Source organism: Accipiter gentilis, chromosome 2 (assembly GCF_929443795.1).
Source record: "Accipiter gentilis chromosome 2, bAccGen1.1, whole genome shotgun sequence".
Lineage (NCBI taxonomy): Eukaryota > Metazoa > Chordata > Aves > Accipitriformes > Accipitridae > Astur > Astur gentilis.
In genome coordinates, this window is record NC_064881.1 from 2,386,727 (window position 1) to 2,530,905 (window position 144,179).

Below are 144,179 nucleotides of genomic sequence, written 5' to 3' on the forward strand. Positions count from 1 at the left end.
TTGCTGAACTTTAAACTGAAATGCCTAGAATATCCTTTACACAAGACTTTGCAAGCCAGCTGCATGCTGAGCAGTCATCTTCCAAGTAGAGAAAAAGATTCTCTATGTTCTGCCCGGGGAGGTCTGAGTGGCTAAGGCTGAGTCTGGAAGCACCAGCTGAAGACGGTAACTCATTGCTCAGGTAGACTTGTAGGTAATTTTATGTGGATCTCAGAAAGATATGGATGCACATACCTCATTTCTCATAAATTTCTCAAGTAGACAAAACTGACTTTTCTATTGGGAAGAAAGCTTTGTGGGGCTTTTAGAAGACCTGACAGCCCAGAGTTACAAAAGAAAGGTCAAAATCAGCTTGTTCGCTTGTGTCCTCTCTGCAGATATCTCCAAACACATTTTGGGTTATATCTTCCCTTTACAGGGTTGCATGATGGATGTAAGATTAAAATCACTGGCCACCATGGTCATTCTTTCTTCATTCCTCAACTGGTTTTGGCTTTTCACTAAAGTTACCCAATACTTTCCATTATAAGGACCTTACAGCTTTGCCAAAGTTCAGTCATTCTAGCTGTAATTTCTCCTGCTGGCTGGATGCCTCTGGCTGATTTTGTTTGGACTTCTTTTGATAATTTTTTTGGAAAATTTTCAGTCATTTCCAAGAAAGAACCTAGTGGAAAACGTATATATTGTTGTCTATGTCAAAACTTGTAGATTTTTTTTCTTTTAAAAACTCCCATTTCCCAGGCTTTGGAGCGCAGTCCTGAAATCTGGTGGGTGGATGAGCTTTGCGTCTGGAATAGACTTTTCTCTTTCCCAGTGGAAATCTGCACAGTGTAGAAGCAAGATGTCAACCACAGATTTGTATAGTGAAGAAAACTTTAAGTCTTTTAAGAGTTCTGCCTCACTTGTTGTAAAGGTCAGAGAAGAAGCAGGGGAGAAAAGAAATTCTTATTTTCAAAGCTGGTGGCTTCAGTGCTAGAGAACAAGACTCTGTCTCTGCCAGGCAGTGCCTATGTGATGTGAGCAACCACGCTGGGTCTGGTTGTGGTGGAGTTCATTTTCTTCACAGTGGCCCATACGGTGCTATGTTTTAGATTTGTGACCAAAACAGTGTTGATAACACACCAATACTTTTGGTATCACTGAGCAATGCTTGCACAGCATTGCGGCCTTCTCTGTTTCTCACCCTGCTGCCCCAGTGAGCAGGCTGGGAGTAGGCAAGAGATTGGGAGAGGACAGCTGACCCAAACCAACCAGAGAGATATTCCATACCATATAACATCATACTCATAAAACAGGGACTTTTTTTCCAAAGTAGCTGCTGCTCGGAGACTGGCTCAGCATTGTTCTGCTGGTGGGAGGTGATGAGTGATTGCCTTTGCCTCAGTTGGGAATTTCTTTCTTTTTTTTCCCCCCATTCACTTATTAAACAGCTTTCATCTCAAGCCATGAGCTTTTCTCAGTTTTGCCCTTCCAATTCTCTCCCCGTCCATCCGGGCGAAAGCGAGCAAGCAGCTGGATGGGGGCTGAGCTGCCACCAGCTGGCCTCAACCCACCCCAGCAACTCAACAACATCCAGCTCATCCTTGTTTATCACTACCCATGTTTTTCTCAACAGTCCCGGCAGGAACCTTATGGTATCATTTGCAGAAGGGCTGAGTACTCACCCCTGCCATGGAAGTCAATGGGATCTAGCCTTCAAGTGTGCAAATTACTGTGCATGACTGTAGCTGGATCGCAGGGTTTGTGCTATGAATCAGCAGTACACCTAATGTCCTGATCTCTCAATCATCCACATGCAGGATTCGGCTCAGAGTATAGGGTTGCTCTTTGCTGGTTTCATACAGGGGAAAGCAGGGAGAGGAGGGGCAGAGGCAGCATCATGAGTACCTCAATCTTGTGGGGCTGTGACTAGGACTTTTAGCCAGGCTTGCAAAGTGGAAAGTGGAAGGTGCCCTTGGGTGTGTAGTGTTAACATTGACTGTAACACTGGGCACCCTGAGAAATCACAGCACTTCAAGTGATTCACTTCTTATGAGAGGATAACATTTAGCTTTAATCTTACTGTGGCTCAGTCCTATAAGATGGAGGTAATAATACTCCTTATCACTTGCAACATTTAGTTAACATTTGTGAAATATATAAATGCTACCCTGATGACAGGCATAGAGGAAATCAATAATTCTATCTTCAGAGCAGAGCGTGCATGTTGCAGTGAATGGGACCCAGAGGAACAATGAAGAGAAGATAAAATATTGAATGGGTGCTCACTAAATGAGTCCAGTCCCTTCTCTGTACCAAATAAATGGAGTAACTGGAGAAAAGTTAATACATTATTATAAACTAACATCCATATCAATACTTTTTATCAGTAGGAATAAATATGTCTTGTCAATAATTCCAAACATATGCAGGTAAGTTAAGTTTCCATGGGAAATCTTTCTCCTGGCATTTCCTAGCTTGATTTCACCACCTCAGTAATGTTCTTTGACAATTATTTGTGTGTGGTATTTATGAAGTCTGACAAAATGAAAAAGACATGGGATCTCTCCAAAGCTTTCATTTGTATTTTCAGTAAATATCTAATGCTCTGTAATCTACCTGAAAGAAGACAGAAATACTTCATCAGAAGCAACTGCTCAAAATAAGATCTCAGAAGCAATATAAAAGGGACTGTTTATCACTCTCTATTTTTTGTTCCATTTGTTCCTTTTGAAGTCCATTTACTCTATAAAGCAAGACCGATTTAAACCTGGTAAATACAACTAAAAATGCTTATTAAAGTCACTTCTTTTACTGTCATTATGCCCCAACAAGCAAAACTTCAAAGGTTCAACATTCTCTGTAATAGTAATTTACATAAATTACAGATGTGTTCTACATAGAGAGCAAAATACTTTACAATTGCAATCATGATGCTCCCTGGTTTTCAAAGGGTTGTTTTTCTGTACTTTTTGGGCCAAATTGAGAGCTGAGGAGTCGTAACTTGATATTCCCCTGGACCTACTTACACCCACTTGTTGAAGCGTCAGGGAGTCTTGGTGGGTGTAACTCACAGGCTGAACAGCCAAAATACATTGCAATAATGTTAACTTAATGTAGGGAGGATTCACTGTCTTTTTATTTGCTTTTCTTGCTCTGCTCCTCTCCTGTGGCCAAGCAGTATACAAGCCATACTCACTTCGCCTCTGTTTGACTCTGAGGTCTGCACTGCAAGGCAAGAGGCCACGAGGACCATATATGATGCCTTTGGACTTGTCATGTGGATCTGTATGGACATAAGCAGCAAATTTGGTGAGCAGACGCACCTGTGTCAGTGTCTGTAAGTAGATTACACTGGCTTTCACTCCCTCTGCTGCCAGGTGGCCGTACGGAGACATCTCGGTGCATCACCTTGCCTCTGGGAGAAGTCGCACAGCCAGACAGGAGCGTGCAGGACACACCCAGCGCCCCTGAACCCCAGTTGAAACATGTGGTGTGTAACGACAGCAGAATGATGCTTCTCTGGGCTGACAGAGGCCAGTTCTGGGTTCCTGCTTGCTGGCTCCCACTGAAGATAATTAGAAACTGAATGTCATTGGCATTTGGACAGTCTCAAAACATGGCGAGATCTTTACCTCCTTCCATCAACACGAACCAAACCCTGGCCAGTATCATTTTGATATACTCCAGCCGAATAGCTGACTCAGTTAGACCTCGAGCAATAGGAAACTGTTTCTGAGGAAACCAGAATTATTTTACTGTGTGTCTTGAAAGAAACACACCCTATGAACAAACAAAATGGTATTATTAACGTATAAAAATCTACTTCTGCAAATATGCTAATAAAATTTGGCACTAATTATTTGGTCTTGGCTTTGCCGTCTTCAACGTTTAAGCACTCTAGCAGTAATGGAATTGCTTTTCATTGTGAAATTTTGGACCACAAAGGTAAAATATTTTATTGATTTAAATTTTTAGCAGACACAACAGCTACAATTGTTTTCGGCAATTTTGACAAAAATGCTGTGCAAGGAAATTGGTCTATAAATTGCCAGAATAAAATTTCCCAAACTTTCTGAACTGGAAATAATCACTCTTCATTCAAATTATGAATAAAACCCATAATGATGCATTTCATGAAACATCAAAAACGTGCAACAGTTTTGAGCATCTGCAGGTAATCGTAATAGCTCTACTTTTAATTGCATTCCAGCATTTTGCTTTTCTTTAAATTTAGGGCAATGTGACTGTCCAGCCTATTCTAGAGCTGTCTTGTGTTTTCTTTCCAAGAAATCCAGTTCCTAAAAGAAAAAGGTCACAGACAAGACAAGAGAACTGGCAAATGGGCCTTTGCATGATCAACACCCAAACCATATCTAGAACAAGTCTGTATCTCTGAGTAACTCTGGCATACTGAAAAGAGAGCCAGGTGCTTTGCTGCTTTCAGGATCTCCTTCAGTTTCCCAGTTAATCAAAAAATAGGAAAGGAAAAACAAAAAAACAATCTCACTCGTCAGAGGCAAGTCTACATAACTAAATACTTTCAAATTATGATGATAATTACCCAGATGAAGAAAAGGCTCATCTGCAGATTTAACAAAATTATTATTAGTAAATAACTTCACCATTTGTTCAGGATCATTTACAAACTCACTACCCAGATCCAAGGATAATGTCTTGACTCTGGGCACAGGTCCAAAATGGTCATTAACAATATGAAATTGTTGTGGAGAAAAAGATTTATCATTAAAATATAATACTCAATTTTTACTTTTCAAATGCACATTCTGTATTGAACCCAAATGGTGCTTACTTCAGACAAATGATCTTGCACATATGGTTCCCGTGTCACATGCAGTTCTCCTCAATGACTCATGCAATTCTTTTTGAGATTTTTTTATTTAATTATTGCTCTTTGTATTGCATGTGGGCTCAGGCAATGAGAAGGCTGCCAGTCAAAAAAGAATGCCACACATACCTCCACGTGCATAGATCAAGGCTTCCAGCATCTCCAAGACTCATCAAATAGCCAAAGGGCTTGTGGTTGGAGAAGAGAGGAGTGATGCTGAAAAAATTTTGTAGGTTTGGCTGTGGGAAAGAACCAGGTGATGGTAATGGTCCATTGTGAAGTGGAATCAAAGTGAACAGGAACTGAGCACATTTTCTCTGGTTATAGATCACTTCAGCAAAATCTGCACAATTTATTCTAAAGCACATACAGGGAGATTGAATTTTCATCTTTTTCTTTTGGATTACTGCAGAATTTGAACACATTGTGCAGAGTAAAAGCAAGTATGAACCATTATAAATGAACCTCCTTGATATTCAAGAGACGGCTGTAGCAAGGGAAAAATGAACAACACACATGTGGTTGGTAAGTGCCTAAACTCATGCTATGCCACAGCAACTGCAAAGACTCACTTGGGTACCTTATATCAGCATTTGATAAATAAATTGTAATAGTTCCCTATAAACAAGCCACATTAGGCCAATACGTACACATTTCTAAACAGGGATGACTTGTTTAGAGCCTCTAGACCTTCTCCGAGTCTGGATCTGGCTGCAACATGGGATCACTTTGTAACAGGCAGCCTGTTGCAGTAGTAAGCTGTTGTTATATTATTATTATTATTATTATTGGATGAAAAAACAGGCCTCATCATTTATGTTCTGAACTAGAGTAACAAAAAAGTCCCTAAAATGAAGTATTTCTGTGAAATCAGGTTTCCCTAGAACACAGTCTAAAGTTTCCTAAAAAGAAAAGAATATGAAAATATGCTTGAAACTTTTTCTGAGAAGATCAATGGTTTTAACCGGAGAAACAGTGTAATTGTGTTTGGCAAATTTCACCATAGCTTTAAATGAAACTTGAAAAATATAAAAGAGTGTATAAAAAGTTCAAGCTTGTGAAGGCCCAGGACCGACTCTGTATTATGTACTATATTACACCCTGTATCATATACTGTATTGCACCCTAAATATGTATGTATTCAGTGGTTTACCTAGCTAGTAGGAATATCTCTTGATCCCCATGTAATGAGAAATGGAGTAAAGTTTAAAGTCTGGGAGGTCCAACTTCGTGGGGAGCTCACAACTAAGCAGAAATAAGAGGGAGAGTCTGAAAGTATCACCTGATTTGGTTGTTCAGGGTCAGCATTTCTCTGAAACCCTGGCAGTGGAGGGATGCTGGAGAGAGGCTGCTCTTGTTACCTGAAATCAAGTATGCTGGGGTATCCACACGGTAGCTAGGGATGAAATCTGGGAGAACTGAGCTTCGTATCTTTTCAGGCCACAGGTTGTGTCTCTGGGTGACTTCCAGTGTCCTTGTGCCTGAGTGTCCTTGTGGGCAGAGCTCACAGGGCACAGGAAGAGAAAGGGAGAGATGCTCAAACCACAGGACAGACACACCTTCTAGCTCTGAGCAACCCCAGTAAAGCGATGCATTTTCCCCCAGAACAAGAAACAGTTTAAACTTTGGGACCTGTGATGCCGCTTCCAGCAAAATATTCTCAGCAGGTTGGCTGGAAGAAGTGCCACGGGGACTGCCCTGTCTCTGTCAGCATTGCCTGCTGCCACACCGTGCCTCCGTACCTTCACCGTAGCCTGCCCCAGGGGACACCAGCAGACCTACAAAAGGCTGCAGCCCACAAACCACCTCCTGCAGGAAGGATGGGTGTTGGAAGCCAGGCTAAACTTAAGGCAGGTCTCCTCTGGACATAGTGGCTCAGACCATCATTTTCAGAGTGCTCATTCAACACGACCTGGAAATCTGGGGAGCTGTTCATATACAGGCAACAGAAACAGAGACAATAGAGGGGAGACTGGACAGCTGAATCCATTTATGGATGGAAAGGGACATACTCTCACTGATTTTTAAAGCCAGTATTTCTAAACTATGCCAGTCAGTGGTTGGGGTGGGGGTTTTGGGGATCTAGAATTCTCCCGTTTAATCAAACTTGTTTTGATGAAGACAGCATATGCTCCAGAATATGAATAATCCACTGATATTCAGCTCATTAAATACACTTGCTCAATTACCCCCTCTCCATGAGCCGTCAACAATCTGCCTTCCTATTCATTAATCCCGGGGTTGGTAAGGGTAGTGACAGTGTCTAACATCTATACCTTCCTCTTGTGGACAGAGATGGGTCAGTTGGAAGAAAAAAGGAATGCTTACTTCGGAGCCCAAAACATAGAAAACTTGGTTTTAGAGGAAAGATTTGACACATGAAACAGTTCACGAGTTTCCTGAATGTCTTTACAAACATGAGATTTAAATATATAATGTATTGATAAGAAATCCAATGTGGAATACAACTTACACAATTAAAAGAGAATATAGAAGCTTACTTTAGAAATATGAAGTGTCCCACTATGTCCACAAGTCAATAAATATTTTAAAGTCACAAGAATGGAGGTAGATCTCAGGCCTAATGAATCAACCATAAACTCTATATGAATTCAAAATACTTATTATTTTTCTTTCAATTAGGAAGGAAGATGTGTTCCTCAGACACAGCACTTTACTCAGCAGTCTCCGCAATTTTTGGTTGCTATCCTTCAGTTCACTAAGGATACTGTCTGAAGAATTGGAAAAGCGTTATCAGTTACTGCTTTTGAGGAATTTTCTAAATTCCTGCATACTCCTGCTCCTTGCACATTCCCTGATGACACAGGTTTAAAGTCATGTTCTTCTTCTTTTTCTAAAGCATTCCTTCAGTGCTGTGTTTTCAAACAGAAGTACTTTTTCTTTGCAGAAATGGAGTTTCACTACTGGTTCCATCCAGTCTATGAGAATTAATTGAAAGATTCCTTCTTGGAAACATGGGCTTTGGATCAGAGTCTAGATAGTTTTTAGTTTGGGCAACTGAATGACATTTATTCTTCAAAACAAAAACTGTGAGTTAGTTTAGGATTCAAAATAAATCACACGACCGACCAAGCATTAATCAGTTTTATAAGCACTGCAAGAGCTGTTGTCCTAATCCAACACAGCACTACAGGACATCCATAATTACCTGATTACTGTATTCAGATTTAAGTGTTTTACTCACGACTTGTACCAAAAATAGATATTCCAGTCAACTACCAGAGCGTCAACTAAAATCCGAGTCAAGTCTCTTTGATATCCAAGCCCTGCTTTAAAGCAGCAAATGGCTACTGCAGCTGGTGTTCAAGTATTTTCGGCAATCCCACACTGAAGGTACTGCCTCTGGGTTTGCGAAATGCACTCAAGCGGATGTCAACAAAAGTCATCAGACCAGCTGAAGGCATTAAAATTTCTGTTCTTTAATTTTTGCTCTACGATGATTACTTTTTGTGGATTTAATCCTTCATTTCTTGCTCAGGCAGGATCACACCTGATAGGTTTCCAATGCTTTTTTGACCTGGTGTTAAACTACTGCTGTGATACTGCACCATGACCTCTCTGGTACGCTATGATCCTTACAGGAGCTGTGGGCGCCCTGAGAAGACCATTTCTTTGGGCATCCCCTCGTTCAACAGACTGCAATACCAATAATTGCAAAGGCAAAATTGTGCGCATCTTCTCTCTTTGATGGGAAACACTTGGGAGCCTCTGCTACTCTTGCCCCCGGAACAAACTGGTGCGCGTTGCACTAGCTCTGCTCCATCAGCACTGACGCTAATAGTCAAAACTGGATCATCTTATCACCGTCTTCAATAGCCTAAATATGGGTAGGTTTGCAGAAAATCAGAGCGCACCTTTCTTGAAAATGAGAGCCTGGAAACGATCCATTATTCCCGGCAACATCCAGAAACAGAGAAACAAAAGACGACTGGCCTGCGTCTCCCTAATCCCACAAATATTTGCACATGTTCTTCAGCGCGTGCCCGCAATCCCGTGGAATCCAACGGGACTATTCACGGTGCTTCGCTCGGCACCGGGGTGAACTTCGCGCGTCCTGCAGCCTCTTCCCGGCCGCCGGACACGCACCCACAGCTCCGGGATGTCTCTCTCGCTGGCGTGGCGAGCCGGGGCGGTGTGATGCTCGCGAAGACGGCTTTAGCCAAAAACCGCCGGGCGCCTGCCCCGTGCGTGGGGAAGACAGGGAGAGGACCGTCGTCCCTCCCGGCGACACCACGTCCCACTCAAGCTCCCCGGTCACCGGTGGGTGCCCTGCGACTCCTGTCCCGGGCCGCTCCCCACAGGCAGACCCTCCCGCCCACGGCCCCGCACCTCAGGAACCCCGCGGTCCCGCGGGGCGCGGCGGGGCGGCGTGCGACGCCCCCCCCCCCCACCCCCCACCCAGCCCCACCGCCGGCGGGGCCCCGAGCCCGCCCCCCGCCGCCCGGCCCCGGCCGCGGCCCCTTCCCCGGGGCGGAGAGAGGGAGGCGGGGCCGGGCCGCGGCTCCGCGGGGCCGGGCCGGGCCGCGCGGGGCTGGCGGCGAGAGCGCGGTGCCGCCGGCGGCCGAGGAGCGACGGCGAGCGGCAGGGGCGGCAGGGGCGGCGGCGGCGGCGGCAGGGGCGGCGGCAGCGGCAGCGGCCGGGGGTGCGCAGCAGGGCCCGCGGCGGGGTTGCGCCCGGCCCCCGGCATGGCCGGGCAGTAGGCAGGGAGCGCCGCCCGCCCGCCCGCCCGCGGCTCCCGGCGGCAGCCCCCGCCGCGCCCCGTCCGTCCTATGTGACCCGCCCCGGCGCCAAGATGAAAGGTAGGGACGGGAGCGGGGCGCCCGCTCCGCCGCCCGCACACGTGCGCCGCGGGCAGCGGGCAGCGGGCAGCGGGCAGCGGGCAGCGGGCAGCGGGCAGCGGCAGGGCTGGTGCGGGCAGGGCAGCGTGCGGGCGGGACGGGCAGGGTGCGGGCGGGCAGCGTGCGGGACGGGTGTGCAGGCAGGGTGCAGGAAGGCAGCAGGCGGCGGGCAGGGTGCAGGCAGGATCGGTAGGGTGCGGGCAGGGCAGCGTGCGGGTAGGGTGCAAGCGGAGTGCTGGCCGGGCACCGTGCGGGCGGTTGGCAGGCGGGGCAGGCAGGGTGCGGGCGGAACGCCGGCAGGACGCGGGCAGCCAGTGCCGGCAGAGGCAGAGCGTGGGACTGACTCCCCGCGACCCCGGGGCGCACACGGGGCAGCCCCCGCCCCGCGCATGGGGCTCTGCGCCGCCCCTTCGGTTTGGCTGATGTTGGTCAGTGCCGGTCCGGGGAGCGGGGCGTCCTTCCGTCCGTGTGTCCGTCCGTCCCGTCCCCCGTCATAGGTGCTCACCCCAGCACGTTTTCTCTCGGCACCCAACTTTTACCGCCCCGCTCCCCGGCGCCCCGAGGAGAAGGCTTTTATTTCTTCCTAATTTACTTGCTTATTTTTTTGCCAGCGTTTTGCGATGTTCTTGGTGTTGCTTCTAAACATCTGGCAGTGATTAGGTGCCAGTAGAGGCTTAACTGGCTTGTGAAATGTATTTGGCATTTTTCTCCTCAACATCCACCGACTGGAAAATATTTGGTCTTTGCTTTGCATCTGTTAAAGCTGAAACTTCGTTTCTTTCCCTTTTTTCTCCCTTTTTCCCCTGCCCTCTCTTTTGGTTTTAAATGGGTGAAACATGCCGCTTCTACCGGTTGACTCCGTCCCACAAAGATGTGACTGAGAGGTATTAGATAATAGACTTTCAAAATCAAATAAAGCAGCAGATTGCCAAATCGCTACATTGTAACCTAGAAAAGATGTATTAGGGGGGTTGCAAGAAAGCCTTCTGCTTATGAAAATTGATAGCCATACAGCAGAAGGCAGAGACTTTACATGCTGGGGAATAGTTACAATGAAAACATCAAAGGACATAATAGAAAGTTTAGGAAGTAGTTGGGAGTTTGTGAGAGTGGAATCTAGTTTTTCTTCAGAGGCAAAAATAAACTTGAAGGGTGGGAAGGAAAAAAACATACACACGACAAAATTGCTTTTGGGCACTAGTGTGCCTGTGCTTGGATTGCAGAGTTTGATTCCAGATGCCAGGAGGCCAGTAAACATGATAGTTACACTTAGTTTCCAGAGTCTGGGACACCAAACGATGTGATTATTTATTCACTTGCCAGAGTAGCTGCCCGAAGGGAGGAGAAGCTGGGGGGGGCGCGGTATTTTTGCAAGCCCACACATGCTATTTAAGTTACTTCTGGCACTGTGACATGGTGTCTCTACAGGGCTGTGCAACATATTAAAAATAATGTTTTTACAATGTTCTTTATTTATAGGGCACTCACGCCAAAAGTTTTGTCATCAGCTTGTCATTATCAGCATAAGTGTAACGGCAGGAACCAACCAAAACAAAGGGAATCCAGTAATATAAACCCATGCCCGTTATCACTGAAAGCCTTATGCTCTATTTTTGTTGGGGCTGAGACTGCGCCAGTTTTGGGGGGAGGCAGGATGCAAAGGATCGAGAACAGCAATAACATGTTTGGGTAGCCGCATACTGTGATGACACTGGGAACCAGATTTTGAACCCACTGAAGCCAGCAAGCATTTTTGCTGTAGTTTTAAGTGGGTATAGGACGTGGCCTGGTATAATGTGAATTGCGTGTGCTTCGCTCTGCCTCTGTCACTCTTCTTTGCAAAGTGGAGCAGTGGCATTTGGAGGGAAGATGTTACTCCTGCTGGGAGCACATGTTGGTGCCCCACACTCCAGCAAGAGAGAGACGTTTCACTCTGGTTGCTGGTCCTTACCATTCGGTTTCACTAAAAGCGATCACAGCCATCTTATTTCTTTCCCCCACAGAGTTAGGAAATCAGTAATAAAACATGCAAAGAAGAAACCTTAAATAACAGTGGTAATAACAGGAGAAAAGAGAGACTTCAAACAAATCATCACATCAAGTGCCATTGCCAGTGTTATGGAAGTCAGAGAGCCAAACCAAATTTTGACCCTGTGATTTCCTTTTCTGGGTACAGACTTGGTTATTCATATTTTCTCTTCCAACTTGATGGTGGTGAGAATTGTAGGACTGTCGAACTTGGTGTAGTTACACATTTTTCTCAATAACAACAAAATGATCTGTTGATTGCAGCTGTCTCTGTATCTACCCTCTCTGGAGAATGGAGGAATATCTGAATAATTACATCACTAAATATCTGTAAGGAATAAATTATATTTTCCATTGCTGGTATTAGTAATGCGTTATGTTTTAAATCAGTAAAACAAATTGAAGTTTATGTTTAATATCCTGGCAGTTTTATTTCCAGCAAACTACACTGACCTCACAAACTTTGCGAGATGCTTTTTAGTAATAATTCATGCGATTTACAAAGGGACTTGACTGCTTTAGGGTCAGATGTATCTTTATCAAATGATATGTCTAAGTTGTAGTTATTTATTTGGGTATGAAGGAGTATTTGTTGCCTGGGAAACAAATGAAAACAGCTTCATCATAGTCAAGCACCACCACATGTTCAAAATCATTGGCCCTAATTTAAGACAGGGACAAGCGTTGTTAAAACTGAGAACTTCTTCCTATATATCTGTGATATATTTTGTAATTATTACTTTAAACTGTATCTGTAATCACTACTGTCAACGGTGGTTCTGGTGGTAAGTATTTTTGTCTGAAATGTGAATAGTGTTTGGATAACAACTTAATACTAATGCCGAAAGCCAGGCAATGACAAAGTCAAGGTGGTCATTTTGGGACTCTTGCTCCATGACAGAGGAGCTCTTCGTTACAAAACCCAGGATAGCTCAGCTGCTTCTTTCTTCACTGGTCCTCCTCCTCCTCCTCCTCCTTCTCCTTCCTTTCTGCCATCACAGGCACCTCGCTATGTACCTCTTGTATAGTGATGGTGCTGGAGGCTGAAACAGCTGTTGTCTTGTGCTTGCGAGCTGGAATGTGACCAAATACCCTGTTCTGTGCAATTTCTCCCATTTAAAAAAAAAAAAAAAAAAAAAAAAAAAAAAAGATGCACGGAGTGAAACAACAGGACAGGTTCATCCTCGGTTGTGCTCCACTGAAATCAGTGAAGCCAGCACTGCCTCAAGAATGTCATAGTCTGAACGCCCAGCTTTCTTGGTGTCAACCAGTTTGCCTCAAAGGCAGCTCTATGCACTTCATGTACAGAGTTTTCAGCACGTAGATTACATTGAGCTTTCATGGGATATGCCAGCTCAGTTTACCTTAAGTTTCCCTTATACAGTGCACACTTTAACAGACGTATCAGCCCATATTGCTAAAATCATCCCTTCTATGTTTTAACTTGGAGCCTGGGTGTAATCTGCAGGTAAAGCTTCCATTTGCAAAAACGGAGTGTGCATGCAAATTCAGTTGCTCTTTCTTGGCTGCCTTGAAAACTCTTAAGTAATCTATTTATATGAGCTCTGCCTTCTTGACAGGTTTCATCTTTCTAACTATTTTGATGCCACCACTATTTTTAAAGAATAAAGGAATAAAGCTAATTTTCTAATATTGGAGAAGAGTGTATCTCTCTCTCTCTAATCTCCTTGTGCACAAAATGAAAAGAGCAGTCATCTGCAAATAGGTCTTTACTGGCTAGAAACTTCAAACTGCGCAGTTAAAACAGAGCATTTTGCAGAAGCCAGAAAGCATCTGAAAACCAAGGATTAGAAGTGGAGTGATCCAGTAACCTTTACTTAGTCCAGTTATAACAAAGCTTATATGAATATAGTGACATAAACATGAAACATATGCAGGAGCTCTGAGTAGTGTGTGTTGGACATGTCACAGGACCCTACTGCAGAAGTTCAAAGGCATGAGCAGTTATAATAAATGTGTGATACAACGCAGAACAAATCCCGAGCAATGCTACTATACAGTCAGCATGTATCCTGAATTGGTTGGTGGCACAGAGGATTTTAAACATATGGATGAGAAGGATGATCGTGCATGCATGTGTCAAAGGATATTCTTATTAACGATATAGAGGAAAGCAGAGTGTTAGAAGCTGTGAAAATACAAGAAAAATCTGTTATTGCACAGATAGAAATATTACTGTACAGCTGTAGTGGATATTGAGCAGAATTAGCATATACGCTATTTATGACAGGAGTATTTTCGTAAGAAATTGTAATTATTCATCTTCGCTTTCAATCTTCGACTTTTCCCAGCCACATAGGACTAAGAATAGCACCGGCGAGCCCATCCCTGTGAAGAAGAGGGTTGTTTAAAATCTCTTGTGGCTCTTTCTTCTCCTACTTTGGGTAACATAAATTTATTCTAGACTGATTTTTCTACAGCTGAGAGCTGAACAGAGCCCTTTTTTGTCACAACCGCTGAACAGTTTGCTTAGATCCACATCAAAGACCATTGTGCCCAGAGCTTCAAACACCTTTGCCTGCTAGGATAAGGAGAGAAAGGTAATCTTGCAGAGAGCGAGCTGATCAGGCCTTGCAGAGCAAAACCAGAGTAAAATAAAGAAAGAGAGCTGGAAGAAATGTCAAGGATGAAAGCAATTCAGTGCTGCGAAGGATGCGTGCCCAGTTATCTTCAGCTTCACAAAACATTCCTTATCCTGAGGTTCTGTGTGTCAGAACAGAGATTCCCTGCTTCCAGCCCTCCCCCTTGGAAAGCAAAATAAAGACGCTTTTTAACAGGCACTGAAAGTGAACCTGATCCTCCTAATAATGTGAGCATGGTCTGTATGAGTGAGGGATCTATCTAAGATGAATTGTCTTTGGAGTTTGACTGCTGCCACCTAAAACTGCAATGCCTTTCGGTGCATAAATTTGAAGTGAAGACTGGGACGTCACTGGGGAGCAAAGTGGATGAGTTATAGGAGGTAATAGAGATGTGCTGTTAGGAATGTATATGCCATTTTAATGGTGGTGTTAATTGCCTCCTCTAACATACAGACAGGGAGGCACAATTTTTCAGTGCACTAATGAGAACAGATCTGTTTGCTTTTAAATCATTACACTGAAATACGATATGATTTAAACTTTTAACTTGTAAGGTCGACCCCTCCACACCATGCAGGTGGTCCAGACCCCAGTACTGTAGCAATGCTCTGCAGCACTTATGGACTAACAAGTTTTGTCCAAGAAACACCACTATTTACTGTCTTCATTTTGTGCCTAAAAAGCAAAACTAGAGCTGTCATTCTTATGCCTCTTGAACTTCTTAATCATCTGTCTTTTCTTTGCATTCTTAGTGTGAGTGTTCACATTTTTTGGGCATAGCAGTGGGGGAGTAGATTGAGAGCAGAATATTAAAATGCACCCATTTGCCATGATTCTTTGTTTTGTTTGTTTTATGCATGTGTTAGGTGATGAGAGACACAACCCGAGTCTTAGGTTATGTGTCAAGAGAGGATCTCTGGTCTGGGACCTTGCCTCTTGCTTTCTTGTGATACTGAAAGCCGACACATTCCCAGATCAGCAGCCTGAAGGACAGAGGTGGGGAAAAGCCTCAGTCTCATTGTCAGAATCCAGGCTCAAACAATATCCCAAAGGATGGGGCTCTCTTCTAGGACTGCCTCAGCTGAACCTCTGCCACAGCTCTCCTAAAGACGAGGTACCCTGCAAATGAAGAATCCGGGTAATCCCGTCCAAAGGAGCTTACTGCATGAGAGGTCGGACAAAGGACCGGGTGGAAAACATGGGCATAACGCACACAGCCAACGACAGTAACGTTGTCAGCTTGGGAGCTCGTCAATAGGGAAGGGTTTTAAGTGTGGGGCAGGTTTTTTTGAGGGAGCGCATATCAAAATAGAAGCAGAGAGAAAGACTTGAATATGAAAAGGGGCTATAAGGAAAAAGTAGCAGAGAAACGCAGAAGAGGGCAAGTGAAATGAAGCATCTGTGAAGAGAGAGGGGAATGAGCAGCCTGTTAGCACAAGCAGGAGACTGTCCAGAATAAAAGCTATGAAAACCAGTGGAAACCAATTAGACTGATGAAGTCATCAACATCTGAAGGCCACAGCTGCTTGCCGTGCTTCTGCTGGCTCCGTTTCACCTCTAGGTCAGCACTTTGAATGTAGACCCAGTTAATAGTGACCAGAAATGCATATAAATCTGGTGGCGGCTCAAAAAGCTTTTGAAATGTGATATGAGAAACATATTGGTGCTCACTGTTCTCGTCTGTCTGAACAGTTGTTAATATTACAGAAACCTCACAAGTGGACAAGTTTTGCCTTTCCGTGAGAGGGCTGAGCTGGAGAGAGCAGGCAGAAGTAGCTTTTTGACACTGCAAGCAGTCCCTCGTGGAGGAGATGCACTTGTTACACACTTCTGAGCAGAGTTCTGCATCCACACTGGTTTATGGGTTAAAGAGAGGAATATCATCATTTTCAACTAATGGGCACAGTGTCTTTCCAAAGGGTACCAAAAAAAATCTGTTCTTGATAACATTAAAAAGAATTTTACAGAGTTGCACTGGGATGTAACTATATTGTTCCCATTAAGTCAGTGGGAAAGGCAGGGACCTAACTATTAAAGCTCTTTGAGAGAGAGATTTATTTTAAAGGAAACTCTTACACTTAATGTCATTGTTACTACAAATTAGTCTTATAGTCCTGAGTTCCCAGTGAGGTACTTAGCGGTAAGGTCTAATGTACTGTAAATCCGGTTTTCAGGGGGATTATAAAGTAGCTTCTAAAATCTGAGTTGAAACTCATCATGACGATATTCAGCCCAGATGCCTCATTCTCTCCTGAAATAGATTTCCCCAGATTTTGAAATGCAGTGTAGAATATTGGTGTCTTTTCTTAATTCAAGACTTCAAACAAAGTCTTTAAACGAAGACTGTGAGCCTGTGTTTACAGCACACGAAAGTTCTAGTAATGATTGGATACCAATGTGTCTGCAGCCACTATACAACCCAGCATCTCTAATGGTTCTGAGATCTAGTTTGCTTCATTAGTGAATTATGTTTAAGTGGCTGAGCAGGGTGTACTGTTAAAAGGTGACAGCTGGACATGTACATCGGTAGCATTCTCTAACACCTTCTGTATGCCAACAATGACACCCACAAAAGGAAGGGGATAATATGGAAACAATTTCCCTAAAATCACCTTGCACCAAAGGCTCCTTAGATCTGGTGCTGTTCCAGCGAAGGGACCGAGTGGTGCAGTGGTTATAGGCCCTATATAGTCCTGGGGCAGATTTGGCATCCTTTTTGGCTCCAGGCCAGCTCTTTCTTACTTGACCTCAGAGTGACTTGTAAGTGGTCCATGATTAATTTATTTAAGAACAAGAACTAGAAATTATACAGTTCTACTCCACAGATTTTTGCTTTGCCTCCAGCAAATTAATCAAATGAGAGTCTAATTTGTTTTAGATTAAATGAATTCCCTCTGTTTGCTGTGTTAATCCCCAGCTGAACTGCCTTTTTATAATTTCCACTCCCTTGAAGCATTGTACTGTAACTTATTTAACTCTACAACTGTATTTATTAGAGGTGTTGCAGTAACAATTTATAACTGGAGGGCAAGCAGAATTTGGCATAGGTACGTGGTGGGGTGTGGATATTGCCAAAATATCTCAAAGCTTTTTTTTTTTTTGTACTAGAGCTCTTGCTTTGTACTGACTCCCTAAAATATTTGATGTACTGCTGTTCAGCTATAGTGAGCCACTCATTTTTAGCAGTTTGCTGTAAGCTCCACATGACAGTCTGCTGTAGCCTTCAAGGAGACTCTTGTAAACCTGATGAAACAGGAGATCTCTGGTGGTCCTTCCCCTACATGGTTAAATACAATTGGTTGCTCACATGTGTTTCTGTTCAGCCCAAAGTTCACCTTTTTATGGACCTTCCTACTGCCAGAGCTCAGTAGAAGTCAGTGGAGTAAGAAATCACATATTAACCAGCTTTTCATGTTTCTTCATCTTTCTTATTCTGGATTCCCTATCTTTTGGCTCACAGCTGAGAGCTCGGTAGAGCAGCTTATAACTAAATTATGGCTGGTCTTCCCAGCACTAAAGATTTAATTCTGCCAGCCTCTGGGACATAACAACGGATTCCGCTTTATTGTCTGCTTCAAGGAGGAGTCTGCCCTTCATATTTTTCACCCACGAAAATAAGCTGTGCCTGTATATAAATGTATATGTATGTAACGGAAATATTGCATTCATTCCAGTCCTTTTTGTAGCTGAGAAGGGTTGGATTTAAACTGAAGAAAAGTATTTCTAACTTATGGCTTTCACCATGTCAGACAAAACCCTCTTACCCCAGCTGCAACCCCACTCAAGCGTATGGGCACCACTGGTGTAAAAACACAACATTTCCTTCTGCAATACCAGCCACTGGTGCTCAAAACTCATTAATTTCTTCCACTCCAATTTCTGATACTGCCTTTAAAAGCATAAGGCATAAAAACATGCTGGAGGTTTTCTTACTATTTGCTTTCCTACTTGGTGTGTATTTTCTTAACCTCTGTAATTCACCACAGATCACATTTTTGTAGTTTTCCCTAGAAAAGCTGTTCCCTTTTCAAAGAAAACTTAGGTTGTCTTGTATTTCCCTGATTCAAAGGTCTCATGAAGCTTTGAGATTCTTTTAAAACTTGTGACAAAACTTTAATATTTCAAGTACTGGAACAGGGAGCTGAGGGCCAAGTTTCTGCTGCCTCCAGTGAGCACAATACTGCCCAAAAGGCATGGGAGGAGCAGGCTGGGACACATGGCTTTGCCTCGGGACTTAAATTTATAGGCTTGTTTGTCAACTTCATTTTTAATATTTCAAAGACAGATTTCTTTTGAAGTAGGACTTTCAACCCATCCTAGTCTCTTTTTCCAAAGGATGCAATGCTGTTCATTTCTGAACATTTAGTCTAATCTTATTTTATCCATTTCCTCTTCCCATCTTTATTTTCCTCAAACTTGTTACATTACAGTTAATGTTGTAAAGTATTATATTTGTACATGCTTCGAGCAAAGTACCTAAGTGGCAGTTGTGACTGAAAGGCTGCTGAGCTTAGTCTGTTAAATAATTTAAATAGACTTCCCCTAAAATACATTGCTGTCTGTTGCTAGAACAACTCATAGGGATTAAAAAAGGGTTTATCTGATGTTTTAGATTTTAGAGAGCAGGGAGCCAGGTCACCAGTTGACAAAACTGTCCTTGCCCATCTCCACTTCATTGTTTCAAATGCCACAAGCGCTCTTCAAAATTAGGAGATTAATGAATAATTATAAAGTATTCAAAGCTTAAAAAAAAATAATCATCCCTAGCAAGCACAGCATGCAGTGTTGCAAATATTAAAAAGTTTATATATATATATATATTTTAAAGTATATAAGTGTGTATATAAATATATGCAATATATATATACTAATGTATATAAAACATATATATATATATTGCAAATAGAAAAATGTCCAAAGAAAGAAAAATATTATAAATGCATGGCCAGGGGGCAATGCCATTGGGCTAAGCGTGAAAAACTAAACGACTAGGGAAGAGGCTAGCAGCATGGGAGGAAGGTCTTGAGATGTGGTGTAGGATGAAGCCACAAGATTTAAACATGGCCTGGCTGCATACATCAGATATGGATCGGATAAGCCAGGTTACACTGCTGAGAAACAAAGGAGGCGATTGTGTTACAGCCCCGATAGCAGGAGAGGGCAGGAAGCTAATGGCTCTGGAGCTGATACCTTTTTTTGTGCCGTGCTTTATCTTTTGTGCAAGAGGGAAGATTTTTCCTGAGTAGTTCACTGCTGAGATGAGAAGCTTCATTGTTGACAGTTTATGGTTTATTAGTATTTGTCATGTTTTGTTGGGTGACCTTGTCTTCAGATAACATTTGGTACAATTGTGAGGGTTTGTTGGGTTTGTTTTTTTAAAGGTTTCTTTCTGCCTTCAAAACCAGGATGTGTTTGTTTTGCCTAAGGAGTGTCCACTGGTTCTTCCACTTCTTTATATGCACCTTTGAACTGGGGGGTCTAGCTTAAGATATGGACAGTGCCTCTGGCAGTGAGCAAACTTTGTGTTATCTGGAGAAGAACATGAGTTCTGAGCTGTTTTTATCAAAAGTGCTATCTGAGTAAAGGGTGAAGTTCTGCAGAATGATGCATTTCAGAGACTCCTTTGCTGCTTCAGGCAGCGCCTCCCTCAGACTTCAGTGCAGGGCACCTTGCAGTAGTCAGAAGGAGGTGCAGGTCAGATTTGTTGCTGGACATACGCGCAAATGCTTTATACTTTGCTGAGCCTGGATGAGAACCGTCTCTTTAATTCACCTTTGAATTCATCCCCCCAAAGCTCTGTTGTGGTCCGAGTTAGCTGCAGCACCAGTTAGCCCAGTCTCACGATGCAGAGAAGCCTGTTCATGTGCAGTAAGTCTCTGGACAGCAACGGTCTAACTGAGCACAGATCTCTCGCTCCATCGCATCTGTTTGAGCTTGCTTTTCTGCTGCTGCTCATTAAATGTTCCCTTCTGGTGAATCCCTTGACTGGCCTTTGAGCTTCTGTTTCCTTCTCCCCTCATGTCGGGGAAAGGTCTGGATGGAGAGGTTGCAAGTGAGTGAGCTTCCTCAGCATCCCATGCTGGAAGGTTGGCACGAGGTGGCGAGCAGGCGCTGAAGGTCCCCGGGGTGCTGAGTCTGCCTCCCCGGCACTGCAATGCAAACGAAAGCCCAGGATTACCCAGGTTTTGGAGAGCAGGGATTGCCGTCAGTCCCCGGCAGTGGTGTTCACAGCGTGGAAGCAGGCTTGCCTGCGCACTTCTGCTTGGAAATGCGGCAAAGGCAACGTGATTCCCCAGCACAGCGGTGGGCTATGAACCACCAGCCACTGCTCGGGAAGCCGTGTCCTAGGTCCTGTTTAAAGACAGCCCTGCAGAGTCTTCCCCCCATGTGAAATGGTGCTTGTGGGAGGGGGAGTGGGTCTACTGTGCTCCCCTCTGGGAAACAGGGAAGCGGGAGATGAGCAGCCTGGGCTGTGCTGCCCTCCCTGGCAGTCGCCTGGTGCAAAGCCTGGTGCTGCTGATAAGGCAGGGTTCTTCCCTTCCTGACTCAGCAGAAAGAGGGTTTGTGTTGGTAGGAGGATGAACACACGAACACAAACATATTCTTTATTTTTTTTAAAGAAGTCATGGGTCTATTTCTTCTGCTGATGCCAGCCTTTTCCATTGCTGCTGGAAGGAAGTAGAGAGAAATTAAGCTTCTGACAAAATAAAATTATGATTATTAGCATTTTACTGCTGGCTAGCTGGTGAAGATGAGAACAAAAGGGCTTAAATGGTTTTTATTTTTCTCATCTGTTTGAGTTTATCAGTTCTGTTTCCCATTTTTTATCGGATCTTGCCTCTTGAGGCCAAGCTAGTGCTCATCGGAGGCGGTGGATGGACGGACAGCCATCCTTTCTGACTCCTCTCTTGGCATAGCTATGCATAGCACTTTGTGCAAACAGCCCAGCTGGTGCATGTATAACCTCAGCCCGACTGCCTGGATGGCACAGGCAGCGGGCTGGAGCAAGTGCCATGGTCCGGGCACAATTGTGGCCGTCATCATGGTGAAGGGACGTGTCTGCTCTGGTCTATACTTAGGTGGCCAAGCAGGCCTAGGGATAGCTGCCAGGTGATAAACCATTTGTAGTCTGGATTTCTGCTGGGGATACTGGTTGGGGGAAAGGCTCTGAAATGCCTTTTCTACCTGCGGACAGAGGTGGGATATGAGCAACGGAGGAGAAGATCAGTAACATGCCTTGCAAATCTATTAAACGTTCAAGTACATGAATTTATGAACATGCACCTGTAAAAACCTCTTCCCATCTTTTTCCAGTGGTAGTAGTAATACTCTGTCGCTCTGTCTTTCTTTCTTTCTCCAGACGATTTTGCAGAGGAGGAGGAGGTGCAGTCCTTCGGCTACAAGAGGTTTGGTAAGTGGCAGCAGGTCTTTCAGCTCACTGTTGCATAGTGCTTAGGGTAAGTGAAGTCAAACACTTGCTATGAAAACCTCCCTTGCTGGCAGCATCCAAACACACAGGTACAGTCCCATTATCCACTTCAGTGTAATATCTGCCTAGAGGAATGTGTGATTTTTAGACTTGGTTTATTTTCTTGGCACTCGCAACGCTTCAGAAATAGCCCTGATCAGAAACAAGAAGTGGTTGGTTTCATTATTTGATCATTATCATTACGAAAATGAAGCCCACACCTGAAAAGAAATTAATGTGCTGGCTGTAAAAAAGAGGTTCATACTTCTTACATGTCCTCTGCCCACCCGGGCTTTCCTTCGGCCCCCAGGCCAATGTGCAGCAGGGTTTGTAGGTGTTCCTGAGTGGTGGCATGGGACCTCCTGTAGACTCACAGAAGTTGTACTGCCAGCTGAGCCAGGACATATGCTGTGCACTCCTCTCAAAAAAGAAGTAAAAGTATATGGTATGAATGCATTCTGATGTCAAAAATTATTAAAACGAGGTCAGTCACTTTCTTTCCTTTTTCCACTTTCTTTCCTTTTTTTGATATTTATTCACTGAAAATGGCCTTCTCGTGTGAAGAAGGCAGTGCTACGCATCTCTGCGCATGGGTCAGCAGCCTTCAAGGCTCCTCTTTTCAAGGCTCTTGTGCTGCCTTTCCCTCGGGGAAACATTTCAGTCTCTGCAGCCGGCAGCTTCACCTGGGGCAGGCTGACTCCCGTCCCTCCAGCCGCAGGGAGGTGACACAGCGGCCTCTGAGCTCCCACAGGGCCAGCTCTGTTTTGGAGCACCCAAAGGGGCTCAACATCCAAGCTGCTAGCTGCCTTTTCAACTGTAAGCCATCAGGATAAAAGTTCACCTTATTTTTTCTATCCTGGGAAAGTGGCTGCAATAAGAGTCACTTTCAACAACCCCACTTGGCAAATGGATAGGAAAGGCAGGCTGAAAATAAAAAATAAGTCAACAATTCGCTCCATCCCAAAAGGAGCAGGGGGAGCCAGCATAAGGAGATGGGGCGTTCAGGAGGTGGGGATCACATTCGCATGACCTCTTCTACCCCCTGAACTGCTCCACTGCTCCCTGCTGTTGAGCTTTATTTTGGATAGGTCAGCCAACCACAGAGCCAGCATCTGTGGCTTGGAAAGTCTTGCCATAAGGCTGCACACAGGGGTTTTTCCTACTCTTGTGTGTGTGTGTGTGTGTGTGTGTGTGTGTGTGTGTGTGTATTAGGCCCTGGAATAGCAAAAAAGAAAAAAATCTTCAAAAATGGGAAGAAATGTTAACTGTTCATTTCTGTCACCTCCAGCTGAGCAAAAAAACATTAGGATTCATTAACACCTATAAAAAGAGCTTCCCTCTGTGTTGCCTACTACCTGGCTATCGCTGGTCAGGGATGCTTTTGCTTTTGCAGTGAACCGCAAAAGATTTTAGCAAGGAGCGGGTACCCCACTATCCTTACTACCCCAATAGTAAGTAACTGTTGTGACATGATGGTATTTTTGCATGTTAACTTACTTTAATTTCTTTCTTTCTCCTGGGTAATGTGGTGCTACCAATGTGAGTTATTTCTCCCCTTAGAAATGCAAGGTTTGTCTGAGCATTTCCAGAAATGCTTGTGCTGTTGTGCTTGGTGGGGCAGTGGGGAGGGAGGAGAGGGCCAGCAGTCTGGCAGTGGCAGGAAGAGATTTCACCACAAAAGGAGGAGACAGGGTAGTTCCACCCTTAGGAAACAACCATAACCCACTTCTTCTTCATGAAAACAACATCACTGTGGTCAGGGAGGTGTCCCAGATGTCTACAGCACAAAAGGAGAGCCTCGACTAAAGGGGGAATGGGGTCATGAAGCCATATCATTGGCACTGGTGAGTTGTGTAATTCAGTAGTGTCCTGATCCAAGAAGCCTTCTTTGTCTACACTATTTTTGAGCCCAAACTTCATCCCATACCCCCTTCCTCATCTTTCCCAGCATCATGGGGCAGCACAGAGAGGAGCTAGGCTGACCTGGTATCCATACATCCCTGCACCAGCACGCGTGCTGTTTGCCTGCAAGTGCTTATGCTGTTGTGACCCCTGAAGGGGTTATTTCCCCTCCCTCAGAAAACTCAACTCGGAAAGTTCCCATTTCTACAGTCCCTGCTGCATTTGCAGGCAGCTTCTGAGCAACCTCTGGAGGGAGTGGAAGCCATGTGCCTTCAGCAGCTCTGGCTGCTTCACCTGGCACCAGGCTTGTCCATTCAGGAAGGTGACATGCACATCTTTTAAAAACTCCAAATTCACTGGCCAGCTGGGTCAGCATTTCCAGTGAAGCACCAGAGGCTGCTCTTGGGGCTGAAATGCAGCCGAGTAGTTTGAGCTCCTGTCAGACCAGTAGGAAATGTTATCCCTGCTGTCCCAGCTGGTGTCCCGTCTTGGCCCTGTGTCCTCACTGGTAAGAGAAGGCAGTATGGGGGAAGCCCAAGGCAAGAACCAAGTTTTGTTATACAAACCCTTGATAAAAAGTATTTTTTGAAGAAGTCTTGTCCTGTCTGCTGGCTGGCACTGTAGAAATCCTAGCACTGTTCATGTACAGCCTGCTGGACTGAGCAGTGATAAAAGCAGCAGTGGGTTGTTGGTTTTTTTTTGAGGACCCATGGTGTAAGAGCAGTTATGTTAATATATTGCGACCAGAGTAGTACCTGTATGCCGCGTTGACGTGACACATGGTAAGAGGACCATGACTCAAGTGCCTTTGACTCCATTTGGAAGCGTGAGGCTTTGTCTGGAGCAAAACGTGCTCCGAGGGGGAGATGGCTAAAGCATGACTGGTTTGTAAAAAACATGGCTTGCAGTGAGTCACTTCTGGCAGCTGGAAACATGTGTTGGTCAGCACTTGGCAGGCAAAGCCTTGACCAAACTGCTTTCCTAGAGTTCAGCTGAAGAGTTTATTATTAGCTGCCTTGTTGCTGGAGCCTGTAGTTTGGTTCAAGGAAGGAAGAGATCTGCAGAGGTAGGGAGGGAGAGAGGCATTCTCCAACAATTCTCCTGCACTGCTTCCCCTTTTTCTGAATCTTTCTGTCCTTCCTCCTCAGATAAGCTAGTTTCAGAGAACTTATCATGCTACGTTATTTTTTAGTTGGCAGAAAATGAACCGATCATATTAAGCCAAACACACTAAGCAAAACACACTAACATATTAAATATCAATGAATACAGATGCAGACAACTCCAAGATGCTAGGAAAATATGCACCAGCATTTTTTCTCTTTTGAGCTTGGGACAAATCTGCTGCTGGGGGTCAGGGAGGTTAAGGAAAGCGCTCTTTCCAGCTGACTGATGCTGTTTACTTCTTCTCAATGGATGCTACAGATGTGCAGGGATGCTGCCAGAAGTGCGAAGCTCAGCTGCAACGCCTCCAGATTGCTGCAGTGAGAAAGCACGTGAGGAAGCATGTTTCTTATCACTGCTACTTCATCATCAGTTGCTGTTCAGGCTGCTTTGAAGTTATCTGCTCCAGATAACAAGCTATGCCTCTCCACTGGTTTTCCTCTACCAGATTGCCACTGATGTTAACTCTTTCGTCAATCATCGTCATTGGTTTGCACCACCCCATGCACTCCCCACTTTGGGAGAGAATGAATGAGGAAAGGCCGAAACTTGCTTTTCAATATTACACACTTTTGGGATGCTAAATGTCAGGCTTGAGAGCTCAGACCAGTTTCTAGATGGTAGATACAAGATGAGATCTCTTTACAGCAGGATTTTGACTCTTTCCTCTGAGATTCGGGCTCTGGGCATAGCTGCAGGCAATGGAGTTAAAGGGAACTAATGGACTCCGAGGTGGCAGATCTGATCTTCCTAACTTGTGGCATTCCCAGGTAATAGATATAGAGATCATTGTGAATTTTGTTACTTTATGTTAATGTTGCAGAACTTAAAACACACACTTTACTGAATAGAGTATTCAATATAGAAATTTCTGTGTTAAATTATTCAATGCATAGTTTAAAGCTACAGTATGATATCGACCAGCTGAAAGCAAAGGGCATGGTCTTTGAACTGTCAAAGGGGATGGTCTTTGAACTGTTGTGAAGCACATTTGTAGTGTTTTAGAAAACAGGCTTTGAAGAAACTGGCTGAAAGCCCTGCTGATGAAGAGAAACCTCCCAAGGAATCAAAAGATAGGGCTGGTATAGTACACTATAGATAAGTAGGAGACTAAACAGCTTGCGTAAGATAATTACCCTTTGCCCTTGGCAAACACAGCCAGAATTGGAGGCTGTAAGCCTGTCCTCCATAGTAGGACCCACCTTGGTCACCCTTATGCTCTTGACCGTAAGTCAGGATCCTCCCTGCCTTCACCTTCCTGCTTCCCTGCCGTGGGGCTGAGCCGTTGGTAGGGGACAGTCCCTCGAGTGCCCAGGTATCTCCTGTGCGCTAAGGCACTGGTCCTCCAGTCTTCCCCACATCCTGTTGGTCAACAGCTGATGGCAAAGGAGGGATAAAAATTACTTGGGGCCCCCCTCAAGTAAGGTAGTTACTTTTTTAGGTATCTTCCATAGGGTATGCAAGAGATGACTGGGTCAGGATGTCCCTACTGTGCAGGTATGACGATCTAGCTCCTGAGCATCATTCCAGGTGTAAGAATTAAATCTAGGAATTTCTGGACCAGAAATGGATGAATCATCCTGCCATGTGGTAATAAAAACTGCTATACTAAAAAGAGGTGAGGGGACACACACCACAGACACCCCCCAGTTTAAAAACATATTTGGAAAATATGGGGTTTTTCCCTGATGAGTGGCTTGGAAGCAGCTGAACTAGATCCATTTAATGACTGTTTTCTCACTACATATTGTTTATAGTATTTATACAGTCAGAAGCTATATATTATTTCTCCACCTTTGATAGGATACAACTGGGGAGTTTTAGGAGTGTAACAATTGATAAAAGCCTTGTGAATGGTTTACAGTGAAAAATGAAAACTTTGAGATAGAAAACTTATTCAGAAAAGGGTTTAAAAAATACAATTCTTTTCTGCCTATGATTAACAGTTTAAACATGATAATGGTAAGCAAAACTCATGGCTTGGAATTTTGTGATAGTTCAGGAATAGCATTTATTCATTAACACTGCACAGACTGAATAATTTTAGTCCTTATCTCTGGATAAATCCAAGCCATTGTTCACATCTATAATAACATGCACAAAAAAATGTCTGGCATCAGTCTGATGGTGGGCTATATCCACAAAAACCTTAAGCCCCTAACAAAAAAAAAATTCTGAGCTTTAGGAATTTGTCAACTTTTCTTTATGGTTTGTAAATGACCAGTGAGGGATTTCAGGTGCCACAAGCCACATCCCTCCCTGGGCATTCTTTCACATGTATGCCTGCAGTGCGTGATCATAGGGCTTAATAAAAAGTCACGGGGTCACCGATACTCACAAAGCCAGAGGAAAGTCGGGCATGTTGCTTCCAGTTCACTGATCTGGCCATATTTATCAGATGAGGATTTTGTGTCCAGGGGTAATTAAATCCTCAGTGAATGGCAGTGCCCATGTGGCTGTTCATTTTAGGCTGAGAAATTTCATTTGGAGTGAACTTTTTAATTGCCGTGGCCAGTAAGGTGGAAGAGGGCCGAGCCTGCCCTCTCCTGGGGTGAGCCCTGAGCAGCAGAGAGACCCCAGCGCCCGCGTCCAGGGTTTGTGTGGGGGCTTCAGCCCCGTGCATCAGGGGCTGCATCCGGAGGGGCCGCCTGTGTAAGGGTTTCTTCGTCATTCTTTTCTTTTCCAGTACATACTCGGAGTACTGGGGCAGTTGGCAGGGAACTGAAGTCTCCACAAATAAATAAACGCTGACGTGTGTGCAGTATTGCCATTGCAGAGGAATGTCAAGGTGCTCACGAGCCATCAAGGTGCCTGCGTGTCGCCAGCGTGTCCCTCTTCTGTCAGTAGCTTCTGTCTCTTGTGACGTAGAAGGCATGGGTGATAAATGGATTATTGCTGATATATCCAAACCATGAATTTAAAACCGCCAGTCTTCCTAACGATGGAAAATAGTTGGTGCACCCTGACAAATCTGTCAGTGTCAGGCAGTAATAGTGTGATCCAAAAGTTATCAGATCTGTGTGTCCTGTCCTAACTTGCTGAGGAGCTGTAGGAGCTGTTCAGCTCTATGGGTTTGGGGTTGCACCTCTCCAACCTGTCCTGCTGTGCCTGGCTAAAGGCACTTCTCCTTCTAATCCAAACCCATAAAGAGGCCTCTTAGCAGTGCTGTGGGGACTAAGGTCATTCCAGCTGTGTGCTCTTATGTAGGCAATCTATTTTCTCTTAGTTACGGGTATTTCCTATCTAGTACAATTAAAATTCTTGACATGTTTCTTCATATATTGCATTTGCATGCTTGGAGCAATACCTGTTTGATCAATCTCTGTCTTTTACAGAGGTGCATTGAAAGGTGGTGTGGTCACCATTATGTGTGAATTTTCCTCTCTATTATTCATTAGAGCTATAAAATAGGTGTGTGGGCTGAACAGCCCGTTGTATTTACAAATGGAATGAAAAACACTGGCTGTACTGTAAGCAACACCTGGGGATTTTGTATTTATTTGCCTGTAAACTAGCTGGACAAATAATGATGTTTAGTAACATCAGCTTGCTGCCAAAACACCTAGGCTGCATTATGGGCTGTTCAACTTCATAACAAAATTACCTGTGAGATTAATGTCTTGGAAGGAAACTAAGCATTGTAATTTGCAGCACTTGGTACCATTATGTTTCCATGCAAAGGAGTAACACAGGAAAACTGTGGGAGAAATGAAAATTTCCAATAAGAATCCTTCACAAGAAGGAAGAAAAAATGATTAGAAATACCTGTAAGTGGACTCTCCCAGCACTGCTGTGGGATTGTAGCACACACCAGCATTACTCCTGAGTTCCTCTTAAGCTTCAGTCAAAATACAAGACTGGATCTGTAGCCAGCTGCTACTATACTCTGCTCTTTACTGCATGCTGTAACTATAAGGTTGCAAGTGCTCAGATGTGTCTAATTGATCTTTGGCTTTTCTGTACCTGCTTCAGAGTTATTCCCCATCAGAAAGCTGCTGTGCTGTGCTTACTACCAGCGACACAGACGCGCTGGTGTCTCATGAGAAAGGGAGTGCTATTTTCACTTGAGAATATGTTGTTAGATATATATAACAACATGCGCAAATAAAACACATACCTGTCAAGTGCTGCTTACATTGGTATCCTAGATTCCTTTTATTTCTTGGGAAGTTTCTCAAAACGTCCTGGAGCGCTAACACCCTTGTTAAGTGAATTGGCAGACGTCACATCCCCACACCTGATTCTGCAGGGTGCTGAGCCCTTTGCAAACGCTGCTCAGCATCCCATTGAGTCAGGCCCCCAAACACGCAGTCTGCATGAAGTGGTGCTGCTGCTATTACTTTGTCAGCTGTTTATGAACAGCAAGTATGCTAACAGCAAAGAGCTGTGTGTTTTAATTAGCAGCTACCAAGAGAAATAGTCAGTTTGATCCGACGAGTTGATTGACACATGCACTGTCTCATACAGTAAGCCCCTAGCTGTCAGATTAGGAAGCCTCTCTGCCTTAGGCTGCCTTGCTCAAAAGCCCCTGTAGTCATTCCTGCTTGCTACAGGTGAAGGAGCAGTCATGTCTCCTGCTGTCCACTTCAGCAGCGTCCCAGGGAAGGGGAAAGATCAGAGTAAATTGTTAGTATGGCATTTTCTCTGCTGCACTCTCAGAAGCATTGGAACGAAAGTGCCACGATGTTTTGACATAAGATGTTGTTTAATATTACATCAATCTTCCCTGCCTCTGCATGGCTAGTGCCTGGTTTCCCATGCTCCTGGGGGAGCCACTGTGAGGAAGGTGTGAAACGTCACCAGCTTGGCCCAGAACTGAGCCCATACCTGGACCTAGACCTGGACCCAGACCCAGCAGTCTCTGCTGTCCCCCACCATCACACTCAGCAGCCCTGAGCTCAGCCAGTGTCCTGGGACAGGTGACACCATGAATGCCCTACATCACGTTGTTGTGCTTGGCAGATTTCTTGATGATTTTCAGAGAGAAAATTTTACAGCTGAAGATTGACTTCCATGTGAAATCTGAATATAGGGCTTAGGGTGGGAGGCATTTCACCTACTTTTAGGGAGCCTAGACATCTACGTCTTTAAAGACAGCTGTCCTTAAAATGGTGGTAGCAAGGAGAGGGTAATGCTGTGTGAAGGGACTTCCATGCTGAGCAAAAGCATCAGGCTCCTGGTCATTTTGAGTTACTACACAGAGATCTTCAACTCCAGATCTGGGTCTTATGTCCTATATAAATGCTGGGGAAAGCATGTAAATACCTAAAGAAGCCTGTGAGAGAGAAAGGTAATGGGCATAGCGCAAATAAAGAATCTATAAGTATTCTAGGCTGGTTTTGCCTGTTGCAGACACTAACAAGGAACAGTATGTTGCTTTGCTAAGTCAAAACCAATTCAAACTCTGCTGCGCTGCAGTACAACAGATTAGCCAAAGGAAAGCTGGAATAAAATTTTATCCAGTCTTGATTAACCTTCTGCATATGGGTAAACCTAAGTGAAGCAGCCAAAAGCCAAGAAATTTCCATTTGTGCTATTTCAGCCTGCGTTAAGTGAGTGGGCTGAGATTCCAGAAAGCAGAAAGGGGTCGGGAGGCAGCTGTGAGTGGGAAAGGAGTCTTGCTCAGTGCCCAGAGCCAGAATGGACAAGTGTTGCACAAGGGGTGCATGGAGTGGTTTGTGTCCTGCAGATAATCTTCAGCTTGGTCAGGAATGCACCTGGAAAATCTACCCAGCCAGAGAGAGAGATCAATGCCTTAAATAAAACGTAAATGTGTTTTTTCGTGGTTCAGCCTGTGATTCCTAATGGAGGCAGCTGGAGTTTTTGTAGGAGATGGAGTGCAAGACACAGGCATCCACTTCTCTTCAGCCCAGCTAAGGCTCGTAAGGAGATTGTGTGTTAAAAGTCTTGTGCAGACATTCAGGCCTAGCATAACAGGACTTCATAGCATCTTTTCTGACAGCCATTTCCTAATGCCATGAAGATGCAGGGCACATCAGTTTTCTTTTAAGGATGTCTGGGCACTAGGGTCTGCTTAACAGGGTTTCACTGCATATCTTTCAAAAAGTGAAATTTTCAAAGTTTGGAAAATGCTTATTGATTTGCTTTAAGTAACGTGTATCTGTTTGCTTGTTACCAAGGTCTTGGCCAGGAACGTGGAAAATGCTACCAAGTTTTAGATTTTGAATTAGCCCAGGAATGGGCATGAATGCTTTTACTTGCCAGGCTTGTTAAAGTCAATATACCCTACATTCAGGAGTGCTCAATAGCAGAAAAAGTACTTGCCTTTTATATTTTGCTAAGAGGTTGAGGTATGATTTCAGACCATCTGTGTATGTAGTGACAACTGGTAACTGAAAGATTCCTTACATACATTTCTGCTTTATCATATAATGGAGGACAATCTGGTTTCAAAAAATAATAATACATAGAGCCAAGGGATATTTTTCTTCCTTCCTCCCTTCTCACTGGAAGTTAATTGCTTCAAGTGGAAATATGACATATAATGCCCCATGTAACTGATGATTTAATTTTAAATCTGACCTATAAGACTCAAGTTTGGAGGGGGAAAGCTCTTGTCCTTAATTAACATTTTGAACAGTCTGAAGCCAGAATAATGCGAACACCTACGGTCAAAGTTTCAACATAACATCTGTGCACAGCTAAATTCACCTGTCCCCAGAAGTTATCACATGTCACTGCTTGTGTGCACAGGTGTTTATATTTAATCCTATGGGCTCCGTTTCATATGAATACATCCAAACTGGATTTGGGTCAGCGTGTTGGACTGCCTAACAGCATGACTTCAAATGTACAAAACCCAGACCTGTGGACTAGATTGCATGTAGGTTCCATCTGGAAATTTGTGCTCCAAACATGTTCCTGGGGGTATTGCTCTCCAGGTCTGCAAAGCCAAAAATCAGAGAGATGGTTCTTGTCCTCACCCTGTTCAAAGTCCCCAGTCACAAGTCCTCTTGCTACCTCAAACAGGCCAACTAATCATTGCTCCATAACTTACTTGTCTTCTTAAGAAAACAGGTTTCTGCTTGATTAATGATACTACATATTTAAACTCTTTTACAAATTTGTAAAAATGACCGTGTGCATATTTCAGTGTTACGCAGAATTTCTTTACTAAGTGCCTTGCAGAAAGCAGCAGAGTCAAGGACTGGAGAATATGCAGCGTGGCTCACTTTTAAGGGGGAGCAAACAAATGAACATCTGGGGAAAAAGCTTTCCAAAATATTGAAAACTTTAAAACTGGTCCCTTTTTAAATAGCTGGTCAAGGTTAGCTAAAATTAGGAGAAAACTTTGTCGTGTCAAATTAGTAAGTTTGCCGTGTGTGAGGGTCTGAATCAGCTGAAATACTGCAGGAGGAGGAGGAGGAGACATGTCTTTGTTGTGTGTCTCTTGGGTCATCAAACAGAACTGAAGTAAAGATAATTTTTCAGAGACCGGTAATTCAACCCCTCTTTGCTCCATCCCTGCTGGTCCTAGATCAGACACATCCTTTCTGCAGGATGTGTCCGTTCAAAACAGTGCACGAAGCCACACGCATGGAAGATCCCTGTGCTTTGTGTAGTGTTCGCAGTCCAAGTTTTAGATCATTGAGGTGCAGAAAACAAGGTACTTTGTGGAGATGCTGGTCTGTGGTGCCGTAAGGGAGCCCCAAGTTCTGCTTTTTCTTTTCAAGAGGTAGCAGGAGCAAAGCAGGGATGGCTCCTGTCCTTTTTCTGTTTAGCTGGAAGTCTATCTCTTATTCCCCACATTCCCTCTGCCCATACGGGTTAGGTATGGAGTAGTCCATCAGGAAGTAAAAAGCACGTCTCAGCCTCAGGATCAGTACTGAGCCCACCAAGAGGACGCAGCAGGGAAATATGGTAGCTGCCTTCCATTGTCAGAGGGTGACCAGCACCCCGTAAACCCTGTAAACTTCACAGCTCGCCTCTTGCTTCAGTAAACCTTGACTTTGGGCCAGGAAGAGTTGAAGAGACGGCATGAGTTTTAACCCCTTTGCCCAGCATGTTACCTCCGTGCGTGCTGACACACGGGATGGGAGGGTGTTAGCTGGGTCCCACCTTTGCAGCAATAGCCACATCTGCTCCTCAGCTGCAGCTCAGCATCCCAACTCCTGAGAAACTCGTATTCTTGGCAAGCTGCTTTGTGAAATACAGCATGGTGGAGCTGTTTTTATTCTCGGTCGTTTATGCAAGAGGTTACTGTGAATAGTTCTGTGCTTTAATAAAGAGAAATGGAGCTGTGTTCTCCACAACAAGCCCTTTTTATTACACTTGGTTTGAATAGCAATTGAGCCTGTAATCATGTCTCCAATGGAAAGAAGACCCTTTGTGAAGGCCTTTCATTTACTGCAGAGAATGAATTTTCACATGCACAAAACCAGATTACCAAAAAAACCTCACAAAATAACCAAAATAGCCACCAAGGATATGTATATGTCCAGTGTGTGTTCAAGGTGGCCTAGAAGAGATTAAGTGGAAGTGTCTTTGTAAAAGGAAGCAAAAGAGCTGAACATGAAATTAAAAAGCATCTTATGTCAAGGCAGTACTTAATGTCACTGTAGTCCTCTTCATTTTGAGCTTGCTGATTGCACTGATGTGGCACTATAATAATTTTATTTTATTTTTCTCCCTTCTGGGAGGTTTCTAAAACAGAATTTTAGAAAGAAAAATAAATAATGTCTAATGTCTTTTCAATCGTTCTTCTGGGAAGACTTGTGGTGAGTTAAAAGAAAATACTCAGTGAAGCTGTGAATGGGAGACATTTTCAGGGTGGGTGTGTTTTGAGGTTTGTTTGGGTTTTTATAATACTCTACTCCTATGTCTTTTTTTTTTTTTTAATAGTTTTCATATGCTTTTAATACAGTGGAAACTGAATTAAGAAACTCCTCCTTATTCCACCAGTTACGGGAGCTTTGCAGGGTGATGTGTTATAGGACTATCACCACCTTTGCAGACGCACCCTTCAGACAGTTCTGCTGGAAGGAAGCCGTGATCTCGCTCTAGTCCTCCAGCCTTCATTTGGGCAAATTCCCAGCAAGGACTTTTTGGCAGGCACTTGTCTCTCCTTTTGCTATCGGATTTGTATATGAAATGGGTTTGTAAACTCTAGGTGGCCATGTTTCACCTTTTGAGATTGCTATTTCCAGAACATCAGAGCTCCCAGCAGGGACCGAGGATAGTGCTGTGCTCATTATGGTCTCGTGAGGAATGTCCTCTTTTCCCCAAACACCTTCAGTTTGCGGATCATGTGGCTTGCTCCCCCTTTCCCCCGTGCTGAGCAACACTTCATGTCACAGGTAGGACTTGTTCCTAAAGCATTCTGCTGCAAAGCGAGAAACCAACACCTAAAAGCAAATCAGTAGCACCACAAAGCAAATCAGTCCTTGGGGGAGTCAGTGATGTGTTTACACAGCTTCCTTTGAGCTATTTTAAATGAAATACTCACAGTCCTGCAGAGCTGATCTGTTTTATGAAAGACATCCCCTCTCCAATGGATCCATTGCATTAATGCAGCTGCCAAAATTAAGCAGTTGAGGGCACAACTGGTTTTTTTGGCACTGGAGTTAATAAAGCTGCACGAGGTCAGCCGGGGTTTTCCTCCTGCCCCGTGCTGGAAGCGCAGTGCTGAGAGCAGCAAAAAACGGAGAGCCAGGCTGCAAGGTGACGGAGATGCTCTGCTGCCGCAGGGAAGCTCGGGCCCTGCTGACAAAACCATGCAGAGCCGGTAGGGAACAGTGGAGAGAGGGTCATCCCAAAGCTCAGCCGAGGGACTCCATCGTAACAGTTTGGTTACTATTATTTGGACCCTGTTCAGCACGGTTCATATTTCTGAGGCCACTCATAGAAAGTGATGTAAAACCCTTTGGACTGCTCCGACTGGTGTCTGTTGGGGCCGTTCCTGCACTGCCTTGAATTGCTTTTATTTTATGTACCAGGCTCAAATTCATCAGAGTGGAGCATGCTGCACGGGTGCATTTCAGGACAGGGTTAAAACCAGCTGCAGTCTGGAAACCGGCAGGCTCCCTGGAGAGGGTGTTAAACCCAGAGAGTGCTGATCTGTTTCCTGCCTTTGTTATGATTTCTGCCTTGTAACCCAATCTTGCCTGCGAACCAGCCTGAGCCCGGCCCAGCTGTGTCAGCAGGGCATGGACCGCCACTGCTGCCTCCAAAATCCTGGCGGACAGTTCAGTAATTTGCAGGTTAAGCCATGCCGGGTCTGCCCCAAAATTGGTGGGCGCTTGCTGTCTTCGCCTGTGTGCTCAGGAAAGCAGAGCAGAGAGGAGGAGAGTGCGTGGTGAATTGGGTGCTTACCAGTCAGCTGCAGTTGTGTGCCTGTCTAGAAGGGATATAAAGGGCTGTAAACATAACTCATTGCTTTTTATATGGGTCTCAACATGGCCCTTTAGGAAAATCCCATAGAAAATAAGGATGGCATTTAAGACTCTGGGGACTCTTTCTCCGTGTTCACCTCCAAGACTTGTAGAAGGCTTCATGTTCTTAAAGGAAAAAGTCCATCATCTGCATGCTTTTGCACATTTTTAGCACAGCACGGTCCATGTAGTCTCGCAAATAGAAACAAATAGAATGGCCTGTGCTGTGGCAAGAGCAGAGAGGGCGAGCTGTGCCGTGACCAGACGGTGCTCGTGCTCGGTGCAGCCCCACGGTGTTTCACCTCCCACCCTCAGAGACAGCCAGATGCTACATGTACATCAGTTACCCACCTGCGAGAAGGGCCACCGTCACCCTGAAACCTATCACTCTTTGATAGTCACGGTAAACCAGCGCCCAGGCGTGCTTCCCTTCCCCAGGGGTGGCAGCCCAGCGAGGAGGAGCGCTGTGAGGCAAAGCCCAGCTGCTGTCACAATAAAGTCTGCTGAATCGATCTGGGGAGAAGGATGAGGGTGGAGGTGGACGGTGCAGTCCCCCTCGCTCTGCAGGTCCGGGCCGCATGGCAGAGATGCTGCAATGTGCCCAGGAGCCCTCGCATCGCCTCGTAGGTGGGTAGTGTGGGGCGATGCATGGCAAGAAAAACTCATCTTCGCTCTTTGCTTGTTTGTTTTCTCCTCTTTCTTGCGAGACTTGATGTGAGCTGGCCCTGCCATCTGATCCGCTTTTGATCTTTTTCTAGCACGGCCTGTGTGTTTTTTAAAGCATTTTGCTGCCAGAGCTGACCACTACTAAGAGAGAGAAAAAGCAGTCAGCAAACTTCCCTGTTTAAAAATACACTGGTTTAAATCGTTGCAGATTACAGTGCTTGTTTTTCAACCAACTCATAAGGACATTGCCAGCAGGTTTCCAGTAAACTAGACATTTAAGTCAAAATGGCTTCTTTGAAATATTTGAAAGTGGCGTGAGGAAGGTTTCCGTGAATGATGGGGCAGAGGGGAGGACAATCTGTACTTTTTCTGCAGCTCTGCCTAGTGCAGATGAGATACCCACAGCAGACCGTCGTTCTCTTCAGGTTATGGTTTGTTATGAGGATTTGGGATTTTCCATGCTGATTTCCCAGGCTTTAAAATACTGATGATTCATTTCAGCTGTAGTACAGTAGGCAAAGAAATGGGTTTTTTCTGGGATTTCTTGCTTCAGGCTCTTTTTGAAATTCACAGGAGCTGTCTATAATATCATTTTCTCATAATAATTTTAAATGGCTTTTAGAAATCTGAGGAGAGTAGAGAATATTCTGACTATTTCTTACAAATTGCATTCCTAGATCACAGACAAATCTGCTGTAAATAGGTACCACTCCACTGATTAAAGCAGCATTGTCCCTGCCAGTGTTGAAGTGTGAAATTACTTGACTAGATTTGTGTCCTCCCACTGTTGGAAGGCAGGGCATTAAATGATACTTGTGCAGCCAGCTGAAAGGTCTAAATAAGTACGTTGCTTTAAATCACAGTAAGACTCATCATCATTTATTTTCATTGTATTTAGTGAATTAGAGTCCCACTCGGTGAACAGAACTACTTTCCTCTGTAATTGCACGCACTGTGCCGTCCATTAACACTTGTCAGAGGAGCTTGAGGTGCTTCCTGCAGAAACTAAGGCATCAAAGTATGTTTTAAGATCTTAAATACTTTTGTGGGTCAGTAGCTGCACATTTTAATTTTGCAACCTTGTATTTTTTTTTACATATTGTAAAAATGAGGATAGTTTACATTATTATGATAGTATATCTAGTAAGTCACACAGAGTCCTCTCCCCCTACCCTCTAGTTCAAGAACATTATATAAATTCATAAGCAAGAGTTTGTTAAAACCTGAATAGCATCAGACTATTATTGCATCTCACTGTGAATGTTTTAAAGTTTTGCAATAGTAAAGTTAATCCTGCCATGGAATTTTGCATCAGGTCAGTATGGGATTTATAAAAATAAATAACATTTTGTTCAGTACTGGAGCTTCTTGACAAGCAATAATATTAAGAGTCTGTTTCCCTTTACTTACCTAATAAGTTGGTATTCACTGCAAGCTGACTTGAGATGGGTATTCCTACATTCTCATTGTTGTATTATTCATTTTTAATGAATAAAAGAGATGTTGAATGTAGTCTTAGATGACTGGGTGATAAAATGGCTAACAGTTAAACTTGGGTTTATGATAATTTATGTTTCAAAACTATATGCATCTCCATCTATACTTGATAATATATACTAACCCACTCTGTATGTTTCTGATATTTTCTTAGCTTTTATCGGGGGAAAGGTTATAAGAAACCAGCCAGATAACTCAGAGTTTGCCACCACGTAGCTCTGTTCTTCAACTGTCTTTATTTCTTGCTGTGTATCGAGGAACCACATTAGTTACTTCTTGCCATGCCCCAACTGACTTGCAAATATATACCAAAGGAGAAATAGCAAGGAGCGGGCTTATCTTACTTCCTCTATTTTGCTCAAAAAAGCATCAATATTCACTCAGCTCCCTTGAGGCAGTCCTCTGTCCTCATCTTGATTTTAGAAAAATATTTGTTGCTGCTTTTATATAACTGGCCTGCTGGGCCATGTGCACATCCCTGCTCAGCAGATGAGCTGCTGCAGCCACGTTCATGCTCCCATCTGAGTGGTAGCACCCCTCTGGCTCTGCAAGGGTGGGCTGTGAGCACAACACGGCAGACCTTGGGTTTCATTCGTAAGATTACTTGGAGCGCAGCCCAAAAATACATAGGCAAAACAGGAAGGCTAAGCCTTGCTTTAACACGAAATGTGGTCCTGAGTATTACCAGTCTTTGTGAATGGTGAGCTCATACCCATTCCCTCGATGGCATTTCCATTGCAAGCAGAGCAAGTGTGCTGCGAAGAGACAAAGCACCTGCTTTATCCCCTGCGCTGCTCATTGCAGGATCACTGTGGTCTGCGCTAATCAGAACTGACAGCAATTAAGAATAATTGAGGTAGTCCTTCTAGCTCAGTGATTTCCCTGTAGCTTTTAATAAGGAGAAATCAGAAGGAAAAACAAATGCTGTTGTTCACTAAGCTCTCATGAGCCGTTTCTGATTTTCTTGGGATTCAACAACTCATTAGATGGAGAATTGGCAGCGCTTGGTTTGAGTAACACCAGTTTTCTGCATGTCTGTGTGATGACATTTTTGTTTACATTCTTTAAACATGTGGAATGTTAATTTTTCAGTATTTTTTTGGTCTTTGTATGGGGTTCTTGGGTTATTTTGAGCCTGAGCTTGTTTTCCTCTATTATGTAAGAAGTCAAGATAATAGGAAGTGTGATGTACTTTTTCTTTTGTGATACTGCAATTAAAGGAACTGCGAAGGCAGGGCTGGCCAAACAGGATCCTTGTCACAGACTTCTGGTCACAATAAATCACTGGCTTTGGAAAACATATGAATAGTATGACTTTGTTTGTTTTATAATATTGTCTGTGTTTAGCATGATGAGGACAAATAAGTACCAAATAGATTGCAAAAGTGAAACGTTTGTGGTGGTGACAGCCCTGGATGAACAGCTGCCTCACCTGCAGCCTGTGCGCTGGGCAGTCTCTGCTGGGACCATGCCTGACATACCAAACCTGTGAGCAGTGTCCGGCGTCTGCCAATGAAAAGAAAAAATGTCTAGAGAAATTTTTCTCTCTTATACCCCTGTCCCAAACTGTGGGTGGTTTTTTTTCTCCCCATTTGTTTTGGCCTAAATTGAGGACCCCAAAGCAAGAATTGCAAATGGTTGGTGTGAGGGGGGAAAGAGGGATCCGTGTCAACTGCTCGTCCTGCTGCTTTCCTGCAGATTGCTCCTCATGCCCACTGGTCTGAGGATGCTCTTGCCACACCGTACCTGTGGGAAGAGCTTCATATTCATGCATACCTAAAAACTGGGGTCTTCAGTAGCCTCTATTAATAAAGTGCAACTAAAATGGTGAATTCTCTACCAAGTTCTCCTCTTAAATGCCAAACATTTTTTACAATCAAGCCATTCGAGCATAACTTGGGGTCAGTGATGAACTGTGGTAGAGAGCACTGTAACAAAGGGGAAAATTGTTGGGAAAATTGTACTAGTAAATGCATAAGCTTTTCAGGTACAAGAAGGAGGCAGCTGCTGATAAATTCTAGTTTATCACAGCTTCCCCTAGAATATTTGCATTTTTCACTTTCTTGACATCAGGGCTTCACAAATAAAGGCTTATAGGCTGGCATCTTTATCAGATACCTATCAGGCAACTCAGGTATTGTTTTGGAGGGTCCATATACTCTCAGTCTATCTGTAAACAAAATACATATGTATTTGCCACATGTCCTAGAGAAAGTGAACAGAATCAAAGGTCTTCATCTCTGATTAGCTACTACTTTGAAAATACTTTCTCAAAATGCAGTTTTCATGTTTAAATAATAAACTGTCATGTTCTTCCTTCTTATGCACCACCTGCCTCACCCAGATGTTGATGTGCATTATTCCTGTCATCCGTGCAGTAACCCTCATCTTTGTGTACACGTTCATTACATGCTCTAAGTTTGATTTTTCCAAAGCTTGATTAAATCAGCCCTGTGGCTCCCTGTAAAACTGGAAAAATCAGAGATTCTCCTTGGCTGACATATGAAATACATGAGGAAAGCTTTAACTGGACAGTAGCTGATGGTTTAAAGCAAGTCTGTGCCCAAAAGCTAAGCCTGTAGCCATGATGGCACAGAAAATCCAAGTAACGGAAGCCACACTGGATTCCCACTCTTTCAGTACTTGGGTACCTTTTTGGGTATCTAGAATCATAGAAACACAGAATCACAGAATGGTTTGGGTTGGAAGGTATCTTTAAAGATTATCTAGTCCAACCTCTCTGCCACAGGCAGGGACATCTTTCACTAGATCAGGTTGCTCAAAGCCCCATCCAACCTGACTTTGAACACTTCCAACAATGAGAAACACACAACTTCTCTGGGCAGCCTGTCCCAGTGTCTCACCACCCTCATCGTAAAAAATTTTTCCTTTATGTCCAGTCTAAATCTACCCTCTTTCAGTTTAAAACCATTGCCCCTTGTCCTGTCACTACAGGCCCTGGTAAAATGTCTCTCTCCATCTTTCTTATAAGCCCCCTTTTAGTGTTGAAAGGCCACAATAAGGTCTCCCTGGAGCCTTTTCTTCTCTAGGCTCAACAACCCCAACTCTCTCAGCCTTTCTTTATAGGAGAGGTGTTCCAGCCCTCTGACCATTTTTGTGACCCTCCTCTGGACTCACCCTAACACATCCATGTCTTTTTTTGTACTGTGGGCACTGGATGGACATCCAGAACTGCATGCAGTGTTCCAGATGGGGTCTCATGAGAGCACAGTAGATGGGGTGAATTAACTCTCTCCGTCTGCTAGCCATGCTTCTTTTGATGGAGCCCAGGGTATGGGTGGCTTTCTGGGCTGCAACACACATTGTGGGCTCATGTCAAATTTTTCATCCACCAGTACTCGCAAGTCCTTCTCTGCAGGGCTGCTCTCAATCCCTTCATCCCCCAGCCTGTATTGATACCAGGGGTTGCCCCGACCCAGTGCAGGACCTTGCCCTTGGCCTTGCTGAACTTCATGAGGTTCACATGTGCCCACTCCTTAAGCCTGTCAAGGTCCCTCTGGATGTCATCCCTTCCCTCAAGCATATCAACTGCACCATTCAGCTTGGTGTCATCTGCAAACTTGTTGAGGGTGCACTCAATCCCACTATGTCATTGATAAAGATATTAAATAGTATTGGTCCCAGTACAGATCCTTGAGGGACACCACTCATTGCTGGTTTCCACTTGAACATTGAGCAGTTGACTGTAATTCTTTGAGTATGGCCATCCAGCCAATTCCTTAACCATCTAACAGTCCATCCTTGAAACCTGTATCTCTCCAATTTAGCAGAAAAAATGTTGTGGAGGACAGTATCAAAGGCTTTACAGAAGTCCAGGTAGATGATATCAGTAGCTCTTCCCTTGTCCACTTACGCAGTAACTCCATTGTAGAAGGCCACTGGGTTGGTCAGGTGTGATTTGCCATTGGTGAAGACACGTTGGCCATCTCTAATCACTTCCCTGTCTTCAATATGTTTGAATATAACTTCCAGGATGATCTGCTCCGTGATCTTACCAGGCATGGAGGTGAGGCTGACTGGTTGGTAGTTCTCAGGGTCCTCCTTATTACGCTTTATAAAATTGGGTGCAATGTTCCCTTTTTGCTGTCACTGAGGACTTCACCTGACTGCCATGTGACTTTTCAAATATGATGGAGTGGCTTAGTGACTACATCAGACAATTTCCTCAGGACCCTGGAATGCATCTTGTTGGTCTCGTGGACTTGTGTACATTCAGGTTCCTCAGGTGGTCTTGAACCTGATCTTCTTTTATGATGGGACAGACTTCATTCTCCCAGTCCCTACCTTGAGGTTCAGGGACCTGAGAGATGTGGGAAGAGTAGTTACCACTGAAAACTGAGGCAAAATAATTGTTGAGTACCTCATCCATCTCCATGTGTGTTGTCACTAGTTCTGTCTTATTTACCTGGGGAGGATACATTTTCTTCTACACTTCTTTCATGTCAGTGCACAAAGTGCTGACATGTAGGCTTTACTCTGTGGGTGCCGCTCCCCTTGTTCAGGTCAGCGCAAGAAAACCAAAGCCTTTCCATCTAGGGCAGTATCCTTTCGCTGAGTGCCTCTGTCACCACAAGGGACCAAGTGTGACAAAGTAGAAGATACTTTGCATTGGTGAAACATGAAATAACTTGCCCCTTCTCTGGGCTGCTGCGACTTAGCTATTGGGCTCGATGCAAAAGGATGAAGATCCAGAGTTTCACATTGGTGGGTACAAGTAGGTGCTTCACCTGTAGACTTTTTTTTTGGTACATCATCACTTTTAGCAGTGAATTCAGAAACTTAATGTAAGACTAAGTGGAAAAGGTATTGTTTCAGTCTATTTTCATCATGATTAATGGCTCATATATTTGTGATATGGAGGTTTCTAAGCACCAGATACTTCCATCATTTAGACCTCATTTGGGAGATTCCATACTGCAAATATGACTCCGTTGCACAGAGCTGAATACTCCAAGTATATTAGTTTGTTTTTATACGGAAATACTGCTGTTCAAAGAGAATGCAATGCTGATGTATTGCTCTAATGTTAGAGCTTGTAAAAAAATTTTGACTGTTTCGTCCCAGAGTAAACTCTTGCATTTTAACTTTTTGTTTTGTTGCTCTGAATAAAGACAACATGTGATTTGCCCCCCACTTCGCCCCCCAACAAGGGGCTGTTGTAGAAAGGATCATCTTGGAAAAGCCTAGACTGCTTTATTTTGAGGTCTTCAGTTGAAGTGCAATTTCAGAATTTCTGAATGACTGAGCTATTCCACTTTATTCTGGTTTAACTTTAAATGTTGTTTCTTCATTTCATGGGAATAACAGATTAGAGAAATTATTAAATTATGTCTCAGTTTTCACTAGGGGGCTGAGCTTCCTAGCCAGAGATGCATGAGGTGTCACAGTGATTTATTTAGAAATACTGTCCAGTTGTTTCCTGTTTTTGTTACCTCAAAATAAATACATTTCAACTGAGTAATGCAATTTCTCAGTTTTACAGAATGTTTTGGTGCTTTTTCATTACAATTTGTCCAGAATCTAAACATTATCCACAGCTTATTTTAGCTTTTCTTAAAGAAAAATCTGAAAATGTTTGTAAAATTAAAACTTTCAGATGGAACTACCTTATTCCATAGGCACAATATTCTAGTGAAAACTTCCACTGCGTTTAATTTCCCCAAAAAAATGTCACATTCTTCACTATGGTTTAATCAGCAGCGCCCTCTAAAAAATATTACAGACTGCCCATCCATTTATAGAAACAATGTATTTCATATGTGCAGAAAATCTGAGCAGTGACTAAAATGTTTCATGCTTGCAGTGAACAACTTTCCCTTTCCAGTGCCTAAATGGTGGGCTGTTGCTGTTACTCATGGTGCTTATTTCAGTAGCATCTGCTGCTAAACAAAATTCAGGCTAAGAACTGTGCAGGTACCAAAGGGCTTGTGGTCTCAGCAGTTGAGATAAGCAAAGAGCGGGTAATAACCTGCAAGCCAAGGGAAGGATGTGATAGCAGCAATTAGCACATCTGCTCTGCTGGCTCCTAGGTTTGAGATCTGAACAGAGTAGAAATAAAAGACAGTAGAGCTCAGTGAAAGTTGAGGTGGCATTTTAGGAGCCTCCATGTTTCCAGGAGAGCCTCCCCACTGAATGACTGAGTCCTCAAGTCTTTATGAGCAATAAATAAATTAGTTCTTCTGTTAGCTGTCATATAAAAACATGTTTTCATCTATATTGCTTTACAAAAAAATTATTGTGAACAGGCAATTGCTTCTAGGCCTGTTTGTAAACAGCTAGTAAACAGGAGGTTGAAGTATTATCCAAGCAAATTCATAAATGCTTTTTTTACTTGTTTGGGTTGTTTCACCTAACCCATCTAGGTCTGTTGGTACAGGCCAAAGAAGGTCTTTATGTGTTGATCATCTTTATCTCATTTAAACTTCATAATCTGGAACCAACACAGGGACATTTTACTAAGAGGTTTCTAGTTACCTTTTTTTTTTTCTTTTTCTTTTTTTTTTTTTTTTTTTCCAGTTTGAGTATCAGAATACAATGTGAGTTTATCATGCACAGTCAAAAAATCACCAAGAGAATATGTAGTAGAGCTCAAAGTATGGTTTCTAGATGCAGCCAAAATATGCCTTGGAGAATAAAAACCTCTCTAAAATTTAAAGAACAGGGCATGGGGATGGAGGATCGGGAGGGATGTAGCATTCCTATTTCTTCTGAACAGTTCAGCAAAGGTTTAGCATCAAGTGATGTGGTTGTGGCTACAAAACTGCTCAGCTTCCCACACAAATCAAGGCTGTGTTTGCCTGGAGCACTGTATGCTGCAAAAGAACTTGTTGACAGACTCCTTGCTGCAGCAGCATCATGGAAGGTATTACAGCTAATTCAGCATGTCTCTGGCAGCGGTTAGACAAGCTTGAGACTTCTGTGGTATCATTGTGCTTCCACATCAGCATTTGTGAGAGCTAACTCAGCTCTTTATAAGCAAATATATACAAACCAGTTCAGGTTGTACAAATTCCAAGGGTGATACCAACGCTCACAGCTGTGGCAAAGCAGGAGTGTTACCTGTCCAGAACAAAGGCATAGTGTTTCTCCTGAAAGGCTCTAAAGGTAGAGAAGACGGAACCTGCTGAAAACACATTTTTACTCTGACGAAAAAACTACTGTGAAGTTAGTTACTGCATTTTCTGATATTTAATTTATTCTGTTTATTACCTGAAATGATGTCACAGGCCCCTTTATTATTATTGTAGTGTGTGTTCACATCAAAGAACTGAGTTTCATGTGATTAGGCTGTTTTCAGCAGAAATAAACAAACTGAAATTTATTATGAATGAAGAGCAGCAAGTGAGATCTGACCCTCATGCAGTTCCTCCTAACAGAAATCCATTATACTCAATTATACCTTTGTTCTGCAACTGTGGAGACAGGCAAGGTGTCCGCTGAACCTGGTGAAAGTCTTCCCTTGGATTATTCAGCCAGCTGAGTCCATCAGCTCTGCCTGGTTTTTTTGTCTGAATTAGGTTGATTGTGATGAAGCCAGGTGTAGTAAAGCAAGCTGGACAGATCATGCTTCTGTTTAATGCGTAGTTTATTATACTGATATTCTGGCTTTTGGAGACTTGCAGCCCATCCTGCAGGATGTCTGTAGGTGGAGGTGGATGCTGACTGCATTTGCTTTCTCGGAGAGGCAGCTGTGAGAGCTTCAGCTCTGCAGAGGGAGCTCAGCATCGAGGACTCCTGTGGCACATTACAGAGCGGTCCAGGAATCAGCTGCAAATTTCAGTGACCTGTAGCATTACGGCTGAGGTGTTGTGCGCCCCAGCTCCCAAAATGTGTAACGTGAACAGGATGAGTATTTTTCTGGTGAAGTCTGGAAGGAGTCTGGCTGACCTGTTGTGTTCCTCTCCAAAAACTTTTGGATGACTTCTAAACTAGGGAATCTCCAGGGAGGTCAGGGATTAAGTTGTGAGAAAGGATTTTAGAGTCAATTTAGGGTGTGCTCACTGCTGAGGTCTAATGAAGTGTAGCTGTCCTTGGCTATGCGTGTAGTAGTAAAGGAGGGGCTGATTCACCCTTGGATAACTCGGGGGATGGAGCTCTTCAGGGAAGCTACTCTGGGGTGATGGTGCTTGAGCCTTTGCATCCTGGTTTCTGCCAGCAAATGTGCCAGTGCATAAGAAATCTCCCTACCCAGTGTGAGCGCTCACAGCTTGCTCTGGTCCGGGGGCTTGCTCCTCTCACTCCCTTCCATCTCTTCCCCAAGCCACAACAGGCTTTTTCACAGAAACTTGGTTTCTGGCTCCTGTGGCTGGCAGAGTGCTCCTCGGGTGACTCTGTTCCTGTGATGTCTCCCTCTTTTTTTTGGAGAGATAATACTGAATTATTTAGCCCATGGGCCACTTCCATGTAAATTAAACCTTTGTTGCCTCCCCATGGGGTCAGAGCGGGGTGGGGCGGGGGGGGGGGGGGGTGGGGGGTGGCATGCACCATTTCCTTTTCTATTCAGAGCACTTCTGGAGTCGGAGCACTTCTGAGACTTGCACAGTATATACCCCAGGCAGCGTTCAGTGCATGGACCTCTCCTTTGGTCCTCTGTCTCCAGCTCCGGACGATGTGCTGACAGGGTGGGTGGCAGATTGACTGCCTCCAGCTCGACCCCAGGCCTGCAGTCAGTGGCAGGGGCGCTGGAGCCGTGCTTCTGGGTCTGCTCCCACGTTTGACCTCTAACCCTGTCAAACTGGGGAATTTTCACTTGATCCATCTCACCAGGCTAACTTGTCCAGTGTCAGGCTCTTATGCCTATTGATGACTTTTATCACGGCTAACTGAACTAAGGAGGTATTGATGAGAGAGATTTTTGTGTCCTGGATCCTCCATTAATTATTACTTAAGGATGACTGTGAGCTCCAGACTTTCTCCACTTTTCCCCAGTTTTCACAAGGATATCTCCATGATGAGATTAAATAACCTTCCCCAGGATGCGGGAAATGGGGTGAAGGAAACAGTCATTTGGAAGAAGGATAAAGTAGCTTGGAAAGTTACGTTAACCTGGGCACTAAAAGAAACTCTGGATTCTTGAAAATGTTTTGCAGGGGCTATCCCAAAGCCCATATAGCTTCAGTAATCCATGATCTCTTCCAGCTGTTAGCATGAGCACCACAGCACAATAATCACCTCTGTGTGCATTACTCATTCTCCATTTTATGGTATGTCTCTCTACTTATTAAATCATTGACAGAGGGAACAAGCCATCCGTTGAAGGAGACCTGGATGTAATTATGCATATTTCAACTGGATCCTATTAGTGTTAAACAACAAAAGATGTTACATGTAATCCGAGTTAGCAAGCTACATGGAGGGGTACGGCAGAGTTAGGAAGACAAGGACTGATGCTCAGCAGAGAATGCCGCTTGCGGACATACAGTCTTGATGACATATTAACCATGATGCATATTAGCCATGGGTTGTTAATTTTGTCTTAACATTCTAGGTATGAGAGAAACACTGAGATTACACAGGAGTTGACTAATGACAAATAAAACCTGGCCTGGCACAGGCAAGTGGGAGACTTCTGTTGTCTATAAGTGAGCACATGCACAAAATAAGAGAAGACCAAAAATATTTCAGGCTGGTGCTTTTGCTTTGTCACAGGAATGGGTGTGAAGGTCCTGGGGAATCCTCTGGCTCTGTGTAGTAAAGCAGTAGGAACCAGCCAGACCACTATCAGCAGACCCCAACAGGGACTCCTCATCATGCAGTTGGTTAGCACTGCACTCACAAGCCTGCTTCTGTAACTGCAGCGCAATGCAGAGATGCACAAACACACCCTCATTAGTACCAACGGCGTCCAGGGTAGTGCTGCTCAGTTTCTGCAGTAGCATCCAAGGCAGGCTGGTTAACCCCCAACCCTACCAAGCACTGAGCCCGTTTTCTGGCTGACTTGTATCCAATGTGCAGTTTGCACCCAGGCTCAGATTGCTAATAAATTTAGTCTGCTGAAGTGCTCTTGTAAGGGATCAGTTTTAGGCTCTAGCTAGATGCATGTCTTGCCAGTGTAACTGTGCTTAAGTACTTAATTTTGCACAGATTTCCTCTTAGCACTTGGAGACCTATAAATGTGTAAGTTGAAAGGTTAGGGGACAAAATCCCTTGAAAGTGAAGCACTTGATTTGCCACTTAATGTTCTTGATATCAGTACAATACTGTGGGCCAACTGTAGCTGTTTTATTCCACCGTAAAAAGGATACAATTTTCAGTCAATTGTGCAACCTTTCCTTGTCAATATGGTTGTTAAAAGAAGCTTCCTGATTTTTTGAATAAACAAGAAACAAATAGCTGTGGAGCTTAGTTTATACCTCGCATGTTCCAACACAGTGAAACAGCATAGCAGTTAGGGCCAACAGATACAAGTACTGAATGCGATGGTGATGAAAATAATACTAGTAGAATTAGGGAAAATATCCTGATCATTATTATTATTATTTTTGTTATTATTGTTTCATCAGAGGCCATTAGGCTGCATTTTTCTTTCAGAACCAGATTTCAAAATTGATGAAGTGATTTTCTTTACCCAGCCATATTTCAGAAAATGCCATTCTCACAGCATATACTCGAAGAGGAAGATGTTCAGTTACATTTTGCACATCCATTTGACTTATTAAAGACATCTGAAGCCAAAGAAGATTTTTTTCTAGCCACTCTTCTTTTTTATTAGAAAAAGAGAAATCACTCTGTCTTCAGTACAAATCTTTTGGTTTCTCGTGTGTCATGTCATTGAAAAACCGCATATTCATCAACAAGGTGAGGACAGATGAAGAGTTTTTATGAAAATCTTTTCCTCAACAGCAGTAGGAATTCACTGGTCATCTCAGAGTGATCATGGATCTTTTCAATAAGGGAAATATGTGTCATCATCCTTTTGGTACAGGAGAGGAGACTGAAACCAAGGTAAGGAATTTGCTTGCAGTCATGGCAGATCAGTGCTCCTGAGGAACCTGTGGAGCAATCAGCAGTCAATCTGAGCTCTGATATGGGGCAGGAGGAGAGTCAGGACATCCTGATGGTCTTCTAGCTCTAGTGGGAATGCCTATGTCGTGTTGAGAAATTCACTTAATGTCCATCTGAAAAGGTAAGGAGGAGAAAACACACTTTACAGCATTTGTGTGGTTCTCTGCCTCTGAGAACAGCAGACCACAGAGCTCAGGAGAAAGCAAGGGAGCTGCAGACAAAGGCTGGTGGAGGGCATCTAGTTAACTTTACCCAAATATATCTCAGATCCACAATCTCAGCATGGAAATAAAACACAAAACACACTGATAAAGTAGTTTGTAACCCAAGAGATAAGTACCAGAAGTTTTGGTACGCTTACTAAAAGTTTAGTGTTACTGTGGGAGGTTCTTAAATTGCAGCAACAATGGGGAACGGCACTGTTAGAGAAATTTATAGCTATTTCTAAAGCTTGTAAAAATCCTTGGATGAAAAGTAGTATAGCAGTGCGAATTATCTTTCGTGTTCATTATCTTTCAAAATGTAGTTACAACAAATAAGTAACTGTATGGCCAGCTTGTGCTGTGACTAAGAAACTTTACAGGACTAAACATATTGTACAGGTCTTCCCAGTGTATAATCCTTAGTAAGACTCCCCAGAAGGTCCTAGGCCCCAGAGCAGAGTTTCTTGGTTGTATTTTAATTATACCATGCAGAACAATATATTTTAATTAAATATATAACAGCTTCTCTGGAATACATCCTTTAGGAATTCTTCCTTCTTCACCATATTGTATTTAATCCGTAAATCCAGCCCCATGTCTCAGCTGATGGCACATTCAGAAGGAGCAGCTGCCAGTTGTACCAGTGCTAGAGATGAGTTGCATCCAGCCAGAACCTGTGGGAACCCAAGCTCCACTGTGTTTCAGGAAGGAAAGATCAGACCTCAACTTTAGATCAAATTTGACTTTGTGATCTCAGTTCTCAAGCTGTTTCATATCTGGGAGAAACTGATAATTTCCATAAAGTTGAAACCTTAAAATGTTAATTGTTCTAGAGGGGTTTCTGCCTTATTCAAAATAAGTGATAATATTTTGTTGCATCCAAAGAAGAACCTAATTTATTTGTCAGTGTACCAACTTCTCCGATCATCTCTGGTAGCTGTGTCTGTCTGAGGTGAAGGAAATTTTCGACTGAAGAAAGTAAGTGTAGTCCAGTTTTCTTTCTTTTTTTTAATGAAACTGCAGAACAACTACACATTCTGTACAAACGAAAAAAGTCCGTGAAGAAATCACCTGAGAGGTGTTTGCTGTTATTTTCAGAAAATCCAGTGCTATTTTCAGATATGAAGTTAGACTGTAGGAAATAAGCCCAAACCTCCCAAGCCCAATGATTGAAAGATATCATTCAGCTTGTAGGCCAGTCCGTTAGAAGACAATTTGGTCTACCATGTACACCCATAGACTTTGTCCCATACCTGTGCTTCATGAATCGCTCCTGTTTTGTTTCAAAGCTACGTTGTAGTAGACAAGTAAGTGTTTGTGCAGACTGAGTTAGGAGCAGCTTTCAGCTGGTACCTGCTGACAGGCAGAAAATCATATCTGCAAATGTTTTATCAACAATATTTTATGCAGAACTTTTTGTAATGCTAACAGTAATTTATCTTCTTGTTTACTGCAATGCTGAGTTTTTGATACATTGCTCTCCCTCCTAACCATTGCACGATGCAGGGATTTGGAGAGGCTGATGAGTTCACCCGGGCCAGGAAGGCTTTTCTGAACCATGCTCTTACTGTAGCTATTGGTGAGGCAGAAATAATGTCTGGTAACCCACCTCCCATATTGCTAGTTTGTGCTGTTCCTCAGCCCCTTCCTGGGATCGCTGGAGCTGCCATATCCATAGGATGGGAGTAGTCTAACACACGGTCTCCAGATCAGTGGAACAACCAGCCCTGACCAGGTATATACAGGAGCTGGGATAGAAAAACAGTCACTTGAGGCAGCAATGAAAGTGCAACTCTTCTGCTGCTGGTTGCTGAGAGAATAAAGAGTAAAATCTGTCTTTAGTCTGGCAATGATGATATCCAAGCTCTTTGGCTCCTCTTTGGCAAAGGTAGTCCTCCTGTTTGTTAGTGTTCAAGACTCTCCTTAACCTTGGAGAAGTGAAGAGAAATTTTGGAGGAGTGTTTTGTCTGATGAAAAGCTTGCTTGCTGAGATGGTTGAGCAACATTTCTTGCTTGTTGAGCTCAAGATATGTCTTAGCACTCCATGAACTGTTCAAAAAAATCCCTTACTGATGCTCAGCCAAGGTGGCCATAGAAAAGCATCATGGCTTGAAGGGCTGTCATAATTCCTAAAATTGTTTTAAACACCCTGTGCTACTGTGGGAGAAGTAGCTTTTCAAACAATGTGAGTCCTTCGTGGTCACGTAACCTGGGGAGTCTGTGCTGCAAGATGCTTGGGAGGCTGCACTTCTGCTGGAGAGGATCCTACAGTCTGCCAAGGCTTGGCACTGCCATTAGCTATAATGGGAATGTTGCTGCCTGTGATGCCAACAGTTTGCCGAAGGGCTCTGTTTTCCTCTTTGAACTGAGGACCCCAGAGCAGTATTTCTTGGTTAGACGATAAAATAATAAAAATGCTAATTTAAATTTTGAATTAGTAAAGGACTATTTCTGGCTTTCTCAGAGACAGCATCTGTAAATAATCAGGCAGAAGCCTTTCCATAAAACAACACAGAAAAACCTCAAAGAGCATTTAGATTCTGCAACATTTAAACAAGATTTTTAACTCATGGGGAAGCCAACGTCAACACAATGCTTCCTGCACATAAAAGCATGGAATTTCTTAGCAGTGTGGGGGCAATAAATGACTATCACATTTCCCTCCTTTCTAAAAACTAAATATTTTTCAATGGAAGTAGTAATATTGATGGAAAAATAAAAGAGAACCATGAGTTATGTAAGAATTGATTTAAGCACTGAACTCCCATACATTGCAGACTGTAAACTAATTAAAGAAAAACTTAAGCTGTACAGTTTTTCTCTAATTGTCCTCCAAGCTCAAGAGATCAAATCTGCTAGCTGAGATCCTTCTTGTAATCATCCACATTCATGACTCAGGTTTCGAGTTCATTCCTGCTGCTCTCAGCCAGGTCCAACCATAATGCAAACAAAAGAGGTGAATGATATACTCTTAATTATGTCCTTTACAAAGATAGGAGAACGTGATGACTAACAGCTATACACATATATGCTTCTAGCAACCTCTGACCACAGTGTTTGCCCACAGTGTGTGTCAAATCAGAAATTTGTCCATAACCAAGTACATATGGATGGGTTATGTGCTAAGGAAAAATGTAAACATTGTCCAGTGTAAAAAAATCAATACTTTATTCAAGATGCTGTTACCTTGGTTTCTTGGCTGTTGCAAGGGGAGTGCTGTTGGCTTAAGGGGCTGTCAAATCAGGCTCTTGTGCATTTGAGTGGAAAATTGTTTATGAACAACTGGCTACATTTCTGGTCATTAGGTTGACCTGACTGAAACCTATACATCTCCAAGCTGTGGACAAATGAACCAGTGAATACCAAATTTGAGGGATGATGACCAGTGCAGGCAAACAGAACTGAGAAATGTTACCATTTAATACAGTTCCACGAGCAAGCTCTGTGGTTTCATGAACCACCCCTGGTTTGTGAACCGCTGCTAGAGAAGGGCTGAATTAAGCATTTATTTCATGTGTGTGAAACTCTGGGTAAAGAAGCAAAAATCACAGTCTTGCAATTCCTGTTTACCGGTCTGGTTAGTTTTTAGCTGTAGTTCATAAGTTGTTATTTAGAGTGACTAATTATCTAGCTTCCCACAAACAACAGATTTGCGTCTTTTCCCAGATGAGGTACAGTTATGAAAAGTTACATAGTAAAGGAGTCAAGATAATGGCATGCCAAACTATGCCTAAATCTGTTTTTCTCTGCTAAATGATTTACTCAATTTGATATTCTGAGAGATGCCAAAGCAATTTCCCCCCAAACTAGTGTTTGCTTCATCGGCAGCTGTCAGAGAAAACAAAATGTTGTGGTTCAGACATAGGAAAAGATTGTCACAGAGATACTGAGCTTACCAAAGTGCATCCATTGTAATGAATTCCCAGAACTCTCAGTAACGAGTCAGTCAGTGTTGGTGGGACTTGGGAGCCTGGCACAGATGTAGCTCTCAGCTAAGCCGTCTCTCCTGGCCTAGCACAGCTGTAGCTCCTGGCCAAACTGTGTCTCCTGGACACCTCCTGCTTTGTGGCTGCCCGAGGCTGGTAGCACTGGAGCGCGGGCACATAGAGCTGTGCCCCTTCCCAGACTCTGTGTGATCTCTCTGGAGCTCAGTGCTGACATTTCCAAAGGGACAAAGGACATCTAAGCTGGTTTGCACCTTTGAAAATCCTGGTTGGGTCTACCACCACACGAAAATGGTCTGATGAAAGTAAAACATGAATGAAGAGAGACTCCATCTTCTGGGGCTGGAGAAGTTTTGCTCCGTCCTACAGTAAGAATTTCTTCCTTTTTTTTTTTTTTTTTTAACTCTGTCAATCTTGGTAGCACCACAGATTGCCACACTTCGATCATGGCACCATATGGAAACTAAAAGTTTGTGCTGTACTTGCCGTCTCAGTGTAGCTTTCTTTTCAAATCAGTCTAAGCTGCCATCAGAAGAACAAAAAGCTGGTGCGAAGTTTGTTATCACGAGACAGATGTGCAGTGATGAAAGTGTGTGTCATCCCCTATGTGTTGTCCACACATTAGTTTGTTTACTTGTTAAAGTGACTTGTGGCTTTTAATATTTTTCTTGGACTATAGCACTTACAATTTAAGAAAGATACACTGTAAGATTCTGTTAAGAAAGATACCCTTAAGAAAGATTCCCCTGTAAGCAGGAAGGATGCTGAGCAGAGGAGATAACTGTCAAAGTAGGGCAATCCTGCAACTCTTCAAAGTAGAGTAAGAAAGTGTCACTTAGCAGCAATATGGTTCATGGAAAGGTTTATTAACTTGGTTAACACATGTATCTTCAATATACAGTTTTTCAGGTAGTGTAAGCTGGTGACAATTCATATTTAGTACTTAAACTGAAGACATAAAGAGGAGGCATATTTCCCTAAGTTACTTGACTGTACTTGTCTTATGCTGCTGCATTTTCATACAGGTACTCCAACTTTTCACATTAAAAGCAGTGCCTGTGCAAGTCACAACTTCTCATGGTACTTTTCATGAGTACAGAAAGCCAAGGCAGGAACAGAGTTGAGGTGGTCTCGTAGATCAAAAAACAATGAACAAGATCATGCTGTTCAGGTATTATGAAACATTTTTCCATCATCTTAATTCAATAGGTAATAAGCACAGAATAATCAACACAGAAGTAATAGTATACAATATGGATGTGCATTTTTTGTTCATATCTTACCCATTCATTCTCCTCATACCATGTGGGTAGCAAACAGATGTATTACATTATACTACATTAAATCCTGTGGAGGCAATAGTCTTAAGTGCTGCGTCAAATATTTATAATGTGGAATTATTTTAGGACAGGAGCCAAGTGCAATATGGCATCCTTCATAGCATCTGTCTTGTTTTTGTAAGAAGCGGAAGCTCAGCTACTGCCTTACAATTATGCTTGTTCTCTAACCTTCAACATCCCTTTTCATTTGTCACCATCTGAATGTTTTAATTATTATCATATATTAGAGTCTCTGTTGGTTTCTTTATTAGCTTTCTTATTTAAGCTGGGAAGGGCCATGTTTTCAAAAGCCCCTTTCTAGCCCTACTGCTCATCTGGGTAGGCAAGACCCCACTCTCTTGTGCCCATGAGGTGCCACACGCGTGTGGGGAGCGTATGTTCCAACTCTGTGCCCTCCAGCAAACCCATGGCTATGCACCAGGTGCTGGGAGAAGCTGGCCTGTAAGTCATCAGTGCGGGTTGGGTGCAAGGCAATGCCATAGCCCTGGCCATGACGGGGATCCCAGGACTCAGCTTATTGGTGCTTTTGGCCCATGGGTGAGGGTGTGGGGTGGGGGGCCCAGGGGAGATGGGTCAGGGCAAATAAGCCTGGCAAATCCTGCCAGCTGTTTTACACTCTGTGCATTGCAGGGAGGTTATGCTTTTCAAGACTGTATTCTCTGTGGTGCACAAGACACTAATAATTTCAATAGCAAGAGGAATTTCCACTCTTAAATCTGCTTTATCTGCATAACGCTGTGTTTCTAGACAATGTCTTGCTTTTCTTTTACTTTGCAAAAATGAAGACCCTAACCATAGCAGCCAGTCCTGAAAACATCTGAACTATCTGCAGCTATTTTGTCTTTAGAAAATCAGCACATTGAAGGAATTTGTTGTTCATCTATGGCCACGTGTCTTCTATTTATGAGTCTGTTTAAATGCCAAACTTTTGCATCCTTCTTTTACTTCCTTTTACTTCCAAGCTTATCCAAATCATTTTTTTTTTATGGAAATAATTTACAGGTCAAGTTAGTCATTAGAAATTCTCAACTCAGAAATATTGGCAATATTTTTACTCTTTATTCAGAAATATTTCTCTCTGAACGTGTTCATTACTCAACCAGCTGTACGACTGACTTCACAATTGAATTGTTGAATTCTTCTGATTATTTCAATAATTTACCCACACATGCAGGATCCCAGCTTCACAGTTTGACATTCAACAGGAGAATGTCCTTTTGTTTGTACACAATTTTCTGTAGACTTAGAATGTTGGTTTTTTCATGTAGATGAAAGTTTTGGAGCATCATCTTTGCCTACAGTAATTCATAGGGTTTGAGTTTGGTTGAGGTCAGAGCCCATTGCAGTGTCTCGGTTTGTGGAGCCAGCTAGATGCTGACCAATGCACTCCAGCACAGTCTTCACGTAAAGCCTACAAGCCACCCATAGACTGCCCGTGTGTGTGTGTGTGTGTGTGTGGCGGGGGGGCAAGTTCAGCCTGCCATATTCATCCTCATTTTTCTTTGCTGAAAAGGTGCAGTCTTGAATAACCTAAGTGTGGTTTGTCATCCTCTTAGGTCCTCTTTGTGGTTATGTGTTTCAATATTTAACATGTTGGCAGATGCATGGGAACTTGTGGGTCAGAACTTCCAGAATAAGAACATTCCTCTTCATAGTGTGCTGCCCTGAGCCTGATGGAGAGATTGTACCTTCTCTGTGTGCAAGGCTAATGTAGCATGGACAGTGCCCTGACATTTCCACAGGGTTGTAGTGAACCACCTCAGTCTCATGCAGGGACACATAAATAGGACTGTTGGCTCTCACTCTATCACTTGAAGTAAGACTTTACATAGATCAGCATTGGTATGTCTGTAGTTGAAATACAAGGAATGATGAGATAAGATGAGACGAGATGAGACAGAGAGAGTGCAGAGCTGAGTGATGAGATATGGCTTTATTTTGTACGACAAATGTGTGTCCTCTGCCAGCCATTTTCTGAGCAGTGCCTGTCCTTACCTCAGCAGAAGAGGGCATGCATTCATTTCAGTGCTATCACTCTATGGAAAATTTTTCTCCACATTTAGGAATTTGGAGAATCTATTCAACTTGGTAGTTTATCAATATTTGCTTGCCTTAGAGCTGATTTCCAAACTAAATTCAACAGCTTCTTTATTCTAATCATTATTGCAGTATGAAGGGGGGCAGCTATGAACAGTGTGTATCAGGGAGAATGAGGACAGCCTCCAAGTTTCTCTGTAAGGGCCCTCTTTCAATACTTCCAATCCCAAATCCTAATGTGAAAGTACCATAACTCCTATCATAGTATCTTGACAACCGTAATCCTCTCTGCTGGCACAGGCTGTAACTCACTCTTCAGACCCTTTCTCCTGTTTGAAAGTGGCTTCAAGGAAAATGGAAACTACTTTCTGCTGTTACTTTAAAAAGGCAATTGAAACATAAATATCTTGGCACAGAAGTCAAAGCCAATCTATATTTTAGTTTCTCAAATTCAGTGCGGCATTTTCTCATTCCATAAGAAAGGAACACTGTCTGAGGTTTCCAACTCCTCTGGGTGGGCTCATGAGCCAGTGAAACAGAGGGTTGGTTTCTACCAAAGTTGGCTCAGGTCTTGTGTAGCAGCTCATAAACACCATGATTTGCATAACCTCTCCAGCATCTGAGGGAAAGAGACTGTCAGTCAACACTTCTGGCATGTCAGGGTCATTCTTAACACATTTGATCTGAAAGGGCACCAACAGGGTGAACTTAATCTCCTTCCACTGATGTGACTCACATACCATCCGAGACGGGGAATGATGGTTTCAATCAGGTCAAAATGAAGATGACTACAAGTTGATACCATGCAGTCTATAAGCCTTTTATTGATCAAACTTAGTATGTGATATTCCTGAAACTATCTAAATTTGCAGGTCTCACTGAGATATAAAATACCCAGACTGTCAGTCTGGTTTTCATTTGCAGTCCTTTCAGCTCTGCTGTAATTGACAGCAGGCCTCATACAGTCTATCTATAGCTTCCATATACCTCTTCTAGGCCTGTGTGCTTCCTGGTTTCATACAGGGTCCATTAGAACAGCAATGAGAAACAACTCTGGGAAAAAAAGTAGAAACTGTACAGAATATATTTGGCTTTGACAGACGACTAGATGATCCTGAAGAAAATTTGAGGGTTTAATTCATGCATGATTTCAATGTCACAAAGTGATGGTTTTTGCTTGTCTTTTAATGGTTCTTGGATTTCAGCAGGATTTAGTTGTTAAGGCACTTTTTAAAGTCACAGAAGGTTTGCATCTGCATCTTCAGGTGATACAGTGCTTTTAAGATGCTGTGCCTGCATGACTTGCTCTGAGGCCCAGTAGAACCCAATGGAAGGACATTGTCTGTTCCAAGACAACATCCTGGCTCCTGGGCTGCTTTTCCTTGGCTGTACCAAGGAAAATGTGTGAGGCACGAGAGGGCAATGGGGAAAATTTAAATTAAACTATTCACAAAAAAATTAATGAGGCAAATGACTTTGTGAAAATTGTCACATCTCTGTCTGAATCCTTCCTTAAGCTACCTGGAATTTCTTAGGGCATTTAAGAGTCATTGCAGTCCCTGACTAACTGGAACTCTTGCTTTCATGCTGAGCGTGTTGTTAACTGCTATCCTTCTCCTCCTCCCAGCAGGATTGAAGGAGGGAATTCTTTGTCAGGCCTTCTGAGGGTTTATTCACTGCCCTATTCAATGCCTGTTATGGCAAACAAATCAGCTTCATTCTTTACATATTTCCTCACCATTTGCCTGTCATTGTTTGTTAGGGTGTTTTTCTAGTTCACTTTAGACATAATGAATTGTTGGATGCTCTGGTATATCTTGATATATGTTATCCCTGAAGTCCATTTAGTGCCTAGTATTTTTCCAAAGTGTTTATTTTCAAAAGCATTCAGACTCTGCCTATGTCTTCGATAGATTTCCATCTTTCATATCCGCATATGATGACAAAAGTAATATCTGAGTTGGAGATTTGTACTTTTGTCTTTTAGCAATGGATGTTTGCTGACCATATATTGTTTAAAGTCATAAATGCAGCTGTTGTCCTGCCAATTTGTGGCCTCATCTCCTTTTCTGCATCTCCAGGGGGACAGTATGTTGTTTCCAAGGTATGGAAATGATTTAATTTCTGGTATTCATTCTTATTTCCAAGTAATATTTGTACTAAGATGTCACCAAAGTTCTCATTAGATTTGCTTTATAACAAACTATTAATACTTTGGTTTTGTGATGTGGAATGCTACTTAGATATTTGTGTGTTGGCTGGGCTGTCACTTAGAAGAGCAGGACTATCAGCAAAACTGAGCTTACTGTTGGTAAACTTTGTGATAACTGTATTATAAACTGCCATACTTCTCTTTCCCCAAGAATGAAGTGCAAGTCAATTAATGGAGATGGCTGTGGGGATGTTGCTCTGGAAAGGCCCAAGGTGTTGGGCTTGGGAAGGTTAGGGAGGGTTTGCACCCTCGGGGGAGTGCCTTGTGCTCCCACACAAGTTTGTCATGGCTTTATTGGGGAAACACTGTTACCCCAAAACATTTAGTATGATTCCTAGCAAACGTTGGATCGGATGTAAGGAGAAGAATGTGCTTGTGAAATTAAAGACAGATCTAACTTTGGATCAGTCTATGGTAATGCCTGCCTTTAGCAGACCTGACTGTATTAATTTAAAAAGAGACTAAAACGCCATGATGATGCACATCATTTGGAGAGAAACAGTTAAAGTAGCAGGGAGTTCAAATGCACATCCTTCCTCTTCTTCGTTTTAAAGTACTTATTTTGAATAAGGTCCAAATGACAAAATCAGATTAGTTTTCTGGTGCTTTTTGTCAATTGATTTTACCTCTTTTTGACAGCTGCATCCCCATGCAAATGTAAAATCTGAGCTCCCCACTGAGCCCTGACTTCAGAATAACTCATACCTCATCGAAACTCTTTTTCCAAGCTTCAGTACTGCCATTCTTTGTATATATATATGAAGTGCAAGCCTTTTTGTTACATGAAAACGATTGAAAGAAAATTTTTCTTAACTGAAGACTGGTTGAGTAATGTTTAATGTAGTTAATTCCAAACAATCAGTTCCATGTGTGATTATAAAATGCTTTGCTTTGCAAAAAAGTGGGCATGTCATTATTACAGCTTTATAATGCCACTACATCTTTCTCTCTCCTAAGTCTTGAAGGCTATATCCAGCTAGTAAGAGTACTAAAAAAGGTCCATGTATACAATGCATGTGTGTGTTTGTGTGTACATACACATAAAACATACATAAGTGTTACACATATCTATGTTAAGTAGTATCCTATAGAGTTCTAGGTACATTGTTTGCCACAATTAAGTTGTTTAAGGTGATGGTAGGTTTCCAATCATATTCTGCATATGTCACATTGAGAAACAATGAGAGCTTTCCAAAATAGTTTAGATGCCATATAATTATTTTAGCAGCTGTGGTTTCAGTTACCTTTAATTAGTTCCCCCTGCAGCTCTAAATGAAGAGAGGCTTCTGTTAAATGCAGTTATTTTCTTCTGCAGATGGCATGGTAAAGTGTGGCTACTCATAAAAGGACGCTGCTGAACACTACATGGCAAACTTGGGGCTCTAACGACATGTGATTATTAATTAAGGACATTTTCTCCATGGATTATTCATGATTTCCAGTCACTATGATTTTATATCAGAATGGTCAACCCTAGATTTTATGCCAGCTGACATTGCTAAAATAGTTGGCTTAGATGCTTGAGAGCTGGTGAGATAACCCTCCACCATGGAAGCAAATGGTGTTTTGACATTGCCCTGTATTTTCCCTAAATCAATTACTTGGTTCAGTGACCCCAGCACTCATAGAGAGTGTGGCTCGATCTCTATGAACATGTGTTAAGCAGATGAAAAAGTCTCATAAAGAGTATTTCTTTCTCTTACATATAGGACAAATTCTCAGACCCCGTTCAGGCCAATGATTTTAAAACATTTCAGATAGAAACTGGAGGTCCGCATTCTGTTTCCATGGGATTCAACGATACGTGCCTACTGCCATCCATAGGAGCAAACATAGGCACTACTTCTTTCCAATAAAGATTTCATATCATCATTTCTACAGAATCCTTCAGATATTTCAAGTCTATCAAATTTGTGACTCTTCAGTGGTATAAACAAAAGCCACATGAAGCAAAATAAGGGTTCACAACAACACAACTTGAGTTGTAAGGGTTAATTTCTTTTTTAAAGGTAAAAAAAATATACATAAATAAGTAAGTCTGACTTGTATTGCTGCTGACTGACAAGGAGGGATGGTATCAGAGTCATGACTTTATTCCCCGAAAGTGAGCTTCAGCCTGGGAGGCGCTGTAAGATGTAGTGCAGCAGATCTCAGTGGGCGGGAGAGCTCTGCTGGCTTCGTTCTGCAACTTCTGGATCATTTAATTAATTAAAGAATTGTTTCTGTTGCAACCACAAATGTTCCAGTTTGCACTGTTACCAAAGGTCAGAGCTCACCTGACCTCCCTGGCAGAGCAAGAGAAGAGTAAGGAAATAGGAAAAAAGAGAGTAAGCAAATCACTTCAAGGAAGCCTTGTTTCCCTTACCCCCAAACCCAGCAGAGCAGAAAAGGCTGAATTGAAAGGGAAAAGGACTAAGACTGAGATTGATTAAGAGAGGTCGAGCCTGCAGAAAAGGCAAAGAATGAAACAAGTAAGACAGAGAAAAATAAACTACATTAAGAGTGAGCTTGGATGAGAGAGTCGGCTGCCGGCCAGGAGGGAGCAGCTGCGGCAGGAAGGCCCGGATCCCATTGAAACAGGAAAGGGCCCATCTCTCTGCTGGAATGAAAGGGAAACAAAAAATTTATTCACCTTTAAAGGCATAGAAATGGGATTTGATGCTAGGGGAAGGGCAGAGAAGAATAAGAATTTGTGAATGAGACGAGTTATTTTTTTTCTGAGAGCAAAGTGATGGCTATTAAAATCCTCCCAGAGAGCTCTGTGATGGTGCAGATAAATCAGACTGGCCAGAGTGGGTAAGACACTCCAAGCAGCTTCATGTTGCGTTAGGACTCTTGAATGAATGCTGATCATCGAGCAAATTTCCTCATTTTTACCAGGGGAGATGAGGCAGATGACATGCTATACTGATGACATCATGCCTCGCTCCAGATGTGAACAAAGAGGGAAGAAAGTGTAAGATGGATATTTCACCACAAGCCAGAGTAATCCTCAATACTGAGGGGGAACATGAGGTTGCAAATCTCAACACACTGAGGTTCAACAAAATAAAGGACAAAAAGAAACAAAGCAAAACCCTGGGGAATTCTGAGCGGAAACTTCAGTTTCAGGCAACAGAGAACGGACATCTTGACTTAAATATTCATGCCTTCTAGAAAAACTGTGCACAATAAGTGAATGTCATCAGTGTCACAACAAAATGTTACACTGGACTGTGTAAATCTGGTAATTAAGGCATAGGCTGGAGAAGAAGCAAAGGCTGTAGAGAGAGCATTTCACCTCAAACTGTCCACAAGGAGGTTAGTTAGAAAGCTCCTGTGGTTTTGGATGTGTCAGTGCACTTAGCTGCTGTTAAAAGAAAGAAGGCTGTTGATGTTCCACTTCAAGAACTGTTTTAGTCTCATGGTACCAGAACTGTAGGTTTTAGGGCCCTGCATTGGAAGGCAAGGAAAATTTTCAAGTGTATGTATCTAATGAATGTAGTAGCAAAATATTGTCTTTAAAAAAGTCTGCTGGACTGCAGCTCCTAACTATCATAGAGCTCTTCAAACTCCCCCTTCCTGAACTTTCCCATTGATTCTTGCTAAATAAGATGGCAGACCTTTGCTTCTTCAGGTGAACTGCACTATCTCCAACCAGACTATGAGAAGGTTGAGACTCTTTAGCTTGATTTATCAGTAAGATTGACAAATCCTGGAAAAAGGGACAGTTTTGGAATATATATACTAATGTGTGGGAAATTTAGCATATAAACTCAGCTCAGGACATCTTCAGAAAGCCCATTTAAGTCTGGGGAAAAAAAGGAAATAAGTAATACTGCTGTAAATCCTTCAGTGATGCAAATACTATGTGGGGACATAAAAGGAGGGTGGTGCCACCTCCTTTTCTTTTTCTTGATCTCAGAACTTCGTACAGATTTTTTCATGATGGTAGATGTTAATTAATAGTGAACTTGTTTGAATCTCTTGGTAGTGTTTCCATCATCTTTGAATAGGTGGTTTATCTTGTGTGCCTGATACTGCAAGAGCTCACAAATGTACCAGAAATAGCTGTTTGTCAGCACTGGATAATTATCCCCAGATTTATACTGACAAACTATGCAAAGACATTCTGGAGTTTTGCAATATTGTAATGCATGTTAAAACCCTCCTATAATCTATAAACATTAGGTTAAAGAATGACCGTCATTTTTGCTATTTGAATCTTTTGCAGCATTTTCCCAAACTCCCAAGTACTGTTGTAAACAAACAAACAAAGCCACAGGAATGACTACAATCAGGCAGTATAAACAGGCTGCCTCCTGATCAAAACAAGGGCTAGCTAAATTCAAACAGTTATGGTTGCATTCTTATGCAAAAGAGGTTGGTCTGTAGTCTGCAAGACCCTATCCCTGCTTAGTTATGCCAGGCTTTCCATTATGGTGTTTACCGTTAGGAGCTGCACTTAGGTGAACTGGAGGTTAGAGCACAGCCCTGAGAAGCTGTGCCTCAGCTTTGGTTCTCTGCTGTCCAGCATGACACCTCCCAGATAACCACCGCCTGGTACAGACCTTCCACCTTTTCAGGTGGCAACACAATCACGCCTGCATCCCTGCTCAACCCAGTGCCTTCTCCGAGTCGTATCCTGATTTCCCAAGGTGAGCAACGTACATGCAGCCTGAGTTACAGATCACCGGCTCCTGCTCAGTCCAACGAGGCACAACACCGACCAGAGCGCAGCACAGGTAGCTGGCTCTGCAGGGACATTTCATCCTTGTGTGGCAGGGGTCCAGCAAGGAGAGACAGTGAGTGGGGAGGCAGAGGGGCACCAGAGGAGCCTGCTGATGAGGTCTGTGGAGAGGGCACAAGCAGTGAGGTCCTGCTCTAAAAGGCTTAGGAATTCACTGTAGCCGAAGGTGAGATGCTGCCTAAGCTTCATGTGGACTGACCCCTTGGCTTTCCAACCTCAGCAAGCTAACGTAAAGATACCAGCTTCCCTGCATCTCAGCTAGCCTAGATTAATGCAACTTTGAACACGAGAGATGCGCATCTGCGCAGTGTGTTGAAAGAGTTGTTGTGATGTCGCCTGTGGTGAGCAATTCCTAGCAAGTGGGATGCCACAGTGCATGGCAGCTGTTGCTTCTGAGTGATCTTCAGGGGTAGCTCCAAGCTCGAGTCCATTGCAGTAATTACATATTGAAGAAAAACTAAATGGAAGTGGAAACCTTCAGTTAGCTGTGGCAGGACCTGGGCCTGAAGTAAAGGTTGTAAAGCCTTCAGAGAAGCAAATACTCTGTGGGAACCTAACCAGGAGGGTGGTGCCACTTCCAAATCATGAGCTTCTTGCATGAGAGGAGAGTAACAGTCCTCAACAGCAGCAGAAACAACCCCTTCCAGTCCATCACTGGCTTTCCCTCCTGTATGTCAGTGACATACACCGCCAGCATTTCATCCCAGGTCAAGCTTCAGCAAGAAGTATCAGTCCAGTCCAAGTCCCTGTGCAGCCAGAAACTGGAGAAATGAAGAAAACAGTCCTGCACTGCTTTAATGAAGGCAGACTTAAAATACACATTTTGCCTCTGAGTAATGTGGCAGCCCCGTAGCACTTACTGAACTGGACCAGTGGCCCTAGGATATGCAAAATGAATTGCATACATGTTTTTAATTTCTAATTTGATTCCTTCAAAGTCTATTCTGTCAAACCACTGTGGAATGTTAACTAAACTTTAAATATCTATTTACATGACAGAATAGATATTTTGTATATATACTATTGCCTCTAGACTTTTTTTCCAGTGTCACATTGCGATGCAGTTGAAGAATTTTTTTTAATCCAACCCCCAGCTTCCATGGTTTTCTCAAGATAAAGCCAGACATGTTAACTGTAGTCAAATTCTATACTAGTTTGGTAATAGGAACATGAGAATTGAGGCACAGTTAAGTTAAACTTAGCTTTGGTTTTGACCTATCTGTACCCAAGTGCTTTCTCTTTAAGCTTTTCCAGTTCTCTATATTATGTTATTAAAGAACATAACACTTGTGAGTGGCTATGTAAACATCCCCCCCACAGTGTGAAATGAGGCGGTGTGCAGAACGTGTGGTTGAAGTTGTCAGCTACAGATACTTCTCCACATGAAGAAATGGAAATCTCAGTGACATTCAGCTGTTTTCAATCTGCTGAAGTATTTTGGTTTAGTTTTTCTTTTTTAATTCTTTTGGGGTTTTGGTTAAATTAAAAAGATGACAGACACCTTATAACTTCTCTGTAGAATTTATAGTAGATGTTTCTGTCTGTAATTGGTACATCACACAAATATGCTGTGTAAGTAGCTTCAGATGAGTTTTCATATGCATACTGTAAGACTCAGAGTCTGTCATTGTAGGTCCCTTCTCTGTATGTCCCATCACAGAGACGTTCCCTGAATGCAGTGACAGCTACAACACCTCCATCTGATACTGTTACCTTTTCAAAATATTCTTTAGCAAAACAACACAGGGAGGCAGTTTTGGGTTTCTTGGTGCTTCTTGAAGTCTCACAGAGGCTTTAAAAGAACTTTTTAATTTGTTGAAACAGTTTTAGGTAAAAAAGCTAGAGATGGATCACTGCTGAAAGTATTCATTGGAAAGAAAAAAAAAATAGGGCTCTGTTTTGACTCAAAATCATGAAAAATTAAATGTAGGGCTAGCCTTGCACAGATTTTCAAGAAGGTTGGGAAGAACAATGTGAAGAGATTTCGTTTCCCCTCTTTGAGCAAGGATAAACCAATATCCTTAGTCTTTTGCTCCGGAATGGCAAAGATCTGGATTTGATACTGGGAATTTTCTCTTTGGTATAGTAAGGAGCAGTTGCAAGCTGGATACTGGCTTTAAGATCAGACCTTTAAATGTCTTTCCTGAACATCAAAAATACTGAGCAAAGCTGCTGTCTCAGCACAGTTATCACATGGCCTGAGCTGGACCTGAGGCTCTGAACTTCAGTGGAAGCTTAGTCCTGCATCAAACTTCACGTCCCACAAAAAGTAAGCTCTTTGAGCATCCTGTAGTGATGTAGTTGTTTATCCTTGTGCTAAGAGGAATACAGGGCTCATCTGGTCATCTAAGCAGAAAGGCTCTGGAGGAATTTGTGGGCAGAGTTTTGTGAAAAGCAGACTTTGTTCTCAGGAGGACATATCATCCTTCCACATTACTAATCATCAGCTTTTTTCATTTTTAGATGTGGAGGCATTTGCCCAAGACCATTGGCATCTCTTCCTAGCCCCTCACTGCTTTTCACGACACATTACAATTGTAAAATGGTGTAGCTTTGAAGTCATCTTTGCAGGGAAGTGAAAGCCTTTTTATTCTCCTGAATAAGAGTAACCACATGAGGGCTTAAGTTGCTTTAATTCACATGCGATGTGCTTCATATGCCTAATTGATTTATCTTAGCTTTCCCACATGTCCTCACACAGGCATGCCTGAATGCAGCTTGAAAGGAGGGAGTGCAGCCTTATGGCTGAAAAAGCTGATGGTAAGTAATTAAACCTAGCAGCAGCGAGAACCCCTGAGACAAAATTTTTGCCAGTTTTCTACACCATGTAGTGAGCTTGGGTCACCAAGGGCCTGTAAATAGCATCATAATGACTGGTTCCTCAGCAGGGATAAACATGTGCTTTGAGTTTTCTAAACGATTCAGAGGCGTGCTGTGAGATAACTACTGATAACAAGCAGATGTGAAGTTTGTTTTTCAAGACAGGGAGACTGAGAGGGAAAGTCAAGTAGATTTTGGCTTATGGTCCTCTCAGATAAGCCTGATATTTGAAGATCATTAAAGCTGCTTTTTTTTTTTTTTTTTTTTTTTTCTTTGTAGGGGAGGAACTCAGTTGTATCTGATGAAGGTAATGCTGTTTTAAACCAGTGCTTGTGAGGGCTAGTGAGATACTGTAGACAAAACTTCCTGTGAGCTTGAACCTGAACACAAAATTGGAATGTTATTTTACAAGATTAGGAATACTGTCGAATTTCAAAATCCATTTTACATTATGCCAGTGTCTTTGCGAAAGCTTTCTCAAAACTTGCATATGCGTAATTCCTTTTGTATTTAAATGGTGCCTAAGTGTTGAAGGATGTGTTTCATCGTACCAGACAGTAAGACAAAAAACAAAGGTGCTGAGCTAATGTGCCCATACTGGTGCAGCAGTGCTGCTCAGCAGCATAGCTGCAGTAATGCTGTGGTGCTGTGAGTCCAGGGATGGGGTCAGTGCTAACTTGGGGCTCTCAGCACTGTGTTTCACATTAGCAAGATAGATACACAAGCAGTCCTGTAGGATGATGCGTTTGCAAGGTCTCAAAGGCAATCTGTTAGTCTCCTAGGTCAAAGGCTCTTACCAACAGGTCACCCGTTCTATCTTGGGGAGTTTGGGGGTTTCACTAATACTGTACAAGTGGAGTAAAAGAGATTATTTAAAAAGCCAAAGAACATGTCAATATTTTTCTCAATTACAAGAGTTCCCAGCAAACTGAAAGGCAAGGTGAAAGCTGTTTCGGTGTTCAAGGAGTGAACTGTTTAGTAAGAAAAATGACTGCAGACATCACTTATCCACAGTGACTCCTCTGAAACATGGAATAGGTGTGAGGATGGACTTTTTTAAAAAGCAATTTCTCTGTGTGTTGTTTAGGAGTTCCCTTTTAAATGGCTTACCCTGAAGCCTCACAATACTTTAAAAAAACTTTTTGCTAAAACAGCAAAGGAAGAGAAAGAAGTTCCTCCCTGCACTTTTCTGGGGGGCCAGCAGGGGAGAGAAATGAAAAAACATCACCAAACCATATCGGGGCTCATCAGTTGCCATATGTGTCTGGTGCCTCTTCAATTTCTGCTTTGTCCCAGATTTTCCAACAGAAATGCGCTGGTTCCTTCTGAGCAATGCCTGGCAGTCTGTACTGTGACATTCGCTCCCTATTCAAAGGCTGAACCTCCAAGTACAGTGGTGATACATACTGCTGAAGCAGGAGCTCACCCCTGGTTTGAGGGTGGAGGAAGCCGGCTAGGTCTTCAGGCTGGGAGGATCCAGCACAGTGGGGCCCTGGCGACACTTGAGTCCTGCATGCCCAGCCAGTCTGACATGACTGGCCTGACCCACCTGGCTTTGCAAACATGAGTCCCAACCCAAGGGCAGTTACTAAATGTGAGAAAGATGTAGCCAGGGTGACTACTGGTGCAACAGAAAAATTGAGTTCAGATAAAAATCTCTTCAAATGCACAAAGGGAACAAGCATGATATTTTATTAATGTTTTCCTTTCTGATCTCCTTCAACCCAAAGAAGACCCCAACGTGGCTCAGGCAGCCTCTGTGCCCTCGGGGAGTCTTTTGCACAGGCATCCATGTGGTATCTATATGTTTGCTTTTGCAGTTGAGTCCGTTTCCTATAAGCGTAGCAGCTGGTTACTAGCTGTTGTGAGATACCCTCTTCAGCCTCTCCATCTAGAGAGTGACTCATTTTTATAATCATATAGTTCAGTGCAATTAACTGTTTTCGAGAGCTTAAAGTGCTTTAAAAATGCATATGCTCATAACTTTACACGATCGTGCGACCTGACCTTTTGCATAATACAAGACAGAGTTATTGCTGAATGATGCCCATAATTTTTTTTTCTGGCGTGAAGGCATATCTTTCAAAAAGACATCCAGTCTTAGTTTTGAAACTTCATGTGACAGAGAGAATCCATTAAGTGTCTTTTCCACTGTTGCCCATTGTTAATCATCTTCTCTGATAACAATCGTCAGCTTGTGTCTACTAGGAATATGTTTAACTTCAATGTCCACTGCACTGGCTCTTATCATGACTTTGTTTACTAGAAAGCCCTGTATTATCAGAAAGGGTTTCATTTATGAGCAAAACATGAATAAGTCAGCTTAGCCTCATCTTTGATAAATTCAGTGTAATGAGGTTCTTTAGCCCATCATTTTAGGGTAGGCTTTTATCATCCTTTCATCTGTACTATCCAAGCCATTGCTGCATTTCAGTTTTTCAATGAATGAATGCAAAAATGACATACATTATTCCATAGCATCACCAGACACAGCTATGCCACGTCTCTAATCTTGCTTATACGCACAGCCATTGCATTTGCTCTCTCCTCAGTTACAGGGTTTCCTACTGTCAAGTTCTGGTGGTTACCCGCACTGCCTTCACCGCTTGCTGAAACACAGTCACCTATCCCTCCTACATGATGAGGCTCTAGGGTTTTAGATTTAGTTAGCAATATTTAAAAAAAAGGCAATACTGGCTGAGTTAAGTCAATTGCCTCACAATCGAGCTGCTTTGTAGATCTGACTCATCTGTATTTTCTAAAGTTTGTGTCCTCTGGTGAGTCTTTCAGCCACGACTCACAGACTGCGGTGAACCCTGCTGAGTACCCACCGCAGTTGCCAGATATTTTATGTTGTACAGACGAATTCTCCTTATCCTCACATATCCTGTTGGAGATTATATTGCCATTTGAAAGGATGTGGTGCTGAATACAGATTTCACATCAGGCTGTTTCTGGCTCGGTGCCTCTTTGATGTGTCCTCTTTCAACAGCCAGGTGGGCTTGAGGTCAGTACAAAAGCCCTTCTGACAACTGCAGCCTTCAGATAACAAGTTTATCAGTGCGGTGGTAACTGTCTTGATATATCATCAACATCTGTTTCTGCTGCAGCCTCTTTACATGGCATGATGTGATTTGGGGAAAGCAGAAATTCTTCTGAGCCTTTGTTGAAGTGTTGTTGCCATGGAAACAGGTGACTTTCTTTGTCTTCTGCTCTTTCAGGGACTGGGGGGGATATTAGAGGGTTCAGGACTGGTTTTTAACAAATTTTGTTCTGTAGAGTTTCAAAGGCCCTTACTATCAAGAGTCCAGGCAGAGTAGCTGTAGTACTATATTCACCAAGTCATTCATAACACACTTTAGGTTGCACTGTCCAAACCGCAACATATTCAGTAGAGTCCCTGCCCAGAACTGCTTCCAGGTTAAGAACGGGGACATACATGAGCAAGCCCAGAAGGCAGCACACGTGTGCGCAATGCAACTGCTGGATCTTAAGGGCACCAGGGACTTCTGCAGGAGAGGAGCGGGCAGGAGGAGGTGATGGAGCAGGGCTGGGGCTCTGTGCACAAAGACTGGGTGCTGCTCTGCTCATGGGAGATGGAGAGCAGACCCAGCTTCCTGCTGCTTGTCTGGAGTTTTACCAGTTAAAGCAGGAGGGAAAGGCCAGGGTGTGAGAAGAGAGGCATTAGGAGTGGGATTCTGGCTAGGAATGGACCTCTGGAGCGACCAGCAGCCCCATGTGTGTGTTGCAGAGATGGAGAAGGGGGATGTGGCAGAGGGATACAGGGCAGACAACGGAGTCGGATGGAGGAAAGGGAGGTAGCAGCCGCCTCAGAAGTCTTCTGGAGGAGGTCAGAAAGAAATGTAAGGAATCCAGCGGCAAGGGGTTTTTAATCATTGAGTCCAGGGGTGGGCAACCTAGGGTCCAAAATCTTAGCAGAAAGAATGTGGAGAAAGCTCGTTGTAGAAATTTTTAAAGAAAGAACCTGTATGACTTAATGACAGCTTCAGCCTGAGCTAAAAATCTGAGATTTATTCATAAACTGGCAAGGGATGATCCATTGATATGCACCCCTCTGAAACAACATGGAAAATTAAAACATTGTTGTAAATACCTAGAGGAAGGCTTTCTGGCAGTTTTAATCTCACATTGCACAAGGCTTTAGCTCTCACAGGGAGAGCTGGAATTGCTGAGCAGGTGAGAAATATCCTGCACAGACAGGCAGGATACCAACAGAAGCGGTGTGTAATATCTAGCTATATATATATATATGTGTATATATATATGTTCATACACAGGAAATGAGCTGTCATTAAAGTGTTGGAGACCTGAAGAGCTCTCAGGGTGTTTATGAGGGGGAAGATAGGGATGTGTGAAGAAGACTGAAGATAACTGAATAGTGAGTTATTGCACTACATGAGTCACTCAATTTTTGCTTCATCTGGCTAAAATTCAAAGTCTGGTTTCAGACGGCTTATTTACCCCAGCCTGGTTCCTATTTCTCTGGTATCTACTGAAGTAACTAGCTAAATTAGAAGAGACACCTGGGACTGGAGTAACAGGGAAGCTAGGTCAGGATGGAGGCATGTGAGCTGGGATCACATTATTCTTCAACCTCACACTTTCATAAGTATTCACTTGGCTAAATGATGTGCTGTTAACTATGAGGTGTTCTGAATGCAGATAGCTTGCTAAAACTGTTAAGTGAGCCTTTAGATTTTTCTCATGTACAACTTGCATAAAGGAGGAAGATAATTTAGGCACAGGAGGCATTGCAACTGTGCATGGCAATCTTGCAGGGAGACTACTTTGCTTTCATTTCTCCTAATGATATTATTCCCTATAGGCCAGACTTTGTATTACATATTTTCTGAGTCCCCAGTTCATGGAAGCAGTGCCTTGACAGGGAACCAGGAGGGACTATAGAAAGATTTGGTTCTGGGAAGATAATAAGCTGATTTTGAACGTTATTTTTGTTCTGAATTGATGACCCCTCTTTTGAAGACCTTTTGGATATCCCAGAAAATATCTTAAAAGAACAAGGCCAGAGCTTTTGGACATGGCTCCCACAATTTATTTCAACAAGCAATATCTTAAATACTTCATGCTGTTCTGTTTTCACTCCTACCAATTTAAATCTAGAGTTAATACCCTGGAGTTATCCTGGGTTTGCATTGATGTAGGAGTTAAGAATGCAGTTCAGAATTAAAAATTTTCTCAGAAAGGCAGCAAATTCCATGGAAAACTTGTGATTATGACTTTGCTTGGTGCATCTTAGCAGTAGAGGGACCAGATATTGCAAAATACTACCTTCTGGGAGTAAATTTTTGTTCCTGTGCTATTTAAGGTGGACAGCATAACAGGCAGAATGTATTTAAAGGACAAAGGTGTAAATACAGAGAAGCATAGTAAAAACTTCTCCAACAATGTAACAGAATGCTGTAGATCTGGTGAATTTGGCATATTTTAGGTTTGAAAATTGGGTTATGCTAAAAATCTAAATTTGAGGCAAAATTTTTGAGACTGAAGTAAAGACTCTTCTGTTGAAAAATGTCAAAATCATAGAAAAAACCCCTCTGTTTTCTGTTCTGTGGTTGCTGAATCATAGATTTTTCTCTCATGAATTCATGTAGGTTTCTTTTTTCTAGAGTTTTTGTTTCACTCTATCTGCTTGGCCAAAATCAGGAACTCCAGTCACTTTTTGATTGACAAAAGTAAGTAAGGAAATGGGATTAGTCCAGTCTTCAAAGCAGGGACCTTGGCTATAGAGGCACTTGCTAAATAGTAATAATAGACCAAATTTCAATAGAGCTGAACCACCAGCAACTTCAGTTAACCTCCTACTCATGTATTTAATGTTAAACTGTTTCTTTGATGAATGGTACCAATTTCAATAGGACTTGCCAGGTAATTTTGAAATGTAGGCTGTTTATTTAGTAACTCCCCTGAACCTGGAAGTGCTTTACATTCTTGTGGCACGAGAGCATCTCTTTTTCATATTCCACGTAGAGCCGAACGGTGTGTCAATTACTGAAGAAATGCTTGTTCAGCTGACCAGTATGTCAGAGGCAGAAGAAGATATATTTGAAAAACTGCAGTGAGGGCAGAACTAGAAAACCCCACTAATTTCCACTTTCTCCTCATTTTTACCAGCAGTGGTGTTTTGTGCTAGATGTCCTGAAACTCTGTATTATAAAACATTTTTAAATAATCCGTTCACTTAAAAGTCATAATACATTAATTGTGTCATCAAACAATTGCAGATTTAGGGACAAATTCTGCCGATTTTCTAGTGCCTATAACTGCAAGTGAGTTGGCACATCTGCAAGGCCATATGAATACCAGACTTGATTTATGAGGTGAATTTACACTACAGAAAATTATCTTAATTCATGGTAATAATCTTTTAGAGCTGAGTTTCAGTCTATAATAGCTGCTAAGCAAATTCAATCTGTTTAAATAAACATACATTCACCAAAGAAAGTCTTGATCAAGGAAAGTAAAAATATACATTTTAGAAGCATTATTTTGTTAGCGTTTTTCGTCCTGCACAACCGAAGGATGGGCTGCCCTCTTTTTCTTTGAAAAAGAATTGAAAAGCAGGGAATGGGCAACAGCCAGCATACCAAATTTTGTTCCAAGTTTTATCTGTGTGATGACATTAACTCTGTGAGTCTCCACTGGAGCAGGTACAAGGATAATTTGGCCTTGCTACTGTAAGAAAGTAAAATAGATTAATCTGCAATTTATCTTGAAGACAGAGTGAGCCAATGGGAACTGGCACTGAACCCGAACACTGAGCCTTAATGAAAATTCAAGGCAATGTTTTTCACTTTGTAAGATTGCCAGGTATTATTCAGCTGTGTTAAGGAGACACAGGCCCTCAGTCTTTCTTTTTGCAACACATTAAGCATCCTTGCTGAAATGCAACACTGTTAATTTAAGACACCCTCAGTACTACAATGGCATTTTATCTGTTAATAGGTGTCAGACTGGATGACATGGTATGTCTGGTCACTCAGCTTTCCACATTCTGCTGCCTACTACATGAAAAAGTTGAAAACACCAGTAACAGACCTACAGGCTGCAGTAAAACTCAGCATGAATATGAACATCTCTCAAGCGTGTCACCCTGAAGCAGAGGTGGCCACACACTTTCTGCAGCGACTGTGCCCCTTTGATGGCGGAGTCACTGCATGCTGCGGATTCCCAAAAGTGCCCTTACCCTTCCTCCTGGCACAGCAGAGTCGTGGCTGGAAGCAGAGCACAGCCACCCCCAGCTGTGACTAACCTGGTGAATGATTCAAGTTACAGCTCACAGGGAGGCAGGTTACTTGGCTGTAGAAGATCCATGTGTTGATTACCCAGTATGCCATGAAAAGCTCACACACACACACACACACACCCCGATTTTGTCTCTGTTCTCTTGCAAGTTGTAGGAACCATCCGAACAGATGCAGATAAAGGAAGTTTGCAAGAAAACAGGTTTTAATGCTTAAGCCTAGATGCACAGTTGTCCAGTACTTCTAGCAATCTTCCAGTATTTCATTTATTAAATCACTCATCATACTTTTTTGGTTGAAATCAAATCATCCTGAAATGTAGCATTTAATTTTATTGCCATAAGTAAGGGGTGCAAATACAGCAGAAAGTATGCTCAGAATAGGGACTGTAGGGGGGGGGGGGGGGTTGGATCTCAGTAGTTTTCTGTGAATATCAAGTGAGCTCTGCCTTAAAAAGTACTTAAGTAAATAGCTTCTACAAGCCTGTCAAAGTTAGCATTTTCCAGTATCCTAAAGAATGCTCCTGTTTCACATCCTGGTCCTAAATCTTCACTCTCCATACTGTGCCTTGTAGTAGTCACTAGCATTGTCATCAATTTTCATTGATTTGTGTAGTCATGATACATGAGGTTTAGTACTATTACCTTTTCCCAATCTGTATTAATTGACTAAAACATTGTTCTTCCCTCACACTTTTCCATATGCTTAGTCTACACTTCAGGGAAAAAGTTGCACTTTGACAAAAAGAGCTTACTCCAGAATTTGGTGAGCAGCTCTAAAGAAGGTCCTCCTTTAGGACTTTGATTCAGTACGTTTATTTAAAGGGAAAAAAAAAGAAGGGCCAAGATGAGAAATGTGTCCTTTCTCCCCTAGGTAAGAGACATATGCTTGCCTTGGTGGTTGTCTCTCCAGATGGATACCTGAATGACAGGACACCCTGGCTGAGGATGGCCAGGTCACACACTGGAGATGGTGCCTGCTCTCAGGAAAAGCAACAGAGGGATTTCTCATTGGTAATGTTTAATAAATAGGACTGAAAATAACTTACTAAAGCTCTTAGCATTTTCTGGCAGTATTGCAGGGCCCTGATACAACATAATGGACTGTTCTGAGCAGTTTCTCCCATTGTATTACTAGAAACAGGCTTTTAATTAGCCTCCAGCCTTTATTCCTTTTGGTTCACTCTATTTTGTTTCTTGAACAAACCAATTTACTACATGTTTTATAAGAAAAACAAAATCTCTGGTGTTCCAGCATACAGAGCTATGCTGGCCGTTATCATCTGCTGTCCCCTTCCAGTGCCATAAAACATCTGGGGGGGTTATCTGCTCACTCCCTGTCTTAATTCTGAGCTCAGCTGGATCCAAAAGGCATGTCCCCCTCAGGGCAGTAAGATGCCTTGTCATCACCTTTGATTTCCCCTAAAGACATATATTTTCTGTGCAGCAGGCCAGAGTGGAGACACACCTATTTCCATTTGTAGGGTTTAGAGCCAAAACACTTAACTACTCTGACCTCTTGTGTATGATAGGCTGTACAATTATATCCAGTTACTCCTGTACGAAGTCCAATGACTTTGGTTTTGGCTAAAGCATATCTTTTAAATGAGGAGTCAGGCTTGATATGAAGACATTAAAATACAGGGAATCCCCTGTGATGGTAACTTGTTCCAGTTGTAATCATCCCCACTGCTTGAATTTGTGCTTCATTTCCAAGAGTCATCTTTCTACCTCCAACACGTAGCCAGGGGTGTATGTTACTCCTTCTACCTCTTAACAGCAGTGCCCTTTAGTGCCAGTGCTCCATTAAACCACCTAGACTCTGCAGCCAAGTCTTCTGTTTTTCTTTCTTTTTTTTTTTTTTTTTTTTTTTTTTATGTTTTCTTCCGAGTAAGAAAAGCATTTGGTTCAATTTAAGCCTTTCACTCTAAACCCCAGTCCCCTGGTAAGACTCTTAGCGAGGAAGCACCTGGTAAGACTTGCAGTCTCCCCCTTACAGATGTGAGGAGCTCAACAGCAGCTCCCTCCCGTACGTGCTCCCTTGCAGCCGGCAGCCCTCCAAGCTTCTGACCCCACTAGGAGCTGCCCTCGGTCACCAGCCCCAGGAAACCTTTTCTCTTGACGTTTGCATGACGAGCCTGGCCCTGAGCCACTGAGCTTGTCCAAGGTTGTCCAGGTTCCAGGTGCTGTCTCCAGCATGAGAAGGCTGGAGAGCCACCGCAGTGGGTTGGGCTTTTGAGGTCCCTGTGTTGAGCTGGGTGCCCATCAGCGCTGCAATGCCCAAGACCTAACCAACTGCCAGCTCACTGCAGCAAGACAGGAAGCTGGATCTGCCCTTTTTGCCCTAACTTCTACTCTGTGGTAGCTTTCTTGTCATCTCACTCTTGTTATCCTTTTTTGAGCCACAGCGCTCCAAGCACAGCACACAAGGTTTATGCGTTTTGTTCCCACCATACTCTTAGGTACATTGACATTCACTTTCGGTAAGTGGTCCCAGCTTACCCTGTGATCAGCTTGCTTGAATGGCTGCTCTGTACTCATCACTAGCTATGCATTAAGTTCTGTGTTCCTTTGGAAACCTTACATTTGTGTCCACAGCTGAGAGAGGCTGAAGAAAGATCTCCCACAAAGCTGGATGCCATTTTCAGACAGTACAAAATATTATGGAGTAGCTAAGAAGTTTAGTAACTAATGGAATAACGATTAAAAATGAAGTGCTCTTCTGTCCTCTGGCTTCTGTCCATGTACAGCAAAATTTTGACCTGAGTTTGCTCATGCACCTTGGCAGAACACTTGGAGGAAATTTCTGTAAGTGCCTTTAACTTTTCTTTAACAAAGCTCTCGAGAAAACAAAGAGTGGAAGAGAGAAGAACCTGCATGACAAATTGGACTACCCTTACAATCTCTACAGGAGTGTAACACTGTCGCTGGGCATATCATCTGTCATCTTTTGATAAAGAGCTACCAGGACATTTATCAAGCAGTTTACTCTATTTTAGGGTTGCATTTGTATCATGTGCACAATTGTGCAACATCTTCTAAAATTGTACAGGTGTTTATCTTGCCATTAAAAAGTAGTATTCATGTAATAGGATATGAAGGACCTGAATCCATTCATTCACCTTAAAAATATTTTTTAGAGCTTTTGTTTTTGCAGCATTAAAGCAAGTCTTATCTAAACTATTTAAATAGAGTAATGTATCATTCAAATGAGCAAACAGGACACCACTTTTCTTGTGGATCAGGCCAGAAGTCCAGAACAAAAAGACCATGCAAAGTAGTGAAAACATTAGTCTCCTACATGCAAAGGCTACATCTTATGTGCCCAAACATTTCTTCCTTGCAGAGGCTTGAGGAAGATTCAGTTAGAGTATCAGGAGGTGACGTATGAAGTATGCTTAGCAAACAAAATACATCTTTCATTAAAAAAGAAGGTTCTGCTCAAACTGAAAGCTCTGCTTTTCATGGTCCAGTTTGTGATGTGTGTTTTTAGCTATAGTTTATGGTTTTCAACATTTCCAGCTCTGCTCTTCAGGAGTATATAGTTCAGCCATGGAAAAATTCACCCTGGACTGAAATTTGGCATACAAGGAACCAGCCAAGAAATAACTGTTCTAAGTCAAATAAAACTGCTGAGAAACAGACATTTTAGGAAAATATTTTTACTTTTAATACATGAAAATTATTTTTCAGCCTATTATTTATAAGTCTTAGAGCAGTACAGGGACTCAGTGCCTGTGGACTCTGAAGACGCGAGGAAGAGTTATTTTGAAGCTTATTGGATTTTGCTTAAATAGGCTATAGTGCTATGTGTTAATTTTTTTAATCCAAAGTTTCTACTGAGCTGCCACTTTGGCTGCTTCACCTGCTCTTCTGTTCTATGCTTTTAGCTCGACATGGAAGAAAAGACATTTTCCAGCTCCCTGGTTGAGTGATACACCTACACCGATATAAAATGCATGTAACACTGTGGAAGCCAGAGAGGTTACGCTTGTGCAGTTGAAATTGTGATAAGGAACAAGAGTGTTTGGTGCAGTTTAGTGCTGAAAACATTTGACACTTGCGTTGAGCAAATAAATTAGTGTCTCCACGCTTAGGTTGAAAGACTGTGGGTCAAGGGTGTGATGTATTTCTCTGTTGGAGTTCAAAAGAGCAGCTGCAGAGTATGGCAGCCAATATTGACTTCTCTGGGAGTGAAAAAGCAAGATGTGTTGACCCTGAAGTTAAATATTGACCCTAGATTTGCTTCAGTCATTTTTTTGCTTCAAGGACCAATAAATCTTGATATTTGGCAAAAAATAGGCATTGAAAAGCAATTTCAGGCTTGACACAAATGTGTGTAATTTTTATTAACTTTCTAAGTGTTTGCCACCTTTTACAATAAGTACAGAAATGGATCATTTTCTTTGTATTCTTAGTGTTATATCATATCAAAATAGGGAAACCTGATTATTGCAGACATTATTTGAGGACTTCAACATTCTTAACAAAGTTAAAGGTATGATAAAGTTACAAGTCTAGAAGAACATTGGAAACCAGTGAAAGAGTTGTAAGGCAGATATTTAGGTTTGTAGTCTGAAAGTATTTGGCATTAAATTCAGGAAGAATAATTTTTCAAAATAAAAAATTTACACATCTCGCCTGTCTGACTTCACTCAGTTCCCTTCTTCCTTTTTTCCTGAACCATTGCCCTCCAAAGAAGGAAACATTATTTTCAGTTACCTTGGGACTGCTTTCACTGAAACACAAGCTAAGTTTTTGTTTGGGGAGTTTTTTATTACATAGGATTGTACCTCTCTCAAGAACTTTTAATAATATATTTACACATCAATTAGGGGAAGAAACCACAGGTCTCCCTTACAACTTCTCCTCTAAAATAAAATTCACAAATTCCCACTTGTTGCTATAGATTTATACAATGCCTTCTGCCTCTTAATTAAAAAGTCCTTCATTATCTGGGTTTTTCTTTCCATCAAAGCACATAAAGTTTGCTGTGAAAACTTCTAATTTTTTAATTTAGTCTTCTGGATAAGAATAGCAATTCAACTTAAGCTTCCCACTGTAAACCTCAATGCCCTGATAAGACTTGTAGCAATGAGCCTGAAATGCCTGGTAAGACTTGAGTCCTCCATCTGCAGATGTGGAATCACAGGAGCCCCTGGCCTCATGGAAGCTCCCTCCCCTACGTGCTGCTCTGGAGCTGGACACCCTAAAACTCCATGGCTCCATTAAAACATATTTTGCAAATACTTAGTTTTCCATAATTTTGTAAGCTATCAAGAAAAGGATTATAACCAGGAGTATATGTTTCAGGAAGATTATTATTATTATTATTATTATTATTGCAGTATTATTATTGCAGTATTATTATTACTATTATTATTGTAACTGTAGCAACATGTTTAATGCTGTGTTAGGGGTGGTCTAATAAATTTCCCAGGATATTAAAAAATGGCAGGTTGTGACAAGGCATACGTACACCCTACAGATTCAGTAGGTTAATGCTTTTGATGGATTTGTCAACTTCTGTATTTCTGTGATTGCAATAGAGTTTTCACCTACTTAACAGGTGATTGCATTGACATTAGGAAGGCAGTGGGTAGGTGCTATGTAGGTAGGTAGTATGTTTCTTTTACTCTGGCTCGTAGCTTATCTTGTCTGTGACTCCAGTGCTCTGGATGGCCTTCTGCATAGCTTTTCCTCACTTGGAACAAGCAGATTCGACTCAGCAGTTTCCTGTGTTTATCAAGACAGTATAAATTTGCTTATTGCTTTGTTAGGAGGGAAAACACAAATCGCCTTCATCAACCACACTTCCACCTCTGTACAGGAAACTTCTTCTAGTAATTTACGGAATAAAAATTTCCTCTCTAGGTACAGATGAATATTAAGCAGGGAAATATCACAGAAATTGTGATGGTATTAGATGGAAAAAATCCATTTATCAGGGCTGTTTGCTCCTTATATTGTACAGCCATTGCAGAGCCATTGCACATTGGCACAACCATGTGAAAAACGTTTTGATTGCCTGAGGAATTCATTCTAAGTCTGCTTTTTATCCAGGAAATTGGATGCTAGCAAGGTGTGTATGAGCTGGGGTATGGGGAGAGCTCAGGAGCTGGAGATACTGCAGGACACAGAGAAGACAGGAGAGAGGAAAAAGGGGAGAACAGAATGAGAAAACGAAAAGATGGTAACTGCGTTGGATCACAGTCCTTCGTCTTAGCCTAGAGATCCAGCTTCACAGGGAAAAAAATCAATTTTGAAGAGATAAGATTCAGGAAAAGGAGGCAGAGACTGAGGTGGGTTGGGGGAGGTTGGTTAGGCTGGAGGATGGAAACAGGATTTATTGTCTCTACCATCAAGCCCGCAATATTTCTGAGGAAAAAGCTCTACCTTTAGAAAGGGGTTTTAGAAGGGCAGTGAGGTGAAAAATAAATCCTAGCCCTGCCAGCCCCTCTCCTTCTCGATTTGGCCGAGGCGACTAAGGCAGCACACTTCCAGAGGAGCAGTGTTCATACCTGGACATAATTTCTCTCCTGTAGTTGAACATGTAGCCTCAGGAGATTAGGAATTAATTTACAGCCAGTGGATTTGTGACCGTGAGCTACGTTCAATGCAGTGCCTGCAAGGATCCTTTCTTCTCTGTTCAGTGTTGGTATCTCAGCCAGACAGTCTTGATATCATCATGCAAAAGGCTAGTCAGAAGTGGCAATTTGCACTCACAGCCATAATCAAATGCATAGAGCAGGCTTCCATATCCATACTATGTTTTCTGCACTCACTTTCTTCTGTGAGGTCCTACTGTATTCTTCTTCATGGCCCTCTTCATTTCTGGGGTCACGTTCCAAGTAAGGGGCCTAAGTAACTGCTAAGTACCCAGCATGAATAGAAACACTGTCACCTCTTCTTTTATGTGCACTTAAGTCTTTTAAATTCCAAATAATGTCCTCAGATAGACTTTTCAGCTGGAAAAGGGGCAATTTTTATATTAGAATGCTTCTTAATGAAGGCAATGGAAGCCTTACCACTAAATCCAGCAAAGGGCGGATAAAGGTCTATATATTAATTTGTGGGATCGAATCATGATTAAGTGTTTTCAGTTCTATTAAAGTCAGCACTTCATTGCAGCATTCCAGCTGGAACATGTGACAAAGCCTGCAGGTATTGATGCATCTGCATTTTAAAGCTTACAAACCACAGTCTTTATAATTTTCTCAGAGTTTTGCTTTTTGGCATGAAGTTGGGCATACTTGTTCATAGCCTGCAGACAATCATTTTTTCCTGCTGAAAGTCTCATCAAAAGTAGCTCTGTGTTTTTCTCTAATGGAAAAAGATAAATACAATTTTTATGCCATCAAATACGATCTAAACATTATTTTGTTCCACTCCACTAGGTAATAGAGGAGAAAAAAAAAACCCTGATGAGCGAGAAGGGCACACCGTGTGCTTCCAACTAACTAAAATTGGTTTAGATTCATATAAGTTATAAGCATTTAAAAGCACACTTTGCAGAGACACATGGGATTTTACAATGCGCTTAAAAAAATGACCTGCCTCAACCACGTTAGTGTTGCATGTGTGCACGTAGGTATCCATACAGAAACTTCTGCGGAACAGATGGTTGCCGAGTATTCCCATTTAACTTGTACAGGCACATAAAAAAGTGTAATTTCTGTAGATAGCTGGAATAGCATTTGTGGTAGCATCGGTGAACACAGAAATGTAGCCTCATTGTCCGTCTCTGGAGTCTTCATGTGGTGAGGGTGAGCTTTTCTTGTTTTGTTAAATAGTGATCCAACATTTTTAGCACTGTCCTTAACATAATGTTAAAAGGTGTAGAAGTTAGTAAAACAAAGGGTGAAAGCTTCCCATGAAGAGAACGGTTTTTCCACCTGTGCTCTGGATGACTTCACCGTGTTCCTGGTGAGCCGCTCTGCAGCACAGGTGTCACTGCTGGTGATATCAGCACCTACCATGCTCACAGCCCCAGACAAGATCATGTTGCCCTCTTAAACAACTGTATCTCAAAAGCCACAAAGCACGGAGTTATTATTTTTTCTACTTACCAGTTAAAGTAACACCATTACTAAGATTGCTAACACCTAAATACTGTGTTATAAAAATAGAGAATGTTACAGGAAATCCACACTTTCAGTGTGTTACCTTTTTTCCTCCTTTCAGTCAAATGTAGTTTGAATTAAGACTAAAAATCATGTACATTAATCATCAAATTATACCATCTTAATTAGGAGCTATGGTTCATTAGGAAGCTTGTTTATTTCAGAACAGAGGGCCAAGACTTAGACAGAAATGGCATTACTTTGCCATCTGGCATAACTCTGAAGGACAGATCCCTTCTGTGACTTTGCAAATGCTTTGTTCACTCTAGTTTTAATTAACTCATTGGATTGTATATCCTCAGGTTGTCTTAGGAGGCTGTGGCACAAACCAAAGGTCTGGCTTTGATCTCACTATAGATCTGGCGATATGTCTTCTTGTGAGGCAGTCTGAATTCTTCTCTTTTGGGATACAGTTTGAGAGGCTCTTTGCTGTGATGTATCGTGGCTGTCTTGCCTGCCATTGAACAAGTCTTCAGCTCATACATGATTTTCATCTTCTTTTAACTGTTCTAGATTTTCTCTCATCTTCTGAACAACCTAATTAGATTTTGGGGTTTAGTTCCAGAGATGTGCACTGAGTGATTCCTTGCTTGATTTTCAGTGACTGAGGATAGACACATAAAAGCACCAGCACTTACTGGATTTTGTTCTGGTTTGAGTTAAGTTCTAGACATGTCTTTAATACTCTATGGGATGTTAGACCATCTGGTGGTGTGATATTTGTAACACATTGCTATGGCTGGACCTTAAACTGTTGCAAATCCATTATTTTTCTTAAAATTTACCATGCTGGTCCTTCAGTTCTGCTCATAATATTTGCCTAACATACAGTTCAGATTCTCAGCAGTCTTTGCTTAGCCTGTGTTGTGGTCAGGCTTTTTGTATCCTTTCAATTAAGATATTTAGTGTTTAATCACAGTAGGACATTGTTTGGTAATACTATATAATTAAATGGTGATGGTCGTTGAAGTGTATAATTAGGATTTCTGACAATTCATTGTGAATCTCTGGTCTACTGTGAAGAACAAAGCCGGAGAGAAAATGCTAGCTGGGTTATATAAATAAGTGAGAGATGATGGTCAGGCTGAAAATGAGGGTTCTCCCCTCCTTTAATGAAAGGGTTTGTGTACATTACATAGAATAAAGTATTTCTTAGGCCGAAAGCTTTCCAGAGATAACAGTGTTGGCCCTCTGAGGCTCTTTATTATGTCAGATGTGGGATTTGGATTTACAGGAAACAGCCACTGCCTCCAACAGACTCAGTCTGGTGGAGGAGAATATGCCCGGCCTCCCCTGCATGCAGAGCTTTGGGCTGCAACTGTGGATCATCAAGGGTGGGGTTTTCCAAGGTGTCCCAGAGAAGGAAGCCCCCCATTTCCACTGAAATACCCTGGGCTCCTGGGACAAAGAGCCCTCCTCCAGCTTCAGGGGATGAGGGACATAGTGAGCCCTGGCAGCCCCAGCCCCAGCATTGCCCCCTCAGTGGTAAAAGTGGCTCTTTAGGGGCAGGATTATGAAAAATCCTTTAAGTGGTGGATTCTTCTATTGTCTTAAGCCCTAAGGAACAACTCCTCCCTGCTTTTTTAACAGTCTAGGATATGCTGTTGTCCTGAAAGCTGAAAGTCTCATAATTATATAGCTGCAAGAATAATAGAATAGTTTGGGTTGGAAGAGACCTTTCAAAGTCATCTAGTCCAAGCCCCTGCAATGAGCAGAGACCTCTTCAACTAGATCAGGTTGCTCAGAGCCCCGTCCAACCTGGCCTTGAGTGTTCCCAGGGATGGGGCATCTACCACTTTTCTGGGCAACCTGTTCCAGTGTTTCACCACCCTCATCACAGAAAATTTCTTCCTTCTATCTAGGCTATATCTACCCTCTTTTACGTTAAAACCATTACCCCTTGTCCTATCGCAACAGGCCCTACTAAAAAGTCTGTCCCCATCTTTCTTATAAGCCCCCTTCAAGTACTGGAAGGCTGCAGTAAGGTCTCCCCGGAGTCTTCACTCCTCCAGGCTGAACAACCCCAGCTCTCTCAGCCTGTCCTCACGGGAGAGGTGTTCCATCCCTCTGATCGTTTTTGTGGCCCTCCTCTGGACCCGCTCAGAGAGGCCCATGTCTTCCCTCCCTGTGCTGAGGACCCCAGAGCTGGAGGCAGCGCTCCAGGTGGGGTCTCACCAGAGCGGAGCAGAGGGGCAGAATCCCCTCCCTCGACCCGCTGGCCACGCTGCTCTGGATGCAGCCCAGGCTACGGCTGGCTTTCTGGGCTGCGAGCGCACGTTGCCGGCTCATGTCCAGCTTTTCATCCACCAGTACCCCCAAGTCCTTCTCCACAGGGCTGCTCTCAATCCCTTCATCCCCCACCTTGTATTGATACGGGGGATTGCCCTGACCAAGGTGCAGGACCTTACACTAGGAAAGAAAGGGGCACCAGGGTGAAAAAGAAATCCCACAGTGTGAAGCTTAGGATAAAATCTCAAGCACTGGCACCACTGGCCCTGGCAGGAGTCACACAGCTCTTTTGAGGCATAAATTCTCAGAACAGGCTTTTGAGGTGTGTTTTTTCCTCTTCAGAGGTTATTCATACAAGCTGCTAGCTATGTAACAGGGTGATCGAGTTATGCAGGATACTGTAGAAACCTGTGAGGATGGAGTGATTTGGGGTTGGTCCATTTATTTATTAATTTATGAAGAAAGAAGCTCTGTGTCTCGCAGTGTTTATTTGAAATACAGAGTGGCTGTTCCATCCTCTGTCTTGCTGCCATGTTTCATGATTTTCCACCTGGCATAGGAAAACTGGCACAAGTTAGGTGAGTACATACCCACCGCTTAGATTTCAAGTTTTGCTGCTTTAATTGCCTCCTAGTAAATGACCAGAAACCTTTTCAAAATAAGCATAGCTTGCATTTATCCCTATTTGATTACAAAACCAGAAGCAAAACTAGTAAATTCTGGAACAAATGACAGCTTTTTTGTGCTAAATATTTTTTCCAATGGCATTGTAAAAATCAGAGAATGAGGTTAAGCAGGCTGTCGCGATCCACCTGCCCACAAGGTAGCACTGCACCACCTGGGCAAGCAGGACCATTGCCATTGCAGAGCCAGGGCTTGGAAAGACTGTGGATGTGGGAGGAAGGCTGGCACTCGTGTTCCCCCTAGGGCCGAGTGGAAAGGAAATCATGGCAAGAGACTGAGCAAGAAGTGAAGAAGGGGGTGGCAGCAGACACATTTCAGTAGCATCACCCCTGTTTTATAATGTACAATAAAGGGCCTTAGTTTGCCTGGTCAAGAGCTCTTCCCCACAAAGCCCTGGGGGTGGATGTGCATATGTGAGGGAGCTGTGGTGTGAGGAATGGCTCAGCGTGCCACTGAAGGCAGGAGCATGGCTCTGCCAAACCAGGCGCTTCGCAACTGCGACCTAAGGGCTCAGTGCTTTCCTACAGACCAGTCGTGCAATAACTGTGACGTCTGCTCTTTTAGCCATGCTTACCCCCAGGAAGGGTTATCCAGCAGCATTTAGGTCACAGAGATGGAGAGGGGCTGGGGCACTGTGCAGCAGCTCAAGGGGCAGCTGCTCAGAGAAGCCCTAGTATATGCTATGCTTCCCATGACGGCGGCCTCATGCTGAATGCCCATCCAATAACTTGGGGGTGGGCATAGACCTTTAAGCATTAGCTAGGAAAAATGTAGGGTGTCTATTTACACTTAGCTCAAGTTAGAGCCTTTATAGTGTAAGAATATACCCTAAACTGAAGGAAGGAGACTTATCTCAAAATAATAATTTAAAAAAACCATGAACCAGTCTCAGTTTTTGCCATTTATAACCATTATAAAGAACGATTGCTTTCTGAGGTAGGTTAGTCATATGGAGCTGTCGAATCATCGGTTTTGCTGACTGCAATGAAACCATTCATGGAGGATCACAGGAATTGTTTTCATGAAGGGTAGGTTAATAACCTATAACACCACGCAAAAGAGAAGACAAAAATCTCACTTTGAATTTTGTGGCTGGATGGATCCAGTAATCTCAAAGCTATACAAAGTTTATTGTTGGCAAAGATGTGTCTGCTTTTGATTTGAGTGTGCTAATGTAATAGGGAAAAGCTTCTCTGTAAAAAACATATACACACATATATTTTTTTCTATATATTTGAACGTAAGTGTGTGTGTATGTGTGTATATACGTACATGCTTATACGCCTGAATTTTAAAATCCTCTCCGTCCTAAGAGACAGACTTACTTTCCTAATGGCTAGTCATGCATATTAGTGAAAAACTACCATTTTACACTTGAGTGCCTGAATTTAAGCACTTACAGGCAGTTTTTTCAAGGCATTTAGTTATTTACACCTAGAGGTGGGTTCCTCATGGGATCATCTACTTTTGCTAGTGAGATAGGCACCCACTGGGGGCTTGTTACAACTCTGCATGGTTACCTCTCAGTATCTGATTCCTACCTACATGTTGAATTACAGAATCATAGAATGGTTTGGGTTGGAAGGGACCTTAAAGATCATTTAGTTCCAACCCCCCTGCCATGGGCAGTGATACCTTGCCATGGCAGGGTGGTTGGAACCAGATGGACATAGTTTGCTCAGGCCCCTTTAAATATAAATATTGGATCTACTGTTCATCAGTTTTGCAAACATTAGCTTTGAGAAATTTATCATTTGATGGCTGCAAACTAGGCTTGCAGTCTTCCTTCCAAAATTCAACATAGGTTATCCCTCTTCAATGAATCACACTGGGGAAAACCCCTCGTAACTAATGTATGTATTTTCATTTCCCGCACTACATTTCTTCAATCATCTTATCAGTACATTTTTTTGTCATGGTTATGAAGGGAACCTTGCATCTTTGTCAAAACTGATCCGCTAGCAGAAATATTATGAGGCCAGGTAAGATCCTGCAGCAAGCACCAAGAAAAGGACACAGAAGCAAATGCTTTTAAAAAAATTATTCGGCAAAAAAAATATGTGTGCACATCATATTTGAGTGTTCAAAGATGTGCTCCTGAAGTGTAACATAGTTGAGGAGTCAGGCATTCTGTAAGGTGGTTACTCCATGTCAAAGAGCAAATACAGTTAGTCTCCCATTAAAAAACACGGAACAACAAAAAAACCCCAACCAAAACCACAAGCTCCTCTCCCAGAAAAACCTCTGCTTATCTGGAGCCCAAAAGGAATCTGCAGATGTATACCCCCTGCATGAGAACAAAGTCTTCAGTCACTGGAATGCAATGCTATAAAAACAAATACTACAAAGCCTGGTAACAGGGGGATGTCTCACTTGCATATTTTTTTGTGACCATCTTGGTTTGCAGAGAAGGGGCTCCCCAATGCATGTGAGCCAGCAGGATCTCTTTGTACTAGGTCGCTGTCTGTTTGGCCAGATGTCTTCCCAACAGTGAGATAGAAAAACCAGAGCTCTTATTAAAATAAGTTGGGAAAAGGAATGGAAAAAAAGCATGTGTCCAGAGAAACAAGGCACATTTTGTCCCATCTGATATTTATTAAACGTTGATCAAATCAGCAGTGAGAAATGCACATCATGCGGAAGTGACCCTGGTTCCCTGGTTTTGGAAGTTAGTGACAAATGTCTGGGAGCAGACCAACATTGAAAACACGTGTACAGGACACAGAGAGGAGTGTGCTGCACTAGAAGCAACAATAACAAAGGGAGAAGAGCTTGACTTCAGCTGAGAACCCCTTTTGCAGGTTTTACATATGTTCTATCAATGGAATGAGTGTGTAGGGTCTTTCCCTGTACATTTACTCTACAGCTTTCTAGATGAGAGGTTACACATCTCCTGGAAGAACACTGCATTTTATGTAAGCCATGAAAGCAAGTAGTTGAGTGGGTAAAATTGGGGAAGTTTTGTCAAATTAAAGCCAACCTGCTTGGTTTTGTGTAATCACAACAAGCATTTGAAATCATCTCCCATCTGTTGTTGTTTAACGTTTTGGCTATCACGTCTTGTCAGAGCAACCCTTCAATAAAAATATGTCCTCACAGTGCAGACTAAATACATCTCCTGTATCAGAACAATCTTATTTGGGCTTGGTCCTTAAATAGGGTAGTGGGGAAGAGCAACAGGGCAAGTTGAAGCCAAGGTATGTACTTGGGAAGGTTGTGGAGCCCTGGCTACACTGTAATTCTTCCCTATAGAGAGGTTTGCATTCCTGGCTTTTACCTTTGCTCATAGCCTGGATTATTTAACTGCACAGAAGGACATCAGAATGAGTCTTCCAAATCTTTTCTTCAAGGTGCCTCTATCTTTAGTAATTTTTATAAGTTTAGTAAACTAGAAAGTCAGGTGTTAATAGTAGCAGTGTTAAGAGCTATGTATTTGCAATAAAGAATAAATTTAATAGCTCTGAAAGACTTTACCATGTCTATCTCTAGGTAAAGGAAAACAAAGGAGCCTGTTAGAGCTCCCTGGCTTTTTACTCCAGCCCTGGACCTGGTACACATTAGATGAGGGTAGCGGGGGTGCAATGGCAGTCAGATGCAGTTTTAAGCTGATAGGCAGAACGCGCCAGCAGACAATGCAATACATAGTTCCAACCCAGCTTAGTTAATGGAATCACTCTAGCCTGTATGATCGCTTCAGGATGCTGTGTTTATATTACTGATACCAACAGCGCTGGTCTGTTAAAAGATGAAAAGGTCTGGCTTTTGTTGGGGCGCTGTTCTGATGTCAGTTTGAAATACGCTGAAAGTAAAAGTTCCAAAAAGCCAAAGTGCTGTTTTATTGAACCAGCAATAGAGAGGACTGAGACAAGTGAAACAAGATCCTTATGAAGCACTGGAACATACGTGATGCTAGATGCTGAACTACAGTACATCCAGTGACATCAGTGAAGTTTCAGTTCATTACACTACACAGGAAGCCAGAGTATGGTGACAGAAAGCAGGTCATGTCATAAAATGAGTAATCTTAATATGAGACTGTAATCAAGTGAAACTTTTTGATGTGCAGTTGCTGTCAAAGGTTTTGTTTTTATTTCTGCCTTTCTCTGTGCTTTGTACCTCTGCAGTCTATCAGTCTTCCCGGTTATGGATCTGGTCCTGTTTCCATTAACATCAAAATAGGGAGGATCAAGCTTTCTATTATCTGTGTACTTAGAAGGTGAATGTGATGTGCTTTTCGCCCCAAGTTTCTCATGGTTTTTGATATGTGGAATGTTCAAAGACTTAAAGGATTGGAATCTGAATTTTAAACCCTTCAGAGGAGGAACCATTCAGCGCTCAGGGGTTCAATGAGCCCATGGGTACCAGTTAACAGCAGCAAAATGGTGCTCCATACATCACAAGTTCCTACTGTGAAATAATTTCAGTCTCTGAATACCTACTGCAAACCCTTAGAAAAGTGTACTTTCCCTCTCCAGCTTTTTCAGTATGCAGAGTTTCCCCACTAGCAAACTCCTTGAGATTGTCAGCCAAAGACAACCAGCCCACACATCAGGATCCATAAGCAAACTTGGCTATTGGATTATGGACACTTCACCTTTTATTTTGTGTTGCAGGAGTTATCAGCCTTCCAAATCCAAGTCACCAATAAATGGGCTATGCAACTGCCTGTCTCTTTGCCAGCTCCCTTCCCTCCCACCTACCCAGGCAGGAAAGAAGCCTTTCCACTCTGGAGTTTCTGTTCTTGGGTGTATGCTTACAAGTCTTTGTCTCATTTTCCCCTGATGCTCCTGTTCCTGAAAAAAGAGCCAGATGTTCCCAACTGGTTTTATGCCTAAACGCCAAGGAACCCAAATCTATGACATATTGGTTTCATTGCATGGCAGCAGAAAGTCATGTCACAGCTGAAAAGTTTAGAAAAAACATTAGATGACATAATGCAGAAGGTGGGCTGACCTGTGAGCCTTAGCCATGGCTAGTATATGTGCAGAGGGAATTGAGGAAAATGCCTTGTCAAATAAACTTTGTATAAATCCTCTTCCTGAGTTGTTCCAATATGGTAATCCCTCCTTCAAGTAACCTGGGCTAAAGGAATTCACTGGAAACTGCTGGGTTTTGAGAGAGAAATACAGTTGACTTAACCTGCTATGTTGGTCACCCGTCCTCCGTGAACCCGGGGAAGTGGCCTGTGCTTTTCTCTTAAAAACTGAAAAATAAAAAAACACTCTGCAGAAGGTCATGAGTTGGGAAAAGTAAAATCATCTGTGGGTAAGCCTCGGGGGAAATATAAGTTACTCATAAAAAGCTACGGAGCAAGTTTTGATTAGTTAAGTAATCTGGTACATAGAATTTATTAGAGCTTAAAGCTTTCCTGTGGGACTCCCCTAATAGTACACAAATAGAGTAAAATATCAAAGAAATACATTTTCTGACAGACACAGAAAGCTACATTAATCCTGGCCTGCTTAACACACATCAGAAGGAGGGATAAATCCTGCCCATTAATTCCAGCACAGTGGTCCAGTATTCATGTTTTTTACACATTTGTGTTTCTGACAAATTTCTTGGCAACTTAATCAAGGCTTCCAACACTCTCAAGCTGTTCCCAAGGAGGATGTAGAGAAAAGAGGAATATTGCTTCCCTAAGAGACTCAAAGATATCAAACCATTCTGCAAACAGTGCAAATATAAAATAATAAAGGCCTGTTTTCTCTCAACTTGAGGCCCTTTTTCTTAAACTTGTCTACAAAGGGAAATTCACCAGCATTTTTCTGTTGGTATAGATGTACCGCTAGCTTTACCAGTATAGCAATCCTTCTTTTCTGTGGAAATAATATTCTCCAAATCCCCCCAAAATAAGGAAAAAAGTCTCTCTCATTATGGAAAAAAAGTGCTCATATGGTAACCATTTGTGGTAATGGTTACACAGCAGGACCAGTACTCCTATCAGGTTTTCACAATGCTATTTTATTTCTGTATTTTCCTTCTGCTGGAGCATTTACTGTCTCCTATTGCCTCTGTAGGGAGACTGAATGCTAAGAAAGAGCTGCTACAGTGTGATGCCTGACAGAGGAGATGCTAATAACCATTTGACTTCCAAAGCTCACCATAGTCTTGTTAGCACAATTGGAAAATAGCCCCGTCTCTCAGGAAAGCCACAGGTTTTCCAGTGAAGCAGAACCTACTTCTCTTCCACATGCTAAGATCCCAAAGTGATTGTATCACTAAGCTGATGCTTTAACCACTGTGGACGCTATCCTGGCAGAATAGGCAGATAGATAGGCACCCATACATCATCTGCTTACAAAAATAATTTGTTCTTTAGAGAATGGAGGAGAGGAAATGGGGAGATAAAACCAGTAATGTGTTCTTTGCCATTGTTTTAAAATTCTTAAAATCTTCTTTTGCAGGTATTCAGGAGGGGACTCAATGTACCAAATGTAAAAATAACTGGGCACTGAAGTTTTCCATCATCTTATTATACATTTTATGTGCCCTGTTAACAATCACAGTAGCCATTCTGGGATACAAAGGTATGTATGCATCAGGCCCAACATTTCACTTTCAGCCAGGCATCCAAGAGCATTTATATATATTAGATAGACAGGCAGTTTATCACATTTCACCTTAAATATCAATACCTTGGCAATGTTGGCTTTTTGTACACACATAACAAACTGCAACCTCAGATTTTCACTTCCAAACAATTATGAAGTTTTGAAACTTGATTAGACATTTGAAAGAAGAGAAAAAATTTAGAACAAAATGATCATTCTTCCACACAAAGTACTAAATGGAAGACTTAAAGCTCTGTAACATGTGCTATACCTTGATTTCATTGAGCTTTTTTACATATAGTTCACCTTTCCAGAATAAATATTCTTCTTAATGGGAGAGCCAGGAATAGTCTTACTAATATAATATTTATCACAGGAACAAAGTGTAGGATCAATATTACTTTGAAATATCTGGAAGAAAGATTGAACCAGGAGGTGCCATTGTTTTGAGTTATCAACAATTATTTTGATGAACAAAGATGCTCAGATGCTTTTGAAAGTAATTGCAAAGATTCTGGCAGTTGGGCAACCCAGTAATGGAGAAAATTTCATTTGTGCAAGTCATTGGTAGGGCACATTGGAAAGCACGACTTAAAATTCCCATATGTCCTCAGCACTAATTAACTGTAGCTACTTAGGCATTCTTATGAATGTTTTGATGTAAACGTCTGCATGTTGTGCAGTCACATCTGTCAGTTAAATAAATAAGACATGAGTTTCTGGTAAGAAAAAGAAAGTGAGTAACATCTTTGTGAGTATTATAACAGGACATCACAGCATGTTGAGGAGAAAACCAAGCTAGCTTTAAACTAGCTGCTTGAGTATGGCCGTGAGAGTAGCTTCAAAACCCCTCCAAGAAGCTGGGTAAATATTCTTGTGATTAGCACGCAGTGTGTCCTGTGCCACCAACAGCTGCACTTGTAGAAGAGCTGACATCACCTCTGTCCTTTGGCAGTGAAAGAAAATGAAATTGTAGAAATAGAAAGGGATAAATACTTATTTAGGAGGATTTGGTACAGTTTTGAGTGGGAAGAAAATTAAAACTCATTGGTTTAGATGGAAGATTTAGCCGGGGAGATGACAGAATGTGAAGGACAGATAGAGGCACATAGGTATTCCTTTTTCATGATCAAGCAGACAGAATGTGGCAAATTAAAATCAAATGTAAAGAAATGCAGTACGTATATAATTGGTCATACATTCTCCTGAAGAATGTGTAACTGGTCTCTGGAAGTCAGATTCTGAGGAGAAAAAAAACTTTCCAGGATTCAAAACCTTGTTCTTGATCTATAAAGATAAGATCATTTTGTTATATGGACTATGGGAAGACAAACTTAGGCCTTTTCCAGGTACAAATCTGCAGAGATCTGCTTACAGCAGATGAGGATGGAATCCTTCCGGGCTATAACCCAGCCACTAAACGCCTGGGATTTAGCAGAATTTTTCCTCAAGAGAGTTTTATACAAGGCTGTCAGTTCTGGGGCTCATCAAAAGACTTAGACCTCACTTGGCATCAGAAACAGCCTATCAAGTTGGAGGAACCATTGCTCTGTATCTTGCTTTGGCAAATGTTTTCTTGTGCAATAGTAATAAGGAAACTGACCAAAAGATCTCTTTGGGAGAGGGAGTTTCTCTTCCTCATTTCAATCCACAGTTTTCAAGCTTCTTTCTCCATGGGGGCCTCTAGCACTGTCTTTTCCCCAGGCTTCGCTCTCATCTTGAGGCCCCATCTTTGCTGCACTAATTTCTAAACCTCCCTCTTGTACTGAGTAGTCATTGATGCCTGACCAGGGACTGGTCTTTCTGTCATAGCAGTATCAGGGCAAGGACAAAAGAATTTTCTCTCCCACAAAAAAAAATGGGGAAAAGATTATAGGAAGGTGGATAATGCACATCTTGCTCACAGACCTTAAGACATCTTGGTGACCACTGCTCCACCACTCACCAACTTGGTTACTGCTCCACCTGAATGCCAAGGGAAAGAAGCATATGCTGGAGAAAAGTCCTATTTAGTCCAAGGTATCCTTTCTGTAATGCCAAGCAGCAAACGGTCATACATCAGGCATTAATTTCGCCCTTTGTAACTGCAGCTTAAGAGCTTCATCTCCACAGTGCCTAAGCACTAATTTGCAGGGAAAACATGAGTTAGACAAAACCCCAGCTGACAGTACATATTCAAAGGAATTATTGAAATATTTTTGATCATTGGGAAGGAATTAGGCCTTAAAGGAAGAACAAAACTCAAAATAAAATTTTATAGAGCTCTTGAACTCTCCTCTCTGCATTAGAGTTTCGCTTGTCTGTCTTACTGCAATATTACACTGAAAGAAGGAATTCTGCTGGCATCAGGGATTCTTTCAGTCTCTGAGCTAAGTTTCCATTAAATTTGCCTCCCACACTTATGTTTATAAAGCCCAAAACTACTTTTAAAACTTTCATTTCCTATGTGGTATTTAGATATCCTTTGTGATTTAAAATGTTAAAACTACTAATCAGTGGATTAAATATGGCAGGCAAAAAAATAACTCAATGGGAGGTGAAGTCAACACAGAACAAACCTCCAAACTGGTGGTAAAAATTACATAGTAGGTTGGAGAAACCTGAAACCAAAACATGAATTAAACATCAAGGTCATGAAGGAATAACAAGCTGAGTTTACTATTAGTTTGCTTTGAGAAGACATATTAAATTATTGTTAAAAGCATTAATAAAGCAATCTGTAGGTTTTTACACATACTTTCTTAAATTAAATGCAAAATACAAAGTTACAATTTTTCTGGCACCAGCCAGTGTCTGATTAGCCTATTGAAGGTGAATGATCTTCCTGTGACTCACTCCAGTGAGGGAAGCTAGCATGCTCTCAGCTTGAATTTCTGGTAGTTCTCATTCTTTGGTCAGTCCTTGTTTTGAAGTTTCTTGACTAATGCCCTGCGTGACTTTCATCTACTTCTACGAGTTTGCTTGCCATTACCTAATGCCCACACATCCTGGTGAGATAGCACATTTTGTCCCTACTTCCAAAATAGTGGCTCAGATGCAGGAGGTCCTCACTGTTCTGGTCAGCAACTACTTGAAATTTTGGCTTTGAAGGGTCTTTACCACATTTTCCAGTGACCTTGTCAGAAAGTGAGATGACAATGTAGAGAGATCTGACCAAGCTTAAGTCTCTAAGCTTAAGGCATAGATAGACTTTGCATTTTTGATAGCAGCAGACTGTTGGGAGCAGCAGAGTGGCCTTCATAAGGGATATTATGGCTGGTCTGCCTGTTTTGCCTTTGCCTTTTTCTGGTGAAGATGGGAGATAGCTGTTCGAACCCAGGGCACTCCCCAGAGGTTTACTTCCACTCCTCAGAGTGCTCCACATGCTCACCTACCACCAAAGGCTCCATCCAGAGATGGTGGTGGGAGCTACTGCCAGGGAAGCAAAGGCATTCCCAATAATAGGACATCCATACATATGACCCCTTTTCACAGCAAGAGCAACAAAACCTACTTTGGCCGTGGTACTCTACTCGTTCTCCCCAGAGTTCATCCTTTCCACTTGCAGGCCAGTAGCAAGAAAGTACATAAGCTACAACTTGCTTGGGTAAGGAGTTTGGGCAGGAGATCAAGTCCCCCAGGCCCACAATTTGTTTGACCGTGGTGGCTAAGATTCTGCCCCTGTGTAAAGCAAATATATGCATTGGTTTGTCTAAGGGATGACAAAATTCAGCTTAGCCTGCATCACTGGGAATCCTTGAGCTAACCCTACAGTTCACGTTTGCAGAGACCTCCACTGTTTCTGCTGCTGGAGCTGGGTGGTTTGAACTTGGTTCTGGCCTCTCTCCTCTACACTTCACAACAGGGGAAACAATTTAAATAAAGGAAATGGTTTGCCTGACATAGCTAATTCTCTACTTCGCATCAGTTAATCTGGGTAAGTCATCACCAGTTTAGTGTCAAATAGACAAAAATCAATACCTTGTGTGTTTGAAAGTGGCTTTGACTTTCCAGACTCTCTAAACCAGGATCGTCCAGCTAAGTGTCATGTCAGCCCACCCAATCCAGGGGTGCTGTCTTGCACCCAGTTACATGCTGGAATTAAGAGCTATTTCTTTCTGTAGGTGGCACGCTGCTGGAGACTGAAAGACCTTTTAACAGTGCTCATTAGTGATCTTTCAGACACAGTTCAGGCACAGTCTTCCCCACATATCACGGCCAATTGTCAATAATACCAGTAAGGCTTCTGATTAAAGTCCTGCTTCAACAAATTTTTGGGGTGTTCCACACAAAGAATGTCCATAGCTACAGACCAGCTCAGTCTTTAGAGGGGGGTGTTTTTTTACTTTCAGCAATGAAAATACCATACGCTGTTGTATCTTTAATTCCATCAAATCTCATTGAACTGCCAGTACAAGCTACTACATATTGATAGGATTTCTACTATTTTCATTTGCTTTGGACTCTTCAGGGGAATATTTTAACCCAAGTTTCCAGTGTTAGATTTCATTCAACCATGAAAACATTCTTGTTATAGGACAGTGTAAAATCTCAGTTTTACAAACTTCAGATCTGAAGTACAAACTGGCATTCATTTGTACAGCAAAAGGAAGAAACTACATTTTCCTTTCATTATTGATAACATATATCAATTTGCCAACTCCAAGTGTATTGCATAACTGGAGAAACCAGGTGAATATTACACTAAAAATCTGAATTAACAAGACCCATCGGTGATGTGACATTGCTAGTCAAGGCACAGGTCCAGCAGAAACACTTGGAGTAGGCCTGCTTTTTAAATCCAGATGCTGTCCTGAGGTCCTCTTTAAGTGCCCAGAGTGAACCATGTCCTTCACACTCACACTGACTATCCATAAGCAGAGCAGAACACAACAGACTGAACAAGGAGCTGGCTAGAGCTAGCCAGAAGGAAAAACCAAGCATGGTCCCTACACTCACTGCATGTGATGCATAGGTGTAAACATGCATCACTAGAGTGTCAGAAGTAACTGAAGGACCTTTGCTGATCTGGGCTCCAGCCTGGAAGACAGTTTGGCAGGACAAACAGAGTATCAGCTCTGAGTTCATTTAGGAAAAATGGCATACAGCATTTTAACAAGTAACTTTAATGGGCAGAAGAACCAGTGAAAAATTAGTGCTGTATTGGGGGGAAGAATGCTTTCTAAAGCAGAAGGTATTGAGCAATGATCCCCCTGAAAAAATAAAGCCATTATTGTAGCCTGGGTCTGGTGCTTAGCAAGCAATCTGCCATCATCTCTAATACAGAAAGCCACACTCTGACTCGTATCTTTGCACACACAGTAGAGTCTGTTTTCCTGACTTGTAAGCAGTATAGAAAGGAGCAGACAGCTAATTCACTAAAGGGTGTCTAGTCTCTCTGAAAACCTTGAGACTTTTTCTCTGTTGTAACTCCATTCACCTGAGTGCAGTTGCACCAGAGATAATCTTGGTGTGCTTTTTCTCCTGTTGGTTTTGGGGAAGCAATCAAAGCCTGCTGTGTAACTGCGGTACCCAGGGTCAGAAAAACAAGGGCAAAAGTTAATAAAAAAGCAGCACTTGGTGGACTAAACTTTAAAGGTCTGGGATTCTTGTGGTTGATCATGAACAGCAAAAGATCCCCTAAATTTCCACTTCTAGTCAAAAAACAAGTCTTTACATAGCAACAACTTCTGTGAAGCTATTTCCTAGCTGCAGATTATCTCCCACACAGAAAGAGTTAGCAGTACCCCCTACACCACACAGGTTTACAGAATTGGCTTCACTATCTCCAGACATGGGAAGCCCCTTATTTCTTCTGTTTAAAAGAGGGAGCTGGCATGATAACTTGTGTAGCCTCTTCCAGGGTTGGTTCAGATCCATTCCATTCCCAGTGTAGCAAAAGGGCTAAATAATCTTGTGATGAGAAGAAATGTCTGCCCCTGGTTGCTGCTTGAATGCAAAAGCCTATTAGACAAGATTTGGTGTGGAAGCTGAAGGCTGCCTCTAAGCTTGCAAGCATTTCACATTTTTGCCACTGGAAGCCACCCCAGGCTCTTTATTTGTTCCTCTGCTTTTTCCATTGCCGTATCGATTCCATCAAATAATCAGATTGTCTTAGTGACAAGAAAATGACTCAGACATTGCAGAATAAAGAGCACATCAGCCATAAATATGCACTTGCTGAATGACCATCCTTTCAATCTTAATGAGGCAGAATAGTTTCAAGACCATTTTGAGTGATCTGTACCATTATCAAGATGTTCAAAAGTTGATCCCCAATATATTTAGTAATTGCATCTTCAAACTGCTATCTCAGTCCAAAGTTTGCTATCCAGGTGGCAACTTTTAATGATTAAAAGGCACAGGAAAAAAAAGAAATGTACTTTTTAAGGAGAAATGGTGCATAGCAAAATAAAAGGAAGTCTTCTCTCATGTGTCTGACCCTTTAGCAATCAGTCTTCCTTTGCCACACAGCACTGCGCTTGGAGCATGAAAATACTGTTAAAAGAAAAGGACTTAGTTCATGAGGAAAACCCTCAAAAAGGGATTTCCTCATTCAGGAGAGAGATTGCTGATGAACAAAGAAATGTTTGAGGACTGTTGGCAGACTGAAGAACTGGAAGAATGCTGGGTCCCACCAGCAGCTAGGAGCTCATCCTTCCAACATTTTACAGAGCAACAACAGAATGTAGTGGCAAGCAAGGCAATTTTAAAGTGGTTCCTTTTTTTGTTTGATAGTAGTGGTTGTTTTTATGGTTTGCTTTATTGTTTACTAGACTTTTTTCATAATTTCACTTTTCTTCTTTTCATAAAATACTGTTCTTTTTCCCTAGTTGTAGAAAAGATGGACAATGTGACAGGTGGCCTGGAAACGTCCCACAGAAGATATACAGAAAAGCTCACCGAGGTAGAGAGTGATCTGAAGAAATTAGGTAATCTACACAAGCAAAAACCCCTTTGTATTATGGCTTTGGGGTGTTCTCCTGGCAGATAGTGGCAGGAAATTTGTCTGAAAAAATTTCTGGCTATGACAAGATACAGCATGTCTATTCCAATTTCACAAGTACTTGGGAAAACACTTAAAAATAGTTAAGATCAGCTCTACTTAAGACAGCATTTTAAGCATACTTCAATATTTACAGTTCCCACCGAAGTCACTCTGAAATCATTTATACTAAAATAAACAGACACTTGAAGGTTGTCCTCAGGAGAGAGTCTTCTCTGAGGTAGACATGTAAAACATAGCAGAAGCTGTTCCACAGCACAAGAGATTCTACATAAAATGAAAATCTGTCACCCGGTCATCTTGATGCTGTTTTAGCAATTAAGATTCAAAACTGAAGGCCATTTTAAGGAGTGCACAAATAATCAGTTGTTCAAAACTCTTACACATGAGGCAAGTTGATTACTTCCATAAAATGTTTCTTAATCATCTCAGAGAATATAGGACACAAGGTTGTTATGAGTTCATGTCTCCCAAGTGCTATCACAGTTCTCAGTTTGCACTAAGATGGAAAAAGATCATGGATAAGGTTTCTACTCACTAAGTGTACATTTCTACCTTTCTTCCTTGAATGGGAAGGAAGCAGAGCTGTTTATTATCAATTTATATATGCATAGACTCATAGTTTATTTAATTAGTTTTTGTATGAATACTAATATACACATACATGCATGTGCTTGTTGAAATAAATTTTGTTTAGATTCATAAACCATATACTGAGACACATATTTCTAAGAAAAATGAATTGCTTGCAGCTTGATCATAAATTTTTACAACTTTTTCCCCTGAAAAAATAGCTGGATTCTGAAGTATTTCCACACTGCATTTAGTTCAAAGACGTGGGGTAATTCAGTGGCGTGTATTTTTACTTATGCATGTACAGAAATAATTATTACACTTTAAAGCACATGCAACCTTTTGGGTTATATTTGGGTTATTATACTATGCTGATTAAATTTTCACAACTTGGAGCACCTTTGATTCATTCACACCCACACATTTTTACATGCTGCTGGATGGATGGCCAGTGAGATGCTCAGGACCATCAGTTCCCTTTTAAATGGACTTGCCATAAAGGAAGTTAAAAAAGTTACGGGGCAATGTGTGTGGGAGGCATAAAGGTAAAAGAACTGCTGTAGGGCCAGTAGGATAACAGCATGTGGTAAATGAAAGACAGGCCTTCGGGGATTAGCTGTATGTGGACCTGGCAGTTGTCAGAGTTGTGTGAGGAACACAATATAATTTGAGCTATAATCGAGAGGTAAACATAGAAGATCCTGGAGTGAGGCAAGTGGCAGGGAGAGGAACCGTGCTTGGGAAGATGTCCATCCACAAAAGACTCTGTAAACGCTTCAGACTGAAGTCTCACAAGCCAGCATTTGATGTTTGCCATCATGAGTCACTCAAACACACCAGAAGAAAGCTTCATACACAGCTGTATTCACTGTAGTTTATGAAAACCATCCTGCTCTCTCTTGGAGTCATCTGAAATGATGGACTTCAGACCACATAATTCATAAATATAGCTACACTTAGATGAGGACAAAAATATATGGACTGCATGTAGGAGGGGGAAGTGATTGAGGTCAAGAAAGGGAACTTTCCCTGAAAGTGAGTGTTGACTGCTTATTTCCTTGGGTTTTATGTCCTGGCTGATAAGCTGTGGAGCCTCAAAAGCTTAATCATACACAGACAAGCTTCCAGAAGTATTTTGTAGGGCAGTGTAAGCAGGAGCAGAGATGTTCCTCAAAGATTAAAGGTTTTGCCTTCCTCAAACTCAGAACATAAGGAAACAATAACAGCAAAATAAATGTCATTAAAAGCAATAGTAAAATATTAGAGAGAAAAACAGGAATATATCATATCCTGTCATATCTGGAGTCGCCTGCTGGCAAAGCTTTTGTCTGTAACCTAGATTGTTTTAAAATAGGTATTAGAACTTTTTTAAAATTAAACCCAAGATTTTAAAAAATGGAACTCTATGTACTAAATCACAACGAAGATACTCCACCTGCCAGGAAAAGGAGGAAGAAAATATCAGCAGCTAAAATTTACTTCTAAGCTTTCAGTGAAATCCAGTTGTAACTTCAAAACATATTGATACCTCTTTAATATTTGAAATTCTGTTTATCATTCAGTTTTCATTCAGAATACAGCACTACTTGACTGAGTATACCTATAAGTTTCTAATGGTAGTTTTTCCCATATATAATGACAGAATCACCATTTTGTTCTCCTCAGCAAGACACAAGGTCTTCATTGATTATTCTTTGATTTTTTTTCTCTGTCTAGTGGCAGACCTTTGCTTAGCGGTTCTCTTTTCTGGAAAAGATAGCATAGAAGTTCTCTTGACAGAACATTTTGACAACCTGACTATACTTAAAATACACTATGCTTTTTTATAGTGTGTTTTAAAAAACTCATCCTAAAGCCTTTCAATTTCTTTCCTGTACAATAGATGACCAAGCTGGACAAAAAGCCATGAATACTAACACTGAACTGTCTAGCTTCAGATCTGACATTCTGGCTCTTCGTCAGCAGCTTCATGACATTGCAGAGAAAACTACCAGAAACAAAGATACACTGGAGAAGCTGCAGGAGTCTGGAAATGTATTAAATGATAGACAGAGCCAAATGAGAAGTGCCTTAGATAGTAACTCTTTCATGATCATCAGTGTCAATAAGACTCTTCAGGCATATACCGGCTATATCAACAATCTTCAACAAGACACAAGTAATATCCAAACAAACTTGCAAAACCAAGTGCATTCTCATAATGTGGTCATCATGAACCTGAACAACTTAAACCTGACACAGATACAGCAAAGAAATCTTATCAGTGTCCTGCAGAAGTCAATGGAAGATACAAGCTTGGCTATTCTAAGAATCAAGAATGACTTTCAAAATCTGCAGCAGGTTGTCCTTCAAGCCCGGAAGGACACTGACTGGCTTAAGGAGAAAGTACAAAATTTACAGACTTTGGCTGCCAACAACTCAGCATTGGCAAAAGCTAACAATGATACACTTGAAGACATGAACAATCAGCTCAGCTCCTTTGGTGGGCAAATGGAGAACATCACCACAATTGCCCAAGCCAACGAACAAAATCTAAAGGATCTCCAGGAACAGCATAAGGAATACGAAAACAGAACTTCTGCCAAATTCAACCAGCTAGAGGAGAGGTTCCAGGTCTTCGAAACTGATATAGTCAATATCATTAGCAACATCAGCTACACTGCTCATCACCTACGGACACTGACTAGCAATCTCAATGAGGTCAGGACAACTTGTACAGACTCCTTAAGTAAACATTCAGATGAGTTGATTTTTATGAACAGCACACTAGCCAATATTCGCTTAGACTCTGCATCTCTCAAGATGCAACAGGATTTGATGAGGTCAAGGTTAGATGTTGAAGTTGCCAATTTGTCGGTAATCATGGAAGAAATGAAGCTGGTAGATTCCAAACATGGCCAGCTCATCAAGAACTTCACTATCCTACAAGGTATGCTGCTTCCCTAATGATGCCTATAATCGTCTATGCCAAATTCCTGCTTGCATTACTACTTTAGTTCTGTGGAAGTTAATGCATGCTGGTACAGAGTCCTGGGGTTTTCCATTATCTAATCCTAAACTTTGGAAATGTCAAAGTAGCTGGGATTTTCCTTACTAATTATCCTGTGCATTCTTTACATAGCTAGAATGGGGATGTTACGAAAGAAGGTTCTGACTTAGCAAAGTTTTATTCTGTCTGACTGACTGGATCAGCTTTTGATTTAGTTTCTAAAATAAGCTAGTGAAGGTGTGGAACCTCAAGAAACCAATCCCTGCTAAGGAGGAAATGGCTAAGAAATATACATTGGACTATTCCCAGAAAGGTCCACCCTTACTGAAAAACAAGTTGCTATTTCACTTTAAGCCAGTTGTTAGACTGCCAGAAAACATCCTACTTCACTTAGTTTTTAATCCTGGGATATTTTATTTTCTCCAGAAATAAATAGCATCAAGTTTAGGAGGTTTCTTCCAGCCAAATATTATCCCAAATGAAAAGAACATTCATATTTCCAACCTGATGTGAACCAGTCAGGCCTAAAACTCTAATCACAAATATAAATCCTTTGCTCCAAATAAACTAAGGCTGGATTAGAGCCAAGATTACATGTCAGTAACCTTAACCTTCCTCATTTCAACCAGGCCTAAATGACTCCATCTTAGGAATTTATCTCTGGAAGAGTTGAAATTATGTAGATTGACGGGGGGGGGGGGGGGGGGGAATTGACAAGGCATTTGCTCATCCATGATGAGAATAAAAAATTATTTTGTTTATTGCTGTCACAATATTGCCGTTTCTTATCATGGGTATTGTTCTCTTTCTTGTTAATAGCCAGCTAGTTAGCAACTACTACTTCCAGTCTTTCCCACAGTTGGCCTATTGCTCACTATCTATCGTTTTGTCTCTTTTTGACAACCCATTATTGACAGAGCAGCAAACAGGGTCCTTGCAGGAGAAAGAGTCCAGTAGTTTAAGAGCAGAGAGATGGGGATGGAAAGAAAAGGGAGCGTAGCAGAGTAAAAGAACGGGAGCATCAACACACAGGACCACGTGCATTGACGGCACGGAATGTGTCTTGCAGGGACTGGCACCTCAGCTGGTCACCTGGGGCATGGTGTCACTGTCCAGTTCACAGGATGAGGTGCATCAGATTATTTTCTTCTGTATTTCGTGGAGGTTAAGGAAAGAGCAATGGTATGTAGCACCTGAGAAGCAGACATACTTTTACAAGCACTGCTTGAAGTAGCTGCTAGCCCATTTTTCACAGTGCTGAATATCCAGTGTTGCTGGCCTGAGATAAGTTAAACAAGGACCTCACATGGGCTTTTTGGTTTTGTTTTCTGTCCATATCCCCACTTCACATGCTTACATTGTTTCAGGCCCTCCTGGTCCAAGGGGACCTAAAGGTGACAGAGGCCCTCCAGGTCCTCTTGGCCCCGCTGGCCTAAAAGGACAAAAAGGAGAGAAAGGAGAGCCTGGACCACCGGGACCTGCAGGTGAGAAGGGACCACCGGGGCCAACTGGGCCACCAGGAGAAAAAGGAGGGAAAGGTTCAAGAGGATCACCTGGCTCCAAAGGTCAGAGAGGTTCTCCTGGCAAGACAGGTCTGCCTGGACCAAGCGGAGACCCGGGGCCACCAGGTCCACAAGGCAAAGATGGTCCACCTGGGCCACAAGGCCCACCAGGATTTCAAGGCCTGCAAGGAACTGTGGGAGAGCCAGGGGTACCAGGACCTCGAGGACTTCCTGGGCTACCTGGAGTCCCTGGGCTGCCTGGTCCAAAGGGCCCACCTGGCCCACCAGGGCCGCCAGGTCCAGGGGTGCCGATGGCACTACAAAGTGAACCGACATCAGTGCCCGAGGCTAATGGTAAGCTATCAACATACCCCATACATCTTTGAATGAGATACAAATATATGTAGTGGAGGGTGATCACCACTTAGTTACTGGTTCACATAACCTCTGCTACCTTAGACTAAATCTCTGGGATTTATCACAAAGAGCTCTTTTAAGTGAAGCCATACCTGTTGGTCTTCCTTCTGATGACCTGAAACTGATTGAAGTTAATTTTTACAGCTAAAGAAAAGGCATCAGTAGTATGAGTAATAATCCCCTTGATCACACGGTTTAGCCTTGATTTCACAGAGTCAGTATCCTAATAAGTAAATTCCTTAAACTGTATGTAAGTGCTTTAGGTGGCAACATGCTGTAGATGGGTATGGGATCCTCCACTTACTGGCCCTGTGCAGAAATTTACCGCTGGCCTGTTGAGTTAACAGTAACTGGCTTAACACAAAAAATTCACATCACAGGTTGTTCTCCTCACTGGAAGAACTACACAGAAAAGTGCTACTACTTTTCAATTGAAAGAGAAATTTTTGAAGAGGCAAAGTTATTCTGTGAAGAGAAGGCATCACGCTTGGTAATCATAAACAACAAAGAGGAGCAGGTAATTACCTTCTCTTTCTGTTTTTCAAGGAGAGAATTTGAGGTTATTTAACATGTGGAAGCCACAAGGCAAGTGCGAAGCTAAGAGCATCATGAATTCATGTAATGAAGTAGACACAGTGATTGACTCCAGTTAGCATTTTGCCCACCCTCTGCCTGCTCAGCAACTTCTCCATGTGCAGAAGGGCAGTGTGAGCAGAGCTGGTGCTGACCCTGAAGGTGGTGGGCACAGAGCAGCCAGAAAGGCTGGCGAGAATTCTAGGAGTTTTGAACCTTTAAAGATGGAGTCCATTGTGCCTTGCATATTATCCAAAATGTATTTTTTGCAGTGGTGAATATAAATTAATTTTAAATTGTCTGATTTAATACATGCAGCCTAAGACTACTGTGATACCCAAAATATTTTTAATCTAACTATAAATCTAGTTATACTTTTACTACTGTTCAACACAATTATTTGGTGGCCACATAGCAGTGGGGATATCAAGATACAACTGCTTCTTCTTTAGGGTTTTTTTCAATTTGTATCTATAAGATGTTGGCTGTGACTTTACGTCAACCTAATTTTCATGCCTAGCTCTCTCTACTTCACATGCAAACACTGCGATGGATTCTAGTGTGGGCAAGGAGTCGCAAGGCCAACTCCTGAAACATATCTTCAGCTTAGAAAAATTTCTTTGACCCTTCCTATTCTGATAACAAAGATGCTCATGAAACCAGAGTAGCTTACTGGCTCCGAAGACAGTTGTGTTTGTTTGTTATAGACTAAGACCTTTCTTCCACAGCAATGGATAAAAAGGCAGATTTTGGGGAAAGGCAGCTTCTGGATTGGACTAACGGATTCAGAGAAGGAAAATGAATGGAGATGGCTGGATGGATCCTTACCAGTTTACACGTACGTAAAAAAAAACAATGGTGTTTGTTTTCTGCAGATGCTACCACTCTTGCTGACACTTCTAAAAGCAGCATCTAGAAATTATCCAATGGATCCAGAGGGTTGTAGCTGCCAATGAAATAATTTGTTACTGAGGGTGCTGTTGAACTGTTTTTTTCTCTCTCTTCTCCATGCACAAGGCTTTCTTTCCTTGCCAGGAAGAAAACTGAATGTTGAATGAAAGAATCACATAACTACACAGCGCAGTGTTTCTTGCCAAAACATTTCCTCCTGACTTTTATTACAAAGTTGAGATGGAAAGCACAGACAGTTTTGCTGTCTTGGTTTGAATTTTCCATATTTGCATTACAACTGGCTATAAATAGAGTGCTCGTTCTGATAAAAAATGACCAGCCTTTAGATAAAGCCCAAACCCAAGTGGAAAGCGTTAAATGTAAGGAAAATGTATGAAATGAGGGTGTTTACGCTTTGGCCAGCTGAGAACTGAATTGGCAGCTCTCCAGGAATCCTAGAGCTACACCTAATTTGTCCTAAATGGAACAGATGTCAACCACCCAATTTTTTAATACTGAGGAGTGGACTAAAGAGTTTATAGAGCTGAACATGCTGTGCTCCAGGAAAACAGGCTATAGTCAGTCAGATGTTACGAAATGATTAGCTGTGATCTCATTGGTGTTCATTTTGATGAGAAACATGGAAAAAGTCAGATGCATTTCAAATGAGCTGTAATATTTTTCTCTTTTTCTCCCTCCCTGTTTTCATCTTTCTTTCTCTTTATAGCAGCACTGCGACTGATTTCCACTTCAGCTGCTGCTTTCAATAGATTTCCACTACACCGTGATTTTAGGTGCCCTGTTGTAACCTCAGAGCAATCAGTTACTGATTTTTCAAAATATTTCATCACTTCAGGAAAGCTGTGTGTCCTCCCAGGTGCCTGGTCAGACTCTCTGTGTCAGGCAGCATGTTTTTTAGCCGGGCATGGACCGTATCAGCCAGCAATCACAAGCTCTCTTCAACAACCTGTTTCTTCAGGAAAATAGAGCTTTTAAGTCCTGAGGTTGGAAGCGTTTCTTACTTGTTAAACAAAAACAGGGTGAGGAAACACTTGCTGCAAGCTTTTTACATGCTAAGTTTCACCATTGAAGCTAAAGGTCTCAAAAGATAAGTGTATATATGCTTTGTACATTCCCTATAAGTCCAAAAATTGACTTCCCATCCAAGCATGGGTCCATAAAACACATAAATCTTTGCTTTTCCTCCCAAAGGTCTGCCTCTGTGCAGTCAGAGCGTGATGGCAGGGTGCTGCCATCTTGGAAGCACCTGTGAGCCTGCCAGCTCTTCTCAGTCCCATCTGCCGGCAGGAATGCAGTGCACAGGGTTTGCAGGCTTGGAGCAATGCACATGGAGCATGGAGCACTCCCACTGTATGTGCATGTATATTCAGAAACAAAAATAAAGTTCATCGGTCTAATTTTAGGTCTCTGAGTTTTGGCAGCCTAAGGCTGAATAGATTCCCTTCTCTGTAATACATCTGTTTTCCATTTTCAGCAAGAGTCATGTATTGTTTGTTTCAGTGTGTATTTCCTGTTCAGAACAGATCTCATGATGTTTTTGTTAATTTCTTGCGGTGAAAAACTGTCATGTGTGCTGTATTGTGCAATCATATCTTTTGCTTTTCTGTTGAAAGAAACTGGAAAATCGGGCAACCTGATAACTGGAGCCACGGGCATGAGCCAGGGGAAGATTGCGCAGGGTTGATCTATGCTGGGCTCTGGAATGACTTCTACTGTGAAGATGTTAACAATTTCATTTGTGAAAAAGACATGGACAAAGGTAAGCAAGGTGCTTGGTTTGTTTATTTCACCCTACCCATAGTCAATTTTCCACAGCTAGAAGGCAGAAGAAGATCCAGGCTAGATGTTATGGCAGTGCATTGTTGAGGAAGAGAGGGAATCACACATGGAGCACTTCTACTCAGATCCAGCCCAACATGCACTTTTGTAATACTCTGTGTGATGCAGATGCTGGATTTATTGCACTTAGAAAGAGCAGCCTCCAAGCTGGCTGTAGCCATGGCGTGCTTTGCATCTTGACCATCTCCTACATGCCTAAAATTTCAGGCGTGATTTGGCATGTGCTGCAGACCCTAGCCACACTGGAAGCTGTTTTTATAGACTCAATGGCCACACAAGGGGGAAAGCTGATCTCAGGATAGCTCAGGGACAAGCCTTCAAAAACCAAAAAGACTCTGTTTTGAGAGTTTGTGCAACACGAGGCACTTGGTGACTGCTAAGGAGGTCTTAAAATTCCCAGCACTGCCAGGAGATGTCCTATAGGGCTGAGAGGCTGGGTCCACAGGCCATGAGGAACTCATCTGTTGCAGTTGGAGTGAAGGACTCATAAACTGCCAGTGTGACCCAGCGGTCACCCAGGTGATTGCCACAGGGCATCTCTTTCTGGTTAAACAGGCATTTCTGCAATGGCAGAGGGTAGGTGGTTCTCATGGCTGCTTAGAGCCCGGCCCTATCATCACAGAGTTAGGTGTTATTTGTGTTCTTGGTGGGGCTCTGCCTAAAACATTATCTCCTCCATACAACATGTTTAAACATTGCTTTGCCAAGTGTGCCTGGGTGCTCCAGTTGCAAACCTATAGGCTGAATTTCAGTGAAGGCAGATGGAAATGTCAGCTAGAGTCAAAATTACATCCCATCCACAGAAATGCACCCATAAAAGAAAACAAAACAAAGTGCTGAACAAGCTTTGTGTATGTATAACTCTGGATGTCCAGAGCGAAGAACCATGTGTAAGTAACAATGTAATTTGCCCTCGTTTTCCTACATAGGTTTGTTATTTTAGGAAAACTTCATGGTTTACAAATATTTATCCTCCAGGACTTCCGGGGTCTGAATGAGTCCACTTAAATTTTTTGCATACTTTCATCTCTAAGTTTTCTTTTTGGAAATGCATTTAATCTTCACAGGCTTTTTACGTGATGTTTTTTTTCTCTTTGTTTTTCTTTTTTCTCTCATCCTATAGGGCAAATATTTGGAGTGTAATAGGCTGTGACTTTACAGATACCTACATATTATGGAAATTTACTTAAAGACAAAGAAAATCCTGGGAGAGAGCAACATTGCCAACCAAAATTGGGGGGAAAAAAAAAAACAAACAAAAAACCCAACAACAACAACAAAAAAAAACCAAAAACCACAAAAGCAAGCACTGAAAACTGGTTTAAGTGCATAAAGGAATTCAGCATCAACTCTTCTCCAGCAACCTGCAATTATTTGAGGCCTTTCAACCCACAGCATCAGGAAATACTGTTGGACTAATTCTGTTATCGATTTTCTTCCCAACCAGTAACCACATACATAAGCAACTTGTGTCTTCTGAGAAAAGACATTCTGTCAATCTGAGTAAGACTGTTGGTCACTCATATAGAAAAACATATAAAGCAACTGTGTAAACAGTATGTTTCATTTGCTAAAATCCCAAATGTAGGAAAATTATACAGATACACAAATATATAGATTTTATATAAATATATATATATAGTCCAACTCTTATCAATAATATGGAATATACTTTTAAGAGCTTTTAAACTTTGTATTTTTGTACAAAATATTTGCTTTTTACAATTGTTCTCTTTTTTACTGACTTTTTTTACAAATATAGTGCACAGGGGCCAAAGAAAACAATAATGGTACTAATAATTCATTAAGGTTTGCTGTCAGGCCTAGCTCAGCTATAGAGAAATATTTTTCCAGTTAGAAATATTTGTACTTTCCCAGATGATTTGTTCTGGTTAAATAACTCTAAAGCAGATTTTAGATAGAGTTTTCCTTATTATATGCAGTCTAGTCTGCGTGTGTAACAAATTAAGTTGACTAAGGACTAGATACTGATTGTAGCTCTGATCACAGCCAGTGTTCCATTGGGGTACTATGCAAAGACTATGTTAATAAAAGTGTTTCCTTCCTTCCTGCCTGCCTACCTGCCTGCCTTCCTTCTTGCCTGCCTGCCTTTTCTGCCTTCTTTCCTGTCTGCCTGGCTTCCAGCCTGCCTACCCTCCTTCTTTCCATCCTGCCTGCTTTCCTGCCTTCCTGCCCGCCATCCTGCCTTCCTGCCTTCCTTCTACTCATGAGAAAATGGCACAGAAGTAAATCACCAACTTCTAAAAATGATTTTGAAATGTTTGCATTTCTTCTCCTTTCTTGTGAGGAACTCTACCCCAGTACGTGCTACCCATATTGCAAGTGAAGCCCAGATGGAGGATTTTATGAAAACAGAAACAAAGGAGCTGCACACACTGAAATATGTTTCTTTTTAAGACAGATTTCAAAATTTGGTAAGAAAAACATGCCATACTCAGAAAAGTCTAATCAACTTGCACTTTTCCAAAGTGCTTTGTAAATCGATCTCTCTGTTTTCTTGGACCTGTTCTTCTCTCCCAAACAAACTAGAAAATAAAATATGCTGCAAAACAGAAAGCAGTGTGGCTAATGAGATGATATCATCACCCAGCCAGTTTCCTGTGAGGTCCCATGAGCCGTTGTCTAGGTAGCAGTGCTGCTTATCAAGAATTTTAAAAAATTAGCAATGATTTAAAGTTCATTAGCAGAAACCCTGGTTTTGGTTCCCAGTTCTTACACTCTTTGCACGGCCACACGCTATACCACGAAGGAAGTTGTTTTGGCTTCTTGGGAAGGAGAGTTGTTTTTCCATTGCCTCCTGACCTGACGTTTACCTTGGCTGAATGCAGATAAGTTTGTTGAAATACTCCAGCTCTGCTGGAAAGAGACAAGATTTTGTACTTCAGATTTTCAAATATTGCTTCTAAGACCAACCAATTAAAGACTGCTGCTTTCCTCCATCTCACACTCCCTCCAGCGTTCATTTGGGGGTGGGGGGTTGGGGGGGTGATGTCTTTTTAATTTTAGCTATAATTTTCCTAAAGAAAATACACAAAATGTTACATTTGGGAATCTGTCCTGTGGTACCTATTAGATATGAGACAGGAACAACATGAGAATTGCATATGTTTAATAAAAAGTGAAAGGTCTGTGTATTACAGCTGCAGAAACCCTGTGTCACCATCTTGGAGGCAGGGCTTTTCTTCAGACAGTCTGGATCTCCTGAGACTTTTCTTTTGGCTTTTTCATCAGGTTTTGAATACAAGATGATTCTGCCATACACCCTGTCATACACCCAACCTAGGAGTTGTGTGTAGATACACGCTGTAGCGTTTACATATATATTTACACAGTGTCTGTGGAGATAATGTTAAACTGCTATTTTTGGATAACATGGTACAAAACTATTACTTTGCATGCCCAGAAAGCCTCACAAACCCTGGTGAGCGGAGCTTTGCAGAGCCACACTGAATTGGAAGCACTGTTAGCTTTGGTTTAGCTTACGTAGGTTAAATAAGCCCATTCTGAGCATCTGCCACATTAAATCATGTTCCTCCTGCTTTTTACTGATGTGATAAGACTTCTCTTGACAAAAGAAGTTAATAAGAAACCTCTGTGTAAGCCCCAGCTGTACTGTTTCCTTGCCCCAATTTCATCCTTCTCTTTCTTCAGCAATAGCAGTGGTGGTATATATCGAGATGAGATGATCCAAGTGTCACCTAGTGTCCTCCAGTCCTTCTAAAGAGGTTTTCTGCACAGTGGTGATCAACAGCTATAGTTGCACTTACGCATGCATAAGGTTACAGAAATGGCTGTTTATCAGTGATAGCTGCTTAGTTCATTGAAAACTAGCACAGCAGCTATGCTAAACTATGGGCAGTTGGGTGGCCTTAGCACGGAAATAACCACTGAACTAGGACAGTTTAAGGATGCAACATGTTTATGAATTAAATACTTACTTCAAAGCAAATTTCAATGCTGGGTTGTACTGATCTATAATAATGCTTTAATTATCCACCTTTAACTGAGAAATGAAGCGTGCCTGGGCTCAAGCTCTCTGTTCACACATTTGAAGCAAGGAGTGTAGCTGATAGGCAAAACTGGCTGGAGAGGGATGCTGCAGTTGCATGCCTGGCATGTTCAGTCATCCTTAAAATCTGGCCTGAGCAGCCAGGTGGGCTGAGACAGACCATCCTTCTTACCCAGTATTCCTGCAGGAGGGAAACGGAGGTATCAAATAGCAACAGAGATTGAAATCACTGGGAGAACCCGGGGAGTGTTAAAACAGCTCAGGAACCTGTCAGAAAGGAGAGATTGGCAGAGATGCAAGCAGGACACCAAAAAGGGCCAAGAAATTGTCACGAAAGTCAGAGCTGCCACACGGGGTCTGGAAAACATCCCCATTACATCTGCTTTCTGTATGGTTTGAGCAATAACACAGGTTGTATGGAAAGTTTTAAGTGATAGGAAATTATTTTGTCCCAGCTCGAGTTTTGGCTTTCCTTCTTATGCACAAATACTGTAACTTGGCACACTGAATACACATTTCCATCATCCTTTTTCTTGTTTTATATCAAACTAAATGCAAGTTCATGTACCCTGGCAAGCACTACGACTGTTGCAAGAAGGCGAGGGGAAGGCAGAGAGGGTGCAAAGTCCTTGTGATTTACGTCCAGTGCTGGATTTCTTAATGTCATTTCTGACTCGTTTCATTAATTTCTTTGGAAACACCTTCAGCTGATTAGAGCTTATAAATCTCAAACTCTCATCCCCTTCGATGTGTATAAATAATACCTACAAATGTTCCAGTAAAGGAAGCACTACTAAGCAGAGACATGGAAGTGAATGTTGTTTACTGTGTACGTGCTTGTGTAACCAAGAGAGATGTGGAGATGAGAAACGTGGAGACAAAAGCATTTGTAGGTATTAAAAATCAAACTGATGAAAATTATTTCTATTAAAGCCTTCGTTCTTACTTACATCGTCCTAGTTCTAAGTGTGACTGTGACTATTTTATCCCTTCATTGCAGTTTTAGTGCATTGTTCTTGCAGCACCTAGGTGCTAAAACTTGGTTTTAAAGATTTGAGCTGAACAAGACCTTTAAGAAGTTCTTAAGAAACAAGAATTCCCTCTTGCAGTTCACTGTCCTAGCAGAAGCATGCAAAGCACCTCAGATGGGCCCTTAAGTGAAGGATGTCTTGACTCAAGTAGAGCAGAATCAGTCCCTAGATGAGCCATTATTGCATCTAGCTTAAATTGGCTGTTTATAATGCCTAATCTGATCTTGCTATTTCTCTCTCTCTCAGATGGCTGACCTCCTCTTTTAATTTTCTGTTCCTGGCAAGTAGCTCCTCTGTTTTTAGCAAGTAGCAGGAACTGGTCTCTGATCACTGGCAAGGCGAGAGGCTGGTTGGAGGGCGGCTGCTGGCTGTCAGAGGAAACCGCTCCACAGCGAGTAGGGGAAATGTGGCCGAGTTGATTCACGTGTGAGAAAACAAAACCACTTTTCCCCAGTGCAGCTTCCTCAGTTAAAAGCACAGCGGCTCATGCAGATGTAGCATCCAAAGGGAACAAAATGTCTGCAGCCCCAGCCTCCAGACTGGCTTTGCCTTTCTTCCCCCCGCTTCTGTGGGTCTGTGTGCCCCAGAGGTGTTTGCTCCTCCATGAATGCCCTGCTGCCCCCAGAGCAGGCTCTGTGCTGCCACGTGTGGGTGTCAGGGCTTACACCAGGGAAGGACTGGCAGTGGGACAGCTGCCCATGCCTGGCACTCCCACCCGCTGGGAGTAGTATCTATAGATGGGAAAGCACAGTGCCTTACGGACAAAACCCTTGTTCCTCAGAAACCAGGCCTTCCTAAAACCAGAGCCTATTTGTTCATTCACTACCTCCACCTCACTTTTTCCATGCTGTTTAGTGAAAAGAAAAAAGAAAAAAAGAAAAAATTGGCTACAAAAATTTTTGAAAGTTCTCATTTTCTTTCTTAGGGTGGAATACATTTGTTTTTTCTTTCCATCTGGCTCAGAGATGAAAAAAACATTCTTTGATTTCTTTTTCAAAATAAACTCTGTGTAACACTCCAAATTCTATGTAGAGATTTTTTTTTTTTTTTTTTATACCAGAACAATAAAAGCAACCACTAGGCAAATAGTAATCTTTTTAGAGATGATCTTGCATGCCCTGAGGATTTTCTTACCCAAAGGGCTTCCCAGAGGCATGTAAAGTATTGCCAGCCCCATTTTGTGACTGGAGGAAAAGGAGATTTTCACGAATAGGATTCATTTTGATGTCTCAGTTTTAGGGATTTTGTTTTTGTATGTTGGGGAGGTGATCTTTAGAGGTGACTTTTTCCAATGAAACCAATATTGGCACAGAGCAAATTAGTTTTCATACACCTCAGTGAAAGGAGTGGACTTTTCACCGCTAAATTAAACAGAATGGTGACTCTCCCACATCACCATGCATATGGGAGGCAGCCATTTCTGCTGCTGTTTTGGAGAGCAGAGCTCGGTGTGATCACAACAGAGCAACATCAGCCCTGCAGAGAGCAATGTCTTGTGTAAGAATTAACGACTGACACTAAATTACCAAGAGACCCCTTGATCAGGGGGAAGAAGGTTAAAGGACTGCTGAGACTATTGACTCCTCTGCAGCCCAACTTCAGTAAATCTTCAAAAAAACCATACCAAGTTCTACTTTAAAAATAATTAGGGGGCTTTTTGCCCCTTTAATCATTTTGGCTGCTCTTTGAAAACTTTATTAGAAACCTTCTTTTAATAACCAGTGTGAATGCAATTATGTCCAGTTTAGACACATTTGTTCTCTTTCCAGTGCCATCCTTCAGCTTAAATAGCATCTCTCCTGGGACCGTCAAGCAATTGTAGTGGTCAGTGTGGAGCCATTCATCTTGAGACACAGTAAGGGCTGGTTGGGAACAAACACATGCCTCTGACCAGCTGGGGAGTCCTGATGACAGAGCCTGGCTCTGGTCCCACTGTCTAGTCCCACAAGGGATTATCTGAGGACACGCTGGGCTTCTTGATGAATGGTGGAAGTTTCCATACTCTTTTCTTGTTAGTACTGCTAGAGGACAGGGAGCAACAAGACGGGTATAGAGGATGGTTTCCTGCTGAATTAGAGTAGGTTACAAGTGCTTTATAAGGTAATGCCATGTTTTATAAGGCATTTGAAAAATTAGTCTGTAGGTCTGAGCTTAAGCACACTCATTCTGGTCTTACACTAGAGCAGAATCTAAGTGCAGGTCAGACTTAGGACCTTGATCTTCAAGAGATTAAAATCTCTGATTCAGAGATTAGCATGTGACTTCTCCTTTTTCTGATCTAAACGTCCTGCCAAAGCACAAATCCACAGCTCAGGCATCAGAGTGGTTCCAGGCTCTGAGAATTGCTTCCAAACTCCCTGCATTCTCAGTCATGCTATTGCCAGCCTTGCCAGAGGTCCTGTTGGTGGAAGCTGAAATTCTGAAATGTGACTGGAAGAAGTTTGTTTGGGAATCCCTCTTATTCAGAAGTCTGGGCATATCGCAAAGATGACATTTTCTTAATTCCAGCTCTATTACCCGCATTCATATAAAACAGATGATGAATTATTTTTCTGAATGGCAATGATGTATTTTTGTGCACTTTTTTTTAATGTCAAAATAAAATCCTGGAAGTGGAAAACATCCCTTGGCATTGCAGTATCCCACTGTAGCAGGCAAATAATGTTCCTGGATTAATGCCCATGAGAACAGCATGAACTGATATTTGAACAGCAGACAGCTTAGTGCTATCTGCTTGTGGAAGCAAACTTAACTGCAGGTACAGCCTTGTCACTGGTCCATCTTCTGACAGGCATGCCTGCAGTGTTTCAAAGAGACCGTGGGAGATAAGAGATGAAAAAAAGTAAAGAGAGAAGAGTTGAGAATGGAAAGGGAACAGAGAAAAACAGAAAGAGAAAGAGACAGATAGGGAAGAGAAGAGAGATAGATGGAGAATGATTGAGGAGGAAAATGAACCCTGATGTTCTTATCGTGGTTTCTAGTAAGATCAACTACAGAGGAGCTCTCTTCTCAGAAACAGTATAACATGGCACTGTCATGGTTCTTATAATTCCCATTCTTGGTTGTGAAAAGAATACATCCTTGTCTTTCAAGAGAAGCATGTCATTCAGTTGGTGCCTGAAGTCATGTACTACTTTCCCAGCACAAACAAAAATTCCTGGTGGCTCCAGGTCTCCAGGGAGCTGGGTTGGGGCTTTTGTTTTGGTGGTTGGCTGTTTTTTCCTACATGTCCTTTTCCTCCTACACAAGTTTTGAAACACTGAATATTTTCTAGTTTTCCAGCTGTATTAGAAGTACAGAGCTTGACTTTGGAAGAAAGATTAAAGCAAGAACATACAGCAGGTCTCCAAGCAACAAAACAATGTCTGCAGTGGGAAATAGGTCCACAACGGTATTTGGACTCATAACTCCTATTTCCGTACTAAACTCTCATTGGTACCTGCATTTGAACAGGTGCACTTTATGAACAAACACGCATCTTTAATAATTGTAATAAACAGCAGCAGAAAGTACAGATGTTGAAAAAGGAATTATTGAAACAAAAGTGAGGTAGTTTAGTGTTAAAAAACAGAGACAATTGTAGAATTTGAACACCACATACAGTTCAATTTCAAATACCCACGTGCTTGAATTGGTTTTAGAGGTAGCATTTTTAAATGAGTGACCACTGGCTTTCCCCAATTTTTAACTTTAAAGGGCAAAACTTGGAGCCTCCAGGGGACTCTCAACAGCCACCAGCTGGTGATTTCAAGCAAAAAGCTAATTTCAAAGGCAGGTTGGATCTCTACATCCCATTTTATCTAGATTAGCCATGGTAGGAGTGGGAAGGTGGTCAAAAGTCCAGGTCATGACTCTTCACTAGCTGAAATAAACTCTCTACTTCTGTGTTTTGCAATGTCAGATAAGCAAGAACACTTTTTAAACATAGTTTCACTAAAGTATTACTGGGAGCACTTTATTTATTTAGCAGACATCACCCCAAGGTCTCCCAGTCTGCGTCCATCTCCTGGCATTTTACATATGAGAAAAGTCTAAAATTAAAATAAAACAAAACAAGAAAAAACACAGGCAGAACATCTGTTGTTCTATCCAGACAAAGCTTTGAATGAAGGCCATTATGATGGAGCAGACTCTGCAATTGAAAATCCATTTACATTTTCAAGTCTAATTCCAACTGTAAATCTTAGGTTATATAGATGACAGATTAAAAGACTCTGGCCCCAATACACTTCTCCCTGGCAAGAGAAAAACCATCTGCACAGCATCATTCATGGTTGCTTCAACTCTGTAGGTACACATTTTTAAATGACATGGTGGTATATTTTTTCATTTCCCTTCCCTTCTTTTTCACATGCAGCAAAATCACACGCATGGCATTTTCCCCAACTCTGTGGTAGTTGGCATGCTGGCTAAGGAGACTGATGTGTGTTTTGATTTGCTCTTTTCCCTCAATTTGAGGGGCTACTGCACCATTTCCTTTGTAATCAAACTAGCCAGAGTAAAAACCCTGTACGAATATATGGCTGTGAAACCAGGCAAAAAAGCCAGGAATATTGCTCTCTTTCTGACCACAGAGAGAGAGAGAAAAAGAGCATACACCATGTAACAGGCTGCGCAAACCCATCTGAAGCCGACTCCCACAGCACTCTGACCGTGCTGTGGGCCCCATGCTCCTCATGCCATGAGTAGGGGATGAGGGATGACAGTCCTTCCACATGGGGAGCCAAGAGCAAGCTTCCAAGAGCCCAAGCAAGCTTTGCTTTGACAGTTTAACTGCTGGCTGAGAAGTGCATGGCTCTTGCACCATAGCTGTTGGGGAGAGCTCCCCTAGCATGGCTGACACTGCAGCCAGAGGTGTTTCCATGCCCAGAGACCCCAGAGAGCACTGGGTCAGCTATTTCCCAATGCACATGCAGCAGCTTGCCAGGTTCAGCCCTAATTTTTGAACATGTTAAAAGGAAGATGAAGAAACTAGGTGAAGGATGTGAAATTCTGCTGAAAAAAAAAAAAAAAAAAAGTAGAACAGGTTAATTCTTTGATCATTAGCCAAAACATGTGACAAGTAGAACTTAAGGAAAATATATTATTTGTCATTATTTATTGTCGGTGTGATCAGAACTGTACAAACACTGGAAAGGAGTACACACCATGCGCTTCTCCTCCACATGAGATGACACATCCAAGAGGTCACAAAGTGTAATACCTGTGGGAGGGCAGAATCAGACCCATTGCTTCTGTTCAAAAGCAATTGCTGCCTGAGAAAACAAACCCAGAGAGCAAGGTATTTATTCAGGCACTTACTCATAGGTGCTTAGTCCTCAGGGCCATCTTCTCCTGCAGCCAAGGGTATGGTCTCAGGCTGTGTCATATAGGCCACCCTTGTGTGAACATCTCAGCTAGCCCACAGCACCCAGCACCTGTGATTAGGTGACATCAGAGAGGGCTCTGCAAACACGCCACTAATGCCATGCAGCACGACAGACAACCTTGGCCTGGTTTAGTTTGGTTCATATAATAATAAGAGTATAATGGCATAAATAGATTAAATTCTAGAGCATGAAGAGTGTGCACTTGAAAAAATATTAATTAAAACATCAGCTAAAGGATTTTCAAGTTGGCTTCTAATCCTGCAATTAATATAGCAGGCCAAATTACGTCATTTACTTGCCAACCAAAGAGGTAAGAAAAAAATTTAAATAATGAAGAGCACTGTGATGAGTGTAATGATTAACTTCAGCTCTTGAATTTAATGGAGAAGCAGTTGTTTTTAGTAGTGCTCATACTGTGATTGTGAGTGATTCCGAGTGTCACCATGCAGCAGTATAGGAAAAATGACAGTGGTAAAATGTGCTCCAGACTCTTAAAAGGTGCTATGGGGTGAGCAGGGAAAGCTCCATTCTTCCTTTAGGGAAGAAGAAAAAAGGGGAGATTTAGAATTATATTAATTTCACTAGCAAATTGAGAGACCGGGTTACCGTTGTAACTAAACGGATGTACGTGGAAGGAAAGGTACACAGACTTAAACCCAACAGACTGACTCCTAGGCCATTGTTTCTTGATGAAACAACCTAATGGCGAGGACTGGGCTTCCTGAACAGGCAAGAATCACAATCAAAAAGCTAAAGGCACTGTGGTATTTAAGGGCATCAGTAGGCCTAATTCATATTGAGCTAGCTGAAGGCAGTATGGCCACTCTGAGGTTTGCATTGCATTTTGTAGTGCAGACAGCCCTGCCTGCCACAGGAGACAAAACTTGCCATGTATATTGGCTTCTTTTGTCCTGCTCATTGACATTTACCTTTTACTTTCTTCCAAACTAGTGTAAAACAACATTGCATTAAAACATATGCTTTAATGAAACAAAGTATTGCTTTTAAAATAGACTGTACCTTGCTTAATAGGGAATTACTGAATGCCATTGCAGTTTAGGCAACAGAAGCTAGAGATACCTTAATGTTTTTCACCTTTCAGGATATCAGGTGAAATTTGCTTCTTAATTTAAAAACTCTATAGCCTGAACAACAGAGGATTTACCCAGAAGATGTCCATCCCTCTACTTCACAGATCCTCTGCAAACACACTCAGTCTCTAGGTTCCTTTGTCCAGGGGAGTCAACCAGATTGAGGCCCATCTGGTACCGTTGTCACACAAGATTTCCATGTGCTGCAGTCTTTCACAAAACCAGTTCATTTTTCTTCCCAGCTTATCAGATTTTTTTTACTAAATTGAACAGTAGTTTGCTGTAATAATTAAAGCCTTAGCCTAGCAGAGCTGTAGGAGATATGGGTACTACCATCAGTTTTCTGAATATTTGGCAAAGATTTGAAGGCCCGATGTGCTAAATCACTTAATTTGTGCTTGGCTTTAAACAGATCACTGGTCCCATTGATCAATGTCTAAATGACTCTTCACCCCAGTTTCTCTCACTGTTCACTACAGATGCTGATGAAATTTGCCAACCAAATAAAGGTTTTGTGAGTATTCCCACAAGAACACCTGCAAAATACTTTGAGAAAGTTGGCTGGAAGATGGACTAGAAATATAATTACTTGCCAATGTGACACCCATTTACAAGAAGGGTCAGAGGGAGGGTCCGGGGAACTACAGGCCTGTCAGTCTGACCTCAGTACCAGGGAAGATTATGGAACAGTTTGTCTTGAGAGCACTCACATGGCAAGTTCAAGACAAGCAGGGGATCAGACCCAGTTAGCACGGGTTTATGAAAGGCAGGTCCTGCTTGACCAAGCTGATCTCCTTCTATGGCCAGGTGACCTGCCTAGTTGATGAGGGAAAGGCTGTGGATGTTGTCTACCTGGACTTCAGCAAGGCCTTTGACACTGTCTCTCATGCCATACTCCTTGAGAAGCTGGCATCTCATGGCTTGGACAAGTGTACTCTTCACTGGGTGAAAAACTTGCTGGATGGACGAGCCCAGAGGGTTGTGGTGAATGGGGTTAAATCCAGCTGGCGGCGGGTCCCAAGTGGTGTTCCCCAGGGCTCGGTGTTGGGCCCTGTTCTGTTTAATATCTTTATCAATGATTTGGACAAGGGGATCGAATGCACCCTCAGCAAGTTTACAGATGACACCAAGTTGGGAGGCAGGGTTGATCTGCTTGAGGGTAGGGAGGCTCTACAGAGGGATCTGGACAGGCTGGATCGATGGGCCGAGGCCAATTGTATGAAGTTCAACAAGGCCAAGTGCCAGGTCCTGCACTTGGGTCACAGCAACCCCATGCAGCGCTACAGGCTTGGGGAAGAGTGGCTGGAAAGCTGCCCAGTAGAAAAGGACCTGGGGGTGCTGGTTGACAGCCAGCTGAATATGAGCCAGCAGTGTGCCCAGGTGGCCAAGGTGGCCAACGGCATCCTGGCCTGTATCAGAAATAGCGTGGCCAGCAGGAGCAGGGACATGATTGTTCCCCTGTACTCGGCACTGGTGAGGCCGCACCTCGAGTGCTGTGTTCAGTTTTGGGCCCCTCACTACAGGAAAGACACTGAGGTGCTGGAGCGTGTCCAGAGAAGGGCAACCAAGCTGGTGAGGGGCCTGGAGCACAAGTCTTATGAGAAGTGGCTGAGGGAGCTGGGGCAGTTTAGTCTGGAGAAGAGGAGGCTGAGGGGAGACCTTATCGCTCTCTACAACTACCTGAAAGGGGGCTGTAGCAAGGTGGGCACTGGTCTCTTCTGTCAGGTGGCTGGTGATAGGATGAGAGGAAATGGCCTCAAGCTGAGGTAAGGGAGATTTAGGTTGGATATTAGGAAAAATTTCTTTACTGAGAGGGTTGTCAGACATTGGAACAGGCTGCCCAGGGAAGTGGTTGAGTCACCATCCCTGGAGGTATTCAAAAAGTGAGTAGACAGGGTACTACAGGACATGGTTTAGTGGGCATGATTGATGGTTGGACTCAATGATCTTGAAGGTCTTTTCCAACCTAAATGATTCTATGATTCTATAAACACCCAGAAAATTCCACTAGTTCAGCAGATATTTGTAATCAACTAACTCAAACTACCCTTTGCCTTTTACCAACAGACAGTAGCTGACTACGTCAATTACAGCTTCTCCTTAAATAAGGCAATGAATGAAGAGCATCTCCTGAGCAGGTAGACAGGATTTATGGGGATGGATTTAGGAGAAGGACTCTTTGAGATAGACCCTACCCTTCCTCTTGCAAAGGCAGCAAAAATGTTATCTATAGACAAAACCATGAACCTTTATTATTGCATGTATACTATAGAACTAAAGCAGAGTCTATCAGGCTCTACCTGTGAAAACAAGGGCACAGTACTAGTGAGATATGGCAACATTGACTAGCTGCAAACAGCATCACCGCTACTCCAGGAAGAATGATCTCCTCACAAGTACCTCTTGAGTTCCCCTGTGCCAAATGCTCCCTGCTCAAAAAGCTGGGATAAGATTTGTGCTTTGCTTCAGATGGCCTTTCTTGCAACACCTCTTTCCCTAATTTACACATTTCTCATGTGATGAAGACACAGAGGTTTTAAGAGATTTTTAGATCCAGAACTGCAGCAAAAGGGCGGCCCCGCTGGCTGCTGCTGAAACAGAAATTACTCTTCCAGCCCTGGATTTTAAAGGAGGGTCTCCTGTGGCTATATTTAGTTTATCTAGAGCCTAATAGATAGCTAAAATAATCTTAGGAACCTTCAGGTGAATACTTTGGTAAGTTATCAGTGTTCCCTTGGGTACCCCAGAGAAGTAATTTGCCTGTGAAATTTAAGTAGGTAGGTTATATATAATAAGAAAAGATGTGATTGATAGAAAGCTGTAGGTAGATTTTTATCTTTTGTCATTTGGATATTTTATCTTCAGGTTAGAAGCCACACTGTTATCTGAGCATCCCTGCTGCTGTGAATCACATGGGCACCTCAGATTACTAATCCTACTTTAAAGAAATTAGGGGGAAACATATTTTTCACTTTTTTTCAGTGGACTGACTGTGTGTTTGGCAACTCTTTGCATGTATTTGTCCATGCAATGAGTTCCCCATTTTCTTCTCCTACCTGCTCTGAAGTGAGAGAAAAACAACTTGAAAACAAGGAGAAAATGTGCCACAAAGTCATTTAAATTGGCAGTTAGAGTCAAGGGAAGGTAAAGAAAGTGAAACTACTTCCAGTCCCCCCCAAACTTGTTCTTCCCCCAGCAACCAGGGGAACTCTTTCACATGGTAGCGAATGCTCTTCTTTAGCTGCTTACCCAGCTCCCAGGTCCAGCAAAGCACTGGAACTTGTCTAGGAATTATTCTTTGGAGCTACTTGAATGCTTCAGATGGTATTTAAACGTTTGCCAGTTTGCTTTGGACTCTTAGTTGCAGGTTTTAACTTTTAGCTTCCTCAACCTGTTTCTGAGCAAAGCAAAAACCTTAGCAGACTTTTTATTATTAACAGTGACAGAATGAAACCTTGTTCCTAAATTGCTTTTACGAATCTGCTGCTATCACAGCCCTGAGCAGAAGATCAAATGACTAGTTTAAAATCCAAAACCATAGCTCAGTGGCACAGAGCTTCCTATGCTGCCATACAAACACTCCCATTTTAATTACACCATTGTGAAATTCCTTAACAACAAAAAATCCAGTGGCCAGTAACTATGCCGAAATATCAGAACAGTTAGAGAATTTAAGTCTCATTATGAAGAAAAATAAGAAGCCAATACCAAATGTTGTGAGGAAACTGAAACTGCGGGTAATACAGCAGTGAATACACTAAGAATCCAGACTTATGAGAGTCTGGGGAACCACCTATCCAAGGAGAGGAATCACAGTGACACTCTAGGTACTACAGTGCTAGATATACCTCTCAATACATGCAGTTTGCTATCAGTTTTCATGAGAAATTGTCTGTCTCAAAAACATGACCAAGTCCCAGAAAAAGTGAGTACGCTGATCGGACTTTTCTTTAGTTTTATAAGAAGCATCTAAAGCAAGCAGCCATCTGGAAAAGCAGCAGATCTGAGATTATCCTGAGCGAGTCAATTTAGCTGTTTTTCCTAGGCTGCAGCCTGAAGGAAGGGTGGGTGTGTGCAATGAATGAAAATCATCGTGCCAGTACACTGGTCTGCGCCACTCGCCAGGTAGGAACACGGCACGAGAGAAATAGGGTAGATCATTAAGTTATTTCTGTCATTCAGATCCATCCCACCTAATTTATGGTACTTAACTGAGTACCTAAGAGAGATGCCTACTTGCCCTAGGCTTTCTGTAAGGACAACACACCAACACAGCATCACTCATCCCACCTATACCTGAATCACCCTTGGTTTTATCAGAACAGGTGCTCAGGAAGGCTGTGCTCCTCGCCTAGGCTCCACAGATGACTGGGATCTGGGCCTTACTGAAGGAATAGAGCTAGCTATGAGATATACAAGTGAATACAAATTAGTATTCACCTGCTTTTCTCTCAATATATCTGAGCCAGCCATTTCCACATCTTTTGTAGGAGTGATGCTCAAGACCTTCAAGGCTCTTCATATAGGAGGGACCCCAGCAGAAAAAAGTCTGTTTCCCACTCTCCCCAGTGATGACTAGGGAGATCTTTCAAGCAGTATTGGAGCCAGAGAGAGCTCTGCTATCAACCAAAGACATTTTGCCACTGTGGGTGTTGACGTTCTCTTTGGTCATTTGTCATCACTTAGCCTGATTCACCTGCTGGGACACTGGGGAAAACTTTCCATAACAGAGTCCCAGCAACCTGCTTGCCAAATGTCATGGTCATACAGAGTATGAGGAGCCCTTGGAAAGGAGTTGGGGTGCATCACCATAGTGGGTTGCACTATGGCAATAACACTTGATCTTCTGGGCCTGTACTGTCTTCTTACACCCAGAGAAACAGCTCACCTTGGCGAAGCTAAGGAAATAATGTGTGGATGCATGTGTATGTGAGAGCGAGACTGAACAGCTTTAGATTTGCTACTAATTGCAGTGTTAAAGGTCAGTGGGTCTCTTCATGAGATTTTTCCAGTAGTGTATGACATGTGAGGCTGCCTGGAAAAAGACGGCTTCTACTAGCAGTAAGCACTTGGAGACAACTGACAAAAATGTAAACACTGTGCTGATTCCAAGTCTGTTCAGACGTTTTGATTGAACAAGCTATACTTCCAGATGCTTTTCCATACTTCAGTAGATAAACTGTGCCTTAGTAGTTAGATAGGCAGTTGCATTAAGACAATGTTCAAAACAAGAAATCCTCTGGGGCGTTTATTTCATGGGGAGGCATATTGATGTTGCAGGGATCTTAAAGTGATTGGATTCTCTAAAGCAATAAGAGTGACTAATTTCCTTTTCAATGAATCCACATATGCTCAGCTTTCATGTTTTGAAAGGCAGCCAAAGTGACATTCTTTCATGCTTTAAGTTGATATAAATAAAGTATAACAGAGAGCCCTGATAGCAAAGTTTATCAATGACACATGCCTTAGAACTTACACATGGACACGGCTGGATTTTCCACTTTGTCTTCAGCTGGCTCTTAAAGAACATCATCAGTTGCCATAAGCTGGCAGTTTCCAGCCACAATCCATCTGAGAAAGTGACATGAGATCCCCATGCACAGATGATCTAGAATGACATTTGGAAAGCAGCAGGCCGAGGTGAAACACAGGTCCACAAAATTCAAGGTACTTTACAAACCTCCATTTGGGCATGGAGACCTTATGGTTTTTATAGTATAAAAAACCAGATAAAATAGAAAGGGACATACTAGTGAAGTGAGCCAGGAGATGTGACACACACAGTTTGCTATATCCCCTTCTGGCCCTCCCTATGGGGTTTTTTGTGTATCTTAATAAAATTGTTAGCTGTAGATCTTACCTATTTTAACATATTTAACTGAATTCCACTACAGTTTTTAAAGTAATGTTTTTCCATTCTTTCTTTTCTTCATTCTTTGCTGGGGAAAACCAACACATGAGAGCAGCACGTAGTGATGATGCAGCACCTAACCTAGAGGTTCTCCTCTCAAACTGTGTCCTGTGATGAAGCACAGGAGAGAAGCAGCAGCTGACAGAGCAACAACTTCTGGTCTAAAGACTTTGCCCAGATAGTTTGCCTTGGTTTGGGGAGATTTTTGGATTCATTCCTGCTACACAGCCTCAGCAGGGCTTTTCCAGGTTGTATTTCTGTAGCTGGAACTACAAGAGTTGATTCCTTCTTTTCCTCTTGCCTATGCATGTGAGAGTAAGAGGTTATTTGGACTGGACTAAACAGTGGTTAGGGATCTGTCACGACCCAAGCTGGACAGACCAGCGAGTTGTGTTGGGCTCAGAATTCCCTCAGGCTAAATTAAGGTGAAATAACACCAAACAAGCTAAATTAAGGTGAAATGACACCAAATAATCAGTTAAACATTTTATTCATGGCAGAAGTAAACTGAACTTAGAAGGCGTTAATAGTAGGTGGCATGGTCTCTCACAACAGGAATTGGCATGGAACTACCTCAGTAAACTGTGTAACCCATGGTAACCGTTATACATCAATTCAGGGAATAAGGAGATCCCTCCCATTGAGTGACGAGGTTCAGAGCGGACCCCCTTGCTTTCTAGACTCCTTCTCAGAGAAGGGCCTAGGGGCAGCTGGATCCACTCTTAGTCCCAGACTTGGTCAACAGTTTATGTCTTATTATGAAGAGGAGAGAGGGGGAGAGAAAGAGAGAGAGAGAGGAAAAGAGAAGAGAAAGATTTCACCAGTCCTGGGTCCAGCATTGGTCTAAAGGCCCAGTTCTGGTGGGCAGGCGGGTGTGGGGCTTCAGTTTGTGTCCTTTTATCATCCTTGCCTCTCCTTCAGGCAGGCACTCAAACTCATGAGGCTAATTAAGTGTCATGCAGTTTGTGCTTTCAGAACCTTTGGGAAATGGGTCGGTGGGCTTGGGGGTTGTTTGTGGAGTAACTTCCCTGCAGACATGACCATTGTTTGGTCTTCGGCCATACATGGTGAGCTGCCCTGCTCAGCACATCAGAACGGCGTATCAGAACACAGAGCTGCAAGCTGTGCACCCTCTGGCAAGCCCTCCTGTCCTGTTAGTAGGTTCTGTGCTGATCTGTGCTGATCAGGTTCTTTTCACCTGTGGTTCCTTGCTATGCAGGGTTCGTTGTTACATAGAGTTCATCCTTATGCAGAACTTGCCCCACCACAGTCTTTGAGATATTAACTCTTTCAGTCTCTCACAGGATCATTTCCTCATTAACCAAGCTGCCTTGCTCCCCCCCCACCCCGCTCCAAAGCTATTGGACAGCCAAAGGTTAAACATTTGCAGCATGGTGGATTTCTTCATTTCAGGGCAAAGCAGGCTGAATGAGTTAAGATGGGCTCTCCCTGCCTTCAGCTTCTCTTTTATTCCTCCAGTAGTTCCTTCTGTCCCTCTCCATTGAGGCCAAGCTCATCCTCCAAGTCTTCAAGGCTCTGACTCAGCCTCCTTCTTCCATCTTACTAACTCCCACTCTCTTCTCCAATGTCTTTCTGGGATTCTCACTTCCCTGTCTTCTTCCATCCCACCCCAAGCCTGGAGTGCTGAGTGGCTTTGTTGTCTAATTCACATTCATCCCCAAAGAAAAGCTCATTTGCAAAAGCTTACTATCAGCATTCATTGCCTACCTCTGCCACCAGCTTTTGTATTTTTTTTTTATGTGTATGTTTGAGCTAGACTTCAAGTTCTTTGGGGCAGAGCTGTATTTTACCTGAATATTGACAAAGAAGGTCAAAAAGAGGATGACAAGGAGGAAGGAATGAGCTTCAGGAGTGCAATCTACAGGAACTGAATCTGCAAAAATGGTATCATTTTTCAGCAGCATAATCACAAAACAACAGCATACTTCAGAATTCATACCAATGTCAGATGTGAAAGTAAAGAAGTAACCCCAGGCACTTGTGGTATAGAAACATAGGTATGTGGTCCAGAAAATTACTTCCTGCATTCTTTAATAACTAAGCCTGACATTATAAAGCACTCATGAATAAAATTAAAGGAGTTCCATATCAGAGTATGCTCAAAATGAGAGGTATGTTGCAAGGAAATTCTAGCTAAAAAACATCCAACTAATCCAAGTTCTCTACTGAACTCACAGTAGTGTTATTAGGTTATAATCCAAAAAATGTTACTGACTGAGGGAAGGAGCTGTTGATGGCATGATTATTGTGAATAGCAGCCAGATGTGTGACACCTTGCTTTTGAAAAAGACAGATTTCTGCAGTATTAGTGGCACAGAGGTATGAATTTTAGTAAATTATTTTGGCAACAAAAATGGCACATGTTCTCTGCATTGGGATAAAACAAACAGTATATGGCAACCACTTCCGCAAACTGATACGCAAGACACTCAGATCATGATGATAAGCCAGCCAAATACAAAAGACACATTTAAAAGTAGCTAATAATACTATTTGAAAATATTTCATGGGCTTTGATTTCTGTAGAACATTAATATTTTTGTACAAAAATTGTGTATGCTGATAATTATGATGAAAACAATAAAACTTACAGACATAGTGCAATGTTTTAGATACAGGCCAAAAACCCAGCCATTTTTCCTAGCTCACCACGTAGAATCAATGATGAAAAAGGGAGTTATTCAGCTCCTGGGTTTTGGGCCAGTCATCTCTTGTTAGAATAGTACAGTTTGTTTGGCTCAATGTAGATAGAGACAATGGGGTCTAGTTTGGGCAGAATCAGCCCATAGGTGTCTTAGCATGCTGCAAGAGCATACTTCATGCTCTCAGCTTCCACTGACTCCCATTTTTATTCTACTCTAAGGTCAAAACCCTGGTCTTGATCATTAAAGTCATTAATGGGTTAGATCCATTGCCATTTGTGACCATATTTCCATCTATATACAGAGTGGCAGTATTCTAGGACAACTGTGCTAGTAAGTCCCATGTCCCAGATGAAAGATGAGGAGTAGAAAAATCAATCATTCTCAGATTCACATGTGAAATAGTCTTATAGGTGAATCCAGGTAAATGGACCCTTTCTAGGTACCCTCACCAAGTTATTTGAAAAATGCCACCAAAATATACAGGCAAAACATTTCTGCTGTAACTGGTATGACAGAATGGGTTCATATGGTATATATTCCCCAGCAATTTATTCAGGAAATCAAGAAGAAACCCAGAAAGTATTAAATACAGCAGAACATCATCATGAGATTTAACAAACATAAAAGTTGTATGTATGCTCTGGTGAAAAGTGTAACATACTAATAAAAGGTAGACAGATTCTGTGTTACTCACTTCTTTAAAATGTAATTTAAATTTTCTTGAGGGGCTGTTCTTTGTGCTAATCTAGTTTCTCCTTCATCAGTTCACACATTATTAATTGTATCTCAGAGTCAGTAACAAACTAAAGTGGCTGGCGGGTTGCCACCTAAAAATTAAGTACCAAAGGTAGTACAGCTTGTATTCATAATTGTTTAAAAGATGAAAGTATCTTGTGCAACTTCCCATGACTGGTTTGGAAATAACAGGTAAGCTACTTAAACTAGGCTAATAAGGCAATTTATCAACCTTTCATGCCAGTCCTTCCACACTGTGCAACGTTGTTCAGGGAGGAAGAGAGTCAAAAAGAAGAGCTCTTGAGCACAAGGGAGGGCAATAAATTAGGGAGAATGAAGCACCGAGCACTAGTGCCATTACAGATGGGAAGCTTCGGAGGCTCCAGGTATACCCTTCTGCAGAAATGATAGCAGAAGTCAAAATGGAAACTCAGTTTGGTCTTCGAACAGGATTTTATTTGGAAAGATAGCATCTGGTTTAGGTGAAATTTTTTTAATTCAAACTACACAATCTATTGACATAAGGTAATACAATCTCTGTTCTGTCAACTGCCCTCAGCACAGAGAGAGTGTTTTTGTTAACTGCTTTCATCCATCTGGGCTTTCAGCTGGTGTGACAGTCTGACAAATTATAGTCAATGTCTCAAACATTCGTTGAAGAACTTTGGTGAAGAAAACGGCCTCTGTGAAAACGCTGGAGTTTTGTGAACAGGACAATGTGGCCGAAGGAGAGGGCCCCCCAGAGGGTGGGACCGTGCTTCTCCAAAGCCACAATTCCTTATCTTAAGTGACCAGGAGAAGGAGCACAGCATATGCACCTGGAGGAAGAAGGCCCCACGGAAGTTGGGACTGTGCTTCTATCTTAAGCGGTCATGCCAGCAGAAAAAGAGAGGCAACTCTGTAATGAACCCCCCCCACAAAGCTCTCCAACCGATTCCAGAGAACCCCGGGAATGGGACTGCGCATATCGAGACCATCGACTAACACACTATAAAAGAAGGGAGAACGAGTCCTCGGCGCGCGCCCTCCAGACCTGGATCTCTACGCTAGCTGGACCAACGCTGGACCCAGGACTGGTGAAACCCTTTTCTTCTCTCTCTCTTTCTTTCTCTCTCTCTCTCCCTCTTTTCCTTCTCTCTTTTCCACAGTCCCTACACCTCATCCTTTTAAACATAAACCGTTGACCAAGTCTGAGACTAGGAATGGATCTAGCCGCCCCTGGGCTCCTCTTTGAGAAGGAGTCCAGAAAGCAAGGGGTTCTGCTCTGAACCTCGTGACTCAACGGGAGGGCTCTCCTGATACGTTTCATGTGTTTCTTCTTCCATTTCTTTTTCTACACCTCCCCTCTCTTCTCAAACAGCGACCTAATGACATGTTGCAAGGTTCATATTGATAAGTTCACGTGTACTTGGGCAAGGTTAGCTAGGTTGAATAAATGTTGATTGTTGTTTGAACTCCCCTGGTGTTGTTTCACCTTAATTCTGACAAAGGAAATCCACGAACCTGGGTCGCTCCAACTTTGGGACGTGACAGCTGGTGATAGCATTTAAATCTGGGCTGAAAACTGATTTTGCTTACAATAGTTTTAAAGAAAGTATTTTTAACTCATTTGTTCCCCACTTAGCTTCCCACCTAGCACATACTAGAAGACATAGCCTAATTGGTGCTGTACTTTTCTAACATACTACTAGCTAAATTAGGACACTAACTCCTCTTCACGTGACTAACAGTTGTGGCATTTTAATTTATTACTGCCTTACAGATATGCAGCACTACTCCTCTGACTGAGTTTCTGATCCCCGAAAAAGAAAGCAATTTTTATCTGCCAGTCCAGCACATAGTTTGGTATCTTTGCTTGAATAGTTGATGAAGATGGCTTTAAGCAACATTGTCAGATTTTGCACTGTGGCAACACTGAGTGGCAAGCAGAAGTGACATGCTGCTGACATTGCTGTGGGAATAGTAATCTCTGCCAGGGGTGCACAGCAACTGCTGGGGTGCTAACATCTTGAGTCACTGCAGCCAGCTTGCTAGGACTTATTTATTGATATCCCAACATGAGCACTTAACAGCTCAGCGTCAATCCTCCCCCACATGAGATCTACAGGAAAGTAACAAACACCATTCTAAACAGAGGAAAAATTCAGTATCAAGCAAGAGGTGGCTATAAAATGCTATTAAATTGCAGCGGCAACATTGTTCTTCCTCTTAATCTCTTCTAACCCCAGGGAAAAAATATCTTTGTCTATGCTGTACTCTCTAACAATTATATCATACTGCTTTTCAGCATGCTGGCAGTCCTACTCTCTGTTCACATACAACATCAGTCTTGGCTTAGGGAATATTTGTATTCTAAAAAAGACTCCATTTACTTTGTCAGTGTCTCCTCAGGACACTTGTTATTGGCTTTCTACTATCTTTGTAAAAGTTTAAAAGCTTTTTTTTTTTTACCTATTCAGAGGGGTCTTTGTTTTTCTTTCATACAGAAAGAGATGGAGGCTAGAATAATCTCAAATTATTTATTTAGAACGGCCCTATATTCAGCTGATAATATGGTTTAATTTCTCAAAATAAGAGATGAGAAATAGTGAAAAAGCTCTGTAAAAAGCCAAGTAAACTTTCTTCCAAGCCTGAATGGTTAATATTCTCATAGTATATGCAGATGACTCATTCAAAATGACAAGTCATGTGGAGGCTGTTTTCAATGCTATGAAGCCCGTTTCCCCATGATTCGAAATGAGTTGGTATGGTTCTGACATATCCCGCATTTTTTAGGCAGACAATGGTTTCAATTATAGATGAAGTGACAAACTCTGGGCTGGTGGCTTGCCCCCAGCCCCCCATTAGTGGAGCAGCACCCACGCCAGCCTCCCAAGCAGAGTCCAAGCTGTCCCTCACTCGGCACCTTCATTTTCTGGGCAAACACTTCCCTCTCTCGGTACAAGAACTAACTACAGCCACACCACATACAAAAACTTACTCCCATCCATCCTTTCATAAGTTATTTTAAATATTTGCTTTTAATAATAACAATAAATTGAACTTTAATATTATTTGCCTCTTCCAATATGAACAGGATATTGGATGCTTGAGCTTTTTTCCACCTATGAACAAGATTTTGGCAGTACCTGAGATTTTTGGCCAGACAACAAGCAGCATGCTTAGGAGACCTGGGAAACAACATTGGGGCTTGGCTTTCTCTCAGTTCTCTGAATTAAAACACAGGCCGAAGCCATGGCAGTCCTTTACCTTACACAAACAAACAAAAAAAAAGGAAAACTTAGCAATGGCGGACATTTTCTAATGCTCCCAATAATTCTGGTCAGACCCTCCTCTTGCAAGCAACTTTGCTGATTGAACCCTTTCCTGCTGCCTCCTACACCTACCCCCCAAAAAGCACATTTAACCCTACACTGCCTTGGCCCAGGCAGCTCTGCTGCTGGAAAGGGTCCTGGGAGCAATGTAGACATAAATGGCTGAGCTTGCAGAGGCTGTGGACAGGGGTGGGTGAGCTACCCCCCTGACCCAGCCAGCTCAACCCAAAGCATATATGCAATACTCTCTGCCAGCAAGGCAGTAAGGGCCCATCCCAGCCTGCTGGTGCATGGTGGAGAAAAACCTGGAGCCTCCAGCCCACAAAGCTGGATGCAGGAAATTACTTCTGCATTTAGCCTCTCAATAGAAATCAAAGCATATACTGGAGCATTGCATGCCACAACTTAGGGACACCCCAGCTGAGCACGTTGCCTTCAGGGATTCAGAGACATCAGCAGAAGGCAACCGCTGAAACACTCATGTGAAGAGCCAGAGATGGGCAGGATGGCTGCCTGCACTTGTCGTGCTTCAGACACCACAACTGACCAACAGCCTGATGTTACAGTACTGGAAAAGGGCAAGATCCACAATACGGAGGGCTTCAGTGCTAAGCTGAATTCCTTGTACTCTCCTAGAGATTTAAAAGATAAATGACTACTGAAGAAGGACAGTTAAGAGGAGAAAAAAACAATTGGCTGGTTAGGTATCTTCAGTGCAGACCAATTCAGCAACTTAAGAGAGTCATGAAAATGGCCAATATTTCTCTTTCCTGAGGCAAAAAAATGACTACTTGTAACTCAACAGAAAGCAATGTTCTTGCTCAAAAACCAGCCATTTGTAGCTCATCTGAAAACAATGTTCCTGCACTAAAAGTGGCCATCTGTAACTCAGAAGCTCAGAAGCAATGTTCCCGCTCCACTGGGAGTTTCCTCAGTATTGTGAGGCTAACACATTGTTACTGTTTTCAGCATGTACCATGCCTGGGTGGGGAAATATATTGGTTATGGTACTCTGGCCTCTGTGACTTGTTCATGCACTGGTGAAGGTGGCAAAGTCAACAGAAATAAGAAATGTCTCCTCCAGCCTTCCCAGGAGCCCATCATAGCTATGTGACAAAGACAGATGACCGCTGTGCTTACCATGAGATTTAGCTAAGAAAAAGCAATGGGATGAGCTTATTTGTATTTGAATCAGGGCAGGCTCAGCCACTCCTAACAGTAAAAATAGGAAGGGATGCAGGAAAATGAAAGTATCTTCCATGCTGTTCAGCAAAACAATTTTCTGTGCATATTTCCTATGTGTTCTGCATAGTGTCAACCCTGTGCTGTCTTTATACACTGGTATAATCTAAAAAGGAAAACCACATCACCTGGGATAGGTTTCATCTCACCTAACCTTAGCTGTCTAAATCAGACCATTGTGGTGAATGCAGAGACAGGCGTCGGCAGGGTCATATCAATCCCAACATTACTTTCTATGGATGTAATTCAGGTCTCTAGTGTTCTTTTACATGTGGAAGGGCATCCTGCCTAGCCTCCAGCTGCTGCTTCAGAAGGGTGCAGGTCCCATGGCTCCCGCTCTCAACTGACAGCACTGTGTAGAGGTCTCCCGTACCCTGGGATGTTTAACATGGCACTGGGCACCTTTCTTTGGGTGCCTGAATTGACCCTGTATTTCCAACTGCAAAGTAGAACAGGCTGGGGTTTAAAAAGCTATTTTCCATATGACAATGGGATAATTTGTGACAAACTTTTGCTGTATTATATATTGGGGGGAGGGGAGAGAGTGTTGTGCTCAATGTTGCAACACAGATATGCTGTGTTGAGGAATTTAGATTTAAGGGCAGCCACACACCCAGGAACGCGGTGACAGTCTAAACAGACTTAGACCGGTTTGTTTAGTGCTAGTCACACATCTTGAGAGCCATTTATCACCAGGATGGGCTGCCAGGCTCAGCCAAGTAGCTGGGTTTTTAATAACAGTGATTGCTTAAGGAATTTCAGAACTGATAAGAGAAAAGGTGGGGTGGGGTTTTTTTTGTTTGGTTTGGGGTGGTTTTTTCCAGACGGAAAGGAAGGGGAGTCAAATGATTCTGCATTGACAGCAAGAAGGAAAGCAGGATTGAGACATGTTAGGAGAAAACCATATCTCCAGTCTGGTTTGAGGTGCCCTGGAGAGTCCTAGGAGAAGGCCGATGAGGAATGTATTTGGGAGGGTTTTATGGCTGGACACTGCACAGCAAGGGTTCCCAACTCATAGCTGCAAGCTTGAACATGGGAAGACAAAGAATCCCAAGCCTAGAAATGGACTGTGAACAGCCAAGTCTAGGAGCCACCATTATTTAGGATAGCTAGAAAATGTGGTCTTTAAAGGAGGTGAGCCAGACAATATTACAAATTTCATAATAAACATTTATTTTTGCAGGGCTATTTCAGACATTTACCACTGAAACAATGATTCAACTCCCATCGAAAGTGACTCAGAAGGAGGTATCCATAGGATTGTTAGCACTGAGGTGATTTTACCAAGGACATAAACATTCCTATTCTTCCTTCAGCGATACTTTGAAACTGGTGGCAGACTGTGGCTCCGAGGTGGCTATCACAAGAAACAACAACCACATCTGCCACTCTCCCACACGCTGGACCTTTTAAAGTAATTTTCACTCCGACAACATCCTACTGACAAACGCGACGGGCCGCCAGCCCCTCCCCCGCTCCCGCACTCACCACACCGCCCCAACAGCCGCCCCCCCGCGCATGCGCTCGGCCCCAGGCGGGAGGCGGGAGCACCCAGGAACGGCCGCCCGCAGCCACGCCCCCAGCCGGCCCGCGTGCCGTGCTCCCTCTCTCGGCCCGGGGTTGGGGAGAGGAGGCGGGCGGTCTCCGGGATGTGCGCCGCGCCGTTCGGAGGAGTATGGCGTCATCGGCGCGCGCCGCGGAGCGTCGTTCGGTTGGAGCGATGTCGCCGCCGCTCTTCAGCCTGCCCGAGGCGCGGCTCCGCTTCACGGTGAGCCCGGGCGGGGGGTTGAGGCTCCTCTCCCTCGCTGCCGCTCGGAGCCGGACCGAGCGGGCGGGAGACGGCGTCCGGGCGCCGGTGTGGGGCTCTGCCTCCCCTTCCGCATGCGCGGCCGCGCCGGGTCGGGTCGGGCCGCCTCTGCCCGGTCCTGGGCCCGCAGGCCCGGCCGGCACTCCCGCTGAGGAGGGGCCCGGGCTCTCCTTTAACGGGCGTTCAGCGCAGCCGAGATAAAGCGCCATAAGTTGGGGCATAGGGCTTCATACCGGCTCAGCCTAGCCCGCCAAGGGGGCGATTTGCTGTTGAGTTAACTAAAACCAATGTAAAATAAAATGAAGTTATGGCGTAACCCCAGCAGCAAAACGTCCGTAGCTTATTGTGCTTATCTCTTGTGCCTCTGCTGAATGATGCTTTTCCGTTGCCAGAGCAGGTGGGGCTGGATGTGTACTTAGGCCTCTGGATCCCGCCGTTTGCGGCCCAGTTTGTTGGGCGAGGGGGTGGGATTTGTGCAGAAGCGGTCTAAGCACAGACACTTGCTCGGTTAGGTTTATTTCGTTACAGTAATTTTTAGACCGTCTTGTTAGCAGGAGTCATGTCCCAAACAACCATAACCTGCCTGCGGGGCAGGTGAAGTTGTGTTTGTGGGACTGCTGTAGATGCAGTATTGGTCACAACAGCGTATTCCTCTGTGTTTCGTTTAGAAGTACTATTTTCACCACACTCTTGGTCCAGGTTTGAGGTGTGATTTTCAGCTGGCTCACGTGTCTAATTAGCTAGCCACTTGTTATTTGCCCTACTTGTTACAAAGTTCTCTTTGTAAACTGACACGTGGTATGTGGCAAATAGATTCCTTAAGTGTTTCTGTCCACTGTCAGATAGAGGAAGGAGGAGATCCTCCCGCTTTTGTAACTTTTGTTTCTTTACATTTTGGTAGACATCCACTAGAGAGGCTCTGAATAACAAAAGTATCAAGCCATTGTTGAACACATTTAACCAGATTCCTGGGAGGTAAGTGTGGCTTGATTTTAAAAGGTGCTTACTCAGATAATTGTTAGTAATCTTGTCCATAATAGTCGTTATTAACTGATGTGGAATGTTTGCATTTGCAGTGAAAATGAAAAAAAGTGTACCTTGGATCAAGCTTTTAGAGTTATTGTAGAAGAAGAAATAGTAAGTATTTTAAACTGCTACAGCTTGTCTCTTGATAAAGCTCAAATTTCTATTTGCAAGTTAATGTATTACTTTAACAGCAACTTTAGTGTAAGGAAATGTTGTTTATTAAAAACATGAATTATGTAAAAGTTATCTAATTAACATTGAATATAGATGATTAAAGGAGATTGGTAGGTAGGACAGAATGGCAGTGTTTTACAGATACCACAGTATAGTGAGAGGTGTTGACTTAGCCTTTTCCAGCAGTTCTTCGTAGTGCTTATGAAAGTCTGCTACATCTTAAAATTCTAGTTCATAAATATGCATTATTCTACAACTGTACTTCAAGTGTGGGGTGGAGTGGGTTATCTCTTACTAGCAGGTAACAAAGGTGCCGGTCAGCTGAAAAGAATGATGAAAGGAATCAAATAAAGGTTTTGTTGGTATTACCCGAATGAAGGTTGCATGTGGTATATTAATTTTCAGAGGTAAATGACTCCATACAGTAGGTATTGTAGGGTCTTTAATGGCTGGAAGCAGTCAAGAAATGTTGCTCACTCAATAAAAACTTCATATAGTTAACTGACAGGTCTGATTTAATAGATTGTTTGAAGTTTTGGGAAGTTGAATGTCAATATTGGTTTCAAATACGCCTACTTGAAACCAAGAACTTTAGTTTTGAAAGATATATTTAGGTCAGAATAGAGAAATTTAACACTGTTTTGTTTGTTTAGATAAACAAAGCTCCATGTGAAAATCTCCTGGCAATTATTTCTCTTGCTATTAATGGAGTCACAGAAGGTGAGCATCTTTCTCAAATCTGCTGGCAGTTTTAGGGACCATTTAGGGGAATTTTTAAATCTTGATTGTTGTAAGTCATCTACAGCGGTTGGCTTTGATAATATGTGGCCCTTATGCTAGTGGTTAAGTCTGTTTCATGAGAGGAATGAAGTCTTATAAAATTAAATTCAGTTATATGTGTGACATTTGCGTTGGAATTTTTTTTTTTAATAGAGGAATTTGCAGGGTTTTGGTTGCAACGTAACTAGCATTTTCTATCTTTGTCCACCCTGTAAAATGCTTAGAAGTCTCCCATCATAATTTCAGAGATGAGACCACTGAGGCAGAGAGGTTAAATGACTTGTAGGTTTCTCTGTCAGTTGCTGGCAGACAGAAAAAACTTCTGAATATCTGTGCTCGTCTCCCAGTACTGCCTGTTGGTACATGTCTGTTTTTAGATACTTGAATCTGTCTCTTGTGTCAGAAATCAGTGTGATAATCCCTTCGGAAAGGGTTTTTGCACTCTTCCCTTTGTTTATTTGTTCACATTACACATCAAATACTTGTTTGTTTTAGTAAGTATAGCTCAACTACATATGTTTTTTATGAACTGTAGAATAACGAGACCTGTGATTATGAGGAATGGAGACACTACCGAACTACGGAGTGTGGGTAGACAGACTTGGAGCACTGCTTTAGTGGTGCTTTACTGAGGAAAAGCCTCTCAAAATTCATGGGCGTGTGTAGTGTAACTGTGGATTTAGAAGTCTGAAAGAGTTCACTTGTGGTCTGCAAAGAGAAGTGACATTGTTTCAGGCTTTGAGGTTTATAGAACAGTTATTCTTTATTGGTTTATATTAGTGCAGAGCTCTTGTAAAGCTCATCTGCATATGTGTACATATAGAAGTAGCTTCAATGAAAGTTCACACTTTAGCCCAAGCTTTTTGTTAGGATTTGTAGTAACCCGGGAGAACTTTTTTTCTTTTTTTAACATAATGTCCCTCAGCTGCCATGCATCTTTGCATTTCAGTTCACATGTGCTGAATAAAGTATTCCCTGTTCGTCATAGGTATCTGCACTGCATCAACCCCTTTTGTGCTTCTGGGGGATGTTCTGGATTGCCTGCCTTTGGATCAGTGTGATAAAATTTTCACTTTTGTGGAGAAAAATGTTGCTACGTGGAAATCGGTAGGCATTTTTCCAAAATGTGATACACTTGTACTAAAGCTTCTGTCTACCTGAACCTTTTCTACAAACAGATTTTAACTGTCTTTGTATCTGTTTGTGTTAAAATAGTAGCATTGAGCACGTTTTGTTTTGAGGCTTAAAAATGTCTGGGCAGCAGAGGTCAGAAAATTAATAATAAAAGAAATCATAATTTTGATATTTTATTTCTAACTCCTTTCTCTACAGTATACAGTGTTTGTCACATTTAGAAACTGGAAATTTAAATTATTACGGACAATTGGTGTGAGTAGCTTTTCTCTTGACTTATTATTCAGCTTCTTCCTCAGAGCTGCAGGAGATTCTTCCATCTCCAATTTGCAGGGAAAGAAGTCATCTTGGTCACTTCCTTAATGAGCTTTCCATTACAGGACTATAGCAGTGGTGAATATGTTGCCCTAAAATATTTCTGCTCTTGAGGAGCAGTTGGTGTTTTGAGGCCTGCGTGAGCATTTTATGCTCTTGCTGTACCATGGTGCTGTAGCAGAAGAGCTGCTGTGACAGGCTCCTGAGCTTCTTGTGCTGCGGGTGCTGTTAATTAAAGAGGGAATTCATGGTCTCAGGCAGAAGTCCTAACTTGCCCACATTTTATTCCAAGATCATAAGAAATCTTGGATCTCGGTATCCTTGGTAACACCTGAAAAGCATTCTAGTTTCTCTGTGTTTTTCTAACCTGAATTTCCTAACCAGGACTACCTCCCGTAGGCATTCATTCAGGCTGTTCTGTTGCAGATAACATTGTGTCCCCTGATATATTCACAAACTGTTCTTTATCATTTGTTCAAGTATTTAGCAATTTCTTTCTCCTGCTGCTAAATTACTAATACTGTGAATGCTCTAAATCTTTTGTGTATTACTCTTTGCTTCTGTGTATAAATAATGCATGGAATAATAAAGGCAATGAGTGTAAAAAAAATTAGTCTGTTCCAGGAAAAAAAAAGTGGATGCTGCTCTTACAGTTCATTGTCATATGTGTTTCTTCTGTGTGGAGGCTGGATTTAAATGTTGTGTGTTAAGCTTTCTTCAAATTTCTAGGAATGCTTGTTTTATGTTGCCTTTTTGTGAAACCTGCCCCTTATTTAAGCAAAGACTCAAATTTGGAGTTAACAGTAGGAATGACTCATTCATGGCTTGTGATTGAATTAAAATTCTGCTTAGGAAGGTTTTGTGATCTCTTAATGATCTAAATACCTTTACTCTGTTTCAGAATACATTTTACTCTGCAGGGAAAAATTATTTGCTACGAATGTGCAATGGTGAGTCGTAGTTTTTCAGGGGGCTGGTGGGGAATTAAAGAACTCCCTATCACAGCAAATGAAAGTGAGTTTAATAATATGACTTGCATTCAGATGTGTTCAATAAGTAATAAAGTTAATAGGCAGATCATTCATCTTAGCAGACATTCATGAGTCTTGCCAATTAATGTAAAAGTCGTTCTGACCTTAGGGAAATCTCTTCGTCGGTGGAGGTCATTACAGAAGAACGTCTGAGAAATATTTATTTCTCAGCAATGACAAGGCCCATATCAGAGGCTGCATTTGAGTAGGATTCATTTGAATTTATTGCTGTTGAAGATGTTAGGACAATTGGTAGAATGCACTTGGAAAAAATATGGCTGATCTGAGAAAGTTACTAGCATTTAAATTTACAAATCTTAGCTTCCTTTCATTAGCTATGTAGGTCATGTAATTAGCAAGTCTTGAATTCTAGTGTATGAGAAATTGAAAGAGGGATAAATACTAATATTCTTTTTACAATATTTAGACCTCCTAAGAAGATTATCTAAGTCACAAAACACAGTCTTCTGTGGAAGAATTCAGCTGTTCTTGGCTAGATTATTTCCGCTTTCAGAAAAGTCAGGTGAGATTTTTTGCATTTCATCACAAAACACAGTCTTCTGTGGAAGAATTCAGCTGTTCTTGGCTAGATTATTTCCGCTTTCAGAAAAGTCAGGTGAGATTTTTTGCATTTCATCACACTTAACATCTAACAAAGACAAAATATGCTGACTCTCTTAAGTTTGATGCTTGCAGTCCAAATCCAATTGGAGAAAATCACTTTGCACTTGTATCTTAGTTCTTGTCTGTACACTTAATATTATGAGTGACTTTCACTTGTTGTGATTTTAAACACAAGTTTTGAATGCAGTTTCTGAGAATTTTAATATCGGCATCTCAGAACTAACTGAATGAACAGACTTATGAACTTCGCAACTTCTAAGACTGACCCTTTGTTTTTCACAGGACTTAACTTGCAGAGTCAGTTTAACCTGGAAAATGTCACTGTTTTCAATACCAACGAACATGAGAGCACTCTAGGACAGAAGGTGAAAATTCCTGTTGGTTTTCACTCATTCTGCAGTAAATGTGTAAGATTGTTTGCACAAGACTGTGCTACTGTGCTTAATGTTTGGAACTGTATGTTCATAATTTCGTTGTCCCTCTTCCCAGACCAAGCTGATTCTGGAAATAGGCATGTTACCTGGTACATTAAACTGTGCAGATTTTGAGGGGGGAAAAGTTGATTTGATTGTGACGGATAAGCACTGTCACGTACTGTACTAAGTTTTCCCCACAGTGTACAAAGTATAGAGCTGTCCCTTCAGCTTTTTTCAAGAGAAGTCAGGCTACCATTGCAAAGTGTATTAAGGCGTTAAGACAGGATTTGTTGCGCATTTTACTGGAATAAAATTTTAGAGATTTTTTGAATTACCAGTTTAAGCTTTCTGATCCAAAGTATAATAGAATCTTTAAAATAAAGAACACTCTGAAAACTGTATGCAAGTTATAGTGGCATTTGTATAAGTTTTAAATTATTTTTTTTCCTCTTAGCACACTGAGGAGAGAGAAGAAGGAATGGACGTAGAAGAGGGTGAAATGGGAGATGATGAAGCACCAACAAGTTGGTGAGCTTACAGCAATTTTAAAAGTTGAAATAAAACTTTATGAAGTGAAAGGAAGGAGCTGTTTTGAAAATATCCCTAAATGTTGTGCTCAGAATTCTACTTATCTCCTGCCTTCTCAAGATTACATACAACCTAGCAGTGTCTTAATCGGTTTAAGTGGAGCTGCCTGGAAAAGAAAGAAATCTACAGATATTTGGAAAAAATTGCATACCCTGGCTAAGAACCACTGCTAATCTGTTATTTTGACAATTTTCCAAATTATCTTGATAAAACTTGTTCTTGTAAAGAGGTATTTAGGGATTCTTAGTACATGCTGTATATGCTTTTAGGAGAAAAAGCTGTGCTCCTCTTCATTCCCCAGGTGGTGAAAAACTCGTAAGATCCCTTTTTCTTACTATTTTTGCTTTTATGGTGAGTAAGTAACAATAGACTGGATAGAAAACTCTTTTAGGGACAATTTCTGAATTGCAGATTTCTCTAAGGGCTTGCTATTCACTCATTATTTCACTTACAAAATGAATGATATCTTATGGAATTGCAAATTCCTGAGTGGACTTGAATTTAATATATGGTTTTCAATATTTTTTTTTTCTCCCCCCCCCCCTCCCAGTTCCATCCCAATAGATTATAACCTGTATAGAAAATTCTGGTCACTTCAAGATTATTTTAGAAATCCTGTGCAGTGCTATGAGAAGGTCTCATGGAAAACTTTTCTTAAGGTAATCTGAGTTCGTGCTTTCAACCATTCAGCCTAAGTTAAAATCACTGTTTACACAAGTAGGAGAGTGACTACATAAGCATAGAACAGTTCACATGCTAATGTCATTGAAAAATAATAGTGCATGAGGAAATGCATTTTGCTGTTTTCTAAAGTGAGCCTTTGACGGTAAACAGTATATTAAGATGTACTGTAAATCCCCTAATAAAACTTGTGTAAGTCAATAACAGAAAGACTTCATACATTGCAATGTCAGAAGTACCTTTTTTGTGACTTAGCAGCTGCAAAAAGCAGAACTTGTGGGTTTGGGGTTCCCCCCTCCCAAGAGGATAAACAGTTTCACCTAGTTCTAGATCTTACTTTTGAATAGTCATATTGATCCCAGGGGGATCATAAGATGATAGGTTCCTAACAAAGCAAATCTCTTTATACAAGCCATTACTTGAATGTCCGCTTGAGCCAGTTGCTTCAATTCTGCTTAGTATGAATGTTGAGGACAATTTATTGCTAAGCTACTGTTTCTTCGCAATTTGTCACTCAGTGTTTATTTAATAGCACGAAGCCTGTTGGCTTTTTTTAATCTTCATTCTCTGTGTTGTGGTAATAAGAAGTAACATCTGCTCAGACATTCTAATATAAATCTAGTTAATGAGGTATATACATTCTCAGCTATCAAAAAAAAAAAAAAAAAAAAAAAACAAAAAAAAAAAAACCCCACATGTGGTTCAGAAAAACTGAACAAGGCCAGGCTTAAGTCTTTCAGATGCAATTTTTTAGGTTTTCTTCATTGCAGCTTTAAGGCTCTGAACTGATTTTTTTGATGAGCAGCACTGCAGTTTTGACTCTCACTGATGTACCTTTCATTCTGAACAACTTAAATTGAGTTTGAATATAGCATTGTCATGTGGACCTTTTTTCTTTGTAGCATGTAAACAAAGCAATTGTACACTGTTCAAAACCTGCAACACTGTTTTTCTTAGCACATTTTGAATACTCCAAATTTTTAGATGTTCTGAAATGATAAGTAACACTTTCACTGTCATTTGTTGTGTTCAGAGAAGCCCTATACATTGGTGGTAAATGGGTTGTTTCGACTGGCTGATAGCAAGTTTCCAAATTATTTCACTTGCTTGGCACTGAGTCTGGTGTAGTTATCTAACTACAGAGTTTTTGTGTTATTTTCATGTGGCAAGTAACTCTTGTTTTATAGTACTCAGAAGAAGTTTTGGCTGTTTTCAAAAGTTACAAATTGGATGACACTCAGGCTTCCCGAAAAAAGTTGGAAGAATTAAAAACAGGAGGAGAACATGTATATTTTGCAAAGTTCCTAACTAGTGAAAAGGTATGTGATTTTTTTTTTTTTTTTCCTCAAAATCACAGACTAATTGAGGTTGGAAGGAACCTGTGTCTAACTTAACTTTCCTTCTCAAAGCTCTCTGCTAGAGCAGGTTGATCAGTGCTATGTCCAGTTGGATTTTGAATGTCTCCACAAATAGGGACTCCACAGTTTCTCTGGGTATCCCATTACACTGCTTGATCACTTGATTTAGATAGATTTATTCTGTTCTTTTTTATTTTAGTCTTTCTTTGTGGATGGCCTCTGTTAATTGATGATTGAGGGACTTCTATTTCTGGAATAAGAGTCTGCAATAAAGCTGACGTATTGCATTTCATTTGTACTGTTACATTTAGAAAGGGAAGTTAAAAGAAAGTAAATATTTAAAAACCTGTTGCTTTTTTTATTGCCTTTAGAATTACATTTTCAAAACTTGGCTGATGGTGTGCTAACTGTATTTTCTGCCTCATAATGGTCTTGTTTAAAATTGCTTTGAAAAAAATCTTGAGAGTTTTTAGTTCTGTTGATATTACGTCAAAAATACAATGCTCTATTGAATTTAATTCTAAAATTGTTGTCTTCATTTTGGAATAATATGTAACTAACTTTTAAATACATGCATTAATAGATGACAGAAAGCAAGTCTCAGCGCAGTATGAGTTTTCTCTTGATGGGATAGAAGAGTAGGTAAATTCATCATAAGCCTTTGACCTGTGTATTGACAATTTTAAAATAAAATAGTATAGAAGATACAGAACTGGTTGCTTAATTAACACCCAGTAGTCAAAGGCCTTTTTCTTTAAAGAATCTTCAAATGCTCCCTTTGTATGATGTATCATGCTGCAGCACATAGGGTAGAAACCAAGCAGTGTGTCACTGTGCAATTGCGATGAGAGTGACTGCTTCTGTGGTAGCTGAATCCTTATGTTGTAGCCAGTTGTTCATAGGTGAAGGGAGCAAGCTGTCCTTCAGTTACTGAAATATTTGAATATTTGTTTTTCCAAATTCTTGTTCACTTCAAAGTGAATGTTGTTAAATCCAGCAGTATGAAACTAGTTAAAAATCTAGGGATACTTTTACAAACAGTTCCTTGTGCTTTTAAAAAATTGATTTAATTAGAAATTTTGCTGGTCTTTCTTAAATTGTGCTAGATGACAGTTTACCCATTTTAGTACCTTGTGAAGCACTGTCCTGAAAGTATAGGTGGTACTGAATAGAGCTTTTGTAATGACTTACCATCATCTTGTTGTAAAAACAGTCTCCATGGAGTTTATCTGAAAATATTTGTTGGATTTTTTTCACTTACACATATTTAGTCTCTTTAACATGTAATTCTTTTTTGTTGTTGTTTAGCTGATGGATTTACAGCTGAGTGACAGTAACTTTCGCCGTCACATCTTGTTGCAGTACTTAATACTATTTCAGTATCTAAAGGGACAGGTCAAATTTAAAAGGTAATGTGGAAATATATTGTGTTTTGGGGATAAGGAGCTAAGAACTTGGAGATAAACCAAAATATTTTAAAGGAGTTTATGCCTACTTGTTCTAAGGTTCTTGTGAAACTTGCAGGGCCTTGGATTGGTAAATACAGGATGTGGCTGAAGTTATTTTATAGCAGCAAAGCAGAGGCCTCATTCTTGCCTTTCTCTGCTCCTCTCTGTGTGATTCTTTGCCGTCCATTGCAGTGGCTCTAGTGTTCATTAGACTCACTTAAATTTATGCAATTTACTAAATGAGCAAAAACCCACTCTGCTCGTCTTTGCAGAGTTAGTTTTCCGCCAAACTGGTGAGTTGAGTGGAGTCTCTGAGAAGTAGAGGGTAGAGGCCACTAAAGCTTGCTTAAGGTGAGTGCCAGCCATGAGAGGGAAGGATTATCTTGGGCAGCTGCTAGTTGTTAGACCAATGCAAGCTTGTATGTGGCATCGTTTGGATCTATATTGACTCTGAAATATGGCATTGGTTGCTGATTTGTTTTTCCTAGTGTGCCACAGAATTCTGTCTAAAATAGCAAAAAATAACAGTGGTGATTATCCTATCTTTTCCTACTCTCTAATGTTATGCTGAAGAAAATCCTAACTCTCTGTTTATTTCCTGTGCCCTTGTTCATATGTGCACATAATGATTAACATTTAAGGCAGCTGTCTTTCGCCTGCAATATACTGTTTTTTATAAACAGATCTCAAAGAACTTTGCAAACTAGATTAGGATCGGATCATTATCTTCATTCTATAGATTATTTACCAAAGCAGTCCAGTGGCAGAGGAGGAATAGAATTCATGTGTTCTGAATTGCAGTTCAGTCCAGTAGAGGTGATAGTCATTTGAATGACAATTCATTGAAGTGTTCATTAAAAGCACTCTTATTAGTGGTCAAGGATGGTGTGACATATAAATGGTATAGTATAACACTTGGTGCAGTTGTTGTAATAATACTAATTATTCCCTTTTTTATATCCTATTAACTAAGAGAAGCTAGTTCTCAAAGTCTTTCTCATGTTATTGACTGAGCCATTATCATGTTTAT

The 144,179-nt window shown here is 42.1% G+C and overlaps 2 protein-coding genes across 3 annotated transcripts in view; both read left to right on the plus strand.

The window, feature by feature from the left end:
- Positions 1-9,458: 9,458 nt before the first annotated feature.
- Positions 9,459-112,472, plus strand: COLEC12 (collectin subfamily member 12). The gene is made up of 10 exons (XM_049829252.1): positions 9,459-9,648; positions 21,679-21,729; positions 90,442-90,564; positions 97,401-97,499; positions 100,029-101,075; positions 102,503-102,991; positions 103,435-103,571; positions 104,356-104,465; positions 106,153-106,298; positions 107,502-112,472. Exons 1-10 carry the CDS (start codon positions 9,642-9,644, stop codon positions 107,519-107,521), a joined length of 2,229 nt encoding a protein of 742 aa, XP_049685209.1. The 5' UTR covers positions 9,459-9,641; the 3' UTR covers positions 107,522-112,472.
- Positions 112,473-133,378: 20,906 nt separating this feature from the next.
- The window catches only part of THOC1 (THO complex subunit 1), a 22,871-nt gene continuing 12,070 nt past the window's right edge, over positions 133,379-144,179 (plus strand). Inside the window, exons 1-12 of one of the 2 annotated variants that reach the window (XM_049829262.1) lie at positions 133,379-133,535; positions 134,476-134,549; positions 134,651-134,711; positions 135,428-135,494; positions 136,543-136,661; positions 137,905-137,953; positions 138,462-138,557; positions 138,941-139,065; positions 139,529-139,602; positions 140,213-140,321; positions 141,531-141,662; positions 143,010-143,110. In XM_049829262.1, the coding sequence (XP_049685219.1) occupies positions 133,443-133,535; positions 134,476-134,549; positions 134,651-134,711; positions 135,428-135,494; positions 136,543-136,661; positions 137,905-137,953; positions 138,462-138,557; positions 138,941-139,065; positions 139,529-139,602; positions 140,213-140,321; positions 141,531-141,662; positions 143,010-143,110 (1,100 nt within the window). In that variant the 5' untranslated portion in view covers positions 133,379-133,442. The remainder of the gene's footprint in view (positions 133,536-134,475; positions 134,550-134,650; positions 134,712-135,427; positions 135,495-136,542; positions 136,662-137,904; positions 137,954-138,461; positions 138,558-138,940; positions 139,066-139,528; positions 139,603-140,212; positions 140,322-141,530; positions 141,663-143,009; positions 143,111-144,179) is intronic. The other variant, XM_049829271.1, reaches the window with a different exon arrangement.

Coding starts and splice junctions, on each gene's coding strand:
- COLEC12 (XM_049829252.1), top strand. Junction 101,076..102,502: donor GAACTTCACTATCCTACAAG/GTATGCTGCTTC, acceptor ACATTGTTTCAG/GCCCTCCTGGTCCAAGGGGA. Junction 104,466..106,152: donor GGATCCTTACCAGTTTACAC/GTACGTAAAAAA, acceptor TTCTGTTGAAAG/AAACTGGAAAATCGGGCAAC.